Source organism: Pagrus pagrus (genome assembly GCF_965226575.1).
Source record: "Pagrus pagrus genome assembly, chromosome: 4".
Classification (NCBI taxonomy): Eukaryota; Metazoa; Chordata; class Actinopteri; order Spariformes; family Sparidae; genus Pagrus; species Pagrus pagrus.
The window spans coordinates 28852284-28996462 of NC_140188.1; the positions used below are offsets into that span (position 1 = coordinate 28852284).

Genomic DNA, 144179 nt, shown 5'->3' on the forward strand with positions numbered 1-144179 from the left:
TTTTTCCCCCTTAAATGAATCAAAGTAATGCTGAGTGGAGGCAGTTGGGATAATTTGCTCTTCTTTCTCATCGTTGCCTTCTGAACAGCTGGGCTCCGGGGCTATTTCTGCTTTAAATAGTTGTATCTTTGTTCAACACAGTCAGCATTTTCTCCTTTCATGCTCTTATCTTTAGAGTGGCGTCGCCCCTGGCCTTGTTTCATATAGTCTGTTCATTACACCATGTACTGCTATCGACTGGCTGCCTAACACGCCACTGGCAGGAGGAAACCCATTCAGCAAAGCGTGGCAGCAAAAGCCAGGTAGGTTGCCATGGACACTGCAACATCCACAGTTAGTTGTGCTTGTGTTAAACCAGTGACAGCAATTTTTCCAGCCACTTTTTTGTTGAGGGGGGGGGGGCGCAAATCTGTTTTTTGAGATAAAGAGTCTTTTGGGTTTTTACAAACGCATTATCTCCTTTTTACCGTTTGTTGTTTGACCAGCTTCACTCACTCTCCCACATTTCTCTCTCTGCCATGGTCATGGGACACAAAAATTACATGTTGAATCCGTGATTCATAACACTGAGGGCATGAAATGCTTTAGTGTGCCTATAAAGTACATTTTGTACTGATGTTTTGACTGAAAACACACGCAACTGCAATGTGGTGTTTGGCTATGTTGAAGCAGGTTTCAAATAAATGATGCAGCCTTGTTAACACAGTGAAAACTTTATGCAGTACAAGACATAACGTAAGGAGAAAATAAGTATGTCTCCACCCTGTACTTCATACAGAAATAGAAATAGGATAGAATGGAAATTCACAACAAATAAGAAAAAAGGGAAATATTTTTCCTTTTTACGGGGTCTCAGAGATTGCATACAGTAAATCATTCTTCCAGAAAACATTTCCCTTGTCAGGAGGAGAAGGAGGGGTAACTAATAACATTTGTGATTCCATTTCATCATTGCAGTGAGCCAGGATGCACAAGAAAGGAACCCTGAGTCACATATTTTTGATGCTATTACTTACACCTGTGCTTAACAAGTCAAACTGTCTGCAGTGAGAAAGGTTGGTAAAAGCTAAAAAAAACATATTGTTTCCTCCCACCGTATAACCTTTCATTTAGCCAGAAAGACCAAAAAAGAAGAATAAAAATGGTTGAGGGAAAGAAGTGCCACACTGTGCGTCATCTAGACAGGACTAAAAATAAAAGCATAAATGCCATATTAGGTGGGAGGCAGCAATAAAATGCCGTGACTCTCTTTTTAACTCTGCAATCTTGTCACACAATCATAAGAATAATTGCATAAGAGAATTTAAGAGTGTGTTAATGAAAAGTGCAATGGAACAGTCATCCAACCTGGCACCCCATCCAGCCCAACTTCCCCGACATAAACACACAAGACATCACAGCAGGACTGCAGCACACGCAGTGAACAATTATTTTTAACCTCTTTATCACTTTTTACTTCATGTAGTGTTTGTTTTGAGAAACATGCAGTAAATAAAACCCAGTCAACTACAGTCTTTGAGAGTATGTGTTTTTGCCTTTTGTTTTCTGCCTTTTTTTAAATCGCAGACTTGCCATACAAACACTGGTTTGCAGCAGCAGGTGTCCATGTTTTTCTAAGCAGATCCAGTGGGACCCTTTTAGATTAGAAGTCAGAAATACCGACTTAAAAAATGCAGCATAAATTAGCACTAGTTATTTTTCAAGATTGCAAAAAAGAAAAATGTGGTGGTTTGTTGGGATCTGGTCACCCTACTAGACAGTAATGAGTGAAGCATCATCCCAAAGTCATTTTCAGTCAAAAAGGAAGGTTGCTAGAAGCACTGACATTTTGTTCAAGGAAGTAGCTACAAAGCTAGCAAGATATTAAAGAAGTTGCCATCTCCACTCTAAATCCTGCATACAAAGCTTGGTCAATTGTATCTTTAGCCCAGTGAATCTGTCACTGAGCACAACATCAGACCTGTTTGAATTGCTGAACAAATCAGAGAGGTGGATGTCTGGATCCAGCTGCCCCCAGAGGAACCGAAAAATGAATTAGAGCAGCTTTAAAGTTTGCATAAGAGATGCTCTCTGCATTGTGTTCTAGATCAAGTTTTATTCACAGTTGTGCTGACTGTGTGCTGTATGTTAACTTATTACAAACAACTTTTGCCATTTATGGCCACTTTCTTTCTCTTTGTAGCTGTAGTGCAGAGAGGAGTTGGTGTTGTGGGGAGCAGCTCAGGTTAAGCCCTCGCTCTGGTTCCTCTACTTGTCCCACCAGACTCTTTAAGAAGCTCAGGGCTTACAGAGCCACGAGTCAGAGAGGAAAACACACACACACACACACACACACACACATGCACTCACACTCTCACACACATACACACACACATACTCATGGCGGCGATAAGGAGCTACTTAAGGGTACTTGAGCTTTTCCACTTAACCACTTGTTTATAAGCTATAAGCACACCTAGTCCTGCAGCCGGGCTCTCTGTGTGTTCTTCAGCACAGGAGGAAACAGAGAAGTGTAAACAAATACACACTGCTGGCTCTTATACACACATATGCTTACGCAGGTTTTCGTAGAGAGAGAAATTCCTTTCCTGGCAGCGGTTTTACCTCTTCCTTGTCTTGGTCCCTTAATGAGGCTGTGAGTAGCGATCTGGTTGGGCTTTTGTCAGCGGGTGGCTGGAGCTCCACAGACAAATTAAAACTCAATTATGTTTTCATTTCACGCTCTTTTATTGGGCCTGATAATAAAAAATTTGGAATAGCAACTCAGGAGGGATGAGGGAAAGACAAGGAGGGAGGACGGATAGAGGAGGCTGAAGGGAGGAGAATACAGAGGGGACTGTAACTGTTAACTCCTCCCTTATGATTTTCTTCCATATTAAACTCTCTGTTTCTATCTCTCGAAGTCTGTGTGTGTGTGTGTGTGTGTGTGTGTGTGTGTGTGTGTGTGTGTGTGTGTGATGCGGGTCATTCTCTCCAGAAAAATAGCCATAAAGCCTGTAAGATCATTAAAGTGAAATATTAAGCCCATACAGGTCTATACGCCTATAATGAAAAAGAATGTACAGTTGCACTTTTATGTAGCCTCCATTGAATTTTATCATTCATATACTGTATACTGTATACTGTGTCTGTGGTCCCCAACATTTCCTGTCCAAAGTACTTTCACAGCCCTGTGTAATTAACTCAAGCATCTTCATCAACATCATCTGTTAAAATGTGTTCATTTGCAATGATTTTAAGCTGAATGATGTTGATTATTACAAATGGATTTTGGTGCTTTATGTTTTATACGATTAATATATCAGTGTTCATGTCAGTCTAGTTAAGTTTCCATTCATACTACATGTCTTTCGACTATTTTAAAGGAGACATTAATGCTCGTTTTCAGGTTCATCATTTTTTGGGGGGGTTACTACGAGAATAGGTTTATATGCTTTAATACTCAAAAACACATTGGTTTACTCATACAGTATTGTCCTGTGCTGCAGCTCCAAAAATGACGGAAGAACAGATGTGCTAAATGAATTATAACGTCCCAAACTAGCTGCTATCCATAAATTATGCAAATATGTGACATAATGAGGTAGTGTGATGTCACAAAGTCACAGAATTAAAGGCAGGACCACAGACGAGGAGTTTTAGGAGCAGTGTGCTCTGTGGGAGAGAGGAGCCTCTGTTGGTGCAGACTTTGACCTTTTTTAACTTTTAAGATCTTTGACGCACAAGAACCTATAACTTAAAGAACACACTGATAAGCATAATAATTTATCTGTGAGGCTACTGTGAGCTATTTCAACCATGTATCCAGTACTGTTAGCTGACAGTTATAACCACCACACTCTGATACCACTTTTACACTGGGGAAAAAAACCCTGACACCCAATCACATCTGATTTTGTCTTCACGGGAAAGGGCTCAATCGGCGTTCAGTCCTGCATCAAATGACTCTACAGTAGTCATGGATATTTACTGGCTTCAGCTCCAATTGGCAGTGATGGTGGACGAAGTAATTTTCACCCCTTTTTGGAAAGTTGCTATAATGCAGGTTGGATTTCCATACTCAAATTCCATCCGTCTCCATTCAAGAAGCACTAAAACATCATTTGCAATTAAATAACCCTACAGGGAGTGCACCTGGATTTAAAGCAAATTTGACATAGTGGCCAAATCGTGTAATTACAATGTCACAAGATGCACATGTGATCAAAATGACTTTTTCCCATATATTTATAGGGGTGTAATGGTACATGTATTTACATGAAGCCAAGTAAGTGGCAGCAATGTGCCTAAAGCTGTTTTATTAAACCGCCATTAAACAACAAAGCAGAAGAAGTAGACACAACATGACCAAGAAGGAGACACAGTCACTAACTGTACACTACGGCAAGCTCACACAGCTGTTTTGAAAGAAACGGGCAGGTCTGTTTCTTTCAAATCAGCTGTTTGGGAAAATTTCAGAGAGCAAGTGGTGGATCGGACAAAGACAATGTGTCTGCGTCGTTCAGCAGTTGTATGTGAGTGGAAGCATGTCGAACATGGTAATACATTAGATGCCTTCCCCCAGATGTGTCAGTCACCAGAGTGAGACAATCAAGGAATCTACTGACTTCTCCTTGTTGTTTTAAACAGCCTCGACATTTGGAAGCAGACAGGGCCAAGACATTACTAAAGCGATTGGCCATTACACCACCTTACATTTGTTTTCATCAGCCCTGCATAACGATATGACCAATGTGAGAGTACTGCATATGTTTACTGTTTATTGCTTAATACACTGTACCAACTATCTCAGGTGGAAGTCAGTAGACACAAGATAGAACAAACTGTAACTGTACTACTGTCAGTTGAAAATGAATGAAAAGAAACCTTCGTGATCCCAAAACCGAGATACATACCAAGCTGTGACTTCTAGTTACTGTTACATCCCTAAAAGCTTGTGTTGTGGAAGAGGCATCTGTAAAACTGTGGAAACATGCTCCTGTTGCCCTGCACTACACTATCTGCAGTAATTGATTGATTGTACAAGAGAACACAACAGACACAATTAGTTCACCCCGGTCATCTCATTAGTAATTCCCTGGGGACCCTGTTGACATGTTAGACGCCCACTTGTTCACACAGGCGCGTGCGCACACACACACACACAATTTATTTCCTTTACCCTCCCCCGTTTTTATTCCTTCTCCACATCCCGCTTTCCAATCAAAATCAAGGCTCTGACTTTTGCCCTTTCCCTGCTTTCGTCACATATCCCCTCAGCCTCCACTGCACCCCTGCCCCTCGCCACCTTTGCCCTTTCCATCAGTCAATCACACCACACCTCATCACCCAACACCTACCAATCCTTACCTCCCTCCCACTTCTGTTGCTGTATCACTTTTAATTACGGCAAGTTAAAAATTACGAGCCCGGAACACCGAGTCGCTGGCAGGTTGGCTTTAACTGCTTTGTGTTGTAATTCCCGACAGAGGAAAAGGGGAGGGAGGGCTGGGGGTGGGTCACACTTGGGTGGCAGAGAGAGAGAGAGAGAGTGAGAGAGAGATTGACTTTCAGATGACCTCCTTAATCAATCGACAGCCAATAGTGAAGTGGAGCACGGCGGCTGTTTCCTCCCTCTCATTCAGTCCACCCCACTAATATTCCCCAGCACACAAACTGGATATTGGCATTGCAATAGAGGCCAGCGTAGAATCTAGTGGATTTTTTCTCCAGTTTATGTGAATAACTGTCGCAGATTTCCCAAAGTAAGCCCCCACCCCTGTCTTGCTGCCTCGCAGCTTGAAGCTAGTGTTATTATTAAAAAATCTTCTCAGTGTATGATTACTGGCTCCTCTCTTGGTGGTCCGCTCGGTAATTAAAATGAAATCTTGATGGCAGTTGCCGTTGGCCACCTCCGCTTTTTGATTCAAAACACAGAAAAGCAACACGCACTCCCCAGCCTCTACACCCAACCAGGAATTCATAATGATTTGAGATGATTTATGGCTCCACCCTCCCTCACGTGGACAGACTCCACTGGAACCACTCTGATATATTAAAATGGAAGGCGCCGCTGCACCATGGCCCTAAGTGGCATGGTTAGCCAACCTAAATAAACCATAAAGCTCTTCCAGCTTCAGTAGATCTCAGACCATGGGCTATCTGCAGCTGGATGACCACTCGACTCTGCCCTGTCCTCTATTGACTCCACCCATCAAATGATACAGATATATTTGTGTCCTATGCAGCAAATGTGCATTAAGATGTAGGTCACAGCAGGGCTAAGTGAATGTGTGTGCGCAGAATGGGACAGTGACAGAGATGTAAGCTGTGGTGGCATCTGACCAAAGGATCCATATAGGAATGACATCATCCTCAGAAGAAAAAAGAGGAAGAGGAGAAGGAGGAGGGGTTTTTAGCTAACTATGAGCTCAGAATATCAATGTAGGAAGACAGCTCTAAGCACTCCTGGCACTGAAGCTCCAACCCTCTCCTCCCTCCACCCTCCCACCCCTCAGTGCCTATAACTCCTCTGTTGCCAGCCTTTTATCATGGGGCCCTGACACCTGTCCTTTTCCCACCCCACCTCATGTTCACGCGTCTTTCTCAGAAATTCAGGTTGCCGGCTGCTGCTCTGGTCCGTGCCTGTCCCAATCACAGTGGCGCCACGTTCCCCTCTGCTCCACTCCTTGTTTTCTCTGGAGTTTTTTTTTGTTTGTTGCCTTAATTATGTCCTTTAGGCTAACAGAGAGGACACCTGGTCCATTTCAGACACCTAGTCCCACCTAGTCAACAGTGTTGACCTTGTTACACAAACATTAATTCATTACTTAATTCAAACATGTAACTTTACCTATTCCTACCTTGGCGAGGTAGACCTGTCGTATCTTCAGAGCCCAGTAACCTCACCAATGAATGATAATATCAAGCTGAATGTGTACCCAATGTTCTTGTCACCTCATGCCCAATAAAATCAAAGTAGGACAGCTTCCATGAGGATAAACCTCACTTTTTTATCGTGTGACTCTTCCAATCTTTGCCAGTTGAGTATGAGAGGGCAATGAATAAGACTAGTTTAAAGTTGTTAGCTGTGCGAGCAGCATGGCTAGGTGGAAAAGATTTCCCTTTGTCCAGTACTTTGGAGTGATGAAGCTTAATCTGGGTGTCATCACTTACAGTATGTATCACAAACCTCTTCCACAGTGAGTCAAAGTGGAGTGACTCTGACGAAGGAGTTGATATGAGGCAGGAAAGTATATTTGCAAATTTGATCTAGCAGTTGGAGTGAGGGTACGAATATGACTGTAGATGTGGTATCACAGAAATAAACGTTTAATCTTCTACAAAGGAAATACATCTGGCTTATTAATTATTAACTTATCATATAATAATGAAGAATAAAGCACCCTGATGAACCATGTTTCCTTTTGGGCAGCTGTTTGAAGCTTGTTCTCTCCTCATTCTCTAATTGATTATTGCAGACTGCACTGATACCATACTCAACAAATCTCTGCTCATGTGCCTGGCTCAGATGGAGTGAGATGAGCGGGTAAAGAGGGAGCTGAGCCGAAAGCTTTCGATTTACCAATTGATCTACTATCCAACAGTCACCTGTGGTCATGAGCTTTGGGTAGTGATCACAGATACAAGCGTCCTAAATGACTTTCTTCCGTAGGGTGGCTGTGCTCACACTTAGAGACAGGGTGAGGAGCTCAGACAGCCAAAGGGATCTTTGGGGAAAAAAAGCTGCTGCTGCTAGCGCCAAAAGGAGCCAGTTGAGGTGGTTCGGGCATTTGATTAGGATGTCTCTTGGTGCCAATTTTCTTAGGTTTACCAGGCACGTCAAACCAGTAGGAGACCCAGAACTCACTAGAGGGATTACGTATCTAATCTTGCTGAGGAATGCCTCAGGATCCCCCAGGACGATCTGGAAGATACGCTGCAGAGAGGGACGCCTGGAATACCCATTTTCAGCCTGCTGCTGCCGTGGGTGCCCTGGGTGTGTGGATGGATGGATTTGTTATACAACATGACATATTTAGTCATTTATATATAAATCACAAAACACATCTGTGAGTCCGTCTGTGGGCATTGATTAAAGTCGAGACTTCACCGATTCAGTAGCTTTTGGGAGGAAGAGACAACACAAGCCTGAGTGACATCATTCTCAACCTTGGAAAGAGTAGTTTGAAAAATATTCACTCAAGGTCCACTTACATTTTACAATCATTAGAGAAATGTTTTTCCTGTGGGTTTGTTCCCTTATCGTTTCATGCTCTTTCAGCTATTCTTGCTCTTTCTTAAATTAAGCCCTTCTGCTTTCCTAGCAATTTTTTCTGTAGTTTTCACTTCACTTCAAGATGTTTTTAAAAACAATTAAAATATCATTATCAAATTTATTATGATACCTTTGTATAATTACTAGTAAACAAATTAGACCGTGATGGGTAGCTTCTATTACTTCAAACATTAAAGGCGACAGCACAGAAGAATGAAAAATGGCGCCTTCTTGTTTTGTATGAAGCCGTCAAGCAATCAGCGGCGTTGACTGTGGAAGCATAGAGGCTGGTGGAGGCTGCCAATCATCTGAAATGGTCTCATTTGTTTATAGTAATTACAGCGACATCTCCGAGTTAATGTGCTGCTGATTTACTGCGGTGAAAAGGCTACATGTACACCTTAAAGTCGCTTCCTGTGGATTTCTTCACAGCTTGTTGTGTGGTGTATTTGTTCTGCTGCCTCCTCCACCGCTTCATCTCTCCTACACTCCGCCATCTCTCTCTGAAGCCTCTTTCCATCCATCTCCTTCCTTCCAACCATATCTCTCCCCTTCCATGCCTCCCCCCCTTCCTGTCTGTTTGAAGGAAAGCTCTTTGAGGGTCCACTGACTTAATTACTGTAATGGGGTCTCTGACACTTGAGACTAAAGAACTAAAAAAAAATGGAGGAGAGGGACTGGGGAGGGAGCAAACCAAGGGACATTATTATTAGTTTTATATAAAGGCCTTGGTCCGTACTCCAAGGCTCCACAGAGAGACGTTCTTTTGCAGCACTTTGTGCGCTTTTCATCAGTCCTTCATTATTGTGAAAGTTTAATTGCATGTTCGTGCGTGTGCTAGCGATTGTGTTTGTGTGTGTGTGTGTGTGTGTGTGTGTGTGTGTGTGTGTGCATGAACAGAATGCACAGCTGTGTGTGTGGCTTTATTTATTTATTTTCTTTGCACATTAGCATAGCAGTGCACAACGTTCAGAAGTGTTCAGAAGAGTCTCTCAGAAAACTTGTTAATTACGCAATTATTGAACATTGCAGCTGTGACTCGTGGGAGACGCTCCGCCGTGTTATTTGAGGTTCTTGTTTTGCAGGTTGTTTATGGCAGCAGTTCTTAAACCGCAGTTCAAGGATTTCCAGAGTTCCTTGAGAGGACCAACTGGGATTTTTGGCAGTAAGTTTTCTAATTTTAGTTATTTTGACAAAAGTTAGCTCAAAATTTGGAGGGTTATCTGAGGGGGAAAACACTCAGACATCCACCCCTTGGTTAAAAATGTAGCGTATGTCCTTTGCATACGGAAGTGTGAGACACCTCTGCATGATTGAATTAATCAAAGACACCAACATCCCCCCAAAATCCAGTTCCCTGTGTTTGAAAGGAGAATAGAATTGACCTACGTTGTCACCAGCTACACAAGCTGAGGCCTGGGCTCAAATGAGTAGGAGAAAGGGAAGATGAGGAGAAAGAAAAGGATTTGCACAAGAAAAAAAAGAGGTTGGGAAGAAGAAAGCTGGTGAGGAGGAGGAGGAGGAAATGAGAGCCAAGTTCTTGTCCATCGTCATTATGGTTCATTTCAATTTTTATCAGTCACGGCGACATCTCAGACGTCTGGCTCGATATATTGGCACACACACAAACAGGGACGTGCACATGGACATTTAGATGAGGTTCAATTCACTTTCAATTTAATTACATCACAAAGTGAATTTCACTCAGGGTTCTGAAGATGTCCACATTTTTTTTTACCCCAAAAAGCTCATTGTAATCTTTAATTATAGAACTAAGAATGAAGCCGCTGCCAGCATTAGGGAATGACAAGCTCTTTCGAACTGTCCTAGAAATTATGTTTGTACATTACAATTCAGTTATACTGTATATGAATATGCAGATACATAAGCACTTTAAAATGTATTTCCTGCTCTTCAAAATCATCTTGGGAGCATGAAAGCAGAGCTCATGGTAATTTGCCTAATGGTATGTTGTGTGAAAAAAGTTGACATTTTGGCCCGGTGTTGGAGAAAAGCCCATGATGTCAGTATCTGAAACATTAACGCTGAGTCTTTAGGGGAGCATGAATATGATCAGTAATTTAATGGCAGTCTGGCTGAATGGTTTTCTTGTCAATTTGTGTTGATTTCGTCTCCAGAGGAACCAGAAGAGATGTACAGTTTGTGTCACCAAAGACGTTATGATTTCCATAGCAATCATCATTAAAATCCAACCACATGTTTTTAAGATATCTCATGGAGCAAAGCATGAGTCAAGGATATTGGTGATATTGGCCCTAGATGAAGATTATTGCTGTCTCCAACGTCTTTAGGAATCATTCTCTAGGGGCCATAGATCATCACATTTTCAGAACTAATAGACCGAATAGGTCAATTGCCAGTGACTCCCAAAACAACATGACAGGCGTACTGGACCTTTGACTTTCAAGTTCACACTGGACACAGCAGGCTCCTGGATGAAAGTCCTGTGCTTGTTGGTTCCATCTATCTCTCCCTGTATGGACATGTCGCTCTTTATACTGCCTGACCTGACTTCCTCCTTTGTTGCAGTAATAATTTCTACAGCCACTTGAGATCGTCACCTAACAAGAAACATAAATATGAGTTGTATCAAGCTGCTTTCTCAGTCGACCTATATGGTCAATTTTCTGATGGTCTGTATCATACTCTGGACCAAAGTGTTGGACGAACCAACACACCAAGTGAACATACTAAAAGTGAACTGACAGCACTGTCATTCAGAACAGATATTTATATAAATGAATCCTTCAGATTCCAGGTTTTTGTTTTGTTTGTTTGTTTTTTTTGCGCTGAGCACAAATGCAGAAGACAAGGATATCAACCTGAAATGAAAACGGTGCATTTGCAATTTCAATTACCCTTCTGAACTCATAACTTGAAGGGTTAGGGTTAGGGTTATCAATCATTTAACAGACTTATCCCATGTGTGCTCCCTCCCTGGCTCATTTAAACAATCTATCACATCCATAAGTGCAACAAGTGACACGCAAACAGCCAATCGCAGGTGCATGGAGGAAGTAGCATTAAGGAACCCACAGCAGTTCTCACAAGACCAGGACCTTTGCAGGTCAAACTGTTCACCCACACAGTAGCTCTAATGTCTGCTCTTCTTGCGGTCTGATACAGAGGTTTATGAGCTGTAGTTTCTCTGGTTAACACACCGACCTCTTTGGCCTCTGTCCCTGCCTTCTGCTGCTTCTCTCAGAGACACTCATCCTCCGGAGACACTCTTTGCTGTTGTAGTGTCTTGGGTTTTTACCGGGGTAACTACGGGTCACAATCCGTGGTATTAGCTCCCCTGCTGGCTGATTGTTTCACAAACCAACAGCGAGAAGAACACATTCAATATCCAGTAAGACAGAGTGAGAAAATGGGTGTGTACTGAGGAGAAAATTGTGAATAAAAAGAGGACAGGTCAGCTGGTATGGCAGTATTTTTATTTGTTTAATTTTATTTGTGTGCTTTTTATTGTTGTGTAAACATAAACAATACCCGTGTGTCTTGATAAAGTGGTTAAAACAAACACGTTAAATTCAACCTTTTTCTCTCTAGGTCTTTAAAAATTTCAAAAATAGGACAGGTCATTAAAAGTAATCAGTAATTATCGACTGATATGAAACTTTACTCTCTTGATAGACTTTTCAGCCATATCGCCCGGGCCAGCGTCTTATTCAAGCGCCTCTCTCTGCTCCACTAACTTGTACATTTATATAAAGTACGCTGGAGGCTCTTTTAGTCCTAAGTGTAAAATATTGAGCACATAAAAAGTAATTTTTTGGAAGGACTACTGAGTTTCATAAATATTCATAAAACTACATATTTATCTGTTTAAACTACTCACATGCAGCTGTAGGCTACCTATGAACTATTCTCCCAGTGCTTGTCTGCTTTCCCAGTAACAGATGATTCTGTTGGTAGCAGGCCTTTTTTCCAGCAGACATTTAGGCCTGCCGATGCAAAAACATATGCTTGCTCAAATGAAATTATTCTTTGCATGACCCCCCTAAAAGTATCATTTATGTGCTGGAAAAAATGGTGATGATGTCACATTGCATGCCCATGATTGAGGCACAGATATAATTCCAGCCATCAACAGGAAGTTTGGCGGTTTATTGGAAATGTGATTGTAAATTTTATCAATAACATTTCCAACACCACTGGCATGAGGCAGAAGCTTCCAGTGTGAGATGTTTATGATAATTGTGCTAATTACAGAAAGTTAATTCATGTTAAATGATGCATTGATGTGAAGAAAAACATACATAAGCTCCTACCCTGATCAAAGACTTCACACAAAACTTGCTTCTCATAAGAACTGAAGTACAAGAAAACACACACACACACACACACCTATTTGATATGTGTGTGTGTGGGGGGGGGGGGCTATCAGACAGCTGAGGTAGGGTGCCAGTGGGGGGCAAGGAATATAAATGGTGCTCCAGGTTCCCCATTAGTCTGTCTGAGTGGAAGATGGAAGGGGGTGGATGCATGGGGTGGGGTCAGGCTCAGATGCTGAGCAGGCAGGACCAAAAACATCCCTCCGACCTCCTCCCCTCTGCTCTTATCTAAGTTGCTGCACCTTTCAGACGAGCCCCCACCATCCATCTTCAGTTGGGCTACACCTGAGAGCTACCTCTGTAATTCCATTAAACCCATCATCAAGGAATCTGCAGTGTGTACTGGTCATACTGGCTAATATGTTCTAGTGAAATCAGCGCACCTTCCATTGTATGTCATTGAAGTATTATCGTCAGTGTCTCTGACTGAACTTCCTTTGTGAGATGTCTGCTACATTGGGGACCTTGATGAATCAAGTGAACCAGGACAAAAAGGATATTTTTAGACGCTCTAAAATAGACTCTACAGCTCATATAGACTTTTCGATTATTGTCAAGAGGAAGTGTTTTGGGGGAAGTTAACACAGATGTGTGAGTTTGCAGTGTTATTGTTTGTATCTGTGTGTGCATGAGAGCCAGACAAAGATGGAGAGGGAGCTTCCTCGCCTGTCCCCATGGCAGCAGGTGTGTAAATAACACCCTAATAAAAATGAGGATAAATCAAAGTGCTGAGGGAGCAGAACGCCACTCACCCAAACCCATCCCTCCCCCTGTCTTTGTCAGACTCTGACATTGATCCCAGCTTGTCTGCTCATCATCAGCATCCCCCGGCCGCTCAATGCGTGCTCCCTCCTCTCTGGTCTGCTGGGGCACTCGTTAAAATTCTGGGTCTGTAGGCCCCAACTGTTCTGGCATAATTTCGCCAAGTGTCCTGTTTCTGTGCGGGCTGACAGCTGAACCCAAATCCACTGCTTCACTGAGCCGGATTATAGGCCAGTGTGCCTGGTTTGTCTCGTACGCCACGCTGTTGTTACCTGTTAGTAAAATGAGTCAAGGAACTGCTGGGGAAAGTGGGATAAAATAGCCCGAAGCTAAAGCTAAATTAACCGAGGAAATCACATCCACAGGAGGAAGAAATGGAACAGTCAGTACAAAGTCATTTGTGGTTGAGGTAGGTAAATGGTGGGCAAACAGTCAGCGATCATCATCAGTAATCTGTGACGTGGGAAAGTTCAAACAACTAACTTAATTTGATCGGAAATGTGTATGTTAGAACATACTGAGGTGCAGCCTCAAACTAATCTGTAAATCAAAGGGGTAAACTGATTTCACTATGTAAAAGTCATCCTCCAAATTCTGAATTATGCCTTTAGTATCAACAGGACTAAAAGAGAACAAATTCTATGTAACTCACTGGACTATGCAAGGTTAATCATTATCTATCCTGAGTTTGCGGCCTCTAATTAAATATGAATGTCCCACCAGACTGTCTGAATCACATAAAAATATCTGATAACCTCACAATAGTTTAAAGCTGCATTAAATGAGTGTTTAACTGCTTTAGGGCAAAGCAACGCTCTGTAAACTTATAGAATGATTTTTCAGAGCTTTTTACTGAAAACAGCTGCCCGAGATAGATAAGAGCTGCGAGATTGAACCAAAACCAAACCATAACGGTAAAGTTTCAGCCAGTTAACCCAAAACAATGAGCTGAAAGAGGCTAAACACTCAAATAGAGCTGAGGGGAACTGTGCACTATGAGTGACCACTATCACTCATAGAATCATTACAGAATTACGGTGCAACAAAAAACCCAGTATCACTGCAGTGCATGAAATAGTGATGAAATTTAATCTGTAGATTTCGTGTGCACAAATTGTCTTTTTTTTGACACTCAGCACAAATTGAACATAATAAAATGTATTTGTATTTGTATGTACACGAAATCACAAATATTTAAATTTCACCAGTGTTTTACGAACTGACTTTAAATTAATGTGTGACCAAAATCACAATCTTTCCCTAACCTTCACCAGAGTAATTAAATTACATTTTGTAAGCATTAGATTAACTGAAAATATCTTTTCCTATCCAGCCCGTCCTCATCAAAAAAATTACCATATCAGTCGACAGTGAAAGCAGCTTATTACAATCCATATTGGCATTTGTTGTTAGGCAACGACCTCTCGTGGCTGTAGTAATTATTATGGCAGCAAAGGAGGAAGTCAGGAAAAGTCACTTTGAAGAATGACATCCTCCGAATAGGGAGGGAATCACTCAGCAGAAGTTAAGAGGCCGTGCTACAAAGAGAATTTGATTCACACAATTTTCTATAATCACCAAAATTGATTGTTCAAGTTGCTGTATGTATATTGTTGAGCCAGCAGATTTGGTCACATATTCAGAAGACCTATAATAAATTCAGATTTGAACCAAACTTCATGAATGTTTTTTGCGACAGAGTAGTTTGTGTTTCACTCGTTCCATCACAGAAACATGAGAGCTGTAGAAATCATTGGAACTGAAGACGGCCATGATGTACATTTTCTTTACAAGTGTATGTAAACTTTTGACAGCGACTATATGTGCCCTAACCTTAATGCTTTTGTTGCCTGGACCTAACCACAGACTGGATGTAACCCCATATTCTGGTGTGACACTCCTGGACGTTATATGCTCACCATCCAAGCCGAGACTCCCTAAAAACTTGGTATTTGCCTGGATGGGCGTCGTTTTGCAGGACATAGCAGTGCATGCTTCAGCAAGCTCCTTGACCATCTGTCTCCGCGATACTCTGTCTTGTTAGACTGTTAGTGTGGTTTTATGACAAGTTTTCTCATGAAAAACCCCTTGGAAAGGTTTTTAGGTGATATGGTATAAAGATGCCCAATTACAGGTGTGTTAGTATGATGAGCTGGCTGAGTGGTTGGTGCAGATTACTTCTGTGTGGGTATTAGCATTTTGTTTTATGTCAGTGTACAGGAATCCTCTAAATGATACTTTATATCATGACGGTTTCATAAACTGCAGTGATATGTTGCCCTCTACCTGCTTGTTAATGGACCTTTCCCGACACCTGTTCATCGGTTTCCATCATTGTTTCCTACCTTCGCCAATACTGATCTTACCGTTCTCGTACACTGGTCCCTCATTACCCATAAGCCCCACAATATGTTGAAAGCAATTTCATCCTATTTTTAGTCTCAGCTCTGTGGACCTGCCTGTTGCCTCCTGCCTGTATTTCCGACCTGCTGCCTGTCTGTTACCTGCCTGGCTGCCTGAGCCTGCTGGATTTGTGAAACTGTTTGGACTCACTTTCTGTTGCCGCCTGTAAGCCCGTTCATTTAACACCAATTTCGACAAAGTACCTCAAAACCGTGTTACAAAAAACTGCTCTGCTTCAGTGTCTGCATTTGGGTCCTCTTTCTCACATGCCACTACCTGAACCATATCACACTCAATTTTGAAAACTGGCACCTTCTGTTGAGCAATTTCTTCGGTTTTTTAATACCTACAAACAAAAGGTCAGAAAAAGCGAACATACCTGTTCTTTACTCTCTCTGAACACTCAGGGTAATGAAATAGCCAGTTAGTTACTCGGCTGATTTGCATAATAATATTAGTCAACCTCGATTTGATTAGTTTGGTTTGTCTGATTTTCAGGCCACACAGAGATTAATGTTTCCATAGCAAGTGTTTAAGCCAGATGATTTATTAAAATAGACCCTGTGACTTGGTAGTAGGCCTACCATTAAAGGTTGCAGCCCAATAATATCAATCAGTGGAATAGACTCATTCATTTGGGAATTGGTTGATGTTCTCTCTCTGAGCTGAGGGGATTGTATATATTCAAATCCGGATTAAAACTATAGTATACACTGGGATATCTTTTTCATGGAGAGGTTTAAGGTAACATTTGTCTGCTTTTAATGTAAATGAAAATGAGTGTGCAGGAGTTAGCGATGGCATTTTTTCAAGAACTGAGGCTGTTTTGATGCTGAATTGAGCACCAACAGTCTCAATTTCATTCCACTCTTCTTCCATAAATAATAAAAACTAACAGTAATAACCCAAATTATTAATAAAATAAATATAAAATGTGTATTTGGCTTCATAATCACTCACACAAATCAATTATTTAAAAGCACAACCAAAGAGAGACAAATAAAAAGCCCAGCCAGTGGACATAAGGATTAACATCTTTGTGTGTGTGTGTGTGTGTGTGTGTGTGTGTGTGTGTGCGTGTGTGTGTGTGTGTGTGTGTGTGTGTGTGTGTGTGCGTGCGTGCGTGTGTGTGTGTGTTACCTTGTTAATGAAGGACCACTCCTCTCTCTCCCTCTCTCTCCTCTCTCCCTCCCTCTCTCCTCCATACATCGGAGGCTGTGAGGCTGCGGCGGCGGCAGAGAGCGGTGCGGAGCCTCTGGAGGGGGACCGGATAATCCAGGCGGACTGTCAGCGGAGTGGATCTCCCCCTATCAGCACTCTCAGAGCAAAAGGCACTTTTACATTCCCTCCGGCAGTTTTGATTAAGACACCACAGGTAAGGTCTTTTTGGCACAAGTTTCCATCGCTCTGGGGCAGTCCACACGTACTGACGCTCGTCTTCCACCAGCCAGTGTATAATAAGAGTGGCGGCAGGAAGGGCTCTTGTAAATTCACATATGATCATGTTGTTTTTATAATTATGGAGAGGAAGGGTAAAGGAGGAAAAACTACCACAGCTTAACTTGGAAGTCACGTCTCGGCAGTCGACACGTTAAGGAGAGGTGTCCACTCATTTTTACGCACGTTTTCTCAGTTATTAGTCTTTTGTTCACGGTGTCGTTGAACGGGTGGACAAGTTTTGATGGTCAATGAACCTCGATGATCCGGTCGGCTAGTTGACAAAACACTAGAAAAATGATCCAAGTATATGTGAGGATGCTGAGTCGGTCTGGGAATGACTTTTGCCGACTGCTGACTGACTGACTGTACTTTTAAAGAGGGGTGTTGTGGTTGTTTCCCTTTCCATGTAGTTTGTTTGCGTCCTTGGTGATGATTCGCCAGGTAAAACTTATCAAACGCCATTAGACTTCATCATAAGCGAAAGCTGAATGGGCTTAAAATATGATTAAAAGTAGGACTGACTGATACCTTTGCTCACAAATCGGGTTTCCTTTTCTTTGTTGCGCACCAGCAGCACCCTGGTCTGCGTCTTTACGCACCGCGAGTTTTTTGCATTGGTCCCAAAAGTTTGAAATCATAATAGTCGCTTTCTATATCCACCGCTACATTCACTGCGGAACTACTCACTGTACTGTATTCATGCTCTCCTCAGAGCTACAAACGCCTGTTATTAATCCCGTTAATAATCAGAATCAGTGCGACTGAATACTTCTTCGCTTGTTGGGAAACTAATAATCCCGACACAAATGTATATAATGATATTTTATTCGGCATCTAACCCAACCCATAAAGGCTTGAGATAGTGGGGTACCCAGATATGTAGACAGGTAAAGTGTAAAAAGAAAATTGTTAATATTTGAATGGCCGTTTGTCATGTTGCTCGGTCCAGGAAACGAGTTTTTGGGGAGACATAAAGGTCAATGGAGTTACAGTATGTGAGCACTTCATACCTGCTAGTCACTCTTTGTGTGTGTGTGTGTGTGTGTGTGTGTGTGTGTGTGTGTGTGTGTGTACATGCACGCACAGGCGCGCGCGCATGTGTTACCTTGTTAATGAAGAACCACTCCTCTCCCTCCCTCTGTGAGAGAGAGAGGGAGGAGGGAGTGAAGAAGACTTCTTCAAGGGTTCTTCACTTTAATTGTTTTTAGAATGACTCAAACTCTGTTTTAATCATAGGATACAAATAAAGCTCTCAATGTGTTTTTTTTTTTTTTTAATATCTTTTTATGTTGCTCATGTGGGACATTTCATAAATACGCACAACACTTGAATAGCTTTAAGTAGCAGCACAAAGGAGGTTCTGCTCTGGTACAAGCCAAAGAAGTGTCTCCTGGTTCTATATGGGACCGTTGAGCTGTGTGTCCAAATCTGTAGTCCATACAAACACGCCATAGCGCTCTACTGCAGCCTCTGGCGACCAGTGATAAGGCTCGAGGGGGCTGACTCCCGTGCTGAACCCACTGAGTGCCATGAAGCTTTTGGGGCAGGCTCTGTGACCACTTTGATTAGGGGATAATAAACCCATTTATGGAGGGCTTTCAGGTGACGTAACTCGTCTGAGAAGAGATAAAAGCGGAGAGTTTCCCGCTAAGCCCTTATTTCTGGCGAACCAAATATCATCACAAACTGCAGAGGAGAAGAGTTTGCTCTCAGTGAATTTATGGTGATGGTTAAGTTGTAAGTTTGCCTGTGCGGAAAGTGATGCTAACATTCAGAATATAGTATACATTGTTGTGAGTAGTTGTAAGGAAGAGATCAGCTGCTAAAGGTATATAAATTAGGTTCGTGTGTAGTTAAACTGCAGAAGATGCATGGAGATGGTTTTAGTAGGTTACAGATAGGAAGGTGGAAGAGGTTTTTTTGTATTGATTCAACAGTAAATAATACTGACAGAGTTAGTATAACAGCTATATTTTATGGTCTTCTTAATGTGCCCTCGAGCATTGTTGGCAACTATGTAACTAGATGGTTCTGACCCGAGCAACAAATCTGACTCCTCCCTCAGACCAGGGAACACTTTTAAGGTGTTGGTGTGTTAGCTCCTAAAGCAATGAAGTCTGTGGCGACACATAGTTTTCACTTGTAATGAGGATTTCATATAACTTTCAGAGAATTTGTTCTTTTTGGAAAACACTTTCACTCGAATGTTACTGAATCGATCAACTCACACGGTTACTACCTCTATGTCTGAAGCACAGTTATATATTGAGCCATTTGTGCACTGCTCATTTTCCGCTGGACCTTCTACATTTATGCTGGGAGAAGTATGATCCATTCCCAGTCTCCATAACAGCTTTGTGAACCTGCCCTGTCTCTAGAGACCAATTATTGATTATCATTTATCTTTCCTGAAGATGTATTATTAGTAGGTAGAGAAGCAAGAGGTTGCATATAAAATTCCTCAAGTATACATTAAATGTTAAAACATCAACCTTTAATAACATGATATATGGGGAGTTAGGAAGATACCCATTATATATTAGTATCAAAGAGAGTTATTGGTTACAGGGCGAAGGAAACAAAACTCAGCTAGGCAATGTATAACTGTATTTATCACTTGTGTATCGCAGGAACTTGCGTATCACCATGGGTGTTCGGCATATATAAGATAAATGTGTTTTTTTCATACATTTGGTTGGATCAGAAATGTGATGATATCAAATGGTTGAAATGTGCAGTTGAGCAGAGGTGAACAGATCAGTTTTTGCAGAAGTTGCATTATGGACTCCAGATGTCCAGGTCCTGCTCCTGCTGCATTTCTGACAATTACCACCTGCTCCTGCCTGCTGCGTATGTCCACTCCCGCCCGTCCCCGCAATGTGTGTCCACTCCCGCCTGCACCTGCATACATTCTTAACACGCACTCCCGCACAATACAGTTCAATTGATTTTGTGCCTTTTCCCGTCCCGCAAGGAAAACACAGTGCTTGTTATTAATAAAGAAATGCATACCTTTCACAAACAACGCAGTGAAACTTAGTTGTATGTCAGTACTTTGGCACACTTTTCACCACAGAAAAAGTCCAGTTCTTTTTCATTTGATTTGTTGTCAAAGTAAAAAGCACCTATTCAGCAAAATTTCAGATTTGAACTCAATGCCATAACCTGATGACGTTAATGAGGAAAAGGGCGTTGGTCAGCTTTCTATGGTGTGCAGCCTTTCACCTGCCGCTCTTCATCTAACAACTCCTTCTTGTTCCATCACTCTCACAGACTGAATAAAACTACTCCCTGACATATTTTTAACTGATTTGCTGTCAAAAATGCAGAGAATGACCGTTGTGTTGCCCTGTGTCATTTATGATGAACAGGTGCTACACTTACTGAATAATGCATTTTCTCTCACTAGCCAACTTCAAAATAAAAGTTAACTTGCATTTTGCCAAGTAAATGCTTTTGATGTGAAGCTGCAGCAGTAGGAAATGCTCGGCTTGTACAAGCAGTAAATTAACACAGTGCTGGTGTACTGGATATTACCGGTCAAGAGTTTATTAATTGATGGGAAAACTTTGACAACGCAGCTTGCAATCTAAGGATCCCATGTTCATTTTTGTCTGCCCACTCCCACCTGCAGTAAAGTTAAAACCGCCCGATCCCACGAGATTTGCTTTGGGTCCCGCATGACCCACAGGATCCCAATCCCAATGCAAGGCTCTACTCCAGAGTATGACATTGTGTTATCTATATTGTCAATTAAAGGGGAACTTAGGTTCAAAAATCTCATTTGTAAAAACAGGAGGTATGTTTCTAATAACAGAACCCCAAAATAACAGGAAGATTTGGAAAGAAATTTTAAAAAAATCTTTGTTTCTATGTTTAAACTTTTACTATATGTTAGTATGTAAATTAGGTGAATTTATGAGTAATGCTCTGCCTCTCTTTAAATAACTTTGCTTGTGCTGAGGATCTGTTCTGGTTGTTTACCACTGTACTATCAGTTTGTTCTTTGTTTTTACTCCAGTCCAGGATGTGTGGTCTGGAATAAATAAAATTTGCCCAGCTTTCAAAGTCAGCAAATAAACACCCCAGTTGAACTTGAATGCAGCCCCTCACAAATTCAAAACACCCTATATATACCATGACACTCCCACTTCCCCTCACAGTGCTGACAGGATGGAAGTGACTTAGGGTACATTCAGACCAAATCAGATGGTGCAGCAAACCATAGGTTTGTATGTGGGAGTGTCACTCCATGGTCCATGTGTGTGACGTGTTGGTACCCCCACTGATCAGTTTGCCAAAAGGCAAAGCTGCTATGTTGTTAAGCTACTAGCATACTGGTCCTACAAGTTATTGTTTGTCCATATCAATTATTGAAATAACAGTAACAGTAACAACCAGGATGTGAGGCATATCATTACTGTGTGTTTTAAATTGGGGCACAAGACCAAACCGAGTGTTAACAAGTGAAACAACACGCAACTCAGAGGAATGTCTGTTGTGTTCCCTCTGTAGCATTTAGCCAAGCCAAATAACATGCCCCGCTACTGACCCGTTCTACTCTGCCTCTCCGGTCATGCATCTGCCACAGTAGGTTAAACATGCTGGTCCAACAGTAATCATCAACATCAACAGATAAAATTTAAAAAAGTGTTTTGAACTGCTGCACAGTGCCAAACTGAGTGAATACACATGACACATGACACTCCACTGTGACTTCAGTCATTCATGCTGCCAGTCTAATCACAGGCTTATGTGATTGGCCACCACAACATGATGTCAGGCTGTGTTTCTCCAAAAGTTTAGTTGGTTTCAACTTTTTTGCCACAGCCGGCTGCTTTTTTTTTTTTTCAGAACCCCCTGCAGCCACCACTGCTGCAGCCAAAACAGACTAACTAACTAACTAACTAACTGATGAATGGGAAGACCTGCATGACACCTCACCGCCTGATTTGATCTGATCTTGACCTTATGCGGACCAGGGTGTCCTTTTTCACAGATATTTTGGGGTCCAGCAGACAGAATTAGTAGACTGTCTTTGGAAAAAGGAAAATAACCTGTAATGAACCTGTAATGCACAGCGTAAGTGACTGTACATGTAACTTACTTTTACTTTATATTTTACTCAAACAAGTAGATTTAGTGTCAAGTTACTTTTGTAGATATTGTGGTTCACTTGAATAAGAGATTTTCTGTTGCTGGAAAGATGAATGGGAAATGCTTTACAACTGACACAGCACTATGTATCACCAGGTGTCCATGCATGTGCTCTTGTGTCTGTGTGTGTGTGTGTGTGTGTGTGTGTGTGTGTGTGTGTGTGTGTGGCAGTATTAGTATAACTCCCAGATATTAGGCCCTGTCATGTTCGGTAAATAGCCATTCATCACGCATGCCTTTCTCTGTGATGCTGCCCACAAGATCCAATCCATTAGCCATACACTGTGTCCACTCAGAATGTGTGTGTGTGTGTGTGTGTGTGTGTGTGTGTGTGTGTGTGTGTGTGTGTGTGAGCGTGTGTGTGTGAGCGTGTGTGTTTGCGTGTGTGCATGTATGATAATTTATTATGATGCTTAAGGAGTTGTGACATATGATCGAGTGCATGTGCATTTGAAAGAGAGAAGGGAAAACGTTGACAAGAGGGAGTCTTCACATTTTGAGCAGCAATTCATAATATTTACATTATTATATCACATGTATATATCATCATCATAATCATATAAGATAAGATAGGAAAAGATAAGACTTTATTAATCCCTCAGCGGAGAAATTCAGCTCGCAGAACGAAAACAACAAAAACAGAATAATATAAAGATGACGTGAAAAAAGTAATAATAATAATAATGAGACTATATACACTATTTACATTTTACTTACAAATACATCCAAGGAGGACAGAATAATTGCTCCCGTAGCTGTAATACACACATGGCGTGTAGCAGTGTACTTTAGAAAAGCATATAAAAATAAATAAAAAATGCCTGGAGACAATATGATTGCACAGGATACAAGCATGAATATATGGAAGCAATTAGTATGTGCTCATGCTTGAAGAGCATGAGGTGCTCAAAGTGACCGTTTCATAGAATCAGAATGTCTGTAATTGTGTGTGTGTGTGTGTGTGTGTGTGTGTGTGTGTGTGTGTTTAACAAGGCAGGGGATTGATGGATGATATGTTGAATTGACAATGACACCGCACAGAGACACACTATCCACTTTGGAAAGCCCCGTCCTCTCTGCAATGCACTTGTCATCACTGCAACTGTTGGCATGGGGAGAATGTAGGCAGACATGAGCTGCATGTCGTCACCAGCCGCTTCTTTTCACCTGTTGTAGATAATGTGTAAAGATTCCCCAACAGTGACAGAAACTTCATTAGGCAAAAATGTGCAGTTAAGAATCTTTTTTTTTTAATCAAAGAAGACCTCAGTTAGTCTGCAGAGCAACTGAACGCGATTAGGAAAGTACGACTTGCTATATGGTTACAAAATGTTCAACACTCATCCTTTATTGGCTTTCCTTTTTGGCTACGATTACCAAAATCTATTCAGTCCAGTCAAGTTACAGAAGTGCCTCGTCATGGTCCTATGGGACCCTTCAGTTGCAACATAATTGTGGCAATGTTTTCCTCAAACTGTATTCCATACAAGGAGTTATTATTCAGCTGGATTTGACAGTGTCATCATTCCAATGACACTGTTTACCCCAAACTTAAGACACTAGGATTGCATTCAAACTGGCTTCTCTAAATTTGAACAACCTTTATTTTATGTAAGCTAAAAACAAATATCTGTATCAATGCTATGATGTGTATAGATGCCAGCACATTTTACAGATTGAGTTTGAACCTAGCTATGATCCAACGTCAGCCAGACTACCTCCAGATGTGGTGTAAATGGGGTCTTACAGGCATGACACACTGGTTGTGTGAGCAGCGTGTGTGCATGGAGGAACATCTTGCTTTTATCCATGCGTCCATGTTAACAGGTTAGACCAGCCACACTGTTGCCGTGACTAGTGCGTCTCATGTGCATGTCAAGGGAGCTCAAGATTCAAAGTCTTGCCTATTCTTACTGCGACACGTGCACGGTTTTCGGCAAAAATACACCCAATAAAATGACCTGTAGACAGTCACATCATCATGCTGCTGCAGCAGCAATGCTGCCTGTGTGGACACACGCATATCAGTGAGCTGCAGCGGGAGCATGCCTATGTTCCCTCAGCCCTATGTTCCTACCCTAACCACTTCCTCTTCCCTAACCCTAACCCTTCCCTTTCTCTAACCCTAACCTCTCCCCCTTCCCTAAAACCAACCCTTCCCTTTCTCTAACCCTAACCCTAACCTCTTCCCCTTCCCTAATCCAAAAAGTGAGGGAACATTGGGCTGTGGGAACATAGGCATGACCCCGCTGCAGCAGCTCAGCAACGATTGTTTTTGTTGATCATGATCACAAATTTCTTGTCCTGTTTTTTATGATTAAAAAGGAAAAAATGCTCCTTTTGTCTGGGGCAGCTGGAGGGGTGTGTTGGTGTGTGTGTTTGATTGACAGCAGCTGGCAGGCTGAGCTCCAGCAGGGGAAGGAGAGACGAAGTAAACAAACTTACGCTGTAGCCTACATGTGTTGTTAGTGGTAATGAAGAGTAAAGACCATATCAGGATCTAAATGGACCGAAGTGACATTTTCAGATACATTTATGTGCTGTTTAATGTGCTGCACCTGAGCAGCTAATTAGCCATTTGGCCTCCAATACGAAAACTGGACAACATAATTGCTTCACAAACCCCACTCTTGCACCTGCGAGAGTTTAAATTTCCTAACCAACGTTTGCATTCAATGTTCAATATGTTGCTCCAGGCCCATCATTGCAACTAAACCAACCACGTTTGTAATGTCATAGCTTTGCAACTCAGGAAAAAGTGAAAGTGAAAAATATGTACATGGGAGAAGTTATCCTTTATAACACAGTATATTAACCATCTTTTCCTAAACCTAACTCGAGTAGTTTTGTAACATAAATAAAACTGCATCATAAATAGAGAAAAGACAAAACAAAGCAGACAATAAAAAGTACCTATCCAGACACAACAGCCTGCTCTGAACATGGACTTTGTCGCATTTGGTGAACTGCAGTGATGTTCCTGGAGCAATATTAATTATGATTATTATGTTGATTGTTCATGATGATTGTATAATTGTGATGGAGGAACAAATCAAGATAACCTGTGAGGATACAGATCCTCTTTTGATACCATGTGTAAAGGGAGTGTTAAGGGAGACACAGAGTTGGATCACACAAAAACATTTCTTTGCTGCACCGCTCATAGACCCTTTGGCCTGCATTCTTTCTGTCATACCACCTTTTTCCCCATAAACCATAATACCCTAACCCACTCACCACTCATCAACCATTCCCTCATGATTTGTATTACCATCTCTCACAGTCTAAGACTTCTACAATGCATCTCTGTTTATCTGTAAACACTACATTTCTTATTTCTTTCTTTAGTTTTTCTTTCTCTCTTCCCTTCTTTGTTACTTATTCCTTTATTCTTATCTACATGAGGCACTCCCATAAGGCAAGGGAAAGCTTATTAAAGACATCAGTGCTGAAGTTTGCTATTCTCAGAGGAGATAACAGAGATCAATTTTCACAGATCGCCTTCACAGCTTTCAGCTTCAAGTTCACTGTGCCTAGCCACTGAAAACACACACACACGTGCAAGGGCTTGAAAACTCACACTGGGACAGGATCCAAAAAACAATTTATTACTCAGGCTCTCTGTCTAAAGGCCTGCGATATCGCCTACGGGCTACATGTAGTCAGCAGAAGTAAAGGAGGATGCAAACAGCTAAAGTATTTTGTGTGTCTCTCTCAGAGTTTTTGCCTCATGACATGAATGCCTGTATATGCTGTGAATCCATATTGTTGGCTTTTCTGTTGAAAATGTATAAATAATTATATACCTTCATAAAAATACATCAAATGTATAGAAAAGACTTTGGGATGTATTATTTATATTTGGCAGCTGCTTGTAATGTGATAGCTTGTTATTCCTTTAAAATCGCCAGAGAGGATCAGCTGATCCCCCTGTGGTGTAAATGTGTGTGTGTGTGTGTGTGTGTGTGTGTGTGTGTGTGTGTGTGTGTTTCCTCAGTTTGATGAGACAGAGGACATAAATTCTGTCTGTCCCTCTGTAATAGTATAAAGTTATACATCCATTTGGCCTGACACAAGCTAAGTTATGGTGATTGCCACACCTCTCCATGCCCAACTGATGCTCAGCTCTCTGCTCCTGTCTGCACTGAGCCATCCAAAGCCATGAGTCACCCAGGGACATCGTCTCCCCGAGGGATGACTATCACCAATCAATCCTTCAACTTTAGCCGACAAACAACTCAAGACAAAGTGGGGGGAAATGTGCCCAAAGAGACCCCATTTTGTCTTTCTCTGCTGTTGTAATCGCGGATTCAATTTCCTATCTCTCTCTGACTTACTCTCCCCATCTTATTTCTATTTTTATCGACAGGTGACCTGTAACTGGTTGGAGAGAGGGAGGAGAGGAGAACAAATGGAAAGGGAGCAGAGAGGAAGACGATGAGAGAGAGAGCAGTACCCATGAGATCCCTCATGCACAATGGGAGGCCCTCCCTTTGCCGGCTTTTGATTTGAAAAGAATAAAGGGGACTTTGCCTAAAGAGGGCTAACGGGAATTTGACATCACTTCAGTGTTTTGCCCTGTAGTGGGAGTTTGTTCTTTTGTCTCAGAAGAAGTAGTCATGATTATACATTAAACATATAAATAACTCCTCTTTTATCCCATTCTCTCTACATCCTTCTGCTACTTCATACCGAGTGACAGATACTTCATACCAAGTGACAGACCAGTGCCATGGAGAAGACATACTCACTTACTGCCCACTATGATGAATTTCAGGAAGTAAAATATGGCGGACGCTATAGCAGTGATATCCTTAGCAATGGCATGACCCTTCACCTAGGGGGCAGTCTAGACCGTCACATGGGGCGTACAAGGGGAGGGACCTGGTCCAATGGTCGAAACCGAGATCTAAGTAGCACCAGCAGCAGTGGAGGGCTTCCTCGATGGAGTCGGAGGGAGATCTGCCTCCTCTCAGCACTGGTCTTTGCAGCAGGCATGTGCGTCATCTTGGGCAGCATGCTGGCACTCAAGTACATTTCCCTGGATGCCCAGCAGGACCCACAGTGCCGACAGGACTGCCAGCGAAAGCGCTCCCTGTTGCGGGCAGCACGCTTTGTTCAGGCCAACATTGACCCAACCATCCAGCCCTGCCAGGACTTTTACACCTTCGCTTGTGGCGGATGGCTAAGGCGCCACGGCATCCCCGAGGACAAGCTCAGCTATGGCATCATCACCGCCATAGGAGAGCACAATGAGGAGAAACTACAGCGCCTCCTGCTGGAGCCCATAAGAAGGCGTGGGCCCGACTCAGCAGAGCGCAAGGTCAAGGAGTTCTATCGATCCTGCGTCAACATCCAAGAGATCGACAAGCTGGGTTCTGACCCCATGACGGAGGTGATAGACAGCTGTGGGGGGTGGGACCTAGTGGGGGCTCCTCCTGCTGCTGCTGGTTGGGAGAGAGAGGATGCACCGCAGAGGCCGGACTTCAATGAGCTATTGTATAGGACCCAGGGGGTGTACAGCACTGCAGTCTTCTTCTCTCTCACTGTCAACGTGGATGACAAAAACTCCTCCAGGAACGCAATCAGGGTGAGTAAAAGGATGTTGGGGAACTAAGTGCATATTTGTGAAAGCATCACTTGTGTGTTCTGTTTCCTCTGAAACAGCACAGTCACAGGACACTGGCACATTCTGTTAGGTGCCTTATCAGCTCCTCAAATTAGAGTGAATGAACTTGAGCATGAACATGAAAATATAAATCAATAATGAAAATAATCATGAGCAGCAGCCCCACAAGGTTTACTTGCTGTCTTTGGCTGGAGTTGTTGACTGTATCTCACAAAAACCTTCAGTATTTGGACTTTCAGCCACATATACAACCACCTGAATCATCACATGATTGAAATTCTGTATGTTGGCAATGTGATGACACCTGAACAACACTTGCTTGACAGAAGGCTGAGAGATATGGACGAAAGCTCCAGAAAAAGCTAATAAGTAAAGCTTGAAGTTCACAAGAATGTTTGAACGTGGAGGAAAAGTCTTGTTCAGTTTTTATAGACTGGGGTTTGTAACATCTGGTCTGATACAAAGCTATGCTAAAACATACCAACTAACTCATAATTTCCAATATTGTCACTGGCCTTTGAAAACATGTATCTCCAAGTTGTCTTTTCAAGCTTTTCACAAGTAGAGAAAAGAGCCCTGTGTTCAGCTTTGAGACGATTCATTTTTCAGATAATCAAATGAGCTTTAAAGTGGTTTGTTAGGATTAAGAAGTAGAATTTTCTAAAAGCCATGAAGGAATACATAATCCTTTAGTCTATATCCAAAGCTCAAAATCAACACACTTGGAGATGCATGGTTTGAATTAAACAGCAGCGATTTTAAGTTTGAGTAATATTTGTTGGCTAATATCTGAGACTTAGAAAAAGATTTTTAAAAAGTCAGTAAGACACAAAGAATGACTCTGTGTGGGCATTATTTGTATGTTATAAATAATTCATTTGTGTAGCTTGCAGTGTGTTGAGTGGCTTTTAAATGTTGGCATTATTACAGATTATTGAAATATTAACCAGTCCTTCGAATATGCATCTGCTGAGGGCTTGGCAGTGCATATGTGACTACACACCAGAGAAAATGTAATTAGTGCATGAGCTTTGACTGCGTGTGTGTGTGTGTGTGTGTGTGTGTGTGTGTGTGTGTGTGTGTGTGCGTGTGTGTGTGTGTGTGTGTGTGTGTGTGTGTGTGTGTGTGTGCAGGTTGATCAGGAGGGGCTCACGCTGCCTGAGAGAAGCCTCTACCTAGGACAGGACGAGGACAGTGTGAAGGTAAACATGCTTCCTTACCTCCTTCTTATACGCCGCTCTCTGTCATCACCCTCCATCCTGTAATATCTCCTTTTCTTCTCCCGTCCCTCTTTTCCTTTTCCCCTTCAGTCCACCCACTTATCTAATACTTCCCTTTCTCCCTCATCTTCCCAACACAATGTTATTCCTATATTCCTCTTTCCCCCCATGCCGTTTGCCTCCATCCTTTCTCGTCCTCCCACCTTTTAGCCCTCCTACATCATCTTTACCTTCCTTCACTTTTTCTTTTGTCAGGCTTCTTCTTATCTCCCCCTCCTACTGCCCTTCTTTCCTCCCTCCTTGTCCACCTCCTCCTCTGTCCTATTGACTCGTCTCTCTCTCCTCTTCATCAATCCACCTGTTTTCCTCTGTCACCCGCTGTGCTTTTGTTATCCTGTCCACTTTGCCACATGTCACACCCGTCACCGCCCATTACTGATGATGTCGCAGCTCCTCCTGTCTATTAGTGCTGATGTCATTGTGCTTCTCAGATCCTGGCGGCATACAAGGCCCTGATGGAGCGCTTGCTGAGCATGCTGGGAGCTCACGACCCCACACAGAAGTCCAAGGAGATTATACAGCTGGAGACCCGTCTGGCCAATGTGAGCTGCTTGCATGTACATGCGTATGCTCATGTGCATGCGTGTGTGTGTGCGCGCATGTGTGTGTATGCAGTGTTGAGTAAAATCTCCTCTCTCTCCAGATCACCGTGTCAGAATATGATGACCAAAGAAAGGACATCAGCACCATGTATAACCGTATCACCCTCAGGCAGCTACAGCGCATCGCTCCAAGTGTGAGTGCTGCATGCACACACACACACACACACACACACACACACACACACACACACACACACATACAGCACATAAAAATACACATCATTTAAAACCTAGTGTGTGTGCACATGCATCTCGGGTAGAAGCAGACGTGATGGATTAAGATTTGAACTCCAACTGAGCATTTTAAGTAGTGTGGCGAGTGTGTGAGCGCACAAGGGGAAGGTGTGTGTGTGTTTGAGGATAGAGGGAGTGGTGAAGCGCTACACACACACACGCGCACACACAGAGTGGCCTAAGTGACTCACAAAAGCTGTCCGCGCTGCAGGGGTAGAAAGGGAGGTAGAGGGATGGAACAAAAGAGGGGAGGAGGAAAAGAAGAAAATGAGGAGACGTTGGGGGGTATTGGAAATGATGGAGGAAGGGGAGAGGAGAGGGAAAGACGCTAGAGACACAAGCAGGGAGGAGAAGGTGGGGGCTCTCTTCTGAAGCAGCAGGAACACTGACAGAGAATTCTCAAGATGTTTCATGGTCGAGGGAGGGATGGATGGGGAAGGGAGGGAAGGAGGAGAAATGGATCTGGGCTGTGTTCTGAGAGGCAGAGAGAGTTCGAGTTTTAGTTTCTCGGCCAAGAAAACGACACACAAGGAAACAGACAGCGTGAACGTGAGTGGGAATAAAAAGGAGTGTGGGAGACCCTTGAAAGAAAAACGCGAGGCATGGACTGGGGCAGATTAGAGGATAGAGATTGAAGCAGGAAAACTGAATGCTGTTAAATTACTTTATTACCACGCTGCTGTTTACTTGATTTAACTTGGAGTTGGAGTCCAAATGGGGTAAAATGTTTGAGCTCTGTCACTCAAAATTTAAATTCACTGTAAGAATCTAGTTACAATGACAAGGATGCTGGCACGCAAGTACCTAGCCACCAAAAGTATACCATTTCCAAAAGGTAAAGAAATTCCTAAAAATTAAATGGTTAAATTTACAGTAGGATAGATCTCTGTTGAAGATTTAAGGCAGCTTGTCCCAATATTTTCATCTTTTGTTACCCTTTAAGCAAAATTGATCTTTTGTTGAATTTTTTAAGCCTGGGCAGGTAAAACGACTGTGAGACATATCGGCCCAGTCGACATGATAAAATGTTGGCAGTTTCACACATCTGCAAAGCACTGATACATTCAAATTTGTACGTGTCATAGGCCTATGCACCATGTTGACATTTCAGTGCACAGTGGACACACTAGTTAAAATTGGAAATTGAACCTAAAGAAACATAAAGTTGCAACTTAAGAGATGTAAAGTTTCAACATATGCCTGGTTTGCAGAAACGTACATTTTCTCGCAATTGGGTTGGAAATATTGGGGTCCCAGTCCCCCTAATTAACATGTAGGGCCTAAAAATCTAATTAAAAACATTAAACACATTATTTTCTCTATATCTATAAAGATAAGATCTATGCAGAAAATGCAACTAAAAGTGAACAGACAGCTAAGTTAATCTACCAGGCATGGATACTGCCGCTAAAACCGTTGGTTCTACACGCTTGGAAGGTGAGGATGAGTGGAGTACTACTGCAAGAAGACACCAAATCCTATACACTGGTTCTTTAACCATCTTCAGTCTTTTGAGTGTTCACAAAAGTTATCTTTTGACAACAGGGATCATGCCTTTGCTTGATTCTGTTTGTATCATATTGTTTCAGTATTTTTTACTCCCGCTGCTGCTGTGCGCCTCTGTAACCTGGCATTGTTATATTGCCTGCTGTCAGCAGCAAGCTCTGAGCCTTTTTATGCATCAGGTCAAGGTCTATTATGGATCAGGTCTTGAACTACAGAAAGACCTGATTGTGATCAGGTCTCAGTAAGGCGTTGTACTGAACCCCTTAAATTCAGTACACCAGGTTGTTTCTGGTACTGAACATTTGAAAGACTCTAGCATGAAGTAGCCTGTGTTTAATTGGGGGTTGGACTGGATTGGATCTAGTAGCAGACACAGCTCTAATTTGATTGTCAAAGCGAATGTCACACACTGGTCCCTCATTTAACTATTCAAAATAATAATAACAATAATGATAAAATTAATAATAAAACTAGTGAAACATCTGAAAAAAGCCCCAGTAGCTGTAAGGTGATCTTGGGAAGGATGTGAGTTTGGATTCAACTTCTTTTGGAAGGGGGAAATGAATCACTCTTTATGACTCTCACACTGTATCACTCCTCCGCTCCATAGCTTCACTGGAAACGCTTGCTGGACAGAATCTTCCACGACAACTTCTCAGAGGACGAAGAGATCGTGGTGCTCGCCACTGATTACATACAGAAAGTCTCTGACATCATCAAGACCACTTCAAAGAGGTAAGGAAGGGTGAAAACGGGTGACTGGGTGGGGGATGGAGGGATTTGAAAGGGTAGAGCGGGGAGAAGGACGAGGGCGCTGAGGTGTATGGAAAATCGATGAAATTAGACGCAGGAATTTTTTGAGACGGTACTTTTTGAGCATGAGTAAGCGCTTTTGTTTGAAGTTGTTTTGTGTGTGTGTGCATTGCCTTTGGATAAGGGATGTCAGTATAGTTTGGGCTACTACGCAGTGTCATGAGGTGTATAGATTGGTTTTTGAGTGGCGCTGTGCATGTATTTGTGTGTGTATTTGTGCATGTTTGTGTGTGTGGTGAGTCACTCCTGGGTGAACTTCCAGCTCTGCTGCAGCTGATTATTATTGATCTACACCTACACTTTTCTACCACCTGCAGAGTCAGACAGACGCACATGGACGGACAGACACACACACACACACATACACACACAAGAACGCACTTTCTTTCCCCTTCCTCTTCTTGACAGACTCCAGGGGAGGCCTTAGAGGGCTGCTGTACGTCAGGGTGTGTGTCACAGAAACTGACAGCTCGCCAATAGTCACTGTGCTCTACACACAAATACACAACAGCAGTCAGCCCTTATGCATGGCTGACTGGCCAGATGACTGGCTGGCGGGTGGATTACTCGCTTGTCATTTATGTCTGAGACTGGATATATGTCTGTCTGTCTGTCCGTCCGTCCGTCCATCCGTCTGTCTGTCTAGCAGCATAACCTATTCAGACATTTTGGGAATTTCATAACTCACTGGCTCATGACAGAGCTGAAACAGTGTACCAGAACAGTCCTCACAACAGCAAATCTCCTCCAGTTTGTTAACCTGGACCCAAGTGCCTGGACAGCCACCTGTCCTTCAACCCTTCGATGGGGCTTTTCCACTACCACTTTTAGCCGTGCCGGGGAGATTAATGCCATGCTGATTTGCATTTCCATTCCCACTTTCATTGCGAATGGTGAATCCAGAATGGTGTCAAAGTGCGCCCACCCCACCCCTTCTCCTCAACCAAGCGTGTGTTGTGATACTCAACTCATATCTGGGGGGCTAGAGAGAAAGATTTATATAAGTAACGTACAGTAGGTATGTTTGTGACCGAAGTAACAGAAGCAACATAGTGATTTATCCCAAACCATGATGATTTAACCTAATCAAGTACTTTTCTAGCCCAAACCTGTTGAGAAATAGAGATGCAAATCCCTGCCATGCTGGGCTGACACGCTAAGTCGAACCAAGTCATGCAAAGCCAGCACATGTATGAAAAAGCCCCAGAGGTTGACCAGTCAATGCCCCAGTGCTCAGGACAGAATCAGAAAGACTGTGGCATATCCAGCAGTTAAACCAAACTTTTTGTAAAAGAGTGTTGCATACAGCTGTCTGAAGGAAGGTGTCCTGCCTACAAAAAAGAACAGGATTAGAGCAAAGCTGTGCTTGGATGTGGGTTTACCAGCCATCCTCCATGCACAACAAAGCACCGGTGTGCCACTTACATATTGTATAACAGCATCTACGGTAAATGTCCATTGTCTGAATGTCCACTGGGATCATGCAGAATGGCTTCCTGCCCCCTGTTTTAACCCAATTCATGGCCTCATTTTTCACTCTTTTTTCTTTCTCCATTTACATATTTATAGGAGACAAATAAATGTTATTCTTCACTTGAAATTTTGTATTTTCTACTGCTTACTTTTATCAGCTACAACAAAAGATAGGATCTTTCTTTCTGCAGTGATTTAGCTCAGCTCACATCAGTGTAAACATCTCTTCCATACCAAATTTTCTCCTCTCTGATTTGGGTTTTTTGTGCTCCCATTTTCCTTATCTCCTTTATCTGCTCTCCTGCTGCTCACCCCTCTTTGTGAAATGTACTTTTTAATCAAAACACTCCAACGTGCAAACTCATTGAGTTGGGGTCATATCATTAAGGGATTCATAATCCTCTTTGTAATAGTACAGCTACCCTCACCACAGTCACATCCATTAGCCCGGGTTCACTTCTCCTCAGGTCGCATGCTCTGTCTCTTCCCTTGTTGTTTACCAATCTTCTCTTTGAGTTGTCCGTCCATCCATCCCCCCTGATGGCTTTAGTAATAGATTTTACACTAAGTTTCAATCATCCTCTCTCCCTGTCTTTTTTCCCCCTCCACCTGTGTCCATCTGACATCCTGTCTTCTCTCCATTTTATCACATGTTCCCTCAGTCTCAACATATCTTTAACCTTTAGGTTAAAAAACAGTTTCAAGTTTCAAAGGGCATCTGGCATCACCTTTAGAGCTCTGACTGGACATGACACTTCGTCATCATGATGCTCTTGTTGCTCTGAGCAGAGCATGTGAGTTGAGCAGAGCATGAGCAAGCAGGTAGCGTGGGAGTGGGAGGAATTTGGATGGAGCATAGAGCGTCTTTTTTGAGAAGCTGGAGCGTCACCAGAGATACTACCCCTTACAGGAAAGAGTTTACAGGTCTTTATTTTCCAGATTATCTCAGCTCCTTCTGAGCTGTACTTTTTCCTCTTTCTCTTGTTGTCTCTCTCTGCACCTTGCACTCCATGCAGTGACTGAACACTGTGTACGGCGATCATATCATCAGGTCAAAAGCAGGCGGAGGATGGATGGTCTACAGTTCTGAGGGACTATTGCTGCCATGCATTGTATTCTCTCTGATTTACCCATACAGTACTTAATTTTTCTGCCTTCGTGCCTGTGATAGCTGATCATGTTTTCGGGTTGTCAGTCCTTACTGTACGTACCATTCTTGTGAATGTGATATCTCAGAAATGTCTTAAGGGAATTTCTTCAAATTGGGACAAAATCTCTGGTCTAATAAGATAAAAAAGACATTTTACATACAAAATGTCAAAGGTCAACTTCACTGTGACATCATAGTGTTCTGCAAAAAAAGTTCTGGCCATTATTCAACAGCTTAGGAACAGCAACTTGACTGGTGCGCAGAGGCAGACAAAAGAGTACCTGCATCTTGTGAAAAGTGTAGGTGTGCAAGAAAAAGTCACTGTACACCAAAGAGTAAAAGGTAGCCGTGCCAATACTGCATGCTGCTAAGTACCAGTCCACTTCAAGTACTGCTTATAGTGAAGAGAAGAAGAAATGTAATTAATAATAAATTTAAAAAAAGATGTTATTTACATATGACTGAGATGCTCAGAAGACTGTGGGTCAAAATTGGATCCACCCATTCCCATAATGGTACCCCCTGGCCCCACATGCTTTATATTATGTCATATTCGTCCAAGTATATAATACATTAACATTGGTAGAGAACACTCTCCCTTTAAAAAAACATAATTTTGATTCACTATCATAATTTGGGCTTCATACCTCCTAATGCTAACTTTAATTCCTGGTGGGAATGGGTTTCTATACATTGACAGTGGGAGGCAGCACTTTAAACTTTTAAGACTTTTTTTTTTTTTTTTTTTTTACCTTTTTAACAGTTTCTTTCCTTCATTTTCATCCTCTCTTCACCAAACTCTCTCCTCTTCAGTCCCCTGCTCCCAAGCTCTCCATCTGTCTCCCTCTCCACCCTCGTAGCATCTTTCCTTCTCAACTATGCATAACCCTCTTCCCCCATTTCTGCCTCAATCCCCGAGCACCACTCTCCCTTCTCTCCATCTGCATCTCCTCTATTGTTTTCTATCCATCTCTTCGTCTGTTGCTTCTCTACCTCCTTTCATCCTCCTCCACACCTGTTCCATTCTCTCACTCTTTTTCATCCCATCATTTTTTCTCTTTTTAATCTCTTTTCTTCCTCGCTTTCTCATTCTCATCTTCCTCCCACCTCCAGTCCGTCTCCAGGTTCTGTCTCCCAGGTTCTTTATCCGGGGTTTAAACAAAGGTTGGCATTGCAGGTTCACACACGCACACGCACACACACACACACATATACTTGGGGTGTCGCTCATTAGCAAAGCTATAAGAACTGTGTTAAAAATGCCCCGGTTCCTCACATCAAGGGGTCTCTCCACCGGTGCCTGTTATTCGTGAGTCGCACAGCTTGTTGCAACACCCATACACACAAACACCATGAAACTGAAGTCTGCACTCACATTGGGATACGGGGAGTTTGAACCTGACTGAGCAAAATCCTGCAGGAAAAAAATATCGTTTTTTTACTCTTTTTTGGGGGGGGGAAATGCCTGTATGCTTACTCTTCCTAGTAATTCATATCCTTTTCAGTATCAGTAACAATATCCAAAACAAATTGCTGTTTTTTATAGCATTGTTTCCATTTATGAGACAGTGCTAACAAAGAATATGATCAAAGTAATATGACAAGACTAAGAATCTACAGCAATGTTAGAGACTCTGTACAGGCTCTGCTTTGGTACAGCGATACAGGGAAAAGCCAGCCAGGGAGAACATTTCCACTCGTATTCCAATACTACGGTTGTATATTAAACTGGGCCTATAATAACGTATAAGGAAGCATATAGTGCCATGTATAAACAAATCGGCAGAATTTGCAGCATGTCAGGCCTGAATGTACAATATATTGTTTTGAAACTTGGGATAGTAAGACTGATAACTGGCCAATGTGTTTCAATAAAACCTAGTTGGCTAACTAGTTTGCCATTACGGATGTTGTTGTTTTTTTGGCCTTTTCCATAACTTGATTAGATAACAGGGTAACAGGAAATGGGATGATGGAGAGAGGGGAGATCACATGCAGCAAAGGGCTACAGGTCGCACTGCAGCACGGACACAGCCTCTGCACATGGGGTGCTCGCTCTACTAACTGAGCTACCGGGGCAGGCCACTCTTTTCTCTTGTTTTTGGCAATTTTGTATTATGATTCATATTAATGTGTACTTTCAGACACATTTAAACTTTTGAAAAGAAAATCTAAATATTATCAAACATCATTATCGTCGTTCTTAGTTGTTGTTCTTAGTCCTAGGCTGCTTGTCTCTGTCTGTTTTATTAATACGTGATATTATTTTTATGTCTATATGTGTTATATGCCTCCAAAGCCTAAGCAGGGACAAGGACTGTGCCTACATGTATTGTCCCTGTCAAATAAACCGAAAATACATAAATAAACAATAATTTGGTCCCCCAAAGTGGACCAAAGTCATTAGGATTCACCTGCTGGGGACCATGAGAATCTGTTCAAATTGTCATCTCTAGAACTATAATGCCCAAATATCATAAAATAAAATGACATACAGAAATACCGACTAAATAACGTAATGGCAACCAAGGGAAGTGAACTCATATTTGACAGTTTTGTCCAAGGTCCAATTTCCTTAAATCCACCATCTGTCTGCTCCATAAGCACAGCTTGAACTTTTGGCCAATTTCTTTTCTTGATGTGGGATATGAAGAGTTGTTCTTTCTCATAGTACCAGTGCACGAGCTTGATAAAACAAGCATGGTTAACAAAGCCACATGATTGCCCAGTCACTCATCCAGCTGAGCAAAGCATGCAGTCATCATGAAATGCCCTGAAAACAGAGAATGCCAGAGAGTTGCATGTCTATGTTCGTATAAATCTCCTGCACATCTGACCACACAGAGAGTATGAGCCCTGCTGTAAACACACACACACACACACACACACACACACACACACACACACACACACACACACACAGACAAAGAGAGTGCCATTGTTTGGCTTCGTGCAGAGGGAGTCAGGGGTTGTGGCAGAGGTGTTTGCCCATATCATTGTCCAGCAGAGCAGATGGTGAGGTTTGCTTCCTCTCAAGGCCACTAATGGACCACAGAAACTCTTTTGTACTCTTTCATACTCTGCAGGATTCTGACACTCGCTCAACACAAACACAGACTGACACACACATATACTGTCCAAGGGCACACATGAAGATATAACACAGTTGAAGAGGCCGCAACAAACTGACACTTGTATCAATGCAAAAAACAGAGGAGGAAAGCCTGGGTTCTTGTTAAAATGGAGCAATGGTGTGAAGTTTTACTCGAAGAGGTGAAAAGGTGACAGACAAGAGAAAAGCAGAGCTGCTCCGCTTCATCTGTCTGTGTTTCAGGATGACAGGGCGCATGATTAAAAATGAATGCACCATCCCTCCATCTACTGTCCTGCTTTCCTTCTTTTGACTTCCTTCATTTTTTGTCTCCTGTCGTCCCTCGTCTTCCTCACACCTTCCGTTTCATACTTTCTTCCACCCCTTGTTTTCTTTGTGGCGACTGTCTTCCACCAGTTTTTATCTCCCTTCCTGTTAAAATCCCAGGTCTTCATCCTTCTTCCTCCTCCTTTTCTTTTACTAGCCGTCATTCTCCGTGCAAGGATCATTTCTTTTCTCCCCCTCTCTTCTTCGTTCACAGTGATTTAAGGTTGCTATTGACAACTCCAGCTATCAATCTAAATCCCTCCATCCATTTCTCAATCCCCCCATCTGTGAGAATAAACACTCTCCACCGTTATAGGCATCTATTGACCAAGTCCTTCTCTTCATTGTTCTGTCTATCCACCCATCCAATGTTCGCACAATGATGGCTTTCCCTTTAGACAAGTCGACTGACAAGAACAGTGACTCCTCCATCTACTCATCCTCCATCCATCTTTCTTTTATTCTTTCTCCCTCCTTACTCTAGTGTGTGCGTGTGTGTGTGTGTGCGGTCCCCACACACTGCAATGACTGCAGCCAATCCCATTAGCCAGATGAGCAGGCCTCAATGAAGGGGAAAGCATAATGACAAAACCAGCGTCTCTCTCAAACACTCCCCCCTTGCCACTAGTCTCTTTTTTCCCTCCATCTCTCAGTCGTGTGTGAATTGGGTGTGTGTTATTTTTACTGAGTGTTTGAGCTGCGCAATTTGAAGGCTAGCAGGAGAGTCCATCATTTCATGCTTGTTTATTCAGGTGTGTTTCAGCGTAAAATACAATGTGTGTTCACGAGTAATCCGAAGAAGTGAAACAGTCGCAGCTGGGGTTTCTCTTCCTGCCGGAGCCACTGCTTTTCAAAATGTACACTCAGGTAGTTGTAAAGCATTTTCACATGAAGCCTGTCGCCAAATGGTGGATTTCATGGCGCTGTAGCTTGCAGCAGTGGAGGTTTGATTCCCAGCAGGGTCTTCTGAGCTGAAAATATATGCAGTCATGCTACAGTAAGGTGCTTTGGATAAAAGTCTTCCCCAATAAATGCGATTCGATGTTTGTAGTTTGCAGTTTGAAAGCTTGTGCGCGTAGTTTTACTGTGTCATTGTCCCATTATTCCACCTTCAATTTATCATTTAACAGATAAAATTATTAAACTCCAGTTTCCAGGTTATTGCAAGTTTGTAAAAAGAGGAGTCCCTCCCTCCTTCATTACCTGCAGGGTCATTACCTGTGGTAATGTGTTGATGAAGTGCACAGGGACAGTGTCTTTTCATCTCCGTAACTAGCGCCATTAAAATCCATTCAGCTAATGATCCTTCACTCAGTCCTTCGGTGATTAAGACCTACTGCTTGATCTGTACAGCACTCTCACCGACGGTCCCTCTGCTTTCATTTAGCACCGCTGTGATTCCATCACGGCACTAAGCACACACTGGCATATACAGTGCACGAAATCGTGTAGGGGACAGTGGGGGGATTTGAGTCTGTAAGGGATTTTCACTGGAAGAAACAAACAAAGACAAACTAATCATTTGTTGCGTCTTTTTTAGAGTCCATGTTAGTCACCATGTGATGCAAAGTTTGGGTCCCATGTGTAGGGAAACATGCCTAATGCTCTCATGTGGACCTTTGACCTGCTGAGGCCCTGTTGTTTTTTCATTATTAACACTTTCCATCTGTATGAGGACGTTATCAGGATGGAGACGCCGGGATGTCTCCCCGTGTCATCTCTTAGGAGGGAGAACAACACTCTCTCTCATAAAACCACCAGAGGGAATCAGTTTGAATTAATTTACGATGGTAATCCCCTGTACGAACTCTTTTTGACCTAACAAACAGGGACATTCCTTTCACACAGGTCAAACGAAGGAAACATATGAAGCTACTTCTCCTTTAAAACCTCAACCAAAGGAACCGGGATTGTTTGTGATAAAATTGTTTGTGATATAATGTCTTTCTAATTGTAATTAGGTAACACGTCTGATGGACCGATCGTGCTATCTGTCCCTCGAACGTGTTCTTCTTCTCCCTACTTTCCAATACACACACTAGAGAAAAGGACGGTGGAAAACCCCCTTTCTCTACCTCCTCTCTTTGAAGAGATTAACGACACATCTGGCTCAGTCTTATCTTTGGTACATTCCAAACAAATGGTCAGAGTTTCCTCTAGACTTCAGAAGCATTTCTAATTAACCGTTAAATCAGAGTCTCACCTGTTTAATTCTTACAATTTGAAATCCAGTAAAATAAGCTCATCAAACTGAACCAATTCCTAAGTTTCTGTGATGAACATGGACTGAGATCCTGCTTAATGCTCACTGGTGTCTGGTGTTTGGTGGAGTCACAGTGCCATCTAGTGGTAAGTTATGGTTAACTGGATTAGACTGTCGGAGATCTTTTTAGTTTTCTAACGTGTTTATAAACTACAATGTAAAAGTCTGTAAAATGTTTTTCTTCACAAGCCTTAAGCTAACACTAGAAGGAACATGTATAAGCGACCAGTTTCATCAGTCCTACGTTGTTTTCAAGTGTATTCTTATGTTCTGATCCAGTGTTGATTTCATTTAAGTGTTCAATGATTTTAATCAGATCATATTGTCTTATTGTTTCACAAAAGTCCATCTACTTTTGCCATGGTAAAGTTCTGAGAAAGGCTAAGCGCGATTTCGAAGCGTTAACTTGATAGTTGGAATTAATCAAGTTTAAAGGTGTGGAATTAAAACATCCACACTAGGAGTGTGGTCGGTACGCCCCTTTTTCTCCGCCTTTGTCGGAACTATTAAAGCCAAGGGACAGAGCTCCCTCGCTCTCTTTCTCTTCTTTGCTAAATTTTTCAACACTTTACTTTGCTTCTTTTGTAACAAGCTCCTAGGTATAAAAATCTCCGTACAATCGACCACGTGCGATAATCTTTAAGAGCTTTTATTTTTGTTAGACGTTAATAGAAGTAAGTTCCGTCCTTGCTATTTTTGTTAAGTATCACTATTTTATTCAGTGGAACAGAATTCAGTTTAATTATTCTTGTATTGAGAAACAACTGAGGAAACGCCAGGCCAGCGTCATCCTTTCGTTATCCTCGTCAGGAAAGTTAAATATCAGTAGAATTAGAGTTAAAAGTCGCCACTCAGAGTGTGAAGATAAACAACAGTCTTTTTTAAGACTAAAACGCCAAGCAAAACGCGCAGTGTCACTGCCTGTTTCAAGGACTTTGTGCCAAGCTGAAGTTAAGCTGCCCTCTACGCTCACGAGCGGTACCATCCCGCTGGGCAGCGAACCGGACCATCCTCTGCTGAACGCTGGACCAGCTGATCTCTCTCCGACACCTGGACGAGAGAGAGCCGCCTGCTGTGAGGTCGAACCGGACCATCCTCTGCTGAGCGCTGGATCAGCTGATCTCTCTCCGACACCTGGACGAGAGAAAGCCGCCTGCTGTGAAGTCGGATCGACCGCATCTTCCCTCAGTCTTCGGGACCCGCAGCTACCGCGAGCCAGCAATCCCTCAGACGAAATCCGGCAGAAAGATCGAAGCGAAAGGCTTCTCCACTCTTCAGACAAAGTAGGCTAAGCATCTTGCACACGTTTCACTAAACGTTCATGAGTTGGTGTTCTTTTAATTCCTAATTCATAATAATCTTTTCACAAGACAAGTCCGGTTAGGGTCTCGTTAGTATCAAAATTACTCTCGTAACATTTGAATGCTGCCCAGACTCACGACTTTACCATCGCTCATCCATCTTAAATAATCCTGTCACTTTAACCATATAGTCTTCACATTTCTGTTTGTTTTATTGTTGTCTGAATCATCATTTCATTTATTCACCTTGATTTATTTAGTAAATAAACATATTTAACCGTACGTCGTTGTCTGTGCTTACTTGCTTTGATGTGGAGAATCGAGGAAACTGTATAAAGAAGTCACTAATTCAGCTATGAGACTAACTAAATTGATTTAAATTGATACAAGTTAACCTTGTTTAGTCGGATTTGATTAATTACCTCCGGATTATTCAAATAGACAAAACATCGGAGGTGGTGCCCCATTAACGAGTGTTTTATTAATCTTCAGTGATTAATACCTTGCCTTTAATACAGTGTATCTCCTACATTTAATATGGTGCCGTCCGCGTGAGGCTACTTATAACCACGGTTCTCTGCATTAAATTAAGTGTACAGACAAACATCGGTTTTGTAGATCAAATCCCAAGCTGTTTAACGTTGTTTAGCTGTCCACTGGATGATTAATGCGATACTTAACATTATATTCTTGACTGCATAATACCTTGAATTGTGTGTGAGCATAAAACTCCGCGGAGCTGTGTGCTGCTTAATATGAGATTAATGTGTACGGATGCTGCGTGAGCACCAGATCCGTGAGTGATAAATTTCAACATCGCTGCATGTTGGAATGAATGGAGACAGATTCTGCGCTGTAATACCAGATCTGTGAGTTAAAAGTTGTCAGCGCCGCCGTGCGTTAATGTTTCAAGAACAAATCCTGTGTTGAATCAGGGCTGTGAGTTATTTACATGCATAAGTGTCGCGTACACTTCTAAAGTTAACCGGTTTGATGAATACTTCGCTGCTGCGCTGCGCCAGAGCATAGTTTCATCCTGAGAAAGTTCGTATTTGCTGCGATGTTCCAGAAATATTTGTAACTTGATCAGACCCTCGTGTTTTCTGATTTAGATTAGCTACCTGAACAGGAAACAACTGTGTAAACAGTGAGAGGTTGTTTTGGTACTACTCCTGTAGTATCAAGATTGGTTGCTGTGGCAACAATCCGATCAGAGACAGTATATTTGGCTGTGTAAAAGAGGGAAGATAACCTCTATCAGCTAAAATTGTAGCTAACATTGAATGCAATGCTGGTTGCTGGTTGAGTGTTTCCTGATGTGCTGAAAACTGTCTGTAATAAGAAATCAATGCGCCCAGTCTCTGCTGTTGTGTGAAAAGTGAACTGAACTGCTGCAAATTCACAGTTGAAGAGAAGTGAGCTCTTCAGAGCCCAAACCCCACTGAGCTTAATTCTGTTAAGACAAGGGGGGTATATCAGTGGGCGGAGTTAAAAGTCCCCCCTCTGATCCCTCTTCCTCTAGCCTGTTAAAAGTCTAAATTTGTAACAGCGCCCTCTAGTGCTTGACTCTATTAAAACCTCTGAATTTGTAACAGCGCCCTCTAGTGCTCGACTCTATTAAAACCTCTAAATTTGTAACAGCGCCCTCTAGTGCTCGACTCTATTAAAACCTCTAAATTTGTAATAGCGCCCTCTAGTGCTCGACTCTACTAAAGACTTTTATTTTTATGATAGCTTCCTCCAATGATCATTCAGGTAAAGATTAAGTTTGTAACAATACACCTGTTTGCTGATTCTGTTAACAACGAATACGTCTAAATAGCACACTCTGCTGGCTAACTTGGTTTACTGAATTTGGTCCCTCAGCTTTAATAGACTATCACTACATATAGGTACTTGCTAAATGGTACGATTGTAAACTTGTGATACTACAATAACTACTATAGTGGATTAAAGTGTCTCATCATTCAGGTTAAATCAAATTAATTAATTTGTAAACTACATTTGATAACTTTAACCAGATTTGAAATTAATCCAAATTCAATTGATTTTCTTTTTTTTTAAGGTTACTTTTGAATTCGATTTTGATATGCTACAACGCATGCTAGTCAAGGAAGTAAGCCATTAACTACACTCCGAGTAGCCTTACAGTGAGGTCAAATACTTTAACCTTTGTTGTTAACACATCAGCTTTCAGATTCTTTAAAATCCAAACGCTTGCTTGTTTTGAATTTCACAGGTTTAAGTCAATCAGAGCGAAACCTACCTCTAATTGAAGACAATTAGAATTTAAAGCCCAAATAAAATAAAATAAACAAAGCAAATAAATTTAAGATTTAAATTTTTCAAAACAAACTAAAACAATGGCAGAGTCCGAAAATTTGGACGACATAAATCTAGGGAATCCCTTAGACGATCTAGATCTAGCAATATCTGATCTCACCAGAGAGTCGCTACCAAAATATGCAGATGAAATCCAGAAGACCGACCCTAGTGAGTTACATGACGTGATGTCCGCATTAGTAGCCCAGTCCATGACCGAAGAAATGAAAGGAAAAGCCAAGGAGAAAATGCTAGGGATGATAGTTATCGTGATGTCTGCCCAACAAAAGCGTAGTAACCAATTGCTAAATAACGCTTTAACTGAAATGAAGGCCAGAAAAAACGAAAACAAAACTCTTAAAAAGCAACTTGGGGAAACAAAGGAGTCCTTAGCCAAAGTAGAGGAAGCCCTAACTAGTGCAACAGACTACAGCAGACGACTGGAGTCTGAAGTTAACACACAAGAGGATGAACAAACTAAACTGCAGGAAGAAAACTCAGAGCTAAAACAGACCATAAAAAGCCAAGAGCTAGAGCTAGATAAAACAGAATATGAACTTGAAGAAGTGACTAAACAGCTTAAAAATGCTAACAGAGACCTTGAAGAAGCACTCAAGGAAAATAAGGATCTAAACCTTAAGCTTAAAGTCTGGGACAAGGCCAGAGAAAAAGACAGGGAGCATCTCCAAGACATGCAACAGGCACTAATAAAAGCCAGGGACCAAGCCAGTAAATCCGACTTCGAACGGAGGGAGAAAGAGACAGAACTTGACGACGTTAAGAGGGAATTAGAGCATTCTTTTGAGTATAGTTCATTCCCAAAAGCGCCTGCAGATGCAAGCTCCCTTGAGGAAAGGAAAGAGAGTAGATCCCAAAAAGACACTCAATTAGGCATATCCTCGTCGCGAGCTATATCGCCCACAGATCCTGCTGTCCGCATTCGGACTGAAAGGGGCCTGTATGACCGAATTAAAAGGTCTTCCTCTCCTCAACCTGCCCCTCGTTCAAGCGCGCACCATTCAAAGGCCCCCTCCGACAGGGACCTAGATAAAATGGCTCGAAACATAACCCGTTTCGATCCCAAGCCTGGTGGCACTCACGACACTAGTGCTTACTTGAAAGACATAGAGTTTTATCTGAGGAGATTCCCAGACGCCTCTGTCGATGACAAAATCTATCTAATTAGAGTAACCTCTAATCAGAGAGTCAGCAAATTCATCGAGCGACAACCTCGCCGAATCAAAGAGAGCTATGAGGCCCTCAGTAAGGCATTAACGGATGAGTTTAAAAGCTACACACCAAAAACAGGCCTAACTGCTGCGTTAGCTGTCAAACAGGGGAGGCAAGAATCCCCTCAGGAGTACTACGAGAGGCTCCATGAAGCCTACTTCGGGCCCAGGAACGACACAGAGATGGAGGAAGAGTTACATTTCAAGTCGCTGTTTGTACAAAACCTCCATCCCACGACTAGTCACCACCTTGGTGTCATGGCATGTCCAGAAACCCTCACTAGCCAACAACTACGCGAACTAGCCACAAAAGGTTTTTCTAAACAAAGACAAACCGTAGGCAAGTCCACAGAGACAAATATCTTGAGCGTTTCTACTAAAACACCGCCGTTGGAGTTGGAAGGAGCTTCAAGTGCCAAACCGCTCCATCCGGCCAAATCCTCCTCCAAACGTGACCCTCCTCCAAAGGATCAGAAGAAGACCCCACCTAACCGACCTGAGTCAGGTCGAAGGTACTCGCAAACGTCACGGTATGACAAAGGTCAGTACCAACCACGATTTGGAGCAAAGCATCACTCTTCTGACTTCCGCCGAAACAAGTTCCGACCAAACCAATGGGAAAATCGTCAAAATCATTATGGTAAGGAACGAGACCGACGTGGGTCTCAAAGCTATTCCTCTAGGAACAGGCAACACGAAAACACTTCTGATGAGGAAACCACAAGGAAAAACACCAGCGGTGAGTCAAATAAGCCCGGTATGAGCAAAGAAGACCTTGACGCCATTAAACAAATAATTGAACGCATGCAACAGGAGGACAAGGAGAAAGCTAAACTCTTCTCAGTAGCTGCTCGTTTGACAGCCCTTGAGAAGCCAACACCTTCCCCTCCAGTAACCTCAACCAACCAACCCAACGTGGTTGTGGAAGAAGAATGGTGTTCGGGCCTAACTGAACCAGAACAGGCACTGCCTCAGAACCAAAGACCAATGATTCGGAACGATGTATCCGAACAATGTGTAGAGCCAGCCTCTAGCGCAATCCTTGTGGTTCAGTTGGATTCAAACGAGACTTTCCCCAATGAAGGCCCGCCAATCTTTCAAATCGAACCGCCGTTTCAACATTTCTTGGGCAATCTTAAAGAAAAGGGGGTCGCTCGCAAGTTCTACCTTTCTGCCACTCTTGAAAATGAGCTTGAACATGAAGCACTTCTTGACACAGGTGCAGATGTGACTCTCATGTCGCCAAGGCTTTTCAACAAACTACGAGCAATGGCCAACCACTCCAACAGGAACTTGAAGCTGCAACGTTGCTCACTTGAAGTCCAACCCTACTCGCCCACTGGCACTACATTGACAACCAGAGCAGTGATCAACTTCACTATTGGACCGATGAACTTCGTCCACCCCGTGTATGTGTCTTCCTTTGATTCAATCCCTCTTCTCATCGGTAAAGATCTTCTCAACCGATTTGAGCCACTGATTGACTTTAAACGCTTGAAGATCTGGGCACAGGTCCGCAATCCTCTTCCCATAGATCTTCCTCGAAACACTGAAGCCCAATGCTATGCACTTGAGACCGATGTCTTGGCACCCGATGCCATTCCCGGTCAACCACGTTCAACCGACATGTATGGAGAGCCAGATACCAACCAAGAGACCCTGCCAACGTTGATATGGCCTCGAAAAGAAGCTTTGACTCAACGAGACAACTTCTTATGCTCATTGACTGACTCCCCCATGACCCATGAGTTCTGCCCACAGATCATAAGCGGTGTCAAACTTGAAGACACCCACTTTGACGATGTGGTCTTGGCCCTCTGGGCCGACAAGTCGGCCATCAGCCGAGAGTTGTACGAGTCATTGTCACAAAGAGACTCAAAGATTCAGATCACGAAGAAACATTTCCGTTTTCCTTCAGACCCCGTGCCGCAATCAACATGGACCGCTGACGGTGTTTGCACCTTGAGGATGCAATGGAACAAAAGGAACGTGACTCATCTCTTTCTGGTCATTCCCGATCTGCCACATCAGGTCTATGTCGGCAGTGACGTGCTGACAAGGCTAGACGTTCAGGTGGACATGATCAATAACATCTTGTGGTCACTGATAAGAACCCAGGATGAGAACATCACATATGACCCTGAAAACATGAAGTCGGGACAAACTATCCCAGAAGCCTGCCAGGTAATCAATGAACGTCACTTGATTGTACCAGCCAAAACCAGAAACGTGGCCATACACATGAACGTAAAACCCGGCCAACGTCCCAACCATTCACAAGCGTTCTTTCAACCCTCTCCTTTGTTCTTCGAACTGGGATTATCTCTTGAAGCGACACCCTTGTTGAATCTGCGCTCCAGATCAGTTCATCTGCTGGTGCATAACAAAACCACCGAAGACATACTGATCCCGAAGTCTACTTCATTAGGTTGGATAATCAGCACCAAGTTTCATGACTTCGAGCTGAGAATCCCAGTGATAGGGCCAATGCCTCCCGCTCTACTCCACAACTACCGGGATGGAGATATAGTGTACACTAAACCCGCAAGAGCTATCGCTCTATTCCCATGCTTGAAACTCCCTGAAGACACTATCTGTCGAATCGACCTTGCCAACCACGAAGAAATGGTTATACAAACGATCGACACTTTGTCCTTTGACTCGTCGCCGAGATCTACCTCCGAGTCACCCTTGAACGTCAGGAAGGCGCCCTCAATGAGCCCACTTGACATTAAAGAGGAATCAGATGCAGCATTCACAGCTCAAGTAGAACAAGTGATAAAACAGGCTGACGCCTTAAACAATGAAATGGAACGTGAAAAACTTCGCAATGTCCTTTGTAAATACAAGACATCTTTCGCGAAAGACTCTCTTGACTGTGGTTTGACCACAATTCACTCGGTGCGCATTCCAACCCCTCATGATGCACCCCCAACCTATGTGCGACAATACAAAATCCCACTGGCATCCTATGAACCTGTGCAGGAGATCATAGATGACCTACTGGATAAAGGTATTGTCCGACCGTGCAATAGCACCTACTCAGCACCTCTCTGGCCAGTGCTGAAACCAAATGGAAAGTGGAGACTGACCATTGACTACCGTAAACTCAACCAACAAGTTCCCCTATCCAGATGGCCCATGACCCAACTGGGACAAGAGCTCCCTAAAGTCAGGGACGCTAAGTACTTCTCCTCCATGGACATAGCATCAGGGTTTTGGACCTTGCCAGTACATGCCGAGGATCAGCACAAATTAGCCTTTACCTTCGCGAACAGGCAATACACTTTCACCAGGTGCCCATTCGGTTATGCCAATTCACCGGCCGAATTCAACATCTTCTTGAACAAAGCATGTCCAGACGCCCTCGATCGAGGTACTTTGATATATGTCGACGACATCTTGATACGGAGTTCCACTCTGGACTCCCACCTGGAAGAAATGGACCATGTTCTTGCACAGCTCACAGCAGCTGGAGCAAAAATCTCACTTTCAAAGTGTCAATGGTGCAAAACCAAAGTAAACTATGTGGGCCTTCTTGTAGGATCTTGCGGTGTCGAGCCACAAGCTGAGCGCGTTCAAGGTGTCACAAACATCAAGGCACCCACGAACATATCTGAGCTCCGCAGCTTCTTGGGAGTCTGTAACTATTCCCGCCAGTTCATCGAGAACTATGCAGACTTGGCTAAACCACTCACAGAGCTGCTCAAAAAGGACTCTCCATTTGCCTGGGGTGAACCACAAGAACAAGCGATGCAAGCCCTAAAAGACAAACTCTGTACAGCCCCATGCTTGGCCTACCCAGATTGCACTAAAGAATTCCACCTAGAAGTTGGATTCTCGGCTGGTTGCATGAGTGCAGGCTTGTATCAGCGTCATGACTGCGACAAACGCGTGGTGGCCTATGCGAGTAAAACATTGCTGGCTCCAGAGATCAAATACACTGATTGTGAAAAAGCACTGTTGGCAACGGTGTGGGCTGTCAAACACTTTTCTAACTATCTCGGTGGCCAGAAAGTGATTGTGGAAACACATCACCAACCAGTAACCTTCCTCAATAGTCAACGGATCAGAGAAGGTGTAGTAACCAATGCGCGAGTCGCATCTTGGTTAATGGCTCTGCAAAGTTTCGACATGGAAGTGCGATACGCGCAGAACAACAAAACGCCCCTTGGCACTGGGCTTGCAAAATGCCATCGGTGCACCAGCGACACGCCTCCAGACACCACTCTGACCCTAGACTCGATACCTACAGAACCATCACGCCACCACTACTTTGACCAAAATGTCTGCCAAGACATGGTCACTGCCTACGTGGATGGTTGCTCCTTCCACCATGAACTCAAGGTTCGAGCAGGCGTGGGTTTGGTGTGGGTCCACGACACTCCAATTGAGCCTCAACGGTTCAATCTAGGCTCTCAATCTTCCCAGTACGCCGAAATCGCAGGCGTTCTGATCACGCTACAGATGGCTGTGCTACACGAAGTGAAAACACTTGTCATTTGCACTGATTCTAACTATGCACGTTTGAGCTTTTCTTGTCACTTGCCCGTGTGGAAACGCAACGGTTTCACTACCTCCAACAGGAAACCAGTCAAACACAAAGAACTGTTCCAGGCTTGCGACCACCTGGTGGACAAACATGACATGCAAGTCTACTGGAAAAAGGTTAGAGGCCACTCTCGTGTCCCCGGACAGGACAAAGAACTCAACGACCTGACGGACACATTAGCCAAACAGGGCGCTCTTGACGGAACTCCTTGGCAGATCAACCCCGAATCTCTTCCCAACCCTCCCGACCCGATGGTTGGTGTTGTCACTCGAGCTCAAGCAACAACAGCTCCTCTTGACAAACCGTCTGAACCGACGGCTATTTCTGTTGCTCCGCGTTTCACAGACACTGACCTCGAAGCACTTCAGGACCTTGATCCGGCTATCCGCCTGATTTTCTTGTCACTGTCTGACCCTGTAAACCATGCTATCTCCTCAGCCGACCTCGACTCCGTTCCAGGCTTAAGACAACTGTACAATGCACGTCCTTCCCTGCAAATCGTCAAGGGCCTCCTTGTGCATGTCTCCGACGCTCTCACTTCTCCTGCGTTCGTGGTGCCTCAGAGCCACAGGGGGGTGATGTTGATGCATGCCCATGACTCACCGTGTGCAGGACATAAAGGAGTTAAAGCAACATACCAGGCACTCCAACAAGTAGCCTATTGGCCACACATGCAAAAAGATGTAGCAGACTACATCAAAGGCTGTCTAGTTTGCTGTCAGTTTCAACCGGCAAACCCGCTTCACAGAGCTCCCTTACAACGAAGGGGCATCTCCTTCCCCTGGTCAAACCTCCAAATCGACTGGGTAGGACCTTTAGCCAAATCGACTAGAGGCAATAAGTATTTCCTCACCGTCACTTGCGCATTCACCAAGTGGGTGGAAGGCTTGCCAGCCCCTAATGACACAGCTCAAACAACCGCCTACCTACTAATGAACCACATCTTCTCACGGTTCGGCCTGCCGAGCCGCGTCGATTCAGACCGAGGAACACATTTCACTGCCGATGTCATGCGACAACTTTGGCAACTACTAGGTGTGAAAGCTGACCTCCACATCAGCTACCACCCTCAGTCCTCCGGTCAAGTAGAACGAGCAAACCGAACAGTGATCAGCATACTGAGAAAGTATGTAGCATTCAACCAAAGGGACTGGGACGTTAAACTACCGTTGGTCTTGATGGCCATCAGAGCCACCTCACACAAGTCAACGGGTTTCTCTCCCTTCGAGATGATGACAGGTAGACAGATGACGCTTCCGCTGCACCTGCTCTACCAACCAGGCGAGGCTAATATCGCCACGGCATATACTACTCACCAGTATATGACCGATCTAAGTGAACACCTCAAAGCCACCTTCGCGTTCGCCCAGAAACATCTGGACAAAAGTGCGGAAGGACGCAAGGCTTACTACGATCAAAAAGCATCCCATGACGAACTCCAAGTGGGAGACAAAGTGTGGTACTACATCTTTGCTCCCGTGACTAAGAGAGACAACCAGAGCGCTGGAAGACTTGCCCGCAAGTTCCTACCACACTGGGCAGGTCCTTACGTAGTCACCGAAAAACTCTCGCCCGTCGTGTACCAGATCAAAGTCAACAAAGACAAGAAAGAGCCGACGCTTAAATGGGTCCATCGCAACCAGATTAAACCACACAAAAGCCCCATGGGAATTGACAGGGACGCCAATGTCTCCATTTAGGTCATAAATAAGAAGAAGGGAAAATAAAACCTTTAAAGTACTTAAAGGTGCCAAATCGGAAAAGTACGATTAAAATACCTCCCTCCAACGAAACGCGCTGTTGTTTGTGTCATTTACAAAATTGACTTGAGAAACAGATTGTGTAAATTAACCTACTTGTTTAACCTGTTTAACTAAGTACAGTGTTCAACTCACTCAAACCACTTGATTAAAGGTGGGGGTAATCTAAAAAGATTACCCCCTGGTCTAAAGTGTACAGTAATCTGATGGTGTCCCTAATCATGTGCGTTCTCCTCATCAGGATGACGTGGCTGCTAACCCTCCTGACCCTCGGTTCGGTAATAACCGCTGCCCTTCCCGAGATAGTCGAACCAGGACCAACTTCGGGAATCGTTCTAAAGGAACAATCAGGACTTTTGATCACCAACTGTCGTCTGCACACACAAAAAGTGTTTGTCAGACTGAACCCCAGGGAGGTATGTAGAAGAAACGTACCAACCACGACCGAGCTTACCGGTTGGGCAGGCCAGAGGTGGAACAGGGAGGTAATCGAACACGCTGAAGCAGACACAACTCACATGTTGCAGCAGTTGCAGAAGTTCACGGTCACCCAGGCAGAACTGAGTGGGCTTAAACGCAGGCCTAAGCGTTTTATTGCAGGACTTCTGACAGCAGCGGCTGTTGTCGGAACTCTTTTCAATCTAGGACTTTCGTCCATCAATGCTGTCAGCCTATCCACTGTAAGGCGTCATGTAGGTGAACTCCAAGCCGAAATACCAGACATCAGGCAACAAATTCTCCAGCAACAGAGGCAGCTGCAAACAGTAGGACAATCACTGAAGGGCACTATTTTGGTAGTCAATACTCATAGCGAAGCCCTTAACAAAACCATCTCCACTGTAAACACTCTCCTCTCTGTAGTTTCGGTCGACTATGCTCACACACAATTGGTCAGCATGTTAATGACGGATATGTTGCGTGACATTGGATCCTCAGTGGACAGCCTAGCAATGGGTAAGATTCCCCCATATCTTGTTCCATTGTCTTTGGTGCAGAACATTTTGTCCACTACCACCAGAGATGTAGTCACACCCCTTCAGGCCCACTTAGCTTACACACTAGGCAGCGCTGTCCCCATATATGTTAATCCCGAAGTGGGGGAAGTAGGTTTCATCATCAATCTGCCAATAGTCTCTGCAGAAAACATCTACAGGCTCAAAGACGTGGTGAACGTAGGATTTTGGCAGGGCGACACACACGTTAAGGTGCAGACTCCGTCGCTTATCGCATACCACGATAACAACCCTGACTTGTATTTGGCCCCAAATTTGCGTATGTGCACACTTACTAAGGACATTCATTACCTATGTCCTAGTAAGCCGTTCATACGAGACAACACAGATGGAATCTGTGGACTCAAACCCATGGCAGCTGAATCCCGTTGCCCGACTCAAGTCATGCCCCGATCCCAAGTCCTCACGACTCAAGCTGAGATTGTAGGAGGTCGCTGGCTGGTTAACACCCCAGCGAGGACAGCTACCTTGTCATATGATCAGCACGACACTGCCACCCGCATAGCTTTGCCCGACCAGACCTTATGGATTAGCGTACCAGAGAACGCTATCCTGCACATTGAAGATCTCGCTCTCTACCATTTAGACCCAAATCAATATGAGAGTGAAATCGAGGTGTCTGACTTTTTCAGCAAACACACCCTTGAATTAGATCCAAACACGATCACCCAGCTGCAGTACGAGGGTACCCAGACCATCGACATAACCCCCGTCGATGATGTACTCAAAGAAATAGCCTCAAAAGGCAACACCCCCATTCAACCCATCACCTACGCCTGGTCAACCCCTGACACGGCCCTAGCATGCACTGTAGCATTAGGATATCTGATAACTTTCGGCATAGCCTTCTTCTACCTGAAGCGCACTCAGGCCTTACAGTGTAAGCTCGACAAATGCACGGGTGGATTAGCTCGGATGGTCAGGCGTGGAAGGTCACCAAACTACCCTGGTACCGGACTCGAAGTGCCAGATGAACTCAATGAGAGCATTGACGAAGTGGTAGTAGTGACACCGAATCTGTTACAGTTAGTTGATGACAGTTACTAACTCTAGTATAGGTCCCGACAATCCTACACGATTAGCACCTCCTACTAACCCTTAGGAATTAGGATTGTCAGTATTATTATCGTTCCTTTTCTTTTCTTTTATATACTATATATCATAACTTTTTATATTAGACCTCAGCATATGCTAATAACAAGACACCAACTCTGATCGTGAAGTGTAACACTTGTGTTCCTCAGCGATGGACGGCATGACTTCATCGATCAAGATTCCCGCTACTACGGTCATTTGATCGAAGTGGGGGATATGTAGGGAAACATGCCTAATGCTCTCATGTGGACCTTTGACCTGCTGAGGCCCTGTTGTTTTTTCATTATTAACACTTTCCATCTGTATGAGGACGTTATCAGGATGGAGACGCCGGGATGTCTCCCCGTGTCATCTCTTAGGAGGGAGAACAACACTCTCTCTCATAAAACCACCAGAGGGAATCAGTTTGAATTAATTTACGATGGTAATCCCCTGTACGAACTCTTTTTGACCTAACAAACAGGGACATTCCTTTCACACAGGTCAAACGAAGGAAACATATGAAGCTACTTCTCCTTTAAAACCTCAACCAAAGGAACCGGGATTGTTTGTGATAAAATTGTTTGTGATATAATGTCTTTCTAATTGTAATTAGGTAACACGTCTGATGGACCGATCGTGCTATCTGTCCCTCGAACGTGTTCTTCTTCTCCCTACTTTCCAATACACACACTAGAGAAAAGGACGGTGGAAAACCCCCTTTCTCTACCTCCTCTCTTTGAAGAGATTAACGACACATCTGGCTCAGTCTTATCTTTGGTACATTCCAAACAAATGGTCAGAGTTTCCTCTAGACTTCAGAAGCATTTCTAATTAACCGTTAAATCAGAGTCTCACCTGTTTAATTCTTACAATTTGAAATCCAGTAAAATAAGCTCATCAAACTGAACCAATTCCTAAGTTTCTGTGATGAACATGGACTGAGATCCTGCTTAATGCTCACTGGTGTCTGGTGTTTGGTGGAGTCACAGTGCCATCTAGTGGTAAGTTATGGTTAACTGGATTAGACTGTCGGAGATCTTTTTAGTTTTCTAACGTGTTTATAAACTACAATGTAAAAGTCTGTAAAATGTTTTTCTTCACAAGCCTTAAGCTAACACTAGAAGGAACATGTATAAGCGACCAGTTTCATCAGTCCTACGTTGTTTTCAAGTGTATTCTTATGTTCTGATCCAGTGTTGATTTCATTTAAGTGTTCAATGATTTTAATCAGATCATATTGTCTTATTGTTTCACAAAAGTCCATCTACTTTTGCCATGGTAAAGTTCTGAGAAAGGCTAAGCGCGATTTCGAAGCGTTAACTTGATAGTTGGAATTAATCAAGTTTAAAGGTGTGGAATTAAAACATCCACACTAGGAGTGTGGTCGGTACGCCCCTTTTTCTCCGCCTTTGTCGGAACTATTAAAGCCAAGGGACAGAGCTCCCTCGCTCTCTTTCTCTTCTTTGCTAAATTTTTCAACACTTTACTTTGCTTCTTTTGTAACAAGCTCCTAGGTATAAAAATCTCCGTACAATCGACCACGTGCGATAATCTTTAAGAGCTTTTATTTTTGTTAGACGTTAATAGAAGTAAGTTCCGTCCTTGCTATTTTTGTTAAGTATCACTATTTTATTCAGTGGAACAGAATTCAGTTTAATTATTCTTGTATTGAGAAACAACTGAGGAAACGCCAGGCCAGCGTCATCCTTTCGTTATCCTCGTCAGGAAAGTTAAATATCAGTAGAATTAGAGTTAAAAGTCGCCACTCAGAGTGTGAAGATAAACAACAGTCTTTTTTAAGACTAAAACGCCAAGCAAAACGCGCAGTGTCACTGCCTGTTTCAAGGACTTTGTGCCAAGCTGAAGTTAAGCTGCCCTCTACGCTCACGAGCGGTACCATCCCGCTGGGCAGCGAACCGGACCATCCTCTGCTGAACGCTGGACCAGCTGATCTCTCTCCGACACCTGGACGAGAGAGAGCCGCCTGCTGTGAGGTCGAACCGGACCATCCTCTGCTGAGCGCTGGATCAGCTGATCTCTCTCCGACACCTGGACGAGAGAAAGCCGCCTGCTGTGAAGTCGGATCGACCGCATCTTCCCTCAGTCTTCGGGACCCGCAGCTACCGCGAGCCAGCAATCCCTCAGACGAAATCCGGCAGAAAGATCGAAGCGAAAGGCTTCTCCACTCTTCAGACAAAGTAGGCTAAGCATCTTGCACACGTTTCACTAAACGTTCATGAGTTGGTGTTCTTTTAATTCCTAATTCATAATAATCTTTTCACAAGACAAGTCCGGTTAGGGTCTCGTTAGTATCAAAATTACTCTCGTAACATTTGAATGCTGCCCAGACTCACGACTTTACCATCGCTCATCCATCTTAAATAATCCTGTCACTTTAACCATATAGTCTTCACATTTCTGTTTGTTTTATTGTTGTCTGAATCATCATTTCATTTATTCACCTTGATTTATTTAGTAAATAAACATATTTAACCGTACGTCGTTGTCTGTGCTTACTTGCTTTGATGTGGAGAATCGAGGAAACTGTATAAAGAAGTCACTAATTCAGCTATGAGACTAACTAAATTGATTTAAATTGATACAAGTTAACCTTGTTTAGTCGGATTTGATTAATTACCTCCGGATTATTCAAATAGACAAAACATCGGAGGTGGTGCCCCATTAACGAGTGTTTTATTAATCTTCAGTGATTAATACCTTGCCTTTAATACAGTGTATCTCCTACACATGTCACAACAGTCATTCCAGGAAAGCCGTGCTTCTTCTTTAGTAAATCCCAACAGGGGAGCCCTAACCCTGTCAATCACATAGTCTCATGATATATCTGACATGACAAATCATAGCAACACAACACAGTTTATACTCACATCATCAGAAACATCAGGTGAGATGTCTTCATTCATCCCATATGGAATGAGGGTATCTACAGAGTGTATCCAATGCACCTCCCTTTGGAGAAGGGTTCTGTCCAAATCACCACCTCATATTCACTGCAGTAAACCACCATTCATTCCATGGTTGAGGAACAACCCAATCACCAGAATAAATGTACATTCCTGCAAATTAGGATTATGTTCAAACTTAATGTTTGATATGTTGATACTTAACATTTATTTATATATCAAATTTCTGATGGTTTAGACAAAAACTAACTAACTCAAACCCACAAAGTTTGAGTCAGGAGAAGATGTTTTGGCTTACCTGGTTCTGTCCAGATGTCTGGTCAAAAACATCCGTCATTGCCACTAACATGGCTGTAACAACATCCAGTGGTTTGATGCCTACAAATTTTGAAAGGACTGCTTGAACAGTGTTCTCTCGCTTGGCAGCCATCTCAGAAGTATCTCTTTTTGCTGCCACTAATACAGCAGGAAAATTATGTCTTGTTAAAAATATTCAGTGGTTTTGCGCTTATATGTTGATATTCTCTCACTAACAGTGGTCTCTCCTTATTCTTGTTTCATGCTTACAAATGTTGAAACAACGTCTTGAACAGTGGTCTCATGCTTGGCAGCCGTCTCACAAAATATCCAGTTTGTTGCCACTAACACGGCTGGAAAAACTTCTTGTTAAAAATATCCAGTGGTTTCACGCTTACGAATGTAAAAACCACAGTCTCAAACAGTGGTCTCTTTCTTGACAGCCATGTTGCCGGTCAAAAAACATTACTCCTGGCTAACATGTTAACATTGTCACTGTGCGCATGTTAGCATGCTAACATTTAGCCCAAAGTACTGATGCATCTATATACAACCATTACAGAACCAGCTGCATGTCTGTAGACTGTTAGTCTGGTTAACAACACACAGCTCATTGTGGGTTTTTCTTTTTTTCATCTGGACTTCTAGTTGTGCATCTAATGTGTAGCTACAGCGGCTGAGTGTGTTGACTACACCACAGAAACGTGCACATAGACGTGACACATCAGGGGGTTACCATGTGGGGACTGCAAGAACTGCGATTTTTGTGTTTTCTTCTACAAGTCTATGGGAGAGGAGACTGATGAGAATGAAGACAACATTAGCTCAGTAAACATCTCTTTAGAGCACACATCGAGCAAAGCCATCTACACGGCAAACATTCTGTTCACCAAGACTGCGAGACTGCACCAAGACTCTCTGTCACAGTGTATGTTTGAACACTGATTACACAGAAGGTCTAGGGGTTAAATTTGGCTCTGGCTCTATAATGACTTCATGGTGCATTTAGGTGCATTTAACTGCAAACACAGTTACTGTGGGAAATTTAATTAAGAAAGTACACATCTGTCTCATATTGCGATGGTGCCATCAGCGGTGGAAATCTGAAAACTGTAAATCAGGTTCTCCTGTTAACCCCTTGCATCAAGTGTGATTTCAGCTTTACTCTGAGAGATTACTGTCATTACTTCTCCTCAAAGATGCCTTCAGTAAAATGGCTCTCTCTCCCACACAGTGGAGAAATGCTGCAGTTTTACCATTATCATATAGATGACTTTCATACATGTAGCTGCACTTCTGTGAACAAACTCCCGCGCACGTATGCATATATGTGTGAAGATTCAAACAACCAAGTGGGGAAAAAATGACACAAACCAGCTAATGAAGCGTAGCAGCCACACCTGTAACACATGTTGATTAGTTGATGGTATGGATGATCAAGGACACCACCTGAGTCTCTCATTCATTTATTTACCCCCCTCCTTCCTCCAACTCCTGCCTTCGTCTCCCCTTTCCCGTCAATTAAATTCACTTCACAAGTGCTTTGTTGGCAGGACCTCGGGGTGCTGTTACCAAGGCGCTTTTGATTTAATATCTGTCATGCATAGGGAAAAATTAAAAAAAGCAGGGGACAACAACAACAACAACAACATGCCTTTAGGTTCACATGGAGCCTCGCAGTAGGAGAGCAGGGCATTTGTCCCTGCAGGGCAGATTAGATGTGTGTGCCCAGTGGGGGCACGAGGACACACCAGCACTCCATCGTCTGGGGGAGAAGACACAGCTTGAATACATAAATGAATGATCCATTTTCTCTCCCCCCCGCTAGACATTTTCCTCACCCCTCTGCTGCCTCTCTGCTGTGACTCACTCTGGATTGGAGGGAGCTGTTCTTTAACTGTTGGGCCCTCTTGACTCCTCACCACTCGCTCTCAATCTCTGTCTCCCTCTTGTTTTCGCTCTAACTTTTCTGACTTGTAAGTGGCTCAGAGGGCAGATGGAAAAACAGAACTTTGAGCCAGATGGAACAAGATTACAGTCAGACGCAGTCGTCATCACTTTACACAAAGGACAAAGGAGGGAGTGCACCACTGTCTTGCATTAGAGTGATACAATGCAGAGAATTTGAATTATTAAGAAATAAAACACACCCTTGTTCAGTTTGATAAGCTCAGGGATTTTGCTGCCACAGTCTTACGTGGTCCTGCATGACCAGTAGCTTTGGCTAGTTAGCTAAAGGGGGGGTTCAAATCATCTTTAACTAATCATTGGAGAAAACTTTTCTGTAGGGAACTGCTAAAGGATTGTTTGAGAAGCCATTAGGTTTTTTTTTTATCCAAAAACATCTGTCTCTAATGTGGGTTTTGCAAAGCTATTACAGCAGGTTTAAAGATGAATTAAGGGTCATCAACACCAAGAACGATAACTACAACTATAAATAGGTCGTTTTAAAAATCTTTCTAACTCAAGTGGATGGAGGAGTCTACATCAGAACGTTAACGACGACAGTGGTGAATGATATCAGTGGGATCACTTTGGATGAATGATAGAGACACAGCCAGTTTGAATTTACTGGGCTTCATGTTCACAACTTATCAAACCACTACTAACAGGATGCAAAAACCTACAATTTTACCTGAAACATAATGACAAGCTCTCTCTTTGGGAATGTTGGGGTCTTGATGTCTGTTTTTCTTTTTTGATGTCCTCTTTGACAATCGCCTGAATAATTAATTTGACTCTTACAAAAGTAATGGTGTTGAATGCTCCAAACTCCTCTCTTCTTTGAAGAATTTCATAGTTCTATATCCATTTGGGTTTCTTCTTGTTTCTCTCTATAAAAAATACAGCAGTAACAGGTCATCAATATCCGCTTTCCTAAGCTACCGATACAGCTGGAACTTGCACGTTCTGTAAACATCACTGTTTACAGAACTTCATCATTAATGAGTGTGGATGCTCAGATCGTTATCATTAGTTGTTGTTATAGTTATCATTTCTTGTTGTGGATGACATTTTACATTTCTGATAATGTTACTGACCCATCCCTTTTGTTTCCTCCACCCTAGGGTTCTCCATAACTACATGCTGTGGCGCATTGTGGCGGCGTTAAGTGAACACCTGGCCACTGCCTTCCGCAGCACCATCCACGAGTTTTCTCGTGAGATTGATGGAACGGAGCAGCAGCTAGAGCTTGGCAGGCTCTGCCTCACTCAGGCCAACAAACACTTTGGCATGGCCCTGGGAGCCCTGTTCGTCCAGCAACACTTCTCCTCACAGAGCAAAGCCAAGGTATGGATGGATGGATGGGTGGATGGATGGATGGATGGATGGATGGATTCTGATTGCCTTTATTTTGTCCTGCTTTCAGAGGGACACAATTTGGTCCATATTCATTTATTCTAGATACTATCCACCCATTCCAGCAGTAGATCATTTAGAGGCATCAGTATGAGATTGAGGCTGATTCATAACCAGTTAAAAACTCCTTGTACATTTATCTGTACTCAAACAGTTGATTTCCAAACTAAATATTGTTTATGTTATTATGTCTTTTCCCTTTTTTCTTACCATCCTTTGCCGCTTTTATTTGTTGTCTTTAATCTATTTATTGTCCTTTATTCCTTTTACCACTCATAATCTTTTTATCTGTTGTTAATTCCTCTGATGTGATATCATCTTCTAATCGTCTTCTCTCTCTTCCTTTTCTTTGATTTTGCCTGTTTTATCACTTTTCTTCCTTTTACTTGTCATGACTCATATTGACTTTTTGTGTTTTTACATTTTCTGTTCTGCCCTCTTGTTTTAACTCACCTTAGACAAGACTTCTTTGTGTTTGGCTTGACTGTTGACTGTTTCTTCTGTAATATTGAGTTTCCTGCTTATGCCTGATTGCCAAAGCACTTTGTAAACTCTGTTTTTAAAGGTGATGTAGTAAAACTATTTATTATTTATTGTTGTCCCACAATGCGGTACACAAAGAAAATAGAGTCGCTACTTACAACTGCAAAAACAAACAACTACAAAACACATAGGGGGAAAAAGAATAAGCATTAAATCTCATTTAGCTTTTGCTTGTTTTATAATTGTCATTCCAAAGTTTGATAGATGTCCTTCAGTGATCGTATCATTTCCTGTCCTTACAGTATGCTGTATGGTGACTTTTTTTCTACACACATTTAACAATATACTGGAATCATCTGAGATATTTCTCATCGTCATTTTCAGAATTTCTTTCCTTTTCCAACATTTTCATGACTGGGTGAACACTTGTTTTTCTTTTCTCTTCCTGTTCAAGTTCATTATTTTCTTTGGCTCTATTGGGCCGGTGTGCAGAGGTCCATCTGTGTTTCTTGACATGCCGAGATGCTTTTGAGGGATTCCAGTACTGGGATTTGAAAATACTATCCATGCCAATTAGAACTGTCTCCCAGCTCTACCTTTTCAAGCACTGCTTTTTTGTATCCGTTTGCTCTCGCCTATAGGTCGGTCACTACTAATCCCCCACCTCTGCCCTTTGGTCCCCTTCACTTTCACCTTAATCCTCCCCCATATGTATTCTTATCTCAGTCTCATGTCCATCCCAGGACATGGGGATATGGTTCCCAATGGGATTTCTAACCTCCGTAACCCTGTGCTCTTTCCTTAAGCCCTCCATCATCTCCCTTTCATCTTCTTCTTATACTCTCATGGTCCACCCCATTCGCTTTAACTTACATTGAGCTGCCTTTCTTCTTCTCTTGCAAACTTTTAAATCTCTGTCAAAGTTCAAGACCATAAAGCACAAAGCAAGCCAGACACAACTGGATAGGTTCTGCGTGTTAATTACTTTCTATGTACAGTACCTTAATTGAAATTTAGGTTCCCGAGCTCCTAATGTTCCATTTAAGATTCTAATAAGATACTGAGTGTAAATTTCAATAATGCTTCAAGCTAGTGGAGCCTTTCTGATTAATAAAAGAATAGAGAGGAGGGATTTTGAGGATCAGGCTTAGAGTTGTTGCCACATGAACTGGGTGATAATCCCACAAGCATCTCAACACCATTCAAGCCCTCCACACAGTATTTGTCCTCCTTATGTACTGCAAAGTATCTGATGTGGGCAGGAGAGAGAGCCTCCTGCTGAGTTATTGCATTTTCGGTATTTTCCATGTTCACACTGATTATTTCACATTGCTGGTAGACATCAGTCTGTACCATGTTGGCCGTGTCCACACAGTTTGGAGACCTCATTATCAACATGAGAGCTACCAGCCTCGATGCCAGTAGCGATATGTGAAGCCTTGACTGACTCACGGATGCTGCTTACCTCAGCATGAACAGGAATTAATGAGTCTCAGGAGCTGAAGCTGAGAGACAGGAGACGGAGTGGGAGAGACGAGCTTTCTTGTTATCCTGAATCGCCAATGTAGATGGAGCTGAAGGACACAACATGTCCCAGTGTCTTTAGGAGGAGCGGGCCTGTTTACAGTAGTATGAGAAAGCTTTGACAGTGAATGATCCTCAACCCTGTCGCCAGAAAGAAACCGCTTTGGATGATCCTGTAAATACGTCCAGTGCTGATGTTTTTCTAATTTTCACTGTTTCGGTTTGCAGATTATGGTGCATTATAGTTTAAGTCTGAGAAGTGTTTCCCTCACATTCTGCTTTGCTACATGAAAGGCACACTACTGGCTGCGATGACACTGAGCAAAGTTTAATGGATTGGTATCAGTTGAAATAAAGCATTTCTTCAACATTCTGGATTCACTTAACTGTGTTTTGTCCAGCACAGCCTTTTCAGCACTGCTCTCAGTTATGACAGACACGCTATTTAAAGTGAAAATTCAAGTGAGTGGATGATTATGAAAATTATCTGGGCTCCAAACTCTGACGCTGAGGTTGAATACACATTTTGCTGAAACATTTTATTGTCAGTGACTCCCAAAACGACATGACTGTTGCAGCAGCGTACCAACAACAGACGAACCTTCACCTCCGTTGTTCCGTCACAGTTTGGTTAGATTTTGGAAAACATCATGGTTTAGATTAAAGCTGGGGTTGGTAAGACTGTTCAAACCAGTAGAGGCAATACAAGTTGAATCTTAAAAGTATCCAACTGAAAAAAATCCCACCTCCTCCCTTCAGGCCTCCCTTCAGAGCCACCATAACTATTATAGCGTTTAATGCTATCGTTAGTCGCTACAGGAGTTTGTTGAATGTACTTTAGTTACGTTAAGGATGTGACTTTACCAGAGTTGAGCTGATGAGTTAAAATAACTTACTGTTGACTTTCAGTTACATAGCCGACTGGACACGAACAGGGTGAAAGTCCTGTACTTGTTTGACTGGACTGTCCATCCCCGACCCTCTTTATACTACTTCACCCGACTCCCTCCTTTGCTGCTCTAATGATTACCAGGGCGCTAGGTTGTAGCTAAACAATAAACGTAAATGTAGGTCATAACAAGCTGCTTTCACCGTCAACCTATTCGGTCCCTTTTCTGATGAGGACAGGCTGCATTTTGAGCTGTTTCTTTGCTCGTTCTTACTGATGAAAATGACAAAGGTCATATCAGCTGAAGATAACAAACATTCATTTCATGAGTAACTCGCTGGAAGGCTACAAAGAAAGTGTTTTAGATTTGTGTGCTATCTGCAGCCGCAATCTGTACCCAGTCATTTGGAAGGTATTCAACTCTAACATCCACTGTACAACTGTTTTTTTTTGTAGTGCCAGCAGCAAGCTATGTCTTCTCCTGTACAATTGATCAGCTGATCGTTGTACTGATCGATAAACATAATTTCGAGGGATACTGGCCTGTGTTACATTTGTACATTCCTAGTTCTCTTTGCGTGACCAACAAAAACAAACACGCAGAAAGAGGGATATTTTTTATGGTTCAAGTGCTCCTGGGCGTGTGTGTGTGTGTGTGTGTGCGTGTGAGTTTTTAATTTAATACTCTCTATTTTATTGATCATCTATTAATATTATTCATCTTTTTTTTCTATTTGAGCTCGGCTCAGGCAGTGCAACAGAATGTCATTGTATATAATCGTACAATGACAATAAAGATATTCTGTTCTGTACTATTCTGCTTTTCACTCTGTGCTGATCCTGGTCCCATTATTTCATGTGATTTACCCTTCCAGTAAAAATCCATAAATTTAGTCTTCAGGGCCAACAGTGCAGCGAGAGTTATCATTGCATCGAATATTTATTGTACATTTTTACTAGCTTTTTCCCCACATTAAAAAATGACAACATTTACATTTACTACATTTAATGTTGAATTTATTAGTAGTTCTTCAGGAGCTTGGCAGTCAGATGAATAATGGTCAGAACACACGATGGAAACATTTGACACAGTGTTTAAAAATGCTGTTATATCTGAGGCCTCAATACAGTCGGACAGGACTGAATCTGATGTACATATGCTATATTAAAGGTAGGGCAGCTCCGGGTACCATGACATGAAAATATTCCTGTGGGGGTGCCATGGTCCATAAAAGTTGTCATGGTTTGGGTTTTTGGTTAGTCGTTCCCTTTTTCTTTTTCTTTTATTTATTTTTGTACATTATATCCTGGTGTGCCATGTTTTACTTTCCACATCCTGTCTTTGTCTGTCTGAGAACATCGTGGCGCAGTGAATGATGAGCAGTAGAAAGATAGTCTTCTTGATTGAACTTACACTCAGCTTTCTACTTGTGTCGCTGTCATGCTTTTATTTTCGGCCAGTCAAAAAGACGCTATCCGGGCATAGAAACATCAGAAAATGGCTGAAACACAAAGATAGAGATACACTGGAGAAATGGTCTGACAGAGTGAGGGGGGTGAGAGTGTCAGCTGTGGTGGGTTACTGTAGTGGCAAAGAGGACGGGGTGGTGTGTGTTCTGGTTCGTTATTTAGGATTCGAAGAGGATTTGTTCAAACTGAAACAGGATGTTAAATTGCTTTTGAAGATTCAAAAGCAGAGCTAATCTGCTTCGTCAGGACTGCATGTCATCACATTCAGATTCAAATGTTGTTGAATCACAAAGAGGAAACAAAAACCAGAAATCTTTCATGTGAAATATCCCAAACTGTTCATGTCCATAATTTATGGTGAGAAAATGTGTTTCCAGAGCCTCAAAAACATCTTCCAACATGCATGTGATCTCCTTCCAGGTACAGGAGCTGGTAGAAGACATAAAGCACTCGTTGGACCTCCGGCTGCACGAGCTGGACTGGATGGATGAAGCTACCAAGGAGGCTGCCAGAGCAAAGGTTCACAACCTAACTCAGCTTGTGCATCACAGACACGACTCCCTGCCAGATCCGATTAGTATTTGAAAAGAATTTAATTATTTCTTTGCAATTCCTTTCTTTCCGGGGGGTTTGATTGATTGCTTGGTTAGATAGAAGTGTGTGATAGAATACATCAAGGGCTTGACATTGAGAAGTAAGGATCGCCTAATCCGGATCTCTCTCTCTCTGTGGTGCTGATTTAGGGTCTGCACTGCAAGATATCCCTTCTAATACTTTTACAATCTGAAGTTATAATCCTTTTAGAGGGCCATGCTGAATATAAAGAGCTTCCCTGTAATCCTATTACATTGGGTTAGCTTGATTAGTTGATGTGTATGTGTGAGACAGTGCTTGGCTTGATGGTTGTGTGCCTCGGTCCAAAGAGGAGTGTGTGTGAGTGGTTATTAGTTACTGCGAGTGGATGTAGGGTGATGTTGGACCAGCTGTTTCTTCTCCACGTTGCCCATCACTCTCTCTTCTTCCTCTCTACCAGCTACAGCACATGATGGTGATGACAGGGTACCCAGATTTCCTGCTCAAACCTGAGCTCATAGATCAAGAATATGGGGTGAGTCATGAGTTTTTCTATTTCACTCTCACACATCATGGGAACAAACTCTACTCTCCAGCGTCCCACCCTCTCTCTCTCTCTCTCTCTCTCTCTCTCTGTCTCTCTCTGTCTCGGAGATGATTTTCTATTAGACATCACCATGCATCCTTAGACCTGCCAACCTGTATGCATTTTGCGTAGCAGGTACACATTTTGACATGAAATATGCAAGTACATTTTGTCACTCCAAAATACGCTAAAAAAGCTGGTGACGCCTTCTGAATTGGACCAATTGTGCGGCAGTAATAAAAAGAGGCAAGAGTGATATGCCAAGAAGCCTGTAGCCTGCCAAAAACCTAAAGAAGAAGAGCTGGACCAATCATAGCGCTGGATTCATTTTCCTTGCCTTTACCCACTGATGATTGACTGAATGTGTAATGTAGATTCAAGAGACTCATGAGGATCTGCCAATCGACAGCAGCACTCTTGACCATGATTTTATCTGTCTTGTTCTCACTCCTCTCTCCGGATTTTCTCTTTAACTCCTTTGTAACAATAAATGGACTGTGTGAAAAGTTAAGTTTAAGTGGGTACTATGATAAACACGATATTCAGAGGGCCCCGGAGCTAAATTATAGCTTTATAATTTACAAACCAAGTTCATAAAAACCACGACATTATTCTCTTATTGGTACTTCTCAACGCTTAGTGGGCTGTTGTCCGTGATGCAGACCCCTGACGCTCTCCCAGTCCCGTCTGTGTGCAATAAAACCTTCACAACTAAAAAGCTATTACTTTATCCATACACCTGTTCAACAAACATAAACGTGTGAACATGCAATGAAACGATATCTTGCACAGTGCGCTAGTTTGGCAAATTGTTACAAACATGCCACGACATAAGCTGTCTGTATGTGGTCTGTGTAGCATAGTTTGCCACATATCTTAAAATGTCGCGACTTCTTGTAAACTGCTGCTGGCTGGAACAAAGAAGCCTGTCATCCCTCCCCCTGCAGGAGGATACCTGCAGGCAGTAAATCACCTGAGCAGAGGGAGGAGGACGGACTGATACTGACTGATGTTCTTGTTCTTCATTCACTCTGTATTGTCATGACAGGAAAAATATTTATTTTACTGACATTAAATTTGTTTCCGGTGCGATATTATCATGTTTATACAGTGACTTGGCTGTTTTAAACATCGCTGTTGCTACTCTAGAAATAACTTTGGGTTATTTAAAATATGAATAAAACATTTACATACAGTATCTGATTTTTGGCTGCGGCTAAGTCGTGTTTTCAGCTTTCAGTTGGCCTCACTTCTACCAAGAATAAGGCATACATTATGCAAATGTGTGACATGGTGATGTAACGTGATGTCAAGAAGTCACAGAATCAAACTCGGGGATACTGACGAGGCGTTTCAGGCACCTCAGGAGCAGTGTTTTCTGTGGGAGAGAGAAGCTCCTGTTGCCGCTGACTTTGAGATTTTAACTTTCAAGATAACACTACATTTCAGTTCAGTACATTGCATTTACATGCACAAGAACCGACATAACACACCGAAGGATAGAAAAAAGATGCATAATAGGTCTCCTTTAAGTATGTTGATAAAACCAGGAGGCATGTGCATAAGCAGTGGCAGAGTTTGTTGATGGAAAACTAGCAGGCAGCTCTATAAACAGATGCACTATATATACTGTTCATTAGGTGACAAGTTTTTGCTTGAATGTGAGTGAAGCGGAATCGAAATTTTAAAAAACTATGCTTGAGTGCACCATGAAGGTGATGCTCAAAGTAGGGTAGGTGATTCAAAGAGAAAAAATACACGACCCTGCTCCTCTCAACAAAATCCCTCTGACAACAAGACCACTACTGGTGCAAAACTGTAGTGAAAAGTAAAAAAGTTCTTTTTCAACCCCAATTCCAAAAAAGTTGGAAATAAAATCTTTTTCAACCATATTTATATTTGCAGAGGAAGTGGGTCCTCCTCCATAAGAGCCCGCTGTGTTGCACCACCATGTTTCTACAGGTGCCCAGAACAAAATAAAAACAAATATTGGCTCCGGAGAGGCAAGGGGTATTTCATTGTTTGCAATCTGCGACCTCACCACTAGATGCCACTAAATCCCTCACACTGGACCTTTAATGTTCAAACCGATAAACGCTCACTGTTAAGTGTTTCCCCTCGAAGCCGACCTGTTCCCCCGTCCCAAGCATCGGATGCATATTTCATCATTTGTCAGGATCAGATCATTTATATCAAATATAATTTATCATTTAGACTGTTTCTAAAATGTAACCAGTATGTTTTCATGCAATATTCGCCCAGAGAAAATATGACAGACACTGAAACTATCACCAAAAGGTGAACCTCTCTGAACAGTCCAATTGAGTTACATGGGCCCCGAAAGGAAGTGGTCCACAAGGTACCTTTAAATCAAGAACTGCAATACTTCGTTGGCTTGGATGAATGAAAATCCTCAGCTGTTTACAGTAATATTACAGCCGAAATACATTTGATGTGGAGAGAAATTGATAGCTTTTAATCTCAACTTTACTGACAAGCAAAGAGTTGCTTTAGCTGTGTTACTGGTTCTTTTCCTTAAGTCTAAAGTTTGCAGACTCATAGGTGGGAGGTGGTTGTGTAAGCTCTGTTAGAGTCAAATGTCCTCCATCTGCTCCCACAATGTTAAGTAATGCTCTGCACAGATGTGCATTTTTGTCACAAACTGACAGAAGCAGATCTGGCCGTTTGAGACTAAACAAAAGCAAACAAGGAATATGATGTGTTTACTGTCAGTTTAAAGGATGGAGATGTTACAGAAGCACAATACTACAATTATTTTGGCAAGTAAACAAAATCAGTTTTCAATCTGTGTAAAATAAACTACTGCAAGTGCATTTTAATGTTCAGCACTACCATCACAACAGGAGTAGCTTTCACCCATACTAAATCACAAATAAACTGTGTCTCAGGCACCATTGATTACCACTATTTACAGAGTAACACCTAATTAATAGCTGACTTAGTAGCTCTGTTTGCCTGACCACACTTCTACAAACATTCAATTGAAGGGAAAGTTGGACATTGTGGGAAATCCACTTATTTGCTTGCTTTAAGAGTTCCATTAGATGTTGCCATGTTCCATTGTACTCTGATGTCTGTATGTTAAATAGGAAGCTTTATCAATCAACTGGTTACATTAGTTTAGCACAAAGACTGGAGACATGAGGAAACAGACAAAATCCACCTCCAGCATCGCTGAAGATCAGTAATTATCTCTTTAGCTATATCTCATTACTTTAGTCTGCACAAAAGCCAAAGTGCAATTACTACAAGTTGTGATTTTAGAGGGTTTTGGCTATTTCTAGGATGATCACAGTGGCGTCCTGGAGTCTTTTCGCCGCAGTGCGTTTGCCAGCCAACCAGCTGAGCTTTCAGACAGAGTGGGCTAGCTTTGCTGATTGCCTGAGAGTGGTTGCTTTATAGTGACCATACAGATAAGTGACATCAATCTCTACAGATAAAAGAAAGGGAATGAGCATACATTTATCTTATCTGTACACATTTTGCAAGAGATTACTCAAAGGTTTATTGAAGTAATTTTACAACACCAGGGTTGTAGAAGGAATGTGAGTTGTAGTCCCTTTATGCTATACAACAAGAGATGATGAGTTCAGGAGTCTCGCAGCCTCAGGAAAGACACTGCTCCGTAGTCTGGTGGTACAGCAATGGATACTTCTGTAGCTTTTCCAGGATGGCAGCAGATTCTTATCTGGGACTATTAACTGAACTGCACATAAAAAGGCTTTTCGTGCATGAAGATACAACATTTTACTTTGTGAATTTTAGTGGCACTGGTAGGCAGATTTTGTAAAGATTGGACAAAGTAGTGCTCGCCATTTTCCCCTGGTTTTCAGTCTTTCTGCTAAGCTAAGCTAATATGCTGATAGCAGTAGCCTCATATTTAGTGAACTAGTCTGACTCACTGGATGCAGACTGTTGGTATAAGCCTGCCATTGGGTGCCTTTATCAGGTGACATTGTCTTCCCTTTTGCGATCTGCGTGGAACTGTTTTCAAATCCCTGTCACTAACTGTAAGAACTAAAACAAGCTAGTAGTTTTTACCTTTTTTTTTGCAGGGATTTAGCCATTTTAATGCCAGAGCTTGCTTCCCCAGATGCAAAACAAGCCCTCCCCCAAGACTATTATTGTACAAATCATGATAGTGGTATGAAACTTCTCATCAAAGTCCGTTGCAGAAGGTGAATAAGTGTATTCCCAAAATGCGAACTATAGCCTACAGTAAAGCTGTTCACGCTCATAATCATTTCATATCTGTGGTTTTACAGTTTGATGTGGACGAAAAGACCTATTTCAAGAACATCCTCAACAGCATCAAGTTCAACATCAAGCTGTCAGTCAAGAAGATCCACGAAGAAGTTGACAAGACGACGTGAGTGTCACATCTCTTCATATTATACAAGCTTCACTAGCCTCAGTTCACTGGCACGCAGTGCAAAGCAATTAAAGAAGGTTAATATATTTGAGATCCAGTCTGAGCTCATGCAGCTGAGGCTCACACCAGAGCCTGCAGTTACATCACTGTGAGTGTGTCTCCCTAATATGTTTGACATGCCTAACATGTGTCCCTGTGAATCCCTTTTCAGTTTGACATATTTGTTGACGCGCTTCTAAATTAAACCAACAGATACCAAATCGACATACACAGCTGGAGAAAATCCATTTGATTTACTTATCTATAGCAGCCAGGCAGCAGCAAAGTGCTGTGGGACACGAGCTTCATTTTTCTGAAATACAGCCCTGTACGCCCGGATTGAGTGATTCTCTGCTATGACAACACATTACAGTCACATTAGTATTCCAAGGTGCTCAAAACAACTGTATCATTAGCCCACACTCAATGCCCTGAGGAGTTAAATCACTTACTCCCCTTTTATCACCAAAAGTGAACCTCTCATCACTCACTGTTTTGTCACGAGGAGAAAAACAAAGAACGAAGCACTTCTCCTCCCCGTGTTTGTCTCCCCTCCATCTCTCCGCATTCTGTGTAGAGCCATCAGTCTCTCCCTCCTAGAAACAAGGGCATCTCACACTTTCAGAGTTCGTCATTTGGAGGATTTTGTGCCCATCGATTGGCCGGGCTCTAAGTGGATTACCATAAAGGAACTGTCCGCAGTTTCATATGCAGAGAGGAACTTTGGCCGTGGGACCACACACACTGAATATTTCTCACCAGTGGGGTTTAGAGAGATTGATAGGCAGAGGTGTTTGGGATTCTGTTCGGGAGCCAGTGTGTTTCGAGTAGGTAGATTGGTGATTTAAGTGTGTGTGTGTGTGTGTGTGTGTGTGTGGTGGTGGTGGTGGTGTTGGGGGGGGGGGGGGGGGGGGGGGGGGGGGGGATCCCATCTTTAAAACCCTGTTTGTCTGACACTGTTTTTCTCCTCAGGTGGCTTCTCCCCCCTCAGGCCCTTAATGCCTACTACCTCCCTAACAAGAACCAAATGGGTGAGTGCGTGACTCTTCATTGTACATACTGATATTGTTCTCTCCGTCATGTGTCTCTACAAATAAACACACACGCAGTCCTTCCCCCATTGCCATTCTGCACCACGACACGGACCGCGCATTAGCTACATGCAATTACACCATGTTGCTGCCTATTTTCGACAAGTCAAACGTGGCAGCAGCTTATAAAAAAGCGTCCACCTCCTCATATCATATTCTTTCTCATCGCTCACTTTCTACTTCGATCTCCACCTCACATACTTAATACCCCCCTGGAGGAAAAACAAGCAGTAACACCTTTCCGAGTTTTAACAAATCTAGCCCTGTCACCCCCGTTACCCTCCCTCCCTCCCTCCCTCCATCCTTTCCTCGTCTTCTCCCAGGATCGGTCCGCTGTCTGTGTCTGCCTGCCAGCTGGATTAAATCTCTCGGAGAAAAATCAATGGTGTGCTCGCAAGCTGATGCTAGAGGACAGGAGGAGTCAGACAAACAGTCCTCAGAGCCCCCCTGTGTCCATTTTTTTTAACCTATACACATTATTTTCTCACTTTATCACTTAACCCAACCACTTCAGTTCTCAACTGTGTCTTCATTTTCATCCTATTCATCTCGCTGACTTCTTTTATTTCATGTCTAGTATCAGGTTCCGTTTGAAGATGAAGAGACATGGACAAAGGTTTAATTAAAAATAGTTTCTGAACATTGATGATTTTTTTTCTCTTCCCTAGCGGCTTTATTAATACAGAGTCAGTTTTAACTTGATTTAATTGGCTCACAGTTAGTAAATGACTGATTTGACTGACACAGACAGCGTTCAACCCTGACTACCTAAACAACATACATTAACGTCATGTAGCAGCATTATGTAGAAATTAGCATTTTGTGCAATGTGTCTATGTCTATCATAGGTCATAAGAAAAAGAAAAACCAAACTGTGGAGTGAGTGAAGAGAGAGAGAGTGTTAGTGAGAACAAAGCAGTGAATGAGAGAAATAAAACATTTTTTCTGGATGTTTTGTGGCATTTACATTCTTAAGTACAATAAACATAGCTACACATCTGCATAACCCTCCAATGAATTTTTAGAATGAATACAGTTGAAGTGCAGGCTACATCCTGTCTTCCCTCTTCGCTCTGTGTGTATGTAGCTTGCCCCGCCCTCAGTCAAATAGACACACAGACCTGCAGCTCTTATGGCAGCCATATTCTCAGTTGAAGGTTTTGAGACACTGACAACATACAGCAGACATCTTGTGACTAGCTCAGTGATAATATGCTACTAGGATCATTTAAAGCTCCACCAGGTAACCTCAAAGACTGGCAGCAGCAAAGGGTGTCAAGCCTTGACACCCTTTGCTGCTGCCAGTCTTTGAGTCCAGGTATTACTTGACTCAAAGGATTATTTTGAATTTTAAAAAAGAGTTCTAGAGATACTTGCTGCTGTTAAGGAAACTGATTTGTATTTGCTGAAAGCAATACATTTTGGCAAATAGGGAGACTTTCTTTCACTGTCCACTCCAGCAACTGCAGATGAGATTTAGAATGGTTGTACATTTCACATCAACATCAAGGCTAGAGAAGCTTTAAGACAACTGTGTTTTCCATTTCCTCCCAACCGCCAACATATTAACTGATATTAATATGAGTTGTATCTGGACATTTCCACTTCCCTCAATGTGTCTCTTTATCCGTCCTCCAGTCTTTCCTGCCGGCATCCTTCAGCCCACTCTCTACAACCCCGAGTTCCCACAGTAAGTATTCCTCCTTCTGTCCCTGCTGCATGCTCCGTAGGGAGGCAACAACATCACAAACAGCCATAACAACAAGGGTCATTAAAGGCTACGTTAGTCTGGCAAGCCTCTGCTTCCCTGAAGCCCCAGCATACCTGATTAAACCAATTTAACTACCCACCAAGAGCTCAATTACTGAACAAGGTCCTGCTAATGGAACAGGTGTCATTGAGAGGTTGCCTCCCTAAATGTGAGTCCATTGAGTAATTTGATGGTGCATGAAAATAGATAGCCTCCCTGTCTGTCTCTCTGTTCTACTTATCTCACTTGTTCTCATTTCTGGCTCTCAAATAAGCTCTTTGTGATGAGAAATTCATGCGTTAGAGTCACAGCACTATTGGACAAAGCTATTCATAACTTTAGATTAGTCACACAGTTAAATTAGAACACAAAGTATTTCAATTTTAGCCGTGCATTTTAGATAGAAGCTCTTATATGGGGGATTTCATGGCCAATAATATTTTTGGAATACAGCTGCTGATAGGAAATGAAGCATTTTCTGACAATATATATTTACTTTAAAGATTTATTATCTTTGTGCCAAACAAGGACCGAGTATTTTATGTAGTGTTTCACTCTTGTCAGGGTGGAAAAGAATTTAAATACATTTTAAATCATTATACCATTGTGCAAAAAATTCTCACATACTACAGTCTGACTGAAATGTTTTTATACTTTTTTATCCCAATACCTGATCAAAATCAGTTTTTAGGACTTTGTATCTATTATTTACTTTTTGAGTTTGCTGGGGAGGTCACTGCAGAAACAATTATAATAGTTTTGAAAGAATTATAATAACATCACTTTCAAGGCTTTGGAAGCATTAGCCTGGGCTAAGCAATAATAATAGTGTTAGTAGTATTCACTCGATAAAGTCACTAACCTGAATCTTCATGAATGAATGATACGCTGGACCAAATGCTCTAAGAAAGAGGATCCTGTTACCATGGAAAGCGCTGGTTCTGGTTAAGTGACAGGAAGCGCTGGAAGTCACAGCCATAATTTGTTGAAGGTATGATGGGAGCTTGGAATAAGGTGGACATGATATGTTTACATTTCAGTCTGTACCAAGAGTGTATTGAGGTTTGGTTGCTCATCCATAAGTATATAACAAGATCAACGGAAAGTAATGAATTGAGGTATACTGATCAAAATGTCTAACTAGAATATATTCAGGTCTGGACTAGTATAGATAAGACTAGTATAGGGTTTACACAATATTAAGTGCATCATAAACATAATTAGACAACTGACTGGCTCGTATCCCATGGTGATAAATAGGCCTTTTTCACAGCAGACATTTTGACAAGAAAAAGGATACAGTAGGTAGTAACAACATTATTGATGGCTCTGCTGTATTCCAATGGGTCATGAGGGTGAGCCAGCGTGAACATTACCAGAACCCTTAAACTGAAGCAGCTTAATGGCATTCAGCCATCATTTCTTGTATTTTTCTTTTACAGCATTCAATGAATTTCTAGCCTTTTCCACTCCTTTCTGAGTATAATTGACTTGTAATCAGTAATTTATATTCATTCATATAACTTCCTTTCTCCCTTCCAGACCGACCCTGCTTTCCATTTTTTCATCCATTCATTCATTCATTCATTCATTCATTCATTCATTCAGCACAGTATGAAAATCCATTCCACACAATATGGTGACAAATACCTATAACTGTTTTGAAAAAGTTATGCACTGAAAAATCTAGATGAAACGAAATACATGTATGCATTACATGGACATTTCAATTCAATTCAAATCACTTCTGCTCGTGAAAAAAAGATTGAAAGCTGACTCAAAGCATCAAACATTTACCACTGCCAAAAATAGTAAAACTTAAAACAGTCAGTTTTAAAGTAAAACTGACTGTTTACAGTGATTGATTACTTGTTGCAAGAATGTTTCAATTTTCTCCAAGTTGATTTTCATACAACAGTGGCATTAATTAAAACCAAATGGCTGACTGGAAGGCAGGAAATGAAATGGTCAGTGAGAAACTATACCAGGAAAACCTGCAGCACTGAGAATTGTGCAGGTAAAACAAATATTCTATTCCACTCTACATATCTTTTGTTAACCAAAGCTATTCACTGAGGAGCAAACATACTGCTGCCAGTATTAAGCATTATTCTAAGCCAGTACAGTACAGTCCAAATAGCTGCACCTCCTGCATTCATATAAACTCCCCTGAGTAACAGTGCACACACACACACACACACACACACACACACACACACACACACACACACACACACACACAACCACACACACTCCTCAATTAGCAGTTTGTGTACCCAACATTAGCTTACACTTCTATGTCTTCATTAGAGGTGATCTCCACTACTTTCACCACCTGCTGCCTTGCATGCTAATCAATATTAATTGATGATGTAATAAAGTGTGTGTGTGCGTATGTGTGTGTGTTAGTGCCTGTCCCCTTGAAGTTATTACTGCAGTAGTCCTAACCTCCCATAAACTCTCGCGCTCTGACTCCCACAAACACGCGCACACACACACACACACCTCCGTGCTATCACGTTGAGTATAATGAAGCTTCAATCAGCCAGTTAGTTTAGCGGGGGAGTCGGGCCCAGTGTGAGGCAGCGTATCGACTAGCTGTCAGAAAGTCATTTTCAGACGTAGCCATGTGAATAGCCCCGAGACTGCCCTCTCATCGCTCTATATATCTGCATGTGCTGCAGAGACAGTGCTCTAGCTCGGCCCAGGGTCAAGGAGAGGTGGAGCAACCCACTGATATTTGGAATCAAGGGCCACACGGGTCGGGGGTATGCGAGATGTGGGCCAGTGCGCCTTCACAAGGTTAGGGCATGTTACGGTCTTGTATATTAGGTTTTGTTTTATACAACTTGGGAAATTAAGATTTATGTTCACACTGCTGCTCAAGGGTCCCAACGCTGAATTTTCCCACACATGTGCACAAATGGATATCTGATGTTTCGCAATCAGTGTGAACAGAAAATGTGGCACTGAGGTCACCGAGCCGACTGTTGTGAGACACCTGCTTTGTTCTTGGAGTGAGTGAGGGGATATGCATACAGACCTAACCTTAGGTATCTGGTCCAAAGCACAAATAAACACACTCACACCTCCGCACAAGGCTGCAGGAAGGTGGCACATTGGCAATTTTTGTGTGAATTAACAATATGCATTAGCTGTGTGTGTGTGTGTGTGTGTGTGTGTGTGTGTGTGTGTGTGTGTGTGTGTGTGTGTGTGTGTGAGTGTGTATATGTGTGGCTCAGACCCCACCCTCAGTCAAACAGACACACAGACCTGCAGCTCTTTATATATCCATGGCAGACCAGGAGCAGAGTTCTGACCTCATACCCTACGCACAGTTATTGGCTCAGGGCTGCACACCACTCCCCAAAGGGTTGCTGCCCAGAAAAGTCCAAAAAACAGCAAAATACAAAAAAAAATAATAAAATAAAATGGAACTAGAGTTCAGGCGGTGGTCTCTGCAGATACAGACACCACCACACACTCCTAGTGGGCCACAGGTGATGATTGAGAGTGACTACTTTTACAAGTCTATGTTTTGGGTTTGTTTGGTTTTTTTTAGAAAAATCCTGCATACTAAACCTTCAATCACCTGTAAATATTGTGCCATTTTTCTCCATCCTGCTGCCAGGTCTCTGAACTATGGAGGAATAGGAGCCATCATTGGCCATGAGCTGACACATGGATATGATGACTGGGGTAAGAATGGCAACCTTTTCAGCCATAATCCCTTGCAACAATGCTCATATACCCACAAGTTTTCACCATTTTAAGTTGCACTCCCACAATTGCACTGAACTTCTCTATTTCACAGAAAGACCAAGGGTTCCCTGATGATTTGTGTAATTTTATTAAATATGTAGGATGCCTGCAACTATACAGCAAAGGCTATTTTGAGCCACAATCTCTAACTTTCATTTCCAGTCTGGAGTGCTGCCCTTTAAGATACATCAAAAGAATATAATGAGGGTGTGAAATCTCTGCCAGCCACCTACCAAATGCTGGAATAATTTTGAGTGTGACTGGTAGGATTGTGCACTACCAGCTTCTTTGGCAGACAGTCAGCCATCATTTCATTCTACAAATTTATTTGGCTAGAAAAGCAGTTCAATTGGCTCTTGAACTGGATCCATCAGCCAAGGTCAACTCTGCGTTTAACTATACTTTGCCTCCTAATAGTTTGACTCCAACAGCTACAAAAAGTGCAACAGATGACATGCTGGGCAGCTCTTTGGACTGTGAAGGAAAGTTGCAGATCGTGTTGTCTCCATGCTAACACTGCCCCCTGCCCTTTTGCCCCTCATCTTAGTGATGCAATGGTTCATGTCCCTAGGGGGCCAGTACGACCGTCATGGCAACCTCAAACAGTGGTGGACAGAGGAGTCCTACAGGAAGTTCCAGAGAAAGGCTGAATGTATCGTCAAGCTCTACGATAACTTCACAGTGTATAACCAGAGGGTGGGTCTGCACACACACAAATGCACAAGTCCTTACTCGCACATACAGTGTTTGCAATAGCATTACATAGATATGTGGATTCACTAATATTTCAAGCTTGATTTATTAGTATTTCTGATTAGATGAATACCACTCCGGGCATTTGTGGAAGACTTTTGCAATATTTTGTTCAGAAAAAAAAACAGATATGCATTACATTTGATGTATAACATGTATGTTCTTACAAAGGAGCACTTTTACATGTAAAGATCTGTTTACTTGGGAGTACTACTCTGCCTGTAAAAGCAGTTGTCAAATGTCTTCAGTGGCCTCGAGGGAGCTTTGTCAAGTCTGAGAAAACAATCCTGATGATGTCATAGTAATGTCATCAGGGTTATCTCTAATTGTGCTTGAAGATGACAAAGACAGACAGCCTTGCATTGCAAACTAGGGAAGTTCTGTTTAAAAATATAGGCAATTTCCCAGGAAAATACGTTCTAACAAAGGAAACTATTGAGTTGAATTTAGGGAAATGTTGAATAGTCCAATTGTTTTTGGACATTGTTAGCTCACTATCGAGACCAAAAAGTCAGAAGATTCTACCTTCTTCTGCTGGATTTGACAATTGTGTCCCCCAGCCTTAAATAAATGCAACACTAAACTCTTAAGAGTACAATTACAGTTGTTTAATTGGAGATTTTGTGGTGATGCTTTGGCAACTTTACCACATTTGTACAACACTGAATATTTTAATTTTGGAAGAGTTTCTGAGAGTAAGAAAATGGACACACTCTCATATGTGCATGGTAAACATAATGCAGCTAGCAGACATTAAATTAGCTAGCCTGGTCTGTCTTGAGTCTCCAGTGGTCGCCTGGCAAACTCACAGTGATGACAAGACTTCAGGAAGTCACAGAAGAAATAGCAAAGCCCCGTAAAATCACAACTTGTAGTTTTTACATTTTGGGTTTTGTCCAGACTAAACTCACAAGATTTAACATAATTAGTGATCTTTAAAAGTGCTGGTATAGTAGGTAGATTTTTCACCTTTGGGCAAGCAGTTGCTTCCTGTGTCCAGCCTTTATGCTAAGCTCAAGTAACTAAGGCTCCCTGGCTCCAACTTCATAATTAACATAAAAACATGTGAGTAGTACTGTTTTTCTCAACTTGGCAAGAAAGCAATAAAGCCTATTTCCATTTTTATTTTCCTATTTTTTTTTAATGAATGAATGAATTTGAAGATGAGGTCAGCAAGAAGCAACTTCACTGAAAATATAAAGATTGGTATTTGATACTGTTCTTTTCATCACACACTAGGTCCTAGATTGAAGTACATCCTTGAAGTACTTCACCAGCACAGAAGTACACAGGCATAGATGTTAAGACCTTTCAGTGTCTCCTTTCAGACATTACCTTTCTGTGTGTCCAGGTGAATGGTCGTCTGACACTGGGGGAGAACATAGCAGACATGGGAGGGCTCAAGTTGTCATACTATGTAAGTAAAGTTTGATACCATCATTGTACAAACACTCTGGCTGTGTGTCTGCAAATAAATGTAAATATTGGAGTTCACTCTATCAGTGTATACCGCCTCTGTCCATTTCCTGTCTCGAAAATCGTTCTTGCTATTCTTCATACACCACTGTGCTTCATTTGCATTAAAGTAAAGAGCAGAAGTGTCCCAGAATCAAGAGAAAAGATCAACATTTTTTATTCAATTCCATTTCCCTGCTTGTATGTGTGTGTGTGTGTGTGTGTGTGTGTGTGTGTGTGTGTGTGTGTGTGTGTGTGTGTGTGGGCGTGTGTGTGTGTGTGTGTGTGTGTGTGTGTGTGTGCGTGTGCGTGTGCGTGTGCGTGTGTGTGTGTTTTCCTGGATAGCAGAGTATCTGGCATGCTGAATAATTTAATTTCATATGGAGTTGCGTATATTAAAGCAAGGAGTGTGTTGTGCATGCAGAAACAAATGTACAAAGGGAATTAGCTAATGCTTTGAAATACACAATACTGTAATAGCAAAACGCAACAATAGTGTCATAATGGCTGTTAGTAATGTCAATCAGAGCTGCTGAGCTGCAATCAAAGTGAGATTGTAAATGTGGTTTCAGATCTTAGTGTGAATTAGTACCCTGCTTAGAACACTGGCCCTGTTCACACTTGGTATCGACATCTGTCCTGGGTGATCTGATCACAAGTGGACAGCTCTACGTACAGGTGTGAATGCCCCCAAGACACACTGAGGACGCATTGGAGATCCGACCACTTAGACCACATTCAGAGGTGGTATGTGACCACATACTTTTAGCAGTGTGTCCTGGATCACATTGAAGGACCGCCTGCTCAACTGCGTAACAAGATGAAGAAGCCACAGCAACAGGCACAAAGGATTACACACTTCATTTCCATGTAGTTTACTATTATATAAATTCCGTGTTTATGCGCTCTTCACCTGCCAATGTTAGCAGCTAAGTTTGTGAACCTCTGTTTCAATTAACCATTTAACTAGTAACTGCATTTATCCCAGACTACCTTAACAAATTGAGCAATTGTGAGAGTTGCTGAGTGAGAAGAATTTTAAAATAAAGCTTTGTGAAACAGCTATGGCAAATGGAAGGAAAAAATCAGCATTGAATGCAATATATTAAGTTTTGTTTCTCTCATTTAAATTGTTTCTCTGCTTGTCACAGCATCACTGTAGCAGCCTGTCTTTGTATAATGCAGCTGTTTGAAACCCCATTTTCAAGATATTACACTGTTTACACTGACTTTAGGAATGAGGAGAACATTTTATCAATGCTAAACATGTAACTTTACAAATACAGTGATCTACAGTATATAGTCTTTTCTCTGTCGATCTTGGAGAAAGTCCCCAGATTCCCTTAAAGATTGCCATCTTCTAAAGTTGTTCAGTTAGGAAAAACCTTTATAAATGTTGTGAAATGTTGTCTATGACTTTATTATTTGGGCCATCTTATACATTTCTTATAACAGTTCTCAAAAAAATTCAGTAAAAAAAAAAATTGTCTCAGTGTTGTTCCAGTGTTGTGTACTGTATGTTCATGATCATATAGAGCGGGGAAGTGAGATCTGATCGCAAGTGGTCACTCTGAACGGACGGTGTGAACTGACTTTAGAGCTGTCCACTTGTAATCGGATCACTCAGGATGGATAGTAATACAAGGTCTGAACATGCCTAATTAGGTGCAGGATCATAATTTCATTTGTAATGCATCTCCTGTCATTAATTATTCACTCCCTCCACACACCTCTCTCGCTGTCCAGGCGTATCAGAAGTGGGTGAGGGAACATGGTCCAGAGAGGCCCCTACCTGGCCTCAGATACACACACGAACAGCTGCTCTTCATCGCCTTTGCACAGGTAAAGAATCTTCCCAAAAGTTTCCTACAACTCTTTTTCATTACATTTACATGTTAAATCATTTTAGCTGCCACTCTCAGCTGGAGCGACTGATCACAGAGAGCAGGTAGGAGTTCTGTATTATCCCAACATTAGCGGATGGATGCATTAACCATTGGAGGGATCAGAAAAAAGCATTGTTCATGACAGCACAGTGGCTCTAAGCACCAGACCACCGCTGCTCCTTGTAACTATTATGACTATCATTGAATTTCAATGGTGTCATTGAAATTCACAGCTTAATGTAACAGTGGCAAAATCCAGACAGAGTTTTAATGCAATTTGCAGTGTTTTAGCATATTTTTAAAATTCTTGCCACAGGGAAGTGATATAAAAATCATGTATATTTGTACGTGCCTTTATTTTAAATGTCACATGTGCATAATTTTTTCAGCTGTGAGCCAAATCAACCACCTTTGTGGTCACATAAAATTAATGTGATTTAGTGTTTTAATTCTGCAAAGCAGGCCAGGAGACACACTTCTTAAATATCCAACCACTGACAAATGCAGGGCTGCAACTAATGATTACACTAAGTATTGGTTTGCCTGCTGATTACCTGCTGTAATTGTTTGGTTAACAAAATAAAGACCCATACTGTAGGTAAAATAGTAAGATATTCGGTTTACTATTGGAGAAGATTAAGAAAACGAGCAAATGTTCACACTTGAGAAGAGAGGAGTTTTATTTGAAAATGATCATTAGTCTATTTTCAACGTTTCTGCCAATTCACTTGTTGGTTAGTTGCCTAATTGTTTCAGTTCCAATGAAATGGCCAAATATTCTACTCAGATCACAGATCATTCATGCTACAAAGATGTCTCCAGAGTGTGTGGTTTTGGCTGACCATATAAATTTATGGCCATAATTTGTTGCATGACCACTTTCAGCCAATCATGGTGCAATCAATAGTGAAAAAACTAACTCAGATCCTTTGCTTAAGTTTGAATATCCTTCTTTAGTAAAACTACACTTTTAACAACAAAATGTACTTAAAGTATCAAGTTAAAGTACAAAAAATGGCCCTTGACTGACATATTATTATGTATTACATTAAAGGATTGTTAATACTAATTATTCAACATATAGTTAGTATTTTACAGCTGTTGTTGCTCAAGGTGGAGCAAGTTTCGGGAGCCCTCCAAAGGGTCACATGATGCATCTGAGGGGTCTTGAGATAATGTTGGGGTAGAAAAGAGGAAATAAACAAGTTCTGCTGCAGCTCTATTTAATGTGTTTTTGGGACTTTTTTCTAACCTGTGCTTTTTGTGAAATGTAAAATAATTTGACCTCTTCGGGCCTTGAACAGTTAGTTAAATATCACCCTCTGAGAAGGTTGGAGGGGAAATCACTCTTTGATGGAACTGCTAAACAACTCACATCTGCATCGAGACAAGGGGCTCCAACTGCTTTGTTGTTAGGGTTCACCAGAAAGGTTGAGAACCACTGGTTTGACCTCAAACCAAAACATTTTTTAAGCTTATATCTGTTTTCATGTAAAATCTTATCTGGGAAGTAACTAATAAGTTTGGCTCTTAAAACCAATATGGTGCAGGAAAACATACAATGTTTCCCAGTAAACTGTAGTGCAGTAGCAGTATGACGTTTTAGAAAATGTAAATACGCTTTCCAGGTTGGATCACTGATTGTGTTCATGTTGTCTTTTCAGAACTGGTGTATGAAGAGAAGATCTCAGTCCATCTACTTGCAGCTGCTGACTGACAAACATGCACCAGAGCACTACAGGTACAACATATGCACTTACTTGAAAACCACCCAGAAAATCACTGCTGTTACATTTTTGCGCATTGACTTGTTGACTTGTTATGCTTTAGAATTTTTTCTTTTCCTTCAGTGTGTTATATAGGTTGTAACAGGTGCACAGGAACACACATCATGTGCACATCGTGACATCACACTATTTCACTATGTCACATTTGCCTGAATCATGCCTATTACGGCTAGTTTGGCACATCACGTCAGCACAGCTGCTCTGCTGTTGTTAGCAGTGCTGGGTAATGCATTTGTGAGTGGACCAATCAGAGCAAACCGGGTACTTGGGAGAGGCACCTTAAAGACACTGGAACTAAAACACAGCGTTTCAGACAGAGTGATGCAGCACTAGACAGTATGAGAAAAATGTATGCATTTTTTGAGCATTAAAGCATGTAAACCTATTCAAGTTGTAACCCAAAATAAAATAGGGAACCTCAAAATTAGCATAATGCGTCTCCTTTAAGCAAGGTTATCTATTGCTCAATATTCATCTACTATATTATATCTACATCTAAGATATCCAAAAAATGACAAATCTATCTAAAGCTAACAGTTTCCCAGAGCCCAAAGTGTCTCTCAAATTGTTTCTTTTGTCCAACCAATAGTCCAAAACCCAAAGACTCTTCATTTACTGTTATAAATGAGAAGGAAAAGCCACTAATGCTTACATTTAAGAAGCTGGAACTAGCAAATGTTTGATAAATGATTGAAACAATCAAATATCAAAAAAGTTGGTGGTACATTTTTTTTCCATCCACTAATCATTGCAGCTCCAGTGCACACATTACACAGGCATAAATGTTTCAAGATTTCCACATTACTAATGGTGTGTACTCTCCCCCTGCAGAGTGATCGGCAGTGTGTCCCAGTTTGATGAGTTCTCCCGTGTTTTCCACTGCCCGAAGGGTTCCCCAATGAATCCTGTGGATAAATGCTCCGTATGGTGACCTCTCTGTCTGCCTCTTGACCTTGGGATGAACTTCATCTTCACAGCCCGCACCCAAACACAACCTGTCCCACATCACACATTCATCAGAGCCAACAGGACGATACAGAGCGCATAAAAGCCTGTTCTTGCCTATAAAGGGATACGGGAAGGAAATATATCTTTTCAACATTATCAGTACACATTAGGAAAGTTTATAGAATTGTTCATTGTGTGTTCTAACCAATCTGAAGCATGATCGTGTACATTTATATCATTTGAATATATATATTTTTCTATGTTTGAATTATTTTCAAATCATCTATTTTTCTATTTTAGCAGATAAATCTCATACATCATGCGCCGTATTCATATTAGATTTTTAATTAAGCAACATGTTTCTTCAAGCGTTTCTCTTCTTTGTAGCATCAACTAGAAAAAAAACTTCTGCATATCAGAAGCGTAACGATTGGCAGCAGCAGTGATTTCACTCCCTGATGTACTGGACAAGGACCTATTTAAAATGAACTGAGATCAGTAGCAACCTCGTGCCTGCCAAAATGTTGTTCTTTCCGTTTGGTGATGGAGTCTGATTTGTGTCGCAGTGCTGCACTCTAGAGGCCGCAGAGAGTAATGGTCACTGTTTAACCACCATGACTGTTGTATTGTTTGCCTGCATTGGTCCTCTTGTTACTGTGAGTGTTTGTACGGTTTTTAAGATTTGTCAACTTTTTTAAAAAATAGAAGGTGGACTCATGGTAGATGTTTTTCTCAGGATTTGTAGCAATGCGCAGCGCCAAATGGAGGACACATTCAACTCTTCAGCCTCCAGTACAATCACAAAGGAGCCAGTACATTTATCAAAACGAGCAGAGAAGAAGAGAAATTTTTCCTTACTAGAATTTGCAGCATGGCTAACAACCTTAACCGATTGGATGAGCTTATTTGAGAGCCAATGGAGGAACGTCTGTGATTGGATTATTCACATCTGTGATTCCTGATGAACTCTGAATGACTTCATACAAACCTAGCAAGAGGGGGAGTGCCGGGTCACATCATACAGTGTATTCACAGTTAAGTCACCCAGTAACAGAAGCCAACACTCTGTTCAGAAGAAAGTGCAACGAAATGAAGGATCATACATTTGTACACAGTGTTATTTTAAATAATTACTTTTGTATAAACAATCTGTTGGTACAGAAGAATCTTTGTACAGTGGAGAACTATATCAGATGTTATGGTTGTACAGTCTGTTACGATGAGAGTGCATGTTTCCCTCCTGACCATCATTAACTTCTGATCTCTATATATGGAGGACGACACACACACACACACACACACACCTGTCTGTCTCTTCAGCTGCTATTCCACTTGTGGCTGCTATCTCTCCCTCCCTGTCGGTCACCGTTTAGTGTTTGAATAAATACAAAGGATCACTGTGTCACGCTGCTTTAGTCCGTGTTCAGGTGTGTGTGTGTGTGTGTGTGTGTGTGTGTGTGTGTGTGTTTGTGAGATGTTTCTGTTGGTTATTATCAGTGTGACTGTGTTATCAGCTGTGTCCTCTCAGGCTTGGATTCTCCATCCAGTAATGTGAGCCAGCTCTCTCTTGGCCTCCAAGCACTGGATGGTAGAAGTCCACCCCTCCCGCTCTGCCTCCCGTTTGTGTAAAACCTGCAAGCAAGTTTTTACAATACATAATCATCCAGCTGTGCAAACCAGAAGGCTGTTTCATTAAACAAGATTACCAGTTATACCAGTTACAATCTGCCCGATTGTGTTTTTTCCAAAGTTCCTCCCTGAAGCTTCCTCTGTACGTCTGCACTGTGAACATGATTCATTTTACAGCATGGGCTGCACTTCTGGTGTGTTTAAAATATTAGCAGTCAGGCAACATAAGTGCTTTCAAATGTGTTGCAAAACAAAGCTAATACATGATTTCGACCCATAGATGTAACATGAAACACAGAAATACATCTATTAACAAGACGAAGACTATTCTTTCAGCCATGCTAGTAGCTCTGTGAGGCTGACATCAGCATGCTAACGTGCTCACACCGATATTACTAACATGTTGACCTAAAAGGTTACAATATTTTCAATGTTAACCATCTTAATTGATGGTTAATTGCTAATGCTCTGCTAATAAGCACTAAACACAAAGTCGTCTAGCTGAGGCTGTCGGGAATGTCATTAGTTTTGTAGGCGTTTTAAAACCACTGGACAAATTTAATTTGTGAAGACAAAGGATCATCAAAGTTATTCATCCTGGGTGCAAACTGCAAACATCATAACAATGAGCATGTTCAAATCAATCATTATTTGATTTATGCAGCTACCAGATTATTCAAGTGGTCATGTTAACAGCATAATGTGATTTGCTTTATTGGATAAAAGCCATTGTTGGATTATGAGACATCTGTTAAACACACCTAGTTATTTTGCCCAGTATTCTGTTTTATTCGGTGCATGCATGCCGTTTATCTGGTTTCTTTCATTCTTTTACATTTGCGCATGTGTAAAAACATAGAAGAGGCCGGATGTTGTTAAAACACGAGCGGATGCGGATGCAGATGCATTTTCTGCTCATATACATAACAAGACATATTTATTATTTTGCATGATTTGCAAACCTAACAAATCGCACATAAGGACAGCCCTGACTGGCGGAGACGCCATGATAAGCAACGTCATGTTGACAGGATGTTTTGGCAAAAAACTGTTTTATGTCAGGTACTTGGAAAGAAATCACGTAAACTCGTTTTTTCCATTATCGCATTACTAAAGTGCATGTAAACATGTCAAATCTGATTATTATCATAACCTGATTAATCCCAGTTCACGGATTATTGTGGTCATTATTCTCATTTAATGCCCGGCTCTTCAGAATAAGCTTGGCTTTTCTCAGCCACCGTTATAAAACACAGCTTAGGATCAATTGTTAATTAAGGTGATGCATGAGAGTTGTCAGTCTCCAGGAATTCTCCTTGTAAAACAATTATACTGGACCTTCCCGAGGCGTAGTATGCACCGGGTATTTGCTTTGACTCTGACCAAACAGGCAAAAGACAATGGGATTGGTCTGAATCAGAAGAATCCAGTTCGATCATTTGTAAAGCACCAACTGTGCCCGTCCGTCTACCACAGGAGTCTCCCCCACACAGCCCTCCGAACTAACTCTGTTGAACCAACCTGCTGGAGCAAAGCAACTCTATTACAAATGTAGAATCAGATAGAACATGGATTTCCATTCGACTGAGATCATTAATGGCTATATTATGCAACTGAAAATATTTCCCTACTAGAATTGCTTTTGGAGATCAAAATGTTACTGGGGGTTGAAAGGGGACCTGTGGCTAAAACTTCAAAGCAAATATACATAATGTTAAGCCAAATCTATGATTTTTTGTAATTCAAAATGAAACTTTATCAAACGCATACAAATACAATTTGTTTATCTCAACATTTTTTATTGTCAGTGATCACTTGAATTATTAAGAAAAAGTGTGATACAGGAACAACAGCAGTAACAAAGAGAACTGGAGAATTTACGAATCCTTCTCAGCAGCTTTTTAGTGCAACCAGAAGAGAGTGCAGCAGTGAGATATTTTGGTATACCTCCATCAGAAGACCTGACAGCTGGATCTTCATTATAGGGACTCTGAGGTGGTCCGCCATTAAATGATAAAATAGCTAGATCTTCATCATAGGTCAGATAAAGGAATCCTCCATCAGATGACCTAGAGGCTGGTGCATCTATCTGGTCTAAGTCTTTGGCTTGGGCAGCTGGATCTTTGTCATAGGAGACAGACTGTAGTTCTCCATCAGAAGACCAAGCAGCTGGATCTTTGTCATGGCAGCAGGGAGATGGTAGTTGTCCATGGGAAGACCAAGCAGCTGGATCTTTGTCATGGCAGGGAGATGGTAGTTGTCCATGAGAAGACCAAGCAGCTGGATCTTTGTCATGGCAGGGAGATGGTAGTTGTCCATGGGAAGACCAAGCAGCTGGATCTTTGTCATGGCAGGGAGATGGTAGTTGTCCATGAGAAGACCAGGCAGCTGAATCTTTGCCATATGAGACAGACTGTAGTTCTCCATCAGAAGACTGGGCAGCTGGATCCTTGTCATATGCGCAAATGACTGCAACTTTATCAGATGACCCTGCGGTGAGACCATCGTCACTGACTCCATTTCCATGAATAGACCTGGTGGCTGTCAGGTGGGACATTGTGATGAATGGGTGCTGCAGAGCTTGATAAAGAGATATTATCTGATCCCCATCAAGATGCAGCAGCTGTTTCATGAGGTCCACAAAGGCCCTATACAGCCAACTCCCCACACATCAATCGCTTCAGTGATGGGTACACCAAGGGCAACTTCTGGAGCCCTGACGAGGGGAGACAAGAACAAGAGATGAGAAGTCTTTTTTCTTTGTTTACGAGATCTGTAGAACAATAGATAATTGGTTCCATCTTACAATAATGCATACCTGCTTTCCAACTGGCTGGATCCCATTCAGAGAAAGTGGTTTCCTAATTCGGTCATGCACTAATCATAATGTCTAAATCTAATCAACCCAACGAAAGGCAACAAGTACCAATCAATCAGAGGCAGAGTAGGTTGGGTCATGCCGCCACATCTCAGGAGGAGAAAACCAACTTGCAAAAGGCTGCAAACATTCAAAAACTGTTGTGAGCTAAATAATGACCGTCTTTCAACTGAAGTGGAAGTTCAAATGGTAGGAAACCATCTCATTCAGATATGAATTATGTTATTTTTCTAGATTAATAAATGCGTTCTTAAATAATCACAACAATTTACAGACCATGGAAAATGATATTGATCCGGACAATAATTTCTTCTGTAACATAACTGATAATAGCTGCAACTACACAGAAGAACAGTATAATGAAACTATTAAGACAGTTAACAGATTATCAATAATCCACTTCAGCTGCAGAAGCATGTATGCAAACTCCAACAGCATCAAGGAATACTGAAGTCAGTTTACACAAACATTCCACATAAATGACATATCTGAAACTTGGATCAACCCTGATAAAGGAAGAAACTTTGAAATTAGACGGATGTGTATTCAGTTATATAAATAGAAAGAATAAGAGTGGAGGAGGAGTGCTGCTGCCTCAGCCGCCTCCTCTGCTCTCTGATACAAGCTTTCTGTTTGGACACCTGCCACTCCAGCTCAGACATCCTTTGGCAGAGCCGCTGATTGGCCTTGGGTATGTCATCTGACCCAGAGTCCTGTCATTTTTAGCTAGGTAGGGAAATAGGCAATACATAACAAACTGGGTAAAGAGAATAAATCTGAGGCAAGAAGATGCAAAAAGGGTGCTGGTACAATTTGTATTATTTATTTCACATTGACGAATTAGCAGCTAATGGATTTTGAGAAAGCATGGATGATGTAAACAAAGACTCCTGGCAGCCTCCACAGTTTTGAAAACTGCACAGTCAGTCTGAAGGATTTTAAATCAGGATTATTCACATCAATACATATTTACACTCTTCAGTAAATCTATCAGCTGCTTAGATTACAAACTACAAACTTTTACTCTCAAGTCTTATGTGGAAGTCTTTCAACACTCTTGGTGGGGATGCTGTTTAATCAAGGACTTCACAAGATGTGATCATTCACCATGGAATATCTTGTAAAAAAAAAATCAATATAACAGTGGAACATTTCTGCCATTTGGTACCTCTGAGATTTCCCGATGGAGTGTCTTCACAGAAGATTTATAGTCTCCCCTAGTTTGTAGCTTTACACCGCCCAGCTCTGCTGACAAGTCCCTAATCTTTGTCTGAGTGTCGCACAGTTCTTCATCTCTGCAACATACAGAGACAGCATGCAAAGATGGCATTAAGAAATGCCATTTACGATATCTTGTTCACACATATATGTCATGTCACACGCTGTGACCAAGCAGTTTTCTCACAGTATACCTCAGTGTGATGGTGGCCTGGCACTGGTCCCTGGCCTGCTGTAGTTTCCTGTGTAAACTGCTGTTGGTCAACACTGCCTGCTCCACGCTCTGGGCCAGCCTCCTGTGGTCCACTTTGGCTGCATTCAATGCCTGTATGGACTCCAGCTGCCCTAACAAAGACACACACACCCACACATGGTAAATACACGCTTTTAATTATACAAGCATGTTAATGTCACCAGGTTAACCCACTAGGGGGACCCAAGGCAAAAATGAGCTATGGGCCCCTACTGATCACTTCTTACTCCCCCTGTTTGTACCCTTTCAACTCCATTTATACAGCAGAATATAAATGGCACCTCCATTACATGTTGCCTAGAGCCCAGTGCACTGACCCATAACAAAACAACACACCCCACAGTTAGTTGTAATTTAATTGATTAGAAATACATTTAGAAATATCAGTCGTTTAAGCACAATATCAGCTGAGTCTTGAACTAGATTGTGAGGCTCTGAGAGGCCCAATACATTAGCTCATAATGTAGGACCGGGCTTAGGGGAATAGTTCAATATTTTGGAAAATAGCCTGAATAGAGTTAATAGAGTTAAATGAGAAAATCGATAATTCTCTTGGGGAGCGTACCTATGTTCCCCGGGTCCTATGTTCCTGCTGCTGTTGCTGTAGACGTTGACGGTGTGTCTGGAGACTCCACTGGTTGCCTGGAAGATAAAACTCCAATAAGTCACTGCAGCACCCAGCCAAGAACCAGGCTAGCTGTTTCCCCCCTTGATGCTAAATCAAGCTAACCAGTAGCTCCATATTTACCATACAGACACGAGTCCTATGTTCCCCGCTTTGTATGGAACCGGGGAACATAGGACCCTTTTTTTAAAAAAAGGTCCTATGTTCCCCGCTGTGTATGTGACCGTGTTAGGTCAAGGGTTAGGGTCAGGGTTAGGGTTCCCGACCGGGGAACATAGGACCCGGGGAACATAGGGATGATCCCCCTCTCTCGTGTCTGTATGGTAAATATGGAGCTACTGGTTAGCTTGATTTAGCATCAAGGGGGGAAACAGCTAGCCTGGTTCTTGGCTGGGTGCTGCAGTGACTTATTGGAGTTTTATCTTCCAGGCAACCAGTGGAGTCTCCAGACACACCGTCAACGTCTACAGCAGCTTTAAGGCTCTTATATTTTCACTCGATGTTTTTAAAATGTGTTTCTTCTGAAAAGGTAACAGATGATAACAGCTGATGACTTTTCTGGGCCTATTTAAATGGGACTTTTTTGACACACCCATTCGACTCAGCCACAAACACTGGAAAGTCTAAGGAGCTCAGCATTGATCTGAAAGAGTGCATTATTGATTTGAACAAGTCAGGAAAGTCACTTGGAGCCATTTCAAAGCAGTTACAGGTCCCAAGATCAACGTTAGTGCTCAACACAGGAGCTCCCCAGGGCTGAGCCCCCTCCTGTTCACACTGTAGGCTACACCCATGACTGCACTCCAAGACATCAAGAGAACTCTATAGTAAAGTAAGCTGACGACATCACCATCATCGGCCGCATTATAAACAAGGATGAGAGTTCATATCAAGAGGAAATCAACGATCTTGAGAGAGTGGTGCGCAGAGAACAATCTACTGCTCAACGTCAGCAAAACCAAAGAGCCGATTGTTGATTTTAGATCTGAACAATGGACATAACATAATTTGGTTCATAGATTAAATGACTGGGTGTATGTAAAAGGCATTGCGCAATTCCTCTCAGCTCTATGAAGCATTTTGGCATCTATGTCTTGGTGTTACAGCACACAGCTTCACTGTTTTGGTTCATTGTCACCATTCTTTACAATAGTGGGCGAGTTTCAAACCACAACAGGCAGCTGAAAGCTCTAAAAAAAACACACACAACACACTACCTGCCCACCAGAAAAACAAAGCTGATAGCTGATGAACACAGTGGGCCTGATATTTCATTAAGGAGTTGGCATAGACCAAACCAGAGTGACTCCAAATGAATGTTAATGTTTCTCTGTAGCAGCTGGACATGTAAATATTCAACTGATTGCTAACATGTTCGCCCTATCAACTGTATCAGGGGATAATATGCACAACTTCATAATACACACAGCTGGTTTCTGTTCCCCAAAGTGTTCATACATCCGTTAATACAGCTTTAAATCAATTTACCCATGTAGTTGAGTAGTTGAAAAAAACCATGATATCAGTGCTGCACCTTAACTTTTCCTTTCTCATAGCCTGTCTTGTTCATGTCAGTTAGGTCCTTCAGCATCTGCTCCACCTGCAGCAGTGCATGCTGCATACAACCACAGACACACAAACACACAAACAATCGCACACACACACACACACACACACACACACACACACACATAAAAGCACATATGGAGAGAATCTAAACAACAACTGTGCCTATTTTGACATTTTGGCACCATTAACATATTCACATATATATAAATACTATAGTATGTATGAGTAGATCCATATTGATGAAATGCTGTAATGCTGTAATAGGGACAGTAACAGTGAGCTGTCTCTCAACTGTTGCTGCTCTAAAGCAGCCCCCTTTCCCATGAGCCTCCTGTTTTCATCTCACCTCCTACTGCCAATCACAGGTTCACAGGCTGCCAGCATGGACAGAAGTTAGTGCTATGACCAGTGGTGAATGTATAAGATATACAAGTTATTATGTAAGCTGGGATTCTATCCGACCTTGGCCACACTAAGTTGAGTATCAAGCCTTCTTCTCTCATCCTTCACCCAAGTGACAATGAGACATAACTGAAGGAGAGAGGGGACAGGAGGGATATTTTGACTTTTGGGTACAACACTACCCATCATGCAAAAAATAAATAGTGCTGCGTTTGTTGAATTTACCTCATTTTTAGAATGCTCCAGGTCTTTCCTCATGCTCATCCTCATGGACATGCTTAGCTCCTCAGTAGCCTCTCAATGGTTCACTCCAATAGTTCCCTCTGAGTGGCTGCTGTCTCTTGTGCACTGGAGGAGCTCTGCAGGAGGTGCACATGTTCCCCTTTGAACGTCTCTCTGAGGAGAGACAGACTTTTAATGTCTAAAAATGTGATTAAACCATTTCATGTCCAAAATGCATCACCAGAGTCAATGTTAGACCCTCAGCTGATACCAAATCTCTCAGCTGAATGTCAGACTTGTATCATTGTTTGAGGTGGTTGGGATCGTAACACAATGAGACAGGTTTCATTAAATACTGACACCAAGGAAGAGTCAAAAACTGAAAAAACCTGATTCATTTCAGAGATGGTTCGCAGAGACTGACTGAGATTTTTAATAAAGGAATAATATCAAATACCAGTCTGAGACTATGCAAATATATCTGTCCAACCCTAATGTTCTCAAATGTTAGAATGTCTGCCTACCCCACCAACACAGTGACATTGGGGAAACGAGAAAAAACGAGAGAAAGACCAGAGCCTGATGTCGTGCCTATATGTATGACCCAAGTTGCAGCTGTTGCATCTGGCTGGGAGCTTAATATAAAAATCAAATCATGTCACATTTTTATTAGTAGTATGCATTATTTTGCCAGCATGAGGAAAGAACTTTGGATGTGCATCCTTCCTCTTTAACTGATGGATTTTCCATCCATCCATCCATCCATTATAAAAAATGCAAAGAAATGTATGTCAATGTATTTGACCAGAAAGCAACTAAAAGCCAATACTTTGAGGTGATTTTGCTCCAGATGCATATGTTGCTTTGGCTGCAGAAAGTTTCAAAGTCTTTGTTTGGCAAAAATGATGTTAGTTTTTGTTTTATAAATCTTCATTTTCTGTAAAACGTAACAGTTTGCCTAATCTGTTTTCCTTTTCTCATACATATCTGTGGTTCATCTTGAAACCAAGAACCATGTGACCTTCTCATCCAGCACCGTACAAAGGGTAAAAAAAATGATAGCAATGCAGCACCATCCGCTGTTCAAACCTCAAAAATGCAACTTGGTGGAATCAGACTTGTATCAGTCGGATTAAATATTAATCCGACTGATGCAAGAAAAACAGCTAATTAGTTTTGCATAAGTTATCCTGATATGTATCAACGATAGCTGTTATCATGCTGATCATAATTTCAGTTAAATCTCCCAGCCCTGTCTCAAATGAATATGCTTCATCTTTGCAGAATTACATCAACATTCCTCTCATACAAGATTATGCCACACAAAACATTGCTAATGTGAGTCTTGCAATAAAAAGTACTATTTTGAATACTTACACACAGTGCATCACTTTTTAATTGTCCTGCTATCTACAGTACATCATGGTCACACCAATACAACGGTGTGCAATGTAGCATCAGCACTCCCAGTCAATGACAATCTTGGTGATCCACATTGATATCATCAGTTAGGTTTGACTGATAAACGTAAGAGACTCACAGCTCCAGCTGCAAACTAACTTAATGTGTGTGTGTGTGTGTGTGTGTGTGTGTGTGTGTGTGTGTGTGTGTGTGTGTGTGCGAAAGAGAGAGAGAGAGAGAGAGAGAGAGAGATGCTGGTGGAGTTAGAATTAAAGTTGAATTAAAATCTAACAATGGATACTCTAAAGTAAGCTTTGACAGTTCATTCATCCAGATTCAATTAAAGCAACTTTGTCCTTTGTAGTAGTGTTTTTGTTCTACTGATGTCTAAAACCTGCACTCTTCATTGTAAAATATAAACATTAAGCTGTTAGAAACAGACCCTGAAAATGCAGCTGCAAAGTCAGTCTGCCCTGCACTCACTCACACACACACACACACACACACACACACACACACACACACACACACACACACACACAGATGTAACATGGGATGGTTCTTTCTTCTCTCTGCATCTTTCAGGCAGAGAGGAGTCATGTTTACCTTCAGCTGGAGGCAGCCAGCTAAACACTGGGCAAAGGAGAGAAAGGCTATGGGCTACAAGATCCACAACCTCAAGTATCAGCTCAACAGACTTGAGGGTATTATGGATCTCAGGGAGAAAGCGTTCAAGGCCGAGTACAAAAACAAGTATGAGACTCATGAGGCCCAGATCTCAAACCTGAAGACCGATCTCCAATTCCGGGTGGCGCAGGTGGATAGCCTCCAGCACCGGAGCAATCAGGAGAAGGAAGACATGGCAGCAAGACTTGAGGCAGAAAAACAAAAGCTGTCTGAGCAAAACGATCAGATGCTCCAGCTAAAGCTCGACCTGAAAAAGAAGGTGAAGCAGTTGGAGCAGGAGCTGGAGATGTAAAAGAAAGAAAAACAGATGAAAGCGGAGCTCCACAAGAGAGCAAAGGAGGAGAAAAAAGAAATGAAAAGAAAATCTCCCTCATCCCTTTCTCAGACCACTTTGCTTTCTTTCCTCCGACCTTACACATTACACTGACATGAAGAACTGTCACAGGCTTATGTTTGAAATAAGCCTCATCTTAATACAGTATGTATTGCAAAATATATTTTTTGCAATTGCAATATATCAAATGATATATTCACTATATATTGTCAAATATACCAGTTATTGCTGTCTGCACATATTATAAAAAATATTACCACATATTTTCCAAGTATGTTATCTCGTGACATATGCAAAATATATTAAAGTAAAACACAATTAAATACATATCAATATGTATCGCCAATTTCTTGTGTATCGCAAAATATAGTGACAAGCAATGAATGACTGTATATAATGAATGACTATGTGTATATATACAAATACACAATTATTTATATACAAATATACAAAAACTAGGGCTGTCAAAGTTGAATATACCTGACCTGAATATACCTGACATTATCGTAGTTTTAAGGTCAGTGTGTGTTTTTGTTTGCCATATTTTTATACCCATATGCTCGTGTGTGTGTAGCATCTTCATACCAAGTCCATGCATGCCATTGGCTGTAATGCATATCTCTTCCTTTAAGTGTTGTCTGTCAAAAAATACCAACTTTAAAATCTCTCGTAACACACAAAGAATTACACACTCACTCACACACACACACACACACACACACACATGCCATCTCTCTCCAACCTTGAAAGTACATAGCTTTTTTTATACTGGAGTTTGGGGAGCAGTAGGTCAGCAGTAAGTGTTGTTGTGGTTTGACTTTGTTATATACTGCATTTTATTAATAATATTGATTGTAACACAAAATCATAGCTTCCAAAGCTGCTCTCATATGATGTTATTGCAATGATATGTAGTAACAGCTTATGACCACAAGATGGCACCACATGCTTTCCCTTTGAGCATGTCCAAAAACTTACAAGTCCATGGTATCATATTTATTGGGAACTGCACAGATGTGGTACACATGCACAGGTGTTTTCATTCATTCAAAGTACTGGTATGGCCCCACTGACTGATATATTATGATATAATTATATTATTAATCCTTACTGATTAAAAGCATCAATTTGTAAGCAGCATGTTACCGTTGTTGCTGCTGGAGGTGGAGCTAGTTTGAAGTACTTTATATGCAGTATTATGTACAGGGACATCAGATGAATTTGAGGGGTCCTGAAATGATTAATGGGAGTGGAAAAAGAAAAAAGTTCTGATCTGTTTTTAGTTTTTGGACTTTTTCTCAAACCTTTGCATTTTGGTGAGATATTGGATCATTTAAACGTTTATTGAAATGAACCAAAGTGAAGTTTTGAGAGGGAAACTGTAACTAATACTGTCAAATAAATGTAGTTGAGTGGATAGTACAATATTTCTCCCTGAGATGTAGTGGAGTGGAAGCATAAAGTAGCATAAAAGGGAAATACTTGAGTAAAGTAATTCTAAATTGTATTTTAGTAAAGTAGTTGAGTAAATGTAGCTTACTTAGTTACTTTCCACCACTGATTATAACCTATAACAACCAGCAAGAGTAATCATACCTGCATTCATGCACAACACATGTATTCAATGACTTCTCTCACATGATTCCTCCTGTTTGCTTTGACTTATGAAAATACAAAGGCTTGAAACTATTAATTAGAAAACGTGACAGGAGTGGGAGGGCATTTTAATTGTCTAACTTAGCACAGCTAACATTGGCTAACATATTTTGTGCTCAATAAATGTATTTGCATGTTGGCTTTTATCTATTTTAACGCACAATAATAACCTCTGCGTTCTCAAACTCTTGCTGGCTACATGCAAATACATTTATTGAGCACAAAACAGATTTTTGCTTGCTCAAATGAAATTATGTTTTGCTTGTGCATAATTTCTCTTCAAAATATAATTTATGTGCTTGCAAGATATATGTATATACATATCTGTGCTCAAAATCTCCCATTGCTCCCTCATGAATGTGGCACAAATATCACGCCATAGTTTAAGTGCTACTCCTTTGGACAGGCTGACAAGTCAACAATAAATAATATTCCTATTGGAAATACATTTGACTCCTGTTTGCACTACATTTAGCTGAATAGGGTTGCCTAATTCTACTACTGTATGGTGGTACTTGGAGAGCCGGATATTTTCTGAGGTGGTACAGGGTGTAAAAAGTTTGAGAACCACTGCTTTAGGGAAATATTTGATTATTTTTTCAATTATAAAAACATCATTACATCCTGAAGCCATGAAGATACTTTAGGCGGTCTCAGTGATTTCCATTGCACAAAGTATTCTCCTTCGAGCTACTAGGGTTGCGAATGCGATAGCACCTTCCTTGCTGTTAGTCATTTTAGTAGCATCCCCTTGGACCCCAAAAATTACCACTGTAGGACCAGGTTGCATATTCAAAACAATACCATCATTCAAAATCTTGAATGTTGATATCCAAAATTCCCCCAATTTTGAGCATGGCCAAAACATGTGTACCAAATCTGATTTGGTTAAGTTACAGCTATCACGTGTTTCATCTGTGTTTGGGTATATCTTAGCCAACCTGGTTTTACTGAAGTGAGTATGGTAGAGAACTTTAAACTGATTCAGATTAAGATGCGAACAAGAAGTTCCAATCACCATGCTCAGAGCATTGTCCCAGGTATTGTTACATGTCAGTCCCTAGTTCTTCCAATTACACATTTTTGAATGACATGATTGTATTATATATGATAGAAAATTGGCCCTTTAAATGAAAAGGGGTCTTAAGTATAACATCTAATCTTGATGTCTCAGGTAGTTGAGGGAATGAGGAACTTCTGAATGAATTTACCAAACCTGACAACAGCAGAAAAAGTTTGATCTTGGAATATTGATTTTGTTGACTTAATCACACACATCACAAACTTTAGTTTGAAGGGACAGATAGATATTTATTTTGTTGACGGTGACTTTGTTGCCCATAAACATTGCCATACGTCATATCTGTCGGCTGCTGTTTTAATCGCCTGCTTATTGTGCGTCAGCAGGGTTATAATTGTTTCCGATTGAATTAACATAAGAAACCCTTAAAAATAATAAGATAAAAAATAAATCTAGCACATAGATAGGGCCTATTTTGCATATGTGCCTGACGTCACGCGTCCGATCTGCATAGTAGTGGAGAGTCGGAGAATGAAGCGAGAGGATGCTGATAAGAAAGCAAGGGTGAGTAAATATTTAGAAAATGTGTAATAATAATTGTGTAATGGGAATTGTCTGAATGTTTTGATTAGCATAACTCCACAATAACAAGCTACTTTGTGAGTGGAGACATTTTTTAGTGAACTGTGCGCACAGTTTACTAAACTGAGGGAACAGATTACTTAACTGTGCACAAAGTTTGCTAAACTGTGCGCACAGTTTACTAAATTGGGGGAACAGATGTGGTCGCAATGTTGAAAAGAAGTAGCTGATGACATATCCATAGGCGCCGGTTGCCAAGTTTAGCAATCTGTTCCCTCAATTTAGTAAACTGTGCGCACAGTTTAGTAATCTGTTCCCTCAGTTTAGGAAACTGTGTGCACAGTTTAGCAATCTGTTCCCTTAGTTTAGGAAACTGTGTGCACAGTTTAGCAATCTGTTCCCTCAGTTTAGGAAACTGTGCGCACAATTTAGCAATCTGTTCCCTCAGCTTAGTAAACTGTGCGCACAGTTTAGTAATCTGTTCCCTCAGTTTAGGAAACTGTGCGCACAGTTTAGCAATCTGTTCCCTCAGTTTAGTAAACTGTGCGCACAGTTTAGTAATCTGTTCCCTCGTTTTAGTAAACTGGGCTTTTTTTTTTTCTCGACTGACACCAGGGGTGCTCCATAGTAATGGGCTACAGTTAAAGGAAAAAATCTCGTTCTTCACGCACACTTGAAAAGGAATGCAAAAATTAGGCTAATAAGGCTCCATGCCAACTGCTGCTCACAGGTTTTATATATGAATTTCTTAACCCTTGTGCCTGATTCTCATTTAAGTACACTCTTACCCGATGAGGACAAAAATGTCCATGGAAAAAACGCTGTAAAAATAGTACATGTGAATTTTTTTTTTTCATAGATATTCTATTCTACTTCTCCTCTGATGATACATACCACAAATTCAATTAATCTAAGACTTTTAACCCATTAAATGCCAGTATATCAGTAGTGCCAGTATAGTTTCATCAGAGGAGAAGTAGAATTTATGCAAAAGAAACTGGAAAAAAATATTAACGTATACTATACAGTGGGTACGGAAAGTATTCAGACCCCTTTAAATTTTTCACTCTTTGTTTCATTGCAGCCATTTGCTAAAATCGAAAAAGTTAAAAAAAAATTCTCATTAATGTACACTCAGCACCCCATCTTGACAGAAAAAAAACGAAATGTAGACATTTTTGCAAATTTATTAAAAAAGAAAAACTGAAATATCACATGGTCATAAGTATTCAGACCCTTTGCTGTGACACTCATATTTAACTCACACGCTGTCCATTTCTTCTGATCCTCCTTGAGATGGTTCTACTCCTTCATTGGAGTCCAGCTGTGTTCAATTAAACTGATTGGACTTGATTAGAAAAGGCACACACCTGTTTATATAAGACCTTACAGCTCACAGTGCATGTCAGAGCAAATGAGAATCATGAGGTCGAAGGAACTGCCCAAGGAGCTCAGAGACAGAACTGTGGCAAGGCACAGATCTGGCCAAGGTTACAAAAGAATTTCTGCAGCACTCAGGGTTCCTAAGAGCACAGTGGCCTCCATAATCCTTAAATGCAAGAAGGGACGACCAGAACTCTTCCTAGACCTGGCCGTCCAGCCAAGCTGAGCAATTGTGGGAGAAGAGCCTCGGTGAGAGAGGTAAAGAAGAACCCAAAGATCACTGTGGCTGAGCTCCAGAGATGCAGTAGGGAGATGGGAGAAAGTTCCGCAAAGTCAACTATCACTGCAGCCCTCCACCAGTCGGGGCTTTATGGCAGAGTGGCCCGACGGAAGCCTCTCCTCAGTGCAAGACATATGAAAGGCCGCACAGAGTTTGCCAAAAAACACATGAAGGACTCTCAGACTATGAGAAATAAGATTCTCTGGTCTGATGAGACCAAGATTGAACTTTTTGGCGTTAATTCTAAGCGGTATGTGTGGAGAAAACCAGGCACTGCTCATCACCTGCCCAATACAATCCCAACAGTGAAACATGGTGGTGGCAGCATCATGCTATGGGGGTGTTTTTCAGCTGCAGGGACAGGACGACTGGTTGCAGTTGAAGGAAAGATGAATGTGGCCAAGTACAGAGATATCCTGGAAGAAAACCTCTTCCAGAGTGCTCAGGACCTGGAAGAATGGCAGAGGATCCCCAAATCCAGGTGTGAAAAACTTGTTGCATCATTCCCAAGAAGACTCATGGCTGTACTGGCTGTAGCGTTTAAAATAAAACATAAGGAAACAATAATTAATTCTTCTGATTGTTTAAGGGGTCATATTTCTCATTATTAAAACCAATACTGTCATCCTAATACCATTACATTTTTTTCTTCACAGAGTGTGCACTTTCTGTTTGTTTGGGGTGAGTTAATTAATAATTCAAAGTTATATGGCTCAGTTAGGTTACTCAGCCTAAGAATACATTTTCAAATTTGTTCTTTATCATAACTTGTGTTACTTTCCCCCCACAGAACAAAACAAAAATCATTTCGAAGAAAGACATTGTGAGGAAAGCACAACGTCTTAAGAAAAATGGGATAAAGTTTGACATTATTGTCTCACAAATAGAGGGTTTCTGGGGACAAATGTGCAAAGCACTTGGTATTCCAAACACCAAAAAAAAATCGCCAGAGACTCCTGAAATGTCACGGATTACAGGCGGTATGTATTGCATCTGTCAGCACTCAAAGATTCCTTTAAGATTTTAGATGAAACTTCATGTTTGTCCTCCCTCTGCAGCAGCAACCACAACAGACCACTGCCCCTCTCCAGTTCCAGGCCAGCAGTCCTGAAACTGATGGAGAGCAAGACGCATCTGTACAACAAGTTAGTACATCTTTGTGTTATTTGCACAAATTATTTTTAAATTTGTTAAACACTAGTCTAACTAGTCAGACTAGTGAGGACATCAGTCTGACTAGTCCTCACTACTCTGAAAATGATCAGACTGGTGACTAGTCTGACCATTGTCAGACCAGTGAGGACTAGTCAGACAGATAACGTTACGAACTGATGAAGCCCCTTGGATAAGAGGCAAAACATCTTCCTAGACAAATACAATTCCAGTTGCCTATGATACAATTTGTTGCCCAGAGATAATTTGTTCTTAATGTACTTACCCAATCAATACACAGAAGTATATAATGCAAAAGCTATAATATTGTGCATTTAATCCTCAGGAGACCTCAAGCAACTCTGACAGCCATGACCTCTTAAGAATCACACTCCCCCCGAATCCTTCATATTTTATTTTTTTTTTAAAAGAAGGATTGGGAGAATCTACAAAAAAAAAGAAAACAAAGAAGCTTCAAGGGACTTAACTGGACTAACATTGTTTCAAAAGGATTAAGAACCATTCACCCGTATTGCTCTTTTGCGTTCAAAAGGCATACAATTAAGGCTTTTGGCTCAAGTACATCCAGCCCCCACTTCTGGTGTCTTGGTTATTGCAAGTTTGAGGACTGTCCAGCTACAGTCACTGTTACTGTTCAAAGTAACACTGACCTCAAAGCTAAAGTGGAATTTCAAGGCAGTGAGGGCATATACAGTTGTACCGAAATTCAAAGAAGACCAGTGCGGGACATAGAAAGAGTTAAAATCGGCCAGGAACTACAGAGGCAGTTGCCCAGGGAAATGTATTTGGATACAATTCAGGAAATTGATGAGGATGTTCTGGAGTCAGGCTATCGAGATCAAGTGCCAAATCCACAGGTTCTCAAAAACATCTCGAGGGAGTTCAGGCAAAGAAGTCGGCTACACAAAAAGGATAGTCTGAGTTTGCAATTGATGCTTGACAGAAGAGGAAAATCCGCAGATCAAGTTTTGCAGAAGGTTTTCCTAGAACCCAAAGGGGTGATGCTGTGGTCATCAAAAAGCATTGCCATTTATCATGAAAGATCCAAGGAAGACATCGTTTATCTTGATGCTACGGGGAGCATCAACAGCAAAGAGAAAGGGTCTCCTCCTTTTTATGTCTATGAACTGGTTGTTAGAAATCCAGTAAAAGGCCTGTGTGACATACTTCCTCGAGGCATTCTTAACTGATGTCACAAGGTTGTATGGACAGCAGGGAAGGATGTCACCAATCACGATCATGTGTGATGGATCAATGGTGCTCATGCAGGCCATCTCACTGTCATTTGCAAGAAAAAGTTTTAATGATGCCATCGACCACTATTACAATAAAGCAAGTGGCCAAGGAACGAAAGCTGACTTCAAGATACCATTACTTCATCGCTGCCTGAGCCATATTATGAAAAATGCCAAGGACGTGCAGAAAGTAGTAAGCATAACATTCTGTAAAACCTTTTTCTTTTTTCCCTCCACATCCATCAAGTAAAAATGCACTGTGGGTTTGTACTGACAGTTGTAGTGTCAGCAGAAAGTCACAGTTAAGATACCACTGAGACATCATAACGTGCACAGGATAAACAGAGCAGAAATTCTAACATTAATGTCTTCCATTGTTGTGCTAAGAACACTGTGGTAGCCTAAGGTTTTATCTCTCAAGTACTCAAAAAATATATTTCAATCCTCTTCCTAATATCCACACTTCAGATAGGTCTAAGTTGAGGGAAGATTCCCTCGCCCCTGTTCTGCTTCTAAAATGCAAAGAACGCTGTTGTATGCAGATACACAATAGTATTGTATGTATATTCAGGTTAGACATAGTGTACAAATCACAGTGTATTAAATGCATTTACTTTTTTTTGCTAATAAATATATGTAGTTTATATTAATCAAAGATTTAACCATAGTGTTTATGTTTACATCCCACAGTGCACCAAAGAACTACTGTTATGACCAGGGCCTAGGGGAAACCCTGGCGCAACATGAAAGTGAGACTCCCCTCTTCCCATCACCCAAGCACCACCAGCAGCAAAGCGCTTTTAAATGGTTTTATTAACAAACAGTTTGTCCACAATCAAACATGCTGGTAGTCTGGTTGAGAGAGGAGAGCCCACAGGAACTGGGAAGAGCCAGCCTTTAAACTCCTGGCTTCGAGGCAGGAACCAATCAGCTCCATGGACCACCCACCCCACACACACACACACACACACACACACACACACACACACACACACACACACACACACACACACACACACGTTATTTAAGCAGAGAGACAACATATACGACCTCTGGGGTCGTAACACCTCCCCCCTTAAAAATGAACATTTCTCCCCCGAAGAAATGTTCAATTTCAGGAATGCAATAGGGTGTTCAGCTATCACAAGTCTGTCGCTCTTTCCTGTTGAACCACACAGTCTACATAAAACACTTATGCACAGGACCAAAAGCAAGTCAGTGGGTGCCACTCCCACTAACAAAATGGCCACCACCATGAGGAGAGAACACAAAAAGCAAATACACCAATTGTGGTAACACACACACACACACACACACACACACACACACACCAAAAACAGCAACAGGTGACCAAAACAACCGTGGAGTGCAACAGCCACCACACAAAAAGGCGTCATTGTGTAGTCACTACTACACACAAATGTTGCCAGCTTACACCTAAGCTGCAACCACAAGTGACCCAACAAAAGGTGAACTGCCACTACCACAGCCAAAATGGACACCTTGTGATCTCCAACCACACGTTACTGTAAAGGAGTGTAACAAAAGAGACAAAGTGACTAAACAAACTGGGAAGCCATACCCCACCACTCAAGATCCACTGATCTGTGGAGGGACGCCATCCCAAACACTAATTAATACACTAGAGCAGTAACACCTACGTGACCACACCAAAAGTGGACTGCAACAACCACACACACGGCATCACCCTGTAGTCACCACTACACAAATGTTGCCAGCTTACACCTAAGCTGCAACCACGAGTGACCCAACAAAAGTGGAGTCCAGTTACCACAACCAAAAGGTCACAAAAAGTTACTGCACACAAGTATTAATAAGCCACACATCACAACGTGACCAACACAAAAGCAGCCATCTCACACAAAACCACGTTGCTGTGCAAAGTATAAAATGAAGGGAAACAAACTGCAGAGACACCCAGACGTTACCTGCCTACCAAGATGGCTAACTCACCTAGCTAGTCTTCAGTGGCTTGCCGAGCTCGAGGCATCTTTAAACGCTGAACTCAGTGCATCACCGAAGACCAGGAATCTAGTCAATGGCAAAACACTGAAGCGTACCCCCACTCAGGATTACCACCAAAAATAAGAAAGGCAAAATAAAAAAAGTGGCAAATTCTTAAGAATGCCCAGCAGCTAACTAGTCAGGGTGCTCAGTCAGAAACATCATACAACAGCAAATTAACAAAAAAGATGACCACTACACTTAACTCAAGGCCACTACACAAACAAACTAAACCACATCTACCTCACCTCATGGGCATTCAGCTCCCGGACGAGCCCTCAATTGTTACGACCAGGGCCTAGGGGAAACCCTGGCGCAACATGAAAATGAGACTCCCCTCTTCCTATCACCCAAGCACCACCAGCAGCGAAGCATTTTTAAAGGTTTAATTTAAAAACACATTTAGCACACAAACAAACATGCTGGTAGTCTGGTTGAGAGAGGAGAGCCCACAGGAACTGGGAAGAGCCAGCCTTTAAACTCCTGGCTTCGAGGCAGGAACCAATCAGCTCCATGGACAACCTACAATCACTTAAACCCACCTGCAACCAATCAGACACACACTCAACAGGGTTATTTAAGCAGAGAGACAACATATAAGACCTCTGGGGTCGTAACACTACCACTTGGCCATGCACATTTTTGGGCTGTTCACAACAGCCAGCACTTTGGAGGAACTTGGTGACATGGTTCAAAGTGCTGCTGTTGTTTTCAGTAGTCCTTCTAGTGCAGCCAATGTGGAGAAGCATTTCCAAAACCTACAGACTTGGCTTCAAGGGGAGAAAAATAGAGCTGGATGATACTAAGTCAAGTGCTATCCAGGATGACTTGAAGGTAAGCGTATATTATTTTTGTATTATAACATTAATATTAACAACAACAACAAAAAACCCCAAGAAGAAATACAATTCTATTTATAGCAGAAAAGAGCTAAAAACTATAAATTCAAGTTCATTGTGACATAGGCTAAAGATTTGTTATGGTCCATAAATACATAATTTTTTAACTCTGTACGATAGAATAGTAAAGACAGTGTGTATTGTCTTTGTACCTGACTGCAAACACACCCCTAATGCCACTGTTATGGTTAACTGCAGGACATACCAGGCAGCAACACATTTGCCAAACACTACAGGACAATAGTCTCCACAGCACCACTGGACATGGAAGGTGAGGCCAACCTTTACTATTGTAAAGGCCTAATGACTCACCTGACGAAATACCTCCTCCCATATGCTGGCCTGTGGACTGGAATAATGCTTGGTCAGTCCTTTTTAATCATTACAAAATGTTGATGTATACATACAGTATACTTCTTGAGCAAATGAAAACACCTTGCATCATTTCTTTCGTTTCAAAGGCGACCTTGGACGACATGGACATACCAAGGCCTACAACAATTACTCCAATCAATATGCTGCCCTGCAAAAAATCGAAAGACAGGTAACTTGAATGTCACTAGAAATGTAATTTTTGTTAGTAATATTCTATTTGGCTGCTAATGTCATTACCATATCTGAATGTGTGATTCCTTTCAGAATATATCACAGGACAAGAAAAAACGCAGGGCATAATGGAAAAAGCCAATGGGACCTAAAACATATTAGGTTCCGCTCGAGAAGACTCACAAGACTGGATGACTTTGTGTCTAAATACCAAAGCAGCCACACAGCTTTGCTGAGGGAGTTTGAGGACTCCAAAAAAAGTGTTGTGCAGAAAGGTTTGAACATATCATTTATACAAGTATGGAGGTATTAATCATTCTTGGTCTACACATACTGTGAAAGCAATTAAGGTTCCTAAAAACTGCTTCAATTCAAATATATTTATTCTTTCTGCAGAAATTCAGAGTTGAAAAAGAGAGGTGGAAGGAGCGAAAACAGAAGAAGAGGGGGAAGTACGTGACTGCACTCAAGAAGCCATTCCCCTTCAGCCAAGAAGGTATGCAGTAGTTGCTATGCTGTTTTTTCTTTCAGTACTGTTTTGAGGTCAAAACCAAAAACGAAATAGAGTACCCACACACCAAACAGGGGTCGTAGTTTATTGTAGACAATGTTCTGTGATGAAAAATCTTATTCTGCAGTGAAACTGGGACTCTGTGACGGCCCCGGGTCTGCCTGTGGCATTCCACTGGCCTGCATGTGCATGTTCTGTCTTTCTCCCGTCTTTCTCCTGTCTTCCTTCCGTAGCTGGCTGTGGTAGTGGGCAGGGTCATCCTCCTAACGAGGCATCCGGGCCGGTGTCTCTCTGCTTTAAATGCCCCGCCTTACCCTCCGGTTCGCTCGCTACACTTGAGCCATGCTGCCGGTGCAGCTGGGCCTCCACTCCCCGACCTTATTGTTCTTTTCGTTTCACTTTAACGCATCTCACACACACTCGCACCTCATCACATTTTCACACAGTCAACATCTGCACCCACACTACTGACTCTGCTGAAAACTCACACCGCACCAATTATTGAAGTTTTGATTTGGCTTATTATAGTTTGGACAATAAATCGGTTATTTTTGTTAAACATACACCCACTCTTTTGTTGCGGCCGTTTGAGCCGGGTCGTAACAAATTTGGGGCTCAACCGTTCTTTTGCTACATGTTGCGCTATTTGGATGAGTGTTTTCAGTGACTTTGATGTCACTCTGTTTTGCCGCATGGGCTTGGTTTGGCGCACATTGTAGCCAGTCTTTGTGAATGGATTGTGTGTGACGTCAGGTGAGGTGTTTAGTGGGGTTTCCTGGGGATTCCCTTTAGCACGGTGCGCGTGTAATTCCTTTGTGTGCTCCGCAGTGGAGTTGTTTGGTTGGGAGATGCGGGAGTTTGAATACTGGGGTGTTTGGAGAGGTCGCTTCCTATGGTCGTGGGAGTATTGGTTTTTCTCGCCTTTTGGTAACGTGTGTAATTAATGTAAGGTAAGTGTCTGGCCGGTTGAAAGTGACGTTGTTCCACACTTGTGTGCCCTGTTAGGCTTAGTGGCGTTTCCCCTTTGGGTTTCGTCAGTTTGTTTTTTTCTGTTAGTGTTGCAGTGATCGCGGCCCTGGGGGCATTGCACCTGGTCCAGGGGGGGGTCGCCAGTTAATGGTTACCTTCCCTCACCAGTGGGCACTAGTGCGTAATACCCACCGCTGCTGCATGAAGAGCTAGAGGTAAGTTTAGGTAGGTAGGTTTATGTTAGGCAGTCAGTGAGGTGGGCACACGGCTGTATGGTTTTGCCTTATATCCGGAGTGTGTCACTTTACATTACATTAGTTTCGTGGCTTGGTTATGGCGAGTGTGGAGGATTTTGTTGCTTGTCCCACTGAAAGGTTTTTGGATGTATGTTCCAGGGAGCAACTGATTAAGCTGGCCGAACGTTATGGGGTCGAGGTAGGTGATAGGCGTCTGAAGGACCAAGTGTGAGCCATTTTGAAAACAAGTTTATTTGAAAAAAAGGTTTTGGTTATGAATGAAGATGAACCAGCCGTCGCAGCTGCTGCTTCCGCGGCGGTTGTGCCTCCACCGGTGGCGACGCCCGGGCTCACGTTCCAGCAACAAAAGGAGTTGTTGTTGCTCCAGCTCGAGCACGATAAGTTTAAGTTGCAGACTGTAATGGAAAAGGAGTTGGCGTTAGAAAATGTGTGACAGAAGACGGAGCAGGAGCTTTCTGCTGTTGGTGGCGTGGTTGGTGAACCGTCTCCCTCCTCTGACCAGTCTGGTGAAAACTTTGATGTCCTGGGGAACTTGCGCCTCCTCCCGAAGTTTTCTGAGAAGGATCCTGAGTCGTTTTTTTTGCTGTTTGAGCGCATTGCGGACGCCTGTCGCATGTCAGCCTGACTCGGCGCGCACGACCATACTGCAGTGTGTCCTCACGGGCTGAGCACAGGAGGCATACTCCGCGCTGACTGATGTGGAGTGCAGGAGTTATGCCTCGGTGAAAGCGGCCATTTTGAAGGCTTTCGAGTTGGTGCCGGAAGCATATAGGCAGCGCTTCAGAACCTGGGAGAGAGGTGACAGGCAGAGTTATTTAGAGTTTGCTTGTGACATTACTACACATTTTACGCATTGGCGTTGCGCGTCAGGTGTAGATGACTTTGACTCATTGTGTAACTTAATTGTGTTGGAGCAATTTAAAAATTCCCTGCCTGTACGTGTGGCGACCTACGTGAGTGAGCAAAGGGCCCAAACAGCAGCGAAGGCAGCGGCTTTAGCGGACGACTATGTGCTGATGCACCGGGGCGCGCTCTTTGAGCCACGGAGTGGAAATGGCTTCAGGGGTGGTGCTGCTGGTGCTAAAGAACCGCTGGGCTGGCAGGGCGTGAGTCTGAGCATGTCTGCAATTACTGTCACAAGCGCAGGCATTGGAAAACTGAGTGCAACTTGTTGAAATCCGGACCGAGGTCTTCTTCTTTTGGTGTGGTGTACTGTTTCTGGTAAATATTACAGTATGCAAGCACTGGACACTATGGCGGCCAAAATATCCCACAATGCAATGCAGCTGTGACGACAACAACATAACGGACAATGGCGGACAGCGACCAAACCAGCTCTCAAACATCCATTATAACGCTTTAAGTGTAAGATATATGTATGATACTTTAAGTATAAGGTTTCACTTATGATGACATTGTTGTGGTTGTAATGTTAACTGAGTTAATTAAGGAGCTAATGTTAATTAAGGAGCTAATGTTAATTAAACGCTACCGTTAGAAACGTTAGTAACGTTATGTGTTAACGTTAAATGAGAGGGGATAGGGGACGTTACTAACTTACCCAAATGATTTAACGTTAGTAGGTTATCGCTCTCTTCCTTTGCTTATTGCTAAATTTATTTGATTGATACCCCGGGGACAGATGAGCTGACAAAAAAGCTCATCCACTGGCGAGCAGCCAACGACAGCCTGTTTACAGGCAAACGAAATGCGGCCATGAAAGGTTTTGAGTAAGTTGACCCTTACATGTATATGCATTAAGTAGGACATAAATTGCAGTGTAAATGGTCATAAAAGGTCTTAAATTTGACTTGGTGGACCCTACACGCACCCTGCTCTTTAATGTGTATTCTTGATTAAACACCATAAAACGTTTGCATCTGAAAAACTCTGCTGTATTAATTGTGAACATAATTGTGTTTGCTTTAGAACATTTGTAAAAGAATCTGGCCTGCAGGGAGTGCTGAGCCCTGCCTGGGTCAAGAAGAAATGGGAAAACCTTAAGCAAAAATATGAAGTAAGTTTGTCAAACAGTTGTTACAACAGCAAGTTCTAGAAAAGCTCATTTTAATGGTTGATATTTTTGCTGTCATGTTTTGTAGGACTTGAAATGTCCCCAGTCAGGAATTAGTAGCGAGAGTGGTGAGGCTACAGCAGCATCATGGAAGTGGTATGATGCCATGGATGGGGCAATAGGCGGCAAGCCGTCCATTACACCACCTGTCCTTATTGCCTCAGCCAGTCCAGATGCTGCTGTATCCTCACCACCCTCCAACACTGAGAGAAGGCAGGAGGAAGACACTCCGGTGAGGAAACGGAGTAGGGCAGATTTCCTGCAATACTTGAGGGAGGTTGAGGAGAGACAGGAAGAGCGAGAAAGAGAGGCACAAGAGAGAGAAGTTAGACAGCTGAGAGAGGTGGAAGAAAGAGAAGAAAGACGAGAGATGGAGAAAATTGGGAGAGAGGAAAGAAGAGAGGGAGAAAATCGAAAGAGAGGAAAGAAGAGAGAGGGAGACAAAAGAGAGAGAGGAGCGTTTTCTAAAATTGATGGAACTTTTAATTAGAAATAGATAATGCAATAGTTCAATCAGTTCAAAATAGTTTTGATTATAGTTTTTGTGTATAGTTTTTGTCATTATTTTGTATATTGTAGATATTTATTAAAGATGTTTTAAATTCACCAATAATCTTGAACTTAATTGATTACACCTTCTTACCTTAGTAAATAACTGCTTGTAATTAATACATTTCCCTTTACCTTTCAGGCTATTTAGTTACAATGTTTGGTATGTAGTGGATCTTGTATTTGAGCATATGTTTAAGTTTTCTCCTCTGTAGAAACATACTTCTTTTAATTTAATGGTCTTTTTGGTTAAACTGCAAATTAAGAATATTAAGTGAGTGTAAAGAGAACTATCTTCTACACAACAAGTAACCAGTAAAGTTTAATAAATAAATATAATAATAAAGTAGTAGCAGTAGTTATAATAACAATGTTAACAAATATAATATTGACAATATTAGTATATTATACTAAGTATATTATATAAGTATAATGTAGTAATAGTAAACAGACAAAACAGTTCAATTAAATGAATGAGAATAATCATATAATAATTAGAGGGCTCGCTCTCCTGCTGCTGAGGCCGTGCAGCATTATATTATATTATATTATGTTCTACTATGTTATATTATATCATGTGTATATTATATCTATCAAGCTCCTCTTCTGTGGAACCATCTTCCTGTTTTGGTCCGGGAGGCGGACACCCTCTCTACCTTTAAGAGTAGACTTAAGACCTTCCTCTTCGATAGAGCTTATAGTTAGGGCTGGGCCAGGACAGGCCAGCTCTTAGTTATGCTGCTATAGGCCTAGTCCGGGGGACAATGACACACTGAGCTTCTCTCTCCTCCCCTCTCCTCTCCTCTCCATCTGTATACATTATGCCTGTATACATGCCCCATCTCTGCATGTCACTGACTTACTTCTTCCCCGGAGTCCTTGTGCTTTCTAGTCCTACAGGCTCCCATGGATCCTGGCCGCGCCCGGGTCGTGGATCGTGGATGCGGCCACTGCTATGGCCCTGCCTGATCGTGGATGCGGCCACTGCTATGGCCCTGCCTGATCGTGGATGCGGCCACTGCTATGGCCCTGCCTGATCGTGGATGCGCCTACTGCTATGCCCCTGCCTGATCGTGGATGCGCCTACTGCTATGACCCTGCCGGATCGTGGATGCGCCTACTGCCATGACCCTGCCTGACACCCACCACTACTGTCGCTAATATTAGTCACACCTGTTACATACGTTCCACTACTATTATTGTAATGCATTACTACATACTATCCTTACCATTAATCACTACTACTGTTATCACTAGTAATCACATTTCCATGTGCATTTCATTATTATTGCTGTAATACATCTTTATGTACTTTCACTCCTGTCAACCATCGCTTATAATTGAATACATTGTGATCTCGTTGATCTGCTCTGTACATGCGACATCTATTGCACGTCTGTCCGTCCTGGGAGAGGGATCCCTCCTCTGTGGCTCTCCCTGAGGTTTCTTCCGCATTTTTTTCCCTGTTAAAAGGGCCTTTTTTGGGGCAAGTTTTTCCTCACTCGAATCGAGGGTCGAAGGACAGAGGGTGTCGTCTCTGTACAGATTGTAAAGCCCTCTGAGGCAAACTGTGATTTGTGAATTTGTGCTATACAAATAAAATTTGATTTGATTTGATTTGATTATATTATAGTATATTACAATATATATAACAATATAGTAAAGTAGTAACTAATAATAAATAATTTCACATTACAATAAAAAATGTACTGTACTAAATAAATATATATATATATATATATATATATATATACAGTACAGACCAAAAGTTTGGACACACCTTCTCATTCAAAGAGTTTTCTTTATTTTCATGACTATGAAAATTGTAGATTCACACTGAAGGCATCAAAACTATGAATTAACACATGTGGAATTATATACTTAACAAAAAAGTGTGAAACAACTGAAAATATGTCTTATATTCTAGGTTCTTCAAAGTAGCCACCTTTTGCTTTGATTACTGCTTCGCACACTCTTGGCATTCTCTTGATGAGCTTTAAGAGGTAGTCACCTGAAATGGTCTTCCAACAGTCTTGAAGGAGTTCCCAGAGATGCTTAGCACTTGTTGACCCTTTTGCCTTCACTCTGCGGTCCAGCTCACCCCAAACCATCTCGATTGGGTTCAGGTCCGGTGACTGTGGAGGCCAGGTCATCTGGCGCAGCACCCCATCACTCTCCTTCTTGGTCAAATAGCCCTTACACAGCCTGGAGGTGTGTTTGGGGTCATTGTCCTGTTGAAAAATAAATGATGGTCCAACTAAACGCAAACCGGATGGAATAGCATGCCGCTGCAAGATGCTGTGGTAGCCATGCTGGTTCAGTATGCCTTCAATTTTGAATAAATCCCCAACAGTGTCACCAGCAAAGCACCCCCACACCATCACACCTCCTCCTCCATGCTTCACGGTGGGAACCAGGCATGTAGAGTCCATCCGTTCACCTTTTCTGCGTCGCACAAAGACACGGTGGTTGGAACCAAAGATCTCAAATTTGGACTCATCAGACCAAAGCACACATTTCCACTGGTCTAATGTCCATTCCTTGTGTTCTTTAGCCCAAACAAGTCTCTTCTGCTTGTTGCCTGTCCTTAGCAGTGGTTTCCTAGCAGCTATTCTACCATGAAGGCCTGATTCACACAGTCTCCTCTTAACAGTTGTTCTAGAGATGTGTCTGCTGCTAGAACTCTGTGTGGCATTGACCTGGTCTCTAATCTGAGCTGCTGTTAACCTGCGATTTCTGAGGCTGGTGACTCGGATGAACTTATCCTCCGCAGCAGAGGTGACTCTTGGTCTTCCTTTCCTGGGGAGGTCCTCATGTGAGCCAGTTTCTTTGTAGCGCTTGATGGTTTTTGCGACTGCACTTGGGGACACTTTCAAAGTTTTCCCAATTTTTCGGACTGATTGACCTTCATTTCTTAAAGTAATGATGGCCACTCGTTTTTCTTTACTTAGCTGCTTTTTTCTTGCCATAATGCAAATTCTAACAGTCTATTCAGTAGGACTATCAGCTGTGTATCCACCTGACTTCTGCACAACACAACTGATGGTCCCAACCCCATTTATAAGGCAAGAAATCCCACTTATTAAACCTGACAGGGCACACCTGTGAAGTGAAAACCATTTCAGGTGACTACCTCTTGAAGCTCGTCAAGAGAATGCAGAGTGTGTGCAAAGCAGTAATCAGAGCAAAAGGTGGCTACTTTGAAGAAACTAGAATATAAGGCATATTTTCAGTTGTTTTACACTTTTTTGTTAAGTACATATTTCCACGTGTTAATTCATAGTTTTGATGCCTTCAGTGTGAATCTACAATGTCAATAGTCATGAAAAGAAAGGAAACTCATTGTATGAGAAGGTGTGTCCAAACTTTTGGTCTGTACTGTATATACACACAATAATGTTGCTACTAGAATGTCAATAATCATGCTCTTGTAGGGCAGGTACTGCAACCTCAGGTGCTGAAACAGCTGCACACAGCGTGGCCCTTAATGTGTCCCCAGATGTTATTTCAGCACAGCCAGGTACGCCATGGTCATCAATGTCACCATTGTCCAAACAGATGTTGTGAAGAATGGCACAACAGGCAACAACCTCCGCAGCAAATGTGGGACTCACTTCAAGGGCCTTAAAGAAAATGGAGCGCCAACGGGTCTTCATCATTCCAAACGCCCGTTCGATGATGCACCGTGCCCTTGAGTGCTTCCGGTTGAACCGAGCCTGTGCAGGGTTCTGCACGGGCTCACGGTATGGTGTCACCAGACGCATAGGGGCAGCCAGACAGGGGTATCCTCCATCTCCTAAAATGCACTTCCCCTCTGGTGGGTAGAGCTGCCTCACGTATACTGGGCTGTTTTCAGGACACGGGCGTCATGCACTGAGCCAGGGAAGCCAACAAAGATGTCCAGGAATCTGCCTCGATGGTCACAGATGGCCTGCAGCTGTATGGATGGAAACAGCTTCCTGTTGAAATAACACTGGGCATCGGCAGCTGGTGGCTTTATTCTTACGTGGCAGCCATCAACTGCCCCAACCACGACACTGAATTGGGGACATCCAGCCCCCACTTCTTCCAGCTGGTCACCTCTTGGGAAGAGGATTGTTCGCCCCAGGATCCCGATGACTGCCCTGCTTGTCCTGTGCACGATATCGTGTATTGTGGACCTCGGAATGTCAAAGGCAGTGGAGACAACCCTATATGATGCAGCATGAGCCAACCAGTAGACAAATACCAGCACTTCAATGTCCTTAGCCCAGCCATGGGCTACATCAAAGTGAAGGGCAGCAGTTAAGGCAGCAATGGACAGACGAGACAGACGCAGGTTGGGGCGCAGGTCAACTGTGTCATCCAAATACTGCCGTATGATAGGCACTGTTGTGTTCAGCTGGCAGTACGTCATGGTGCTCACATTCTAAAACATGAACAAATTTAAGGATTAAAAGAAATTGTGTATGTTTGTCATTTTACACAAAAGCATAAAACATGTTTCTTAATACAATACACACAATGAATACATTGTGATCTCGTTGATCTGCTCTGTACATGCGACATCTATTGCACGTCTGTCCGTCCTGGGAGAGGGATCCCTCCTCTGTGGCTCTCCCTGAGGTTTCTTCCGCATTTTTTTTCCCTGTTAAAAGGGCCTTTTTTTGGGGGGCAAGTTTTTCCTCACTCGAATCGAGGGTCGAAGGACAGAGGGTGTCGTCTCTGTACAGATTGTAAAGCCCTCTGAGGCAAACTGTGATTTGTGAATTTGGGCTATACAAATAAAATTTGATTTGATTTGAATATATCATTTTGTTAACAATCTTTTCACTTAAACACAAGCTGGCTCAAAAAGTACAAGTAGGAAGTTTCAGGATTAACTACATTAGCCTGCATCAGTTACTCAACTATACATTTAAATAGCCTAATGCCAGTTTAATATCATGTCAGTTACATATACAAGATGTTCAATACAAAGTTTTTTGTGTGTATGTAATATAGTGGCCACTTTATGAGGTACACTTGAACAATCTAATGCAATCTAATACATTTGCTCTGCTGTAAAGTCTACTTTTATGATGCCTTAACATTAATTGTTTGTTATTTGTCAGAGGTGTTAAATAACATGTTTTAGCATTGAGGTCATAGTAAGTGATATTGTACTGGACTGCATTATATTAACGTTATATTATAGAGGTACAGTACAACAGCGCCTTTAACTGTGACCTTAGTAATAAACATATAACTGTTAGTTGTATTTATACATTTCTGACAATGTCACCAAAACATTATAAACCTCGTAGAGTTTATAGCAGAGCTGTTGTATTGAACTGAATTAGATTGTAACGTGCAACAGTTACCACGTTACCAAATAAAGTGGCCACTGACTGTATATAACTTACAGTATATATATAACGTTAAGTTACAGTACACACACACACACACACACACACAGTATACTGTATATATTTAATAAACTTAACCATTAAATTACACATAAACTTGCTGCTAACAGTTAAGGTTAAAATCCATTGGAGTAACGTTAACGTTAGTTGCTTACCTTTTCCAGAAATGTCATGATGATCTGGTGACGAAGATGCCTGCGAGTTACAGAACGAGTTCGCCTGCGGTTCGCATTTATTATTAGATGCATATCAATTATTTGAAGTATTAAAGTAGTATTGCAGATTGCCGGTAGAGGTGAGGTTTGCACGGGTTACCACGATTACGCGTCGCCGATCCAACCGGCAAGGGTCTCAGGAAGTGCGTCACTTCCGCACTAAGCAGTGCGTTGGAAAAGATGCATACTACTGTTATTCACTCAAAAGTATGTTGAACGATAGTACACATATTGAGTATGTACAGTAGGTACTACTTCAAAGTGGCCATTTCACTCGCGGGGAGCGAGATTCACGCAACGCGTGAAATGTAAGTGACAACTGTAGCCACTAGGTGGAAGCATAGTACTGACTTGCAGCTCAAACGATTTTGGGACAATTCCACATTTGACCACAATGTAGCTGCAATGGAGAGTGGCGCTGTTTTAGGCTACAGGTAGAGTGAATGGAGAGGGGGACTGCTAAACCGTATCAGATTGATTCAGACTGATTGTTTCACAGCGGTGGGACACCTCAGTTATCTGGGTGACCTTGGATAATCACTTGTGCTTTCTTTGTTTTACAGTAGAGCTAAAATATGGACATTAGTTGTTTTTTAAGGAACATTTGTTTACTGGTAAAATTGCTGACCTGAATTATTGTCCCAGTCCGCCCCCGTGAGCCTATATCACGGCCTGACTAGATGTTGCTTAAATATAAGAATAGCCTATAATAATATCTGATACCCTAAAGACATCTGAGGTTGTAATTTCGCTTGCTCGCTCGCTCGCTGCAGCCACGACTAATAAGCAGAGGCAGAAACAATTACGCACAGCCTGCAGAAGTTTCAACGTCCATATAAGCATTTAAGAAATGATTCTTATCAGTTCCATAATTCAGAGAGGATTTTTACTCAACGAAAAAGTGTATAAAGATCAGCTTTTAGGTTGAAGACACGACAGCAGCACGTATGTCCAGACGCTGATGTGGGTAATGACTGATGTATAGCTCCCCTGGTAGAGCAGCTCCCTCAGTGAGCAGAATCTTCTGCTAGTATGAGTACGAATCTCAGTGTAGGCAGTACTTTTAGTTAACCTTCTGGAGTCCCTGGACGCGCCCGCGCGTCTTAATCACGTGACAGATTAATGACGACGCAGCAGCAAGACGCAGCCTTGTCCCAAGTCTGTTTCAACTTGTGTCGAAAGTGCTGACCACAAACTACATATTCGTTTTTAAATTGTGTTGATAGGCCAAATAAAACCAGATTTATGATACATTATTTACGCCATACTTTTTCCTGAATATTTTCGTCACCTTCGATGCACGTTCGGTGCATTTAGAGACCGGAAAAGCGAGTAAGTGAGTGTAACGAAAGTGCTGGCAGCAAAAAAAAACAAAACCAAAAACCATGGCAACCACTCATTCATTGGTGGAAAAATGCACCACATCGATCAATCAAAAAATAATGTGGCAAAGCGCGGTATTTAGTTGCTGGGGAAAAAAGGGAAAGTTGTGGGAGTTACGGCGGCGATAGATAGAGACAGAGATAGTGATAGCGAGTTTTGAGATTGGAGTTATTTGTGACATTTAGCGTATTTTGAGTGCATAGTTAGTGTGTAGTGGTTTAGTGTAGTGTGTAGGGTCGTGTGTTTAGTGTGTAGTGCAGTCGTTTTTTTGTTTTGTGTGACAAAACGATGAGACGGCTGATGAATGTGGAGCGGGCGGCGGAGCTCTTCTTCGAGCTGGACGAAGCGGAGGGAGACGCGGCGGAGCCCGAGTCTGACTCTGAGCCGGAGAGTGAGGAGTTTGACGACGAAGTGGATGATCCCTCGTTTGTTTTGGAGGAGGAGAGAGAGGAAGAGGAGCCTCCGACGTGTGTACGGAGTCGGAGATCCGCCCAGCGGACGGGACGGCGCGGCACGCCCACCAAGAGGACGGGACGGCGCGGCACACCCACCAGGTCCTGGTCCCCGCTGGCTCATGCAGCAGAGCCATGCAGCAGCTCTGAGCCCTGGAAGACAGAGGAGGATGCTGACACTGCCCCAGCAGTAAGCAGGTTCCAGCCTCACAGACCACCAGGAGTCCAGGTAGAGACACTTTCCCCCCACAGTCCAAAAGACCTTTTTCTTTTGTTTTTTGCCACTGACACGGTCAATACCATCTGCAGCAACACCAACAAAAATGCTGCAAAAAACAAAGAGTCAGGGAAAAAATACAAGTGGACTGACGTAGAGAAGGAGGACCCGTATGAGTTTTTTGGTCTCCTGATCTACATGTCATTGGTGTCGCTGCCGAGTCTCCAGGACTACTGGAGACAGAATCACATTTTGTCTGTGCCACTTCCAGCCAAAGTGATGACCAGAGACCGGTTCAGGTCCATATTCTGGAACATCCACCTCAGTGATCCCGAGGAGGATGCAGAGAACGACAGGAAGAAGGGGACACCAGGCCATGACAAACTGTTCAGAGTCAGGTTCTGTATGATGACATCCTCCTTGCCTGCCAGTCTTATTACCACCCGAGGAGGGAGCTGTCAGTGGATGAAAGGATGGTGGCAACTAAGGCAAAGACCGGCATGACACAGTACATGAAAGATAAGCCAACTAAATGGGGGATAAAACTTTTTGTATTGGCTGAGTCGAGCAGTGGCTACACCATCAGGTTCAGCATTTACACTGGGAAGGCTGTAACTGCAAGTGAGCATGGGCAGTCTTATGATGTAGTCATGGACCTCATTCAGCCATCCTGTCTTGGTACTGGGTACCATATCTACATGGACAATTTCTACACCAGCCCCAAACTGTTCATGGACCTGGCCAGCATGAAGTTTGGAGCATGTGGCACCTACAGGGAGAACAGAAGAGGATGCCCCAGAGGGAGGGCAAATGCTCTCACCAAAAAATGTGGAAGAGGATCAGTGAGATGGATCAGAGAGGGGCCACTGGTGTTTGTGAAGTGGATGGATACACAGGAGGTGTCTGTGTGCTCCACCATCCATCCTGCATTTTCAGGTGAGACAGTGCAGAGAAGAGTGAAGGATGGAGATGGACGCTGGGCTGTGAGAGACATCCCCTGTCCCACACCAATCATGGCCTACAACAAGAGCATGGGTGGGGTCGACCTGTCAGACCAGCTCATCCAGTACTACTCAACCCACAGAAAAACTGCTCGCTGGTACCGGACCGTGTTGCTGCACTTCCTGGACATTGCAACAACAAATGCCTTCATCCTGCACCGTGAGATGAGCAATGCCAAGCAGGTGCAGCCCATGACACACAAGGACTTCATGGTGGAGCTGGTGTCTCAGCTTTGTGGCATGGACAAAGCAGGTGTTCCCCAGAGCAGGAGGGCTGATCACATTCCTGTGCCCATCACCACAGACACAGACGCTGGCCATAAAGCCACCAAAGGCAGACTGAAGTGCAAGCGCTGCCTTCAGGTGGACAACAGGAGGAGTGACACACCCTGGAAGTGTCAGGCCTGTGATGTGCCCCTCTGTGTTGTGGTGGACAGGAACTGTTTTTTTGAGTGGCACAAATAATTTGTGTGCCATTTGTGAGTTTTGTGAGTGCCATTTGTGTTTTGTAAATAGTTGTACAAAAAACGCCTGAGGCATTGCCTGCATTTTAATGTAAATAGTGGTAAATTAGTCTGTTGTGTGTTAAAATTGTACAAAGGTTTTGAATTTCACAATTTATATTTGCATTATAAGTTATAAAAATGGTTGGTTAAACATATTTGTGGTTTTCACAATAAAAAATATAACTTTTTTCTACTCGGATTTTATGTTTTCTGTGTGATTTTAGGTCCACTGTGTTAGTATAGTATGTCAAAATTGAAAAATAACTGTAAATCCGCACAGGTGAGGTTGTGCTGAAAACAATGACACCAAACAAGGCAAGGTAAACAGTTTTTAAGGTGAAATATAAAGGTAAAATGAAAAGTAGTCAAAAACGGCCAATAATACCCTTGACTCCAGAGGGTTAATGTGTTTTCTTTTCTCATCATCATTATGATCACATATAGCTCCAAGTTTGAGCAAATAAATGAGCAAATGAGCATTAATTCTCCGCCGGGCCGCGGCACCAGCTTTCCTGCTTGTGTACATAAAATACATTAAATTCTGACACCACAACTGTAGCGTACCGAATATCAATAGATGATAACCAGAAAAAAAAAACGTTCTATTGATCTGATTCACCGGCTTCATGGACGTCGGAACTATTTTCTGAGGGGGGGGGGGGCGGGGGAAGCACGCACTTTTATCAATGATTAAGGATTTGACTTGAAGTTATTTTATAATGGCGTGCAGTTATAAGAGAACTAGATGGATGAACACGGCATCTTTATTGTTAAGAAAATGAACATTTGATCACTAAATCAGGCCATTTAAAGAACATAACAGCATTGGCGGCGTTTCCCAGATTCGATCGTTCTTAAGAACTTAAGAAGGCTCTTAAGAAGGGTTTGGCTAAGAAGGAGCGCTAAGATACGTGTGTTTCCCAGACGCGTTCTTAACTGCCTTCTTAGGAGAACCTTAAGATCAAGCCAAAGAAGCTTCTTAAGAAGCTCTTAGTGGGAGCTGTCCACCGCGGTGCTGCTGAAACTGAATCAATCGATGCCAGGCAAATCGATCACCCACCTCTTTATCAGCGCATAAGTCACACACAGCGCCCCGTGGTCCCCCACCCCCCACAGGTGCAATTAGGCTACGCGTGTATCGTGTGTGTGTGTGTGTGTGTGTGTGTGTGTGTGTGTGTGTGGGCGGGGTGCGGGTGTGTGTGTGAGTGTGAGTGTGTTGACGGCCGCGTAGTGCTTTCTACCGATCCAGCACGGATCCACCAGGGAGGGATTGTGGATTGGACTGAGGGTGCCATCCATGGCATGGCGCAGGAGAATCGGTGTCACAGCTGCCACACTCCGTGACACCGATGCCTTGCTGAGGCCAGTGCCGTCCCCCACCACCTCCAGGAAGCGCCCCACTGCGTAAAAACGCAGCGCAGCCAGGAGCTGCACCTCCGGGCTGAGGGCAAAATTGCAGCGGGTTGCTCTCTGGATGTGTGGAGACACCGAGTGATCAGCCGTTGGATCTCCGCATGGGGCAGCCGGTACTTTGCCTGGACAGCCCGGTCTGACAGCACGTCCAGTGCGGAGAAGTGCTGACGCACGTATGCATTTATGTAAACCGTCTGGCTTCGCGCACGGCGACGCTGTTGGTTCGCAGCGAGAATGTGCTGTATTGCAACCATGGTTTATCACGCGCGGACTTTGGCAATGCATTTATATAGAGTAGCAGGTGAAGCCTCTCTGGATGAGGTTCAGCTGAGTTTAATTACATCTGTTTCCTTGATATCTGTGAAATGCCACAGGGTTGTTGTATTTTTATGTGTAGTACTATAAACTCATATGCAGATGTGTGTGGAAAACTTAAACGTGTAATTCAATAAAAAGTTGTTTTTTTCTTCTACCTGTTTCTTGCGCCAGTGGTCCGCAGCTATGAGCGCATTTCAACATTGAGCATTGTTTTATTATTTCGAAAAGTGGAGGATGTAAATTTCCTTGACGCGGCTTGATCACTGAGCATTCGGTCGCTAAGAAGGCTGTTAAGAGTGGGTGAGCTCGATCTTACATTTCCTTCTTAGTGAAAGATCTTCTTAAGCTAAGAGCGACTCTGGGAAACACATCCTTCTTTCACAGCGTTCTTAAGAGCGCTCCTAAGAAGATCTTAGCACTTAAGAGCTTCTTAACGAATCTGGGAAACGCGGCCATTGGCAGGGCCAGGCACAGCTTAATGAGCTTCTCCACCTCCGAATGCAGGATGGACACATCCTGGATGGTGCTTACTTCTCGTCCCCTCAGTATGGGGGAATGCAAATGTTAAGGCATCTGGAACAAGTTCGCTTAACTGGAAAGACCACATCCATCCCCCACACTTTTGAAAAGCTTGCTACGCCAGTGCCCCCACCCCCACCCCCGCGCGCTGAGGACAGCAAAGAGGTCTGCAACAAATACATTGATCACTTGGCCAAGGGATCTCCTCCTGCAGGGAGACTGCTTCAGGGACTCACTCCGCTTTAAATAACCTTCTGTATATCCGACTACTGTGAAGCTGCTGATTATGTATTTTAATAAAGCTAGAGAAAACTGTCTGACATGACGTGGCGTCGTTCTTCTTTCTATAAGCCCGTTGTAGAAAATATAAGGAATAGAAAGCACAAATATTTGTGTTAAATTCTGACACCACAACTGAAAGAAAGAAAGCAGCCGGTGAATCAGATCAATAGAACGTTTTTTTCTGGTTATCATCTATTGCCATTATAAAATAACTTCAGATCAAATCCTTAATCATTGCTAAAAGTGCGTGCTTCCCCCGCCCCCCCTCTCAGAAAATAGTTCCGACGTCCATGAAGCCGGTGCATTAGATCAATAGAACGTTTTTTTTTTCTGGTTATCATCTATTGATATTCGGTACGCTACAGTTGTGGTGTCAGAATTTAATGTATTTTATGTACACAAGCAGGAAAGCTGGTGCCGCGGCCCGGCGGAGAATTAATGCTCATTTGCTCATTTATTTGCTCAAACTTGGAGCTATATGTGATCATAATGATGATGAGAAAAGAAAACACAATAACTAAAGGTACTGTCTACACTGAGATTCGAACCCATACTAGCAGAAGATTCTGCTCACTGAGGGAGCTGCTCTACCAGGGGAGCTATACATACACACATCAGCGTCTGGACATACGTGCTGCTGTCGTGTCTTCAACCTAAAAACTGATCTTTATACATTTTTTCGTTGAGTAAAAATCCTCTCTGAATTATCGAACTGATAAGAATCATTTCTTTAATGCTTATATGGACGTTGAAACTTCTGTAGGCTGTGCGTAATTGTTTCTGCCTCCGCTTAGCCGGTGGCTGCAGCGAGCGAGCGAAATCACAACCTCAGATGTCTTTAGGGTCTTTGACGTGTGCACAAAAAAAGACCACAGTTAAACATAAAAGCAAAACGAAAACAGATAAACATAAAATGGGAATATCACCGATAAATACAAAATACAAAGAATAAGACCTTAAAAGACATTTAAAAAGCTTCATAATGAGTTGATGATGTTGATGACAGATGAGATGAATGATTTCTTTCACTTAGTTTGTCCTTGCTAGAGGGACCCTGTAGCGACAGGCTGAAGGAAGGAGTTGGAATGAGGTGTGGAGTGGGTGAGGTATTATTAGCTACATTCTTGTATTTAAGCAACAACGAACAGAAACATAAATCAGGCAACTCTGTCCATTCCCGTTCATGGTCACTGCTCCCTGCTGCTGCATGTTGTCGTCGTCCTGCTCACAGATGCCACCTGGTGGTTGTTTGGGCACATTGCCGCTTCTCATGAAAACACAATTGATCCTCCACTAAAAAGGTGAACTCGGCCACAACGAAGTAGTACCTACTGTAGTGTATAGTATAGAATTTCGGACGCAATATTTGTGTCTATGGTGGGGAGTGAGACAAAAGTTCCGGTGACGATCCTGAGAGACACGGCAGCTTTTGACTCGTTTATTTTGGCTGGAGTGTTGCCTCTGTCAGGAGTGTTGCCTCTGTCAGATGAGTCTGATACGGAATGTTCTGTTCCTGTGCGTGGGATAGATTTGAATGTTCTGCTTGTTCCCATGCACAAAGTGATGCTCTCTTGTGATCTCTTCCAGGGCAAGGCTGAGCTTGCGGTGCATCCTGAGCTGCCAATCCTGGGTGTTGCTGTAGTCCTTGGTAACGGGTTGGTGGGAGCATGTGTGTGGGCTGAGACGCCTCCGCCCGTGGTTGTGGCCCCTATGCCCCTGGTTAGGACGGAACCAGACGAGAGCGGGCGCGACTTTCCAGAGGTGTTCCCAGCGTGTGCCGTTACGCGCGCCATGGCCGCGGTTAAGTCCCGGTCAGAGCAGAAAAGTGTGTCTGAAAAACCACTGTGTCCCATTCCCGCTATCGGACGGCCTTTTGAACACCTGATCATTGACTGTGTGGGTCCGGTGCCCCGTTCTAAGTCGGGGGCGTGTTACATGTTGACAATCATGTGCCAGAGTACTTGCTATCCTGCTGCGTATCCCCTGAGCACAATCACTACCCGAGCTGTTGTGCGTGTGTTGTCACAGTTCATTTCTGTGTTCGGTCTCCCTAACGTCATTCAATATGATCAAGACTCAAATTTTTCGTCGCACATGTTCGCACAGGTGGTAAAGAAGCTCCGTATCCAGCACAACCGTTCCTCCGCTTACCACGCGCAGAGCCAGGGCGCACTCGAACGCTTCCATCAGACCTTGAAGTCGCTCCTTCATGCGTACTGTATCGAGCTCGGTAGGGACTGGGAAGAGGGGTTACCTTGACTGATGCTCGCTGCACGTGAAGTCACTCAGGAGAGCACAGGGTTTAGACCGAGTGAGCTCGTCTTTGGGCATACAGTGAGGGGCCCCTTGGCAGGTTACACCCCGCTTTTCCGAAACCCTGCTGTTCCGAAAACAGACTTCCATTCATTGTAATGGTGTGGTTTCTCATTTTTTCTAAAGACCCCGCTATTCCGAAAAGGCTATTGTGGTACCCCTGACCCTAACCCCTAACCCTAACCGTATTGGGAAGTAATTGGAAGTTGAAAGTCGGATTCGGAACAGCGGTGTGTTGGAGTGGGGTGTGTCCGGATGGAGGGGTTTCGCAATGGAGGTGTTTCGGAACGTCAGGCTGTTCCCCCCTTGGCAGTTCTGGCTGACAACTGGAGGGAGGCGGAACCTCCAGAAAATTGTATTGATTTTGTCAATGGTTTCCGTCACAGGCTGTACAGGGCTGGTAAGCTGGCAAAAGAGAAGCTGGCTTCGGCTCAGGTCAAAATGAAAAGTCTGTTCGATCGACGTACTGAGAGTTGGGTGTTTAGACCTGGGGATCATGTGTTGGCCTTGTTTCCCCTCCCAACTTCACCGTTCCAGGCGAAATACACAGGTCCCCACACTGTTAAGGAGCAGTTGTCTGATCAGAATTACATCATCTCCACATCTCACCGTAGGCGACCCACTCAGCTTTGCCACGTCAATCTCTTTAAACCGTACTGTGCGAGTGCGTCTGGTGCTGGTGCGCAGCCAGATGTGGATCAGGTTCACGCTGCCTGCACTGTGGGTTTTGCTGACGTGGCAGAGGCTCCTGATGCACTGGGGGTGAAGAAGTGGGGTTGGATGTGTCGGATCAAGCTTTGCTGCATGGTCGTATGAAAAATTCTGAAGCGTTGCTCAATCTTACCAATCCAGAATGTCTGCCGCGAAGGCAGCTTACTATTCTAATCTGATCTTAAATAACAAGCACAATCCAAGGCTGTTTTTTGACACTGTTTCCAAGTTGACGCAAGATCGACAGCTAGTCATCAGCACTGACCTCTCAGCACAGGATTTTATGGAATATTTTAATAATAAAGTGGAGGACATCAGATCCAGAGTAACCCAGTCTTTTGCTGGGGGATCAGACTCTGTCGTCAATACACGTAGCTTTGTAAAACAAGGTCTCTCCGTTTTTGAACCTACTTCCCTGGCCGCTCTAACTAAGATCACTATGGCTGCAAGAAGCACGACCTGCCGTCTTGATCCTCTTCCGGCATGGGTTGTAAAGGAGCTTTGGCCAAAGCTAGGTTTATATATTTTAGATATCCTCAATCTCTCGCTAGCCACTGGAGTGTTTCCGTCATGTTTTAAGACTGCTGTGGTGAAACCCTTATTAAGGAAACCAAATCTGGATGCAAACTCCTTAGCTAACTACAGACCAGTCTCAAATCTAGCTTTTTTATCCAAAGTTATTGAGAAAGTAGTCTCAAAACAACTTTTACAGTTCCTGTCTTCAAATGATCTTTTTGAGCCACTACAGTCTGCCTTTCGTGCTAATCACTCTACAGAAACAGCACTCACAAAAGTGGTAAATTATTTATTATTGGCTCTAGATTTGGAGACAACATCTGTCTTGCTGTTGTTAGATCTTAGTGCTGCGTTTGATACGGTGGATCACGATATACTTCTGGACAGGCTCGAAAACTATTTTGGTATCTCAGGCCAGGTGCTTAAATGGTTAAGATCTTACCTGTCAGATCGATCTCAACGTGATCTATACAACAACAGGTTTTCTGAGTCCACTGCTGTTTTCATTATACTTGGCACCACTAGGCCTGATTATGCGTTCTTTTGGAATTGTTTTTCACTGTTATGCCGATGACTTGCAAATGTATATGCCAGTTGTTGCAGAAAATGGGTCTTGCTCCGATAAACTTACAGCCTGTTTAGCCACTGTGAGGACCTGGCTATCAACAAACTTTCTGCTGCTGAATGCAGCTAAAACCGAAATGATAGCTATTGGACTGGCAATGTTATGCCACCGGTTTAATCACTTTACTGTATCTCTGGATGAATGTGTCATTCCGTGCAAGGATAAGGTAAAAAATCTTGGAGTACTCTTTGATCAGACCCTTTCCTTTGAGTCACATGTAAAGGAGGTGACAAAAGTAGCATTTTTTCACCTCAGAAAAATCGCTAAAATCAGATCTGTCCTCTCACTGAAAGATGCAGAGACTCTTATTCACGCCTTTGTGACTTCAAGGTTAGACTACTGTAATGTGCTTTTGTCGGGGCTGCCCAAAAAGAGCCTTCCTGGTCTGCAGTTGGTCCAAAATGCAGCAGCCCGTATGCTGACCGGACTGTCAAGATATCAACATATCAGCCCTGTGTTGGCCTCTCTTCATTGGCTTCCTGTTCAGGTTAGAGCCGGTTGCTGAGGCTGGAGGTGGTTACGAGAGAAGCTGAGCCAGTGAATATTGAGCCAGTGTTGTCTTCCCTTTTTTGGGGATAAGTACCAGCTGAAATGTAAATATGGGTTTTGGGATGAAGTTGTTGGAAAAATTGTCCTATTGGTTTATTTTGCCTCGTAAAAGAAAATGTTATTATGTCGGTGATCCCTTTGGGACCCCGTTTTTATGGGGGGGGAGTGTGACGGCCCCTGGTCTGCCTGTGGCATTCCACTGGCCTGCATGTGCATGTTCTGTCTTTCTCCCGTCTTTCTCCTGTCTTCCTTCCGTAGCTGGCTGTGGTAGTGGGCGGCGTCATCTGCCGTCATCTGCCTCCTAACGAGGCACCCAGCCCCGGTGTCTCTCTGCTTTAAAAGCCCCGCCTTACCCTCCGGTTCGCTCGCTACACTTGAGCCGTGCTGCCGGTGCAGCCGGGCCTCCACTCCCCGACCTTATTGTTCTTTTTGTTCTACTTTAACGCATCTCACACACACTCGCACCTCATCACATTTTCACACAGTCAACATCTGCACCCACACTACTGACTGCTGAAAACTCACACCTCACCAATTATTGAAGTTTTGATTTGGCTTATTATAGTTTGGACAATAAATCGGTTATTTTTGTTAAACATACACCCGTGTCTCCCCTCTTTTGTTGCGGCCGTTTGAGCCGGGTCGTAACAGACTCAAATGAACAAACATGCACAATCAAATGCAATGATGACACCAAGAAAGCACTTCTTCAATCCTTCTACTTCTCCTCCTACTTTAGAAGCTATGAATTGTGTTTTTTACCTAGCAACTTATTATGTTAAATAAATATTCTTTAGAGTAAGAAAAAAAAAGATTACTTAATAACTGAATAAAAAATAAAGCAAATTAAAAATGTATTATTTTTGTACTTAAATTGTCTATATGTGGATTCCTCTGTGACTCAGAGTCAGCTTGGAGCACAGAGAGCTCCATCATCCCAACAGCCGACACCAGCTGTGCAGGGGGACAGCGAACCACATGAAGGGAAGAGGCTAAGCATCCAACTGTCACCAAACTTTCAGGTGTCTGTGTGGAAAGCTGACCTCACCACCTTCACAGCTGATGCAGTTGTAAATGCAGCCAACATCAGGCTGCAGCATATTGGCGGCCTTGCACAAGCACTAAGTGAAGCTGGAGGGCCTGTCATTCAAACAGAATGTGACAACTACATTGCGCAGTTCGGAACATTAAAAACAAGTGATGTAGTTGTGATGAAGGCAGGCAACCTACCATGCCAGAAAATCATTCACGCAGTGGGCCCACAGCTTCCTCCCAACCCATCAGCAGCAACTGTTCTTTCAGCCAAGAACAAGCTGAAAAAAACAGTCTGGAACATTTTGAAAACCACGGAAACCCAACAATTTACTTCTGTTGCCATACCTGCTCTGAGTTCTGGCATTTTTAATTACCGCGTATAACAGTGTGCAGAAGTTATTGTGGAAACAATAAAACAATTCCATTGCCAGCAAAAATTAGATCAAGTCCTCACAGTCAGCCTGGTCAGCAATGAAGCAAGTGTAACCCCTGTTATGGTGTGTCTTCTCACCGTTGTCAAAAATCACTACGGCTGGGTTGGTAACAGCAGGTTTATTGCCTGAATTTATGAAAAAAGGGCAATGGTAAGTACAGACTCTTCTCTCTGTCTCATGGGCTCAGCTTTCTCTTGTTTGAATCCTCATTTTCACTCAATCACAAACAGCTATAATACAAATAAAATACAATACTTTCAGTGTGATCGTATAGTGGATTTTAGCTTCAATGTTAATGTGCAATGTATGAAATGTACATGTAAATAAAATTTTAAAAAATAATTTTAAAATAAAGTGCAGGCTATACATTTTTATCAGCTATTACCTTTTTTACATTCAAAAAAACATACCGTAACTGGCATGACATAAACATGAAATAATTTTAACCAACAATATAACACACCTCTGCTGTCTCTTACATTCTCACACATACCTGAATTTATGAAAAAAGGGCAATGGTAAGTACAGACTCTTCTCTCTGTCTCATGGGCTCAGCTTTCTATTCAAAGAAAATAGCAGCATGTTAGGCTAACTCTGCTAGCTCCACATTACGTTGCTCTCGGTGACAAAACACAACAAAACACAGTGGAAGTTGCGGAGAGGACAGAAAATCCACCATTATTACACAGCACATCGATATACAATACAGTCTTAATTTTAACATGACTCAAGAAACCGTCAACAAAGTTTTTGCCCAGAGACTGCGAGACACGTTACCTCTTGTTTGAATCCTCATTTTCATTGAGGATTACCCACAATCCCTTCTTCCATACCAACACATACAGTGACACACAGCAGACAGCAGAGGGCGCATATCCCCTATTTAGCAGATTTATCCAGCTACTTCTAACTATGTTACACACGCACTGTCACAGAAATGGAGAGGGCATGTGTTAAGATTCTGTCCCATGATGACACTACGAAAATGAAGGAGAGTTCTAAAAGAAGAGGTCATGGTCAGAATCTCCACAGGGATGACACCTCAAGTCCCCCTCAGAAAAAGATCAGGAGTTCTTCTCCAAGTAGTTCTCCACCACAAGGACAACAGGTACACCAATTAAAATAGAATAAAACTCAACTTTACGAATTAAGATTAAACTGTGTATGTTAATTAACGGCTGATTTATTTGCATATAAATCAATATTTTCTGACATGTACAATTAAAGTAGGCTGTATGCCGTGATTACTTTCCCTTCAATCATTTATTTAAAGTGGCCTACTTTTATTCCAAAATTGAAAAGGTCATGATATAACAAGTACAACAATTCTTTTTCAACATGTTTGATTTAATAATGAAAACTGTTGTTTTTTTGGTTGTTGTTTTTTACATCAGAAGCTCACTGAGTTGTGGGGAAAAAAACCCACAGAGGTTGTAGTTTCAGTGGTCCCCTGCTTGACGAAAGGACATCTAATCATCCGCCACAGTGAACTCTGTCCACTTAGACCTCACCGATGGTTAATAGGCGAGGTACAGTTTTCATTTTGGTTGTATTTCAAAATCATGTAAATATACATTTTACTGTAACAAACATTAATATTTTCTCCCTTTTATGATTCAATGATATAGATAATCAAAGGCCTGTTTCACCTGTTTGGGAAACATCTCGAAATGGGACAAAAAACGTACCTTCTGAACCACCACACAGCAAGTGTAATCCTGTTCGGGGATAGAGTTCAGGTTTCCCGGCAAGGCTTGGCCAAGGTAATCCTATTAGCTACACTCTATAGTGTGATGATGTGTGTGTGTAAGATTAGAAATCACATGTATTTCATATGAAATGGAAGCTAAAATAGATGAAGCAGTAAAATTGTGTCATCATTACACACCTGTTACGACCCAGGGGTGGGTCTAGGAATCTGTGGGTGTGTCTGAATGAATGTGTGAGTGAATGATGTGTTGCAGGTCTGGTGCCAGATCCAGCCCCAATTGGTCCAGCCAGCGCGAGGAGGACCATATATGGAAGAACATCCAGGCCGGTCTTTCGCTATCCCTCCTCCACTCCCAATCCCGTCTGTTTTGTTCAGTTTACGCATGCAGCAGTAGGGGTGGGCTGCCAATTGCTTTGTCCTTCGTTTCTCCTGTTTTTTGAGTAAGTAGGGAGGCTAGACTTTGTATTTTGGTTTTCTCTTCTTTTGCAGGTCAGCCTCGTTCTTCAGTTAGTTGGGTTATGTTTGTTATTTTGGCCTTGGCCCACCCTGACGCCAATGCTGCTTTATGCCTAAGTTGTGTATCATATTCTTTTTACTATTTTGTAAAATAAACCATTGTTTGCTAAATACGCACAAACCCGCATCCTTAGGTTCTCTGTGGCTTGGGAGTGAGGGAAGGTGGCCGCAAAATCATGTTATGCTCTAGGTTCTCCTAGCTGGGGCATGACACACCAAATATCGAGTCATCTTCAGCAGAGCATTTTACTACAAAAGTTTAAACATCTTTAATGATTAACGAGAAATGCAATGAATACTTATTATTTCACAGGTGAATTTTGGCGGTTATCAGGCCATTCTCTCCTTTGTCAACATTAGCAATGTACACTGGAAGGTTCTGGTTAGTTTGATAAATTTTATTTTAAATATTAAACATACATAATATTATTTTCATAAGATGTATATGTGTAATGAACTTTACAGTACATAAATGCAGTCACCCAAACTGTGTATCTGCTGGATCCTCCCGCAAGTTCAAGAGGGGAAGCAGATTCAAATCTTGCAGCAAAGAAATTCAGGTAGTAATAACTTCTCTTAGTTTTGACAACACATAATAAGGTGGGGAAGACATCTGCTTTTCATCAAGTTGAACAAAGGGCCTTGCACCTGGTAACTATCCTGGCACTCCATTCACTGTCATGCATGATGTTGATGTTAGTGTGACCCTCTGCAGAAAGAATGAAGATTTTTTTTACTTTTTGATTAATGTACACTCTGTTCTTTTACCCAATACAACTCATTTGATATGCCAGAGGGTTGGCAGGTTGATTCCTGCTGTGTGTCGTACAGTCCTTGGGCAAGATACCCACCCTCCCTAATCCAAATATGTTTGAGTATTTTTGGTGGTTGGATGGGCTGTTTGGTGCAAATTGCCAGCCACTCCTCTGTCATTCTGCCCCCAGGCAGCCATGACTACAGTTGTAGCTTAACACCACTGGTGTGAAAGAATAATGGTTTCTGTGAGTGCTTTAGGCTTGGTGGTGTGGGGCTGAAACAACAGGCAGTAGTCACTACTAGGCAGGGCAGCAGTGTCAACGGCAGCAAAAAGGAAGATGGCAAAATTATGCTATTTAAATACTTCACTAAATTGCGAGGGTGTGTATGACTGGGTGAGCCTTGTCACGTGAGGAAAGCTATGCAGCTCCAGTTTGCAGCCTGAATTAGTTTGCAGGCTTCACTGCGTTTATGCTAACAAAAATGTAGAATTATAGAACACGTTTTTTAAAATGTTCTTTAAATGAAAAGTTAACTGCTAGTTCGCTGCAACGACATATTGTTGAGGTCACTTTCTGAGATTTGAAGCGCTGCCATACTATGTAATGTTTGATTGGTTGCCTGGTTACCCTGTTGCTTAAATGTGACGTGAGCGGAAGGAGCGGGGAGTGTCGGGGAAAAAGCCAACAGAGAGTCTCGTGGATGGAGACGGCGACGCCCGGGAAAAAGGAAAGTGATTCAAAGACAAGAAGAACCCCCTCCACCTCCAGAGTGTATTATGATTTATTTATTTTCTCGTCTAAACAAACAAATGAACTGACTAAACCGCGTCCGTGAGTCGACGGACGGAGGTCGACGTAATCAGGACGCTGGAGCAGCTGGCCGGGCCCGACGCCTCCGAAGTGGGACGCCGATGTCCCTGGAAGACCTCTCGGACCAAGCTACGGGTGGTGAGCGTTGGTGAAAGCAACAGGTAAGTCGAGCATTGTGCAGTATGGCAGCAGACTCCCACCGAGCTCCAGTTTCCATTTAAGAAAATATGCGCACCCGTGTCATCCCTGTAGCCTAGACTCACGGGAGCCCTATCATTAAATCTTTGATTTCTAGGGTGGCGTGTGGTCGCGACAATATACTGATTTCTGTCAGAAGAAGTAATTATGTAATGTAATACTAAAGGGTTGCATGTTGGGTCATTGGCTAATATCAAAATTTTGATGTTTTGTTATCAATCAATATATGTCATCATGAATTACCTGAAAATGAGGAGAGTACATTATGGGAAAACAGACTGGGTTGACATTAAGTGGAAAGGTGGAGTGATGCCCCATCCAACCCAGACAGACAGCAGTAGCTGCGGGGTTATTGTTACCATGGTAAGTGCTTTCAGTTGTAATTTAATATAGCACGTTTTATGAGACTCTCGAGATTATCTCATCAATTGCATTATTTAAAATAAGTGAATGTCTTTGTTAAACTCAGTATCATTAGTGTTATTTCATTCTGTTATTTATTAATCACATACAATAATCTGATTAATTATTTGTTTTTTGGTTTAGATGGCAAGGGCAGTGATGGCTGCTTTCCCAGCTCTCCCTGTTTTCAGTTTTGGGACCTCAAAAAAGGAAATCTCAAATGAAAGGCAAAAAATGGGTCTCCAGATACTTAATGCATCAGGTTTGTAAAGAAGATATTTGTTTTCGTGTTGATGAATACTAACCTTATACCTGTTAAGAAAATCAAAAGTAAAAAAGGTTGATAGTAAATGCTTTAAATTCTTGTTATGACCCGGCTTGTTGTGGAGAGTAGTAACATGTTTAGGGAAAATAAATGAGGTGGTAAGCAACACTGGGACAGGTTCTGGTTAAAATCAGGTGTTTAATTAACTAAGGAGAGTGCACTTGCTCTAGGAAATATAACAGAAAGAGGGTAAGGCTATACAGGTGCTGACAAATAACCAATACACACAACATAAAGTTGAATAAATGGCAATCAGTTAGCGCTTGGCTCAAAGAAAACTACAATGAAGAACAAAAATAGGTCAGCACCCATAAGCTCACAACACACACAATGGACAAAAACAAACTAGCAGTTAATCTGCAACTTAGAAGTCTCAACAAGAGTGACCAACTCTTGGTACTCTGAGTCAAACCAAACAAAAGCACAAACACTCCGACAGGCAATACTACAGAATATACACACTCTACTCTTTAGTCCAACACAATGGTATGCAACCCACAGCAAGGCAACTGATCACTGGTTCACAGCCTCCCTGAACTGTGGACACACAAGCTATTTAAAGGGCAGCTGGGATTGATTGAAGACTCCTGATAGGATCGGTTGAATCACAGCCACACCAATCACGGACGCCAGCGAACATCAACCAGGAAGTAGGCGGTCTCAGCTCCAGCAGGACCAATCCTCAACAGGGAAGCACACAGCTGGATCTGCATAACCTGCAACAGCACTCATGAAAACATAATACATAAGCCACCGGCAGCCGTAACATTCTGTATAACAAAAAATTGAAGAAAATTATCCTTAAGTGTTAACACATTCCTTTTTTCCAAGGTACCCAAATCACCAACAACACATGGCAAAAGCATAACTGCATTCATTAATTTGGTCTCCAATCAAAACCTGAAAAAATCTTAATATTACATTAACTGGCTATTGTTGGTGGTTCGTTTTTGTTTTTACTTATATTTCAGTGTTTGATGCAGCAAGTAACTGTGCCTTGTGCTCCATGGCAAAGCCTCCTGGGCCTGGACCTGAAGTTACTAATTGGGTGACTTTTATTAATTTCATTGGGATATTGTTCTATATTTAATTATGGATTTGGAGTGGGTGTTGTTCATTATAATGCATAATGAAGGAACTCACATTTTGATATTGATTCAAGAATCTAGTGCCTCATGCACTAACTAATCCTGTGGATTGGTCATAAAAATTTCCTCAGGTGTTATCAGTGTTTGTAGGACTAAAGACCGATAAGATTTGAAAAATTTAGGTGTAACAGGCAAAACAAAAACAAAAAAAACACTTATGTTACAAGAGTATTTGAACAACTATCTTTGTGATTTACACTTTGTCATTTCATAGATCCAATGTGATTCCTGTGAGAGATGGTTCCACGAAGATTGCTTGGGTATGGACGCAGAAGCCATAGAAAAGGCCAAGAACGAGAGCTGGGATTGCCACTTGTGCCACTAAACCACTGTGTCATCCTAAGGTCGATGACTATTAGTCTGAAGTGGAATAGTACAGTTATAACAGGGAGATTTTAAGAAATATAAATAATAATGTACACAGAAACACTGATATATTAAAGGTTCAAGGTGCTTTTATTCTGAAAATCCACATCAGATTGGCCTGATTTTTTCTTGGTGTCTTCCTGAGGTCAAGTACTATCAGTCTGAAGTGGAACGGTCCAGTAATAACGGGTAGTTTTTTAAAAAAAAACAATTAATCCTACTGTACATATAATACAGTCAAATGTAAAACTTTAAAGGGCTTTTATTCTGACATTCCACATCAGATTGACCTGATTTTTTTTCTGGGTGTCATCCTGAGGTCAAGTACTATCAGTCTGAAGTGGAACGGTTGAGAAATAACGAGTAGTTTCTTAAAAAAAAAAAAATTGATCCTACTGTACATATAATACAGTGAAATATGAAAGTTCAGAGGGCTTTTATTCTGAAATGCCACATCAGATTGACCTGTTTTTTTCTGGGTGTCATCCTGAGATCGAGACGTCGAGTACTTTCAGTCTGAAGTGGAACGGTCCAGTAATAACGCATAGTCTTTTTTTTTTTTTTTTTTTTTTTTTTACGTTAATCTTAATATAGGCCTAAAGGAAATATGAACGTGTAACAGGCTTTTATTTTGAAAGGCTACATCAGATTGATGTGAGTATTTTTTACGTACTGGGGTCGTTGTGGAAGCCTGCTTTTGATTTGAAACAAGTCTTTTCTCGCTATTAGCGTAATGTGCAGTATATGCGCGCACCGCAAAACAACGTGTGGGCTGGCTTGACCAAGTCTTTCTAGTTGTGGGCTGGCTTGACCGCAGTGCCATTCTGAACCTGAAGCCCTAACCCTAACCCAGTCGGAATGGCAGACCGTCGGAATGGGGGTCGCCCCCCAATCAGGACATATGCTACCAGCTGGAAAAAACGATGCGTAAAACAGGAAATAACTGCAATTACAGTTAAACTTACGAGGTCCATCTTCAACGTCTTGGTTAATGTTAAGGCTGCTGCTGCTGCTGCTGCTGCTGGAAGTAGCCGTCTGAGTCCCAGTCTCACGGACTAGCTTTCGCTTCTTCTTTGGAGGAGGTCGGTCGTAGCCCAGATAGAGCTCCGGATCAGGGTGCAGTTCCGTGGGCTTTTTATCGACAAAGTGGAAGGAGCAAACATACACTCTCTTCGGAGGATATTTTAGTCTCAAAGCCGCGAGCCACGCTAGTCTCCGTTCCTCCTTCCTCGGCATGGAGTGCAGGGCATAGGGCGCAGGGCACGGACATGTTTGTCGAACTTCTTGATGTTCTACACAAGAAGTTTCTGAAAAAACCTTCAATCTTCTTGAATTGTTGTGGCAACCAACAACGGCACATGTTGTACCTGAGCTCATTTTAAAAACAATTTAGCATTTATGACATAACGCTAGTTGTTTCGGGCTAGCTTGGCGGCGGCGGCGGTCAGTCATGCAGTTGCAAGGAACCCGGAAACAGAAAACCGCCGGCGGAAGTAGTTATCTGTCATGGCAGCACCCCATAGACTTCTGAAGAAACAGGAGGGAGGGACCCTTAGTGCTGCCCTTTCTCTGGCAGCTGGTGCATGCTTTCCCTTTCCGGGTTACCTGGGTGCAGTGTGCTGCTGTGTTGATTGTTTATGATTTGGAATTTAAAGCTTGGTTTATGGCAAAGTCCTGATTTATTTGTGTTGATTGTTTAATCGTTGGTTTTGTTTTCTTTTAGTCTCCTATTCACCCTCCTAGTTTATTATTTTTTTTTATTTAACTTTTTTTGGGTTGTGTGCTCCAACCTGAGCCTGCTCGAGCCACACCAATGGCAGTCATTTCATTTAGTGTACCTGTAGCAAACAGGAGGGGGGTGGTGAGTGGGGTTTTCTGTTTAATTATTTTGGGGTTATTTTGATTTTCTAATGGAAATTAAAGTCGACTCGCTTTTAGGGTAAATTACAATTGTGTTAATATTTATGGAATAAACTTTTGTATACTTTGATTGGAAACATGTCTCCTGCCTTCTCAGCATAACGAACTTGTGTTGTCCTTGGTTTAGAATATTTAGTTAATTGCTTTACTCACACATTTACTTTATTCCTGTTTTTCTTCTTTTTTTCCCCCCAGGTTAAATCCCAGCGTGGCGTTGTTGGCTTTGGTTATCTTTTGATTTAACTTAAACTATAAAATATTTGGGTTCCCCCCTTGCACGCCACATAGGCATTACATTCATTTTAATACAATTAATCCTACAAGCTAAGGATAGATAAAGGGCACCCCAGTGTTGGAGGTCTAATTTCAGTTTTTCAAGAATAGGTATAGTCAGTATAGGATGGGGTGATATTGACTACTAGGTACTTAAATCCTGAATTCGACATACAAAAGGGCAAGTCTGTAGCTGAGATTTGGGCAGCCTCGTCACAATGCAATACCACCCGAAATGAAAGCCAGCCAACACTGCTTCTTATAGGCCAGTCAGTAATCACAGACATTGATGAAAGCTGAGCCATTTTACCCTCGTTAATACCAAATTGAGTTGAAATGTTGAAAGTGCAAAAATTACCAGCATGGCAATTAATATAAGCAAATAAATATAACTATCACTATGTGAATACTGTGCAAGTGGGCCTAAGTTTTCACACATTTTGTAGGATAATTTAGTAGTAAGTATAGCTTACTATTCATTTAACAGATATTTTCTTTTATGTGAAATATTATTTACAATTACACAGTCTTCATAAGATTAGATTCTATGATTAAGTTTATCGATTTGAGGGTCCATCCTTTGCCCATTATCACCAAAAGTATATTTTTTATCTAGCTTTTAGGATCAACCAATCACAGCTTTTGAAATGATGACTCATACATAGCAACGGGGTCAACCACACCTCCTCACTAAGATAGGAGTTTCTGTCCATTCCTTGCTCAGAGTTGTCTGAGAATGTTCTGGAATCACTCCTAAGCTAAGACTCCCTGCTAGGAATTTTTAGGTTAAGTTAGGAGCTCTCTGAGGATTCTCAGAATCTTTAGGAATATGGGCCCTGAGTAATAATCCTTAAAAGTATTTTTCAGGGAATATATCGTCAGTTCTTGAGATGCTTGTCTAATCTTTGGTAAAGCCTCACACTTTTTACTGATGATATCAATGAAGGAGATCACCAAGATTGTTATTGAATGGGAGTGCTGATGCTACATTTCGCACCATTGTATTGGTGTGACCATCCTGTAGTGTCATCCTCAAGGCAACAAACTATTTGTTGAGATCTGTTTTTCCCCCAATAATAATGAATAGTGGTGACAGTTGGCCCTGTGTTTTCAGTGTAATGTGTGAACCCAATGAGTTCCAATCACAATGTTGGATTATCTTGTTATTTTATAATTGCTATATCACATTATTTCAATAAATTTACATCACTTATACTGCTCTTTGTTACCATCATATTTATTCTTGTTGCTCTTATAATAGATAAGGTGCCTAAAAAATAACATAGTAGTAGTTGTAGTAGCAGTGTTAGGGAGATTGAGTGAAGAGTCCAAGCTGGTGTCATTTGCAACTCCGTTTTGGGAACGTTCCCTGGACCCCCACAGCTAACGTTAAGAAAAATTTGCAAAATTATGGTCAGGGAACCTCCAGGCAACCTTCGCAGTGTTCACATCCTTCATCTAATGAGTAAAAGCAGCACTGTCCAGATGTTATTTCCTCTTCACTGTAATTAATGATTTAGGCCTGCGTGTTTTCAGCTGTGCTCTCCTGGGTAAAAAAAATGTGAGGCCTGCCCTCTTAGGAATTTTGTCAACAGGACATATTTTCTTTCTGAGCACAGATGAAAAAGGAAAGGTTGAAAATGATGAATTAAACATGTAACTTTATGAATATGTTTGAATGAATATGTGTATGAATAATGTTTGTTTATTTTTGTTTTTTTGCTTACACTAATAATACTTCTCTGTCTTATCAAAATGCAAGTTCATTTTATCTTCTTCCACAGCAGAGGAGGTTGTTATTCTTAAAAACTAATTGACACTTGGGTCAAACTTGGATACAGCCATTTGGTGAAAGATCAGCAGAGACTGATAACACCTGAAAACTGCTCGAAGTTCTTATCCATAAAGCGCCTGGCAGATAAGGAATCGCACACATGTGCAGACCTGAAACCATGTCAGGGGATATTTGGCGCCATCTCGCGGTAGATGTGTAAAGCACAAGCGGTGGTAGGGCACAGATATTTTCACTTTCTGTTCTGCTGAATTGGGCCGTCAGGTGTCAACTCCACATTTCCCCACTGCCAGAGCATTGTTAAAAGATATTTGTCGATGGATCCGGAGGAAGCAACGCGCACATGCGGCCGATGGTGAGATTTAACTCGATGTGAGAGTTTCTTGGGGCTGACACACGAAATGACATTTAAAAATCTGGCTGTTTAAGATCGTTTTGATCAGAATGTGATCCGAAGTAAACAAGTGTAGACACTCAGTACAAACTCTTAATAAGATGTAGCCAGAAGTAAGATCGTGTAATTTAAGACAAGTCCTATCATTGTGCCAGTAATATCTAACCGTATCATGTTCTGCTTGAGCTGTCAGTAAGTGGTTGCATAAATATCAGGGTGGATCCGCCAGGACATAGAACTCGACATAGGTCAATGGACCAAACTGTTCACTTTCACTTTCAATAAGATCTGTGCTTTTGCAACAAATGAAAGAGTAAGGGATTAGCAATGGGAGACATCATGTTGTTCATGTACATTGATTTGACCTTTTCACAGAGTTCTTTGTCTGTGATGTGTCTCATATATTATGACAAACAGTCCTACTTTCTGAGTCAGTGAGAACAGCATTGAAATCAGTAACTTGTCCCCATCAATAGCCAGGTATTATCAGTAGCAGTAGGTAAAAGTGCTTTTGCCCAATAATGGAAGTTGTATCCACCTATACTCTCAAGCTAAGGTAGCTATAGGAATACTATAGCAAAGGTCAAAGAGTGCCTTGTGATCCTTTATCTTTTGAGTTTTAGTGTGGCAGTGTGGTACACTGTAAAGCACAGGTTTTACTGCATGACAAACGTAATAACATTCTCGGAAAAATGTTATCAGTATTGTTGTAAATATATCAGTTTAAGATTAAAATATTTAATAGCGATTAATCGCATGATTGTCCATAGTGATGGTGATTAATAGCAAATTAGTCGCACATTTCTTATCTGTTCTAAATGAACCTTAAAGGGATAAAGGTTAATCGGCCTGCAAGCTGTAGCCACCCATTTAGCTATATAACATTCAATATATATGTGCGTGTGTGCTTGTATGTGTGTGTATGTGTGTGTGAATAAATTAAACCTTCCCCAAGTAGAAAAGACAGAAGATGACCCTCTGTCCTCCTATTTCTTAAAGCCACAAAAAGATTGCAGAGGCCAACTTCGCTCTGCATGAAACACACTGCAGCCGCTTCTTATGTCTCTGTCCTGACTGCGATGAAGCAGTTCCCAGAGATCAACTGGAGCAGCACCGGGAGGAGCAGCACACCCAGGTATACATACTTGTACACACAAACACACACACACGCACCACATGTCAGTGTGTTCTCTGCAGGTTTAACAGTTTATCTGTTTGGCTGCAGGTGAGATGCTCCAAGTGTAACCAGAAGATGGAACGTTGTCACCTACTGGATCATGAGGTAAGTCCAGCGGGGCTTTTGTCACTTGTGGCAAAAAGGACAAACCCATTAAAGGAGACATATAATGCTCATTTTCAGGTTCATCATTTCATTTTGGGTTACTACTAGAATAGGTTAGCAAAAAAAGCATCCTGTGTGGCCAGCCTGCTACGCTTCTGTTTGAGGTGCTCTGTTTTAGCTCCGGTCTCTTTAAGGAACCCCTCCCCAATACTCAGTCTAAGTCCGTGTCTCTGGTTGGCTCCGTCGTGTTTGCAGCTTCCAGTTAGCTTCACTTCCAGTGTGAATATACTGTTGATATCATGTGTGGCATGGTGACATACTGTGATGTGAAGAAGTCACAGAATTAAAGGTGGGACTACTGACAAGATGTCTTGTGTCAGTAGTCGAAACATTTCAGAAAAGTTTCAAAAATCATTTTGATTGTACAGTTTCTTGTTATAGAGTGACTGGTGTGTCTGTCACAGTTAAGGACACAGTTAAGGTGTAAAAGCCCCCAAAAGAACAACCCAAGCTGGCTGAATTGTTGTCATAGTTAATCATAGTTTAATACCCTGGGACACCTTTTTAACATTCTGAGTCTGTTTTGTCTCCCAGTCCGATGAGTGTGTGGAGCGTCCACAGTGCTGTCACTTCTGCGAGCTGGAGCTGCCATGGAAGCAGCTAGACGAGCACGAGCTGGTCTGCGGGAGTCGCACCGAGCTCTGCAGGGACTGCGGTCGCTATGTCACCCTGAGGGATCAGGCTGAGCACGGCTTGACCTGCTCAGATACCGACAATGGCTTGGGTCCTCGTCAAACTACTAATGACCCAACAAACAACAGTAAGGGAATGTAGGAAACAAAGGCTTTGACAAAAAACCCAAATTAACTTCCAGAACACCTCCTTTGAATTTAACTGCTACTATGCTTGTTTTCTTTTCACAGCAACATTAGTGAATGGTGGCAGATATATGGCCTCAGTCTCACCTGAGGAGATAGAGGAACATGAGGTATACGTGTTTGTTTGTTTGTTTTTTACATATTAGGGGAACAGTTCCTGAAAATAAACATAGGTTACGTGCGGCATGAAAAAAAAACATTTAAAAAAAATGATCGTGCATAAGAATGGGGGGGTGTAACATGTCCAAATTGTTTGTACTGTATGCTTTATATGAGGTAAAATTAAGTTCATTATCTGTGGTGTCAACATTAAATGATAGAAGTCATGTTTTGACCGTACTTCTTAGAATTTCTAGCAGAATTAGGGACTTGAATTTGTCGGGTTTCACAACATGACTACAATTATATGATAATGTTTCTGGATGTGTAAGTAAGAAATGATTGGACTTGCAGTTGTTGCAGATTATGTCGAGAAAAAAAAATAAATAGCCACTGCAGCTATGAGTTAAATTAGATAATGCCAAAATGCTATTATAGCAGTAAAACAAGTGGATACGAGTCAGTAAGTGAACAAAATGACTGAAGTTTTTTAACATTAGCTAACTTTAGCCACGTTAAGCTATTGGTCATACCAGACCAAGTAAGGCTGTGGCATTTAGACCCCAGGGAGAGTTTTGAATTGAGTAAAGGTGTGTTTCACTGCTTAGAATAATTTCATTGAAATAGCCAATCTTTGCCCTGATATTCTTGTTTGCTTTTGTAGGTCATATAGAGGCCAGTGAAAAGTTCCTTGTTCCTTGTTATACATTTAAGCCCAAATCCACTTGTACATAAGTTTTCAGTCGTCGGTCAGTAAAGTTGAACTTTTGTCTGTATCCCCCGAACCAGCTGGAGTGTGTTCCAGAAGACAGGTCTGACGATGAAGAGGATGAGCCAGAGAAAGAGGAGGAGGAGGATGAGGATGACAGTGATCTCCCCAGGTGGGGGGCCACTGCTGCCAGTATAAGCAGAGCCTACAAGTCAGCCTCCCTGTCAGACAGGCCCAGCAGTGGTCCCTGGGGTGATAGAGGTGACCCGAACCAGATTAGCACTTGTCCCCACTGTCATCTGGCCCTGCCCCTGTTCACACTACACTGGCATAAGGTAATCTTCCTGCATCACACAAGGTTTACATGTACATGATTGAAAAGTTCACATGGTAAGAGGTTTTCCCCCCTGCTCTCTGTGTGTTTGTAGGTGAAGTGCCAAATCTACATTCTCTTAAATAAAGAGAGCGAGCTCCTCAGAACGGATACGCCGCTTCAGTGATCTTTGATTGATGTTTGAAGGATAGAAGAAGAAGAATTTGGGCTGTTGAAATGTTATTTTATTACAAGCCTTCTTTAGGTTCTCATATTTTCTTGGTTCATTTTGTTTTTAGTGTTGCTTCACTTTTATTTTTAGTTATTGAATACATGACTTGCAGTATGCTCACATGAAGAGAAAGTGGTTCAGAATATTATCATCTGTAAGTAAATTTAACACTCCTGACTACTTTGTAACGTTCCTTTTGTCAAATACAAATACAGCTGCTTAACTACTGATGTTAGTTGCCTTTTGTAAACCTTTGAATATAATGTTATGAGAAGAAATATCACATTTAGCATTTTTCAGTTTCAGGGGCCACTAGTCATCTGATCAGGTCGATAGATGACACCACCGCTTATGCATTTCGTTTGTATAGAATTGTATAAGACGATGCTAAAGACTCCACCAACATTAAATGTTTACATGTCAAAGTCTGAAATTCATTTATTTCAAATGCATATATTCAAATACATATTAACTTACTGTGGAAGCAAGTTCCTGTAACATATTGACACTATTTCACATGATATATTTGGTCATTGTGCATGAAGTCTGTGTCTTATACCTACAGAGGGGTGTGTCCTCTCCCACAGAGTCTGCCATGTTGCCATAGAGTGCTGCAGGGATGACGTTTTTTGTTGATTAACCTGGATGTTAGCATCACCCTGGCTCCCTCGACAAAAAGCCTATGTGATTTTTATATTTGGATTTTGGATTATTGCAGAAAATAGACTCAGTGGCAAACACAAGTTTATGATACTTACACGTTTTGTTCAGTAGGATCATTTTCACAGGTGAACACCACTTTTATGATATTTGAAGTGTAAATGAAACTGCAAGAGGTACCCTGATGCGCCCATCACTAAATCTGGACTCATCATCTTCATGCTCCCTAGCAAATTGAAGCATTTTTGTGTGATTAGCCTCACTGATAAGTGGTTTTCCCAATCCCTTGAGTTCTCTTCACATTGTGAGTGTGGAAATGCTCTTACTTTCACTTTCCATAGCCGTGAGTTCTACTATTTTTTTCCGACCACATTTCTTCCTCGAGGATGATGGTTCACCACTATCCTAACAGCGTTTAATAATGCTTTGGACAGTTCTTAACCCAATTTTAGTAGTTTCAGGAATCTCCTTAGTAGTTAGTTTTTCCTTGCTTGATGCAGGCCAGTAATTAGTAACATCTTTTCCACGACCACAGGATTTGGTACAGTTTTCTAAACAACTACTTCATCTGGCAGTTATCAAGTGACTTATAGCTTATTGCTTAATAAGTTTGTGTGGTGCAACCCATTTTAATTAACCTCTCCCTGCCAGCATTTCTCCCTGCCACCAGTTACTTGTTGCAAATGCTGCCACATTACAAATCATGGAGTGAAATGTGGAGATATTTTATTAATTTGATTTAAAATGAGCAGCTCAGACACAAAAAAAGCCCCAAAAACTATTGAAGCTAGTTACCATACAGATAACTCATCAGATGAAATAAAAATAGAAAAAATGAAGGAAACCATGTTTAGACCATATGAAAGTGAAACTAGATTCACACATATATTTTGTAATACATTTTACATAAAAGCATTTTTAAAGACATTAGGTATGAGTAGATCTATATTGTTGCTGACTGCTCAGAAGTTACGTATGACAGTGGTCTCCCTGTGCTGGGCACAGATGACCTCATCAATGTAGAGAGAGCTGGCCTTGACCTCGATGTTTTCCTGCAGCTCCAGCTGGCAGCGAACCAGAGCCCTCTGCTCCTGCTCTGACTGAGTCACTGCCTCACGCAGTCTGACAGGACAGAGATAAAGAGGTCACATGATGCTAGATGGATGTATC

At 42.2% G+C, this 144179-nt stretch overlaps 3 protein-coding genes across 5 annotated transcripts in view; 2 read left to right on the forward strand and 1 right to left on the reverse strand.

Annotated features, from left to right (window-relative positions):
• Positions 1–16984: 16984 nt before the first annotated feature.
• Positions 16985–85384, forward strand: ecel1 (endothelin converting enzyme-like 1). Of its 2 annotated transcripts, none has more exons than XM_084351621.1 (18): positions 16985–17155; positions 26747–27967; positions 29140–29208; positions 29718–29828; positions 29930–30022; positions 32239–32363; positions 60289–60511; positions 65367–65465; positions 65980–66054; positions 70392–70495; positions 71510–71568; positions 73267–73318; positions 77010–77077; positions 77688–77836; positions 79245–79310; positions 81095–81190; positions 82899–82975; positions 83853–85384. In XM_084351621.1, the coding sequence occupies exons 2-18, from the start codon at positions 27110–27112 to the stop codon at positions 83950–83952; spliced, it is 2424 nt and encodes an 807-aa protein (XP_084207747.1). In that variant the 5' UTR covers positions 16985–17155; positions 26747–27109; the 3' UTR covers positions 83953–85384. The 2 variants fall into 2 exon arrangements, with proteins under 2 accessions (XP_084207747.1, XP_084207748.1); XM_084351622.1 differs by having other exon boundaries at positions 77712–77836.
• A 53323-nt stretch (positions 85385–138707) lies between these two features.
• xaf1 (XIAP associated factor 1) lies at positions 138708–142572 on the forward strand. The gene is made up of 7 exons (XM_084350763.1): positions 138708–138797; positions 139836–139971; positions 140062–140118; positions 140713–140938; positions 141042–141106; positions 141885–142139; positions 142233–142572. The coding sequence occupies exons 1-7, from the start codon at positions 138760–138762 to the stop codon at positions 142302–142304; spliced, it is 849 nt and encodes a 282-aa protein (XP_084206889.1). The 5' UTR covers positions 138708–138759; the 3' UTR covers positions 142305–142572.
• Positions 142573–143718: 1146 nt separating this feature from the next.
• Positions 143719–144179, reverse strand: part of tekt1 (tektin 1) — a 5557-nt gene continuing 5096 nt past the window's right edge. For both annotated transcript variants that reach the window (XM_084350761.1, XM_084350762.1), the window contains exon 8: positions 143719–144131. In XM_084350761.1, coding sequence (XP_084206887.1) covers positions 143972–144131 — 160 coding nt within the window. In that variant the 3' untranslated portion in view covers positions 143719–143971. The remainder of the gene's footprint in view (positions 144132–144179) is intronic.

Excerpts from the sequence above, each read along its gene's own strand:
- ecel1 (XM_084351621.1), top strand. The coding sequence starts at position 27,110 with ATGGAGAAGACATACTCACTTACTGCCCACTATGATGAATTTCAGGAA. Across the intron at positions 30,023-32,238 it reads TACAGCGCATCGCTCCAAGT|CTTCACTGGAAACGCTTGCT; the intron begins GTGAGTGCTGCA and ends TCCGCTCCATAG. Across the intron at positions 32,364-60,288 it reads ATCAAGACCACTTCAAAGAG|GGTTCTCCATAACTACATGC; the intron begins GTAAGGAAGGGT and ends CCTCCACCCTAG.
- xaf1 (XM_084350763.1), top strand. The coding sequence starts at position 138,760 with ATGGATCCGGAGGAAGCAACGCGCACATGCGGCCGATG. Across the intron at positions 138,798-139,835 it reads ACGCGCACATGCGGCCGATG|CCACAAAAAGATTGCAGAGG; the intron begins GTGAGATTTAAC and ends TATTTCTTAAAG. Across the intron at positions 142,140-142,232 it reads TCACACTACACTGGCATAAG|GTGAAGTGCCAAATCTACAT; the intron begins GTAATCTTCCTG and ends GTGTGTTTGTAG.